At 41.6% G+C, this 137,943-nt stretch overlaps 3 protein-coding genes across 5 annotated transcripts in view; 1 reads left to right on the forward strand and 2 right to left on the reverse strand.

Annotated features, from left to right (window-relative positions):
- Positions 1-13,839: 13,839 nt before the first annotated feature.
- Positions 13,840-85,557, reverse strand: LOC126253028 (thioredoxin, mitochondrial-like). Of its 2 annotated transcripts, none has more exons than XM_049954091.1 (3): positions 85,417-85,557; positions 14,111-14,234; positions 13,840-14,024 (listed from the first exon to the last, which is right to left on the reverse strand). In XM_049954091.1, the coding sequence occupies exons 1-3, from the start codon at positions 85,527-85,529 to the stop codon at positions 13,893-13,895; spliced, it is 369 nt and encodes a 122-aa protein (XP_049810048.1). In that variant the 5' UTR covers positions 85,530-85,557; the 3' UTR covers positions 13,840-13,892. The 2 variants fall into 2 exon arrangements, with proteins under 2 accessions (XP_049810048.1, XP_049810047.1); XM_049954090.1 differs by lacking the exon at positions 85,417-85,557 and adding an exon at positions 78,634-78,874.
- A 13,927-nt stretch (positions 85,558-99,484) lies between these two features.
- On the forward strand, positions 99,485-101,657 carry LOC126251613 (thioredoxin, mitochondrial). Its single transcript, XM_049952153.1, has 3 exons — positions 99,485-99,808; positions 99,912-100,035; positions 101,275-101,657. Exons 1-3 carry the CDS (start codon positions 99,603-99,605, stop codon positions 101,416-101,418), a joined length of 474 nt encoding a protein of 157 aa, XP_049808110.1. The 5' UTR covers positions 99,485-99,602; the 3' UTR covers positions 101,419-101,657.
- A 20,193-nt stretch (positions 101,658-121,850) lies between these two features.
- Positions 121,851-137,943, reverse strand: part of LOC126253007 (uncharacterized) — a 16,886-nt gene continuing 793 nt past the window's right edge. For both annotated transcript variants that reach the window (XM_049954058.1, XM_049954060.1), the window contains exons 2-3: positions 135,414-135,489; positions 121,851-122,878 (exon numbers count right to left, since the gene is read on the reverse strand). In XM_049954058.1, coding sequence (XP_049810015.1) covers positions 122,101-122,878; positions 135,414-135,472 — 837 coding nt within the window. In that variant the 5' untranslated portion in view covers positions 135,473-135,489 and the 3' untranslated portion in view covers positions 121,851-122,100. The remainder of the gene's footprint in view (positions 122,879-135,413; positions 135,490-137,943) is intronic.

Genomic DNA, 137,943 nt, shown 5'->3' on the forward strand with positions numbered 1-137,943 from the left:
TCTTTGGTCCTTAGAATATATTCATTACATTATACAGCTTAAGATGTTAACATTGTTTTTGCACTTTTGTCACAAGATTTTTTTTTTTTTTGGGGGGGGGGGCAGGGTTGTATGCTTGTTTATAATAGAACAAGATTGTCTAGGAAGGGAAACAAGCTCATTATTAGAGCAGCATTTAATTGATAGTACACTGTGTGATAAATGTTTGGTAGCATTATTTCACAGTCTAGTGTGATATTTGCGTCCTTTTAGGGCAACAAGCTCATTAGAAACTGTTTCTCACAAAGAACTTGTGTGATTAGTTTAATTTTGTGTGTCAGAGAAGTGGGCTTAGCAGATAAACTTTTGGCGAACTCAGGTGCGGAAATGTACTGTATGGATATAAAATAAGTTCGATCATCGGATCACTTTCAAATCTCCCGCTTCACAGTATCCACACAAACCGAAGAGAGGGTGCCATTGTCAGCCCCTTGTGTAATTATGTGACATCGTTTACCAACAATGGCTCTGAGAAACTGATGCATCTGCAGTTAGGAGGGTTGACTGTGGTGCTTGTGGACATCATACCAAGTGGAACCACCATAAATTCTTGATGCATATGTGACGACACTAAAGAAACTTCAAGCTTGACTGAGTCATGTTTGACCACATTGGCAAAAGCAGACGGTTTCACTGTTGCACGACAATGCACGGCCACATGTCGGTCAAAAAACCATGGAAGTGATCACAAAACTCGCATGGACCACGCTGAAACACCTGCCTTACAGTCCTGACCTGGCTCCGTGCTACTATCATCTCTTTGGGAAACTGAAAGACTCTCTTCGTGGAACAAGGTTTGAAGATGACTCCCTTATGCACACTGCCAAACAGTGGCTCCAACAGGTTGGTCCAGAATTTTACCATGCGGGTATAGAGGCGTTGGTTCCAAGATGGCGTAAGGCAGTTGAGAGGGATGGAAATTACATGGAGAAATGAAAATATTGTTCCTAAAGGATGTATCTACACACTAAAACTTTAAAGGCAGCAAGACTCACCTCTCCATGTGGTGTAAATATGGCAGTGGTGCAAGGAGCTATGTACAACCCATGAGAGTTGATCCGATTCTGAATGATGATGACCCATCAACATTTAGGTGACAAAATAAGACAGTTTTTATCAAATAATTATAATTAGAGTTCACTTTTGGCACATTAAATGCTGGGGGGCCTAAGTGTAATTAAAACTTTGCTGCAACAGTGCTGCTATGCAGTAAACTATTTATACCAGCAAACAAATTACAATTTTTGTTCTACCAACCACGTATGAATCCTTCTGAAATTATGTGAGGTGTACTAAAGATTTCTGTTGCACCTCAATCTCTTCAGTCAGCATTAGGACACACTCTAGATCTGTTCACCGTCACCACTGGTCTCAATTTTCCATATTTTTTGAAGTTATATGTGTCAAACTGTGTCATTGTCAGTTACTTTATGCTGTTTGTTAATAACAAATGTGAGATAAATTAGATGCATGCATTTCCATTTTCAGCCACATGTGAGGAATCTGGATTCCTTACTGTGCTACCTGTCAAGACAGCAGCAAGCAGTTAACAGTCTGTGGTCACTTCAGTGTATATTTTCTAAAGGATTCTGATAGGAAAAACTATCTGGAAACCTTATTTAGATCCTAAAATTTGGTCTCGGTAATTAATTTTACCAACACGGGTAACTAAAGACAGGAAGATACTAATCGAGTATATACAGTTCCACACAGTAAATGGAATGACCCCATTAATAAATATAGACTTCAATCAGAAATCGGTAGCTAAGGTAGAATATTCAAAATTTCTAGGAGAATGCATTGATGAGGGATTGAACTGGAAAACACACACTGAGGATCTGTTGAAACATTTGAGTTCAGCTACTTATGCTATTAGGGTCATTGCAAATTTTGGCGATATACATCTGAGTAAATTAGCTTACCACGCCTGTTTTCATTCTCTGCTTTCGTATGGCATCATATTCTGGGGTAACTCATCATTGAGTAAAAGAGTGTTCATTGCACAAAAGCGTGTAATCAGAATTATTGCTGGAGCTCATCCAAGATCATCCTGCAGACACTTATTTAAAGAGCTAGAAATCTTCACTGTAGCCTCACAATATATACATTCACTTATGAAATTTGTTATTAACAATTCGAACGAATTCAAAAGTAATAGCAGTGTACATGGCTACAACACTAGGAGAAAGGATGATCTTCACTACTCAAGGTTAAACCTAACTTTGGCTCAGAGGGGGGTAAATTATGCTGCCACAAAAGTCTTTGGTCACTTACCTAATAGCATCAAAAGTCTGACATTTAAAAGGAAATTAAAAGAATTTCTTAATGGCAACTCCTTCTACTCATTAGATGAATTTTTGGATATAGTAAGTGGGTAATTTCCCAACCCCCACAAAAAATTTAAAAATATTGAGTGTCATGTAATATTTTGTCTAATGTAATATCTTTTATAGACACCTTTTATTAACCTGACACATTCCACATCATTAAGAAGTGTCGTATTCATGATCTATGGAACAAGTACTAATCTAATCTAATCTTATCGATAATGTTTTCTTTGATGGCGCTCAAAGTAAGAAAATAACTGTTTGCCCAGTAACACATGCTCTCTCTGATGAGGATGCACAGTTCGTTAGGTTAAATAACATAACGCCTTACATTATGGATACTCCTCAGCAGAAATCAGAATAATTATTGATTCCAGGACAAATGTTTTTAAAAATACTTTACACGAGATGACCTGGGATGTAACTTATAATGAAGCAAATGCTAACATAAAATTTAATGTGTTCCATGATAAATTCATATCATTATTTGAAAATAGCTTCCCACATAAGCTAATCAGAAAGGACAATAATAAGCCACATAAAAAACCATGGCTCACTACAGGGATTAAAGCATCTTGTGACAGGAAAAGGGAAATGTACCTTTTGACAAGACCAAGTAGCGGTCCTGCAGTAGTTGCACACTACAAAAACTACTCACAATTACTAAGAAAGGTTATTAAAAAATCAAAGAACATGCACATAATGTCAGAAATCAGTAATTCTGACAAGAGGTGTAAGGCTATATGGAACATAGTGAAACAAGAGACAGGACAACCAGTCACAGAACAAGACAACAGCATGATGGAACAATGGCAGGGCTATAAATGATGAGTTGTAGGTAGCAAATGCTTTCCATAATCATTTCTTAAATATAGTAGAAAGCATAGGGACAAACAGTTCAAGAGCAAAATCACAGTAGGATGTTGAAAATGTAACTTTCATTAAATTCAATCATATTAATATATCACCAACTTCTCCTTCTGAAATTAAGAAAATTGTACATTCTCTCAAAAATAAAAGCTCATCTGGTTTTGATGGCATTTCCAATAGAGTACTAAAAATTTTCTCCCTTGTAATAATCCCAATCTTATATGAAATATGTAATGCACCACTAACACATGTCATTTTTCCAGAGAGTCTGAAATGTGTGTTGGTAGGAATTACTAACTCACAACCGCATATCCTTTTTCTTGTAAAAAAAAAAAAAAAAAAGTTTCGAAATGTAATTTGTGATTTGAATGTAAAATGACTCGTTCCACATCATTACGATTTGCAAAATGATCCATGGAACACGTAACAAACAAATACAGGTAGGCTGTTTGCATTTCTGAACAAATCCAGTGTGCTGTGAGACCTGCTTCAAGGGTCTACATCAGCAAGATCAAGACGCAGAACAGGTAGGGAGGAGTTCTAAGAGCTGATTTACTAAATTGATCCAGGAAAAGGATAACTTAAATTTTGCAGTCTCAACTGTATATGTTGCCTAGTCCACTTTCTACAGACTCATGGGTAGATAGGGAAATATCTATGGAGGTTTAGTACCATGAGGGATCTTGCAATATGGTATTCCTTATGTTGAGGACAGGAGATACAATATGACATACCTTGTGGGGATTTTTTTAGGAGATGTAATTTTGGAATAACTGTGCTGTAGATGAGGAATACAAACAGTATCACAATTTGTTGTAAAATAAGGATTACGAGCATTTGGTGATGAAATATCATGAACAATCATCACAAGGAAGAAGACGGAAGACAGCAGTTTCAGATGTGGTGAGGAAGGTTGTGCATCTGGAGGCAGCATTGTGTCCAGGAAGTGCATGGGAAGCAGTTGAAGCCACCACAGGAGCAGTGGAAGGATGCACTATGGGTGTGTATGCAGAGGTCCAGAGTTTAGTGTGTGGACGCCTCACATTCTTCAAATAGCCAGGCCATCAGGAACGTGCGAGAACTTACAGAAAGTAAGTCAAGGTTTACATTAGGCACAAGAGTGCTTGAACATTAGTAATTAAGTACTGTGATATATATTTTCTTTGAGGATAGCAAAAATAATGGGAGGCAAAATGTGAACTGCAGAAACATGCGAGGAGCAACGAAGGACTCGAAGCACTGTAGCTTTACCAGAAACTAGTGTTGACGAGAATATTCAGGTAGTAAGTGGAATAAAGTTGTAGGAAATGAATAAAGGGAACATTAGTGTGAAGGAAATGATACAAATCTTTAAGGGTAGATGTTACAAAATAGATGCAGTTACAATGAAATAAAGAAGAATGTCAAGGATTAATAGTAAATTAAAAGAATCTGCCAGGGATACTAATAGTAAGCTGAATGAAATAAGGAAGGGTAACAATGAGAATAATGAAGCAATTTTCTCAAAATACTGACAGTACACTTGACAAAATTGAGGCAGCTCTCACTGAGAGAATATAGCCAGCTGTGTGGGTTACAAATAAAAATTTTAAACAATTAAATAAAAATATTACCAGTTTTATGGAAGAACAAAAATTAACAGGTGAGTATCGGTGAAATCCCTTTATATCGACTCTAGTAAAGGTATCAATGAAAATGAGAAAGCTATTAATAACTTGCAAACTACTGTTTGTGAGGTGACTGAAGAACGTAAAGGACAGTCTCTGATGTAAATAATAAGTTATTCCCCAATGAGCAGGTTCACATAGATTCAGTTTAAAGGCGTGTTATGCAATTGAAAGTGGAGAAGGGAGAGGAAAGGGAAGGAACTAATAATGTTATCTGCATCAGGACTTTATGCAGAATTGGCAGCGAAAAGTGAAAATGTGTGCTGGACCAGCACTTGAACCCAGGATCTCCTGCTTACTAGGCAGTTGAATTAACCACTATGTTATTGCTATGGATCATAATGGATTCAGATTTGCTGGAGCAATATCATAAATGCTTTGTATATCTTGTTTACCTTGTGATATAATTGGAAGCTTTGCACCACAAAAATGCTAGAGGTGCACTTACAAACGTGGATTAGGTGTGATTGACCACTGCAGGAAGAGGCAAGAGAGTGTATGCAATGGTGCAGATTTGTGCACAGAGCCACCATGTGCAGCCATGACTGAGAGACAGGTATGACAGTCCTGCACCTTAGCACTTTGTCTTTAGAGGGCTAATTAGAAACACGGAATTTGAAGAGCACTGTAGTGCAGTTCCTTTTTTTCTGGCCAGTTAGTTCAGCAGATTATGAAGACAGAGTTAAACAAAATGGTTGTCTACAGTTCCTCACAAATAAGAACAACCTGCAAACAATGTAGGTGAATCTGTTCAAAATAAAAAGCCTTCATTTGTACTTCTGACAAATACATGTTGAAAAGAGGAACGATTCTGGAGCCCTACATGTGCCGAAGCCATCCGGTTTCCTTTAAAAGCCACTTTGATTCGCTAACAGTTTGTGTCAACATGAAAAAAATAAAAGAATACAGAAATCATGCTTATAACTGAAATAGTTGCTACCATTGCTGTTTAGGTGCTGCAGAACTATGTGTTTGCCTTCCAAGGTTCCCAAACAGTACAGGACATTCACCTCACTTCAAAATCTCACGCCAACATCAAACCACTCTCCTCTAAAGTTCAGAAGCTGAAAGTAAATGAAAATCAAACTCAAATGATCTAATTAAATGCTTTTGATAAACTGTACTTGGATTTCTAAACCTCTACAGTATCGCATGTTCTGAAGTAAATTATATTCACATATTTTTGCACTACTGACTGTAAACATTAAGCATCAACTAAGTAGTTCATTTTCATGTGAAAGAAACATTAATTGGCTATCAACTTGAAGTAGATTTTCAGGGATTTCACCCCAGCATGGCAAATCTCTGGGATTATGTTAGATACTGATGCCGTGTGTATCATGAACTGCAACATAAAACTGGGTAATCTTCCACTTTACTCACACATACATTAAGCTGCAAGGATCAACAGAATTCTTACCAAATCAGTCAGTCATCTACAATGAGTGATCCAAGACCACATAACTGTCAACAGATGCGTTCATTTCTGAAGTTACTACAGTGAGGAATAAATAGATCGTAGCAGTGTTTATGAACATGTAGAAAGAAATGATTCAGATGCTGTATGATAATTTAGTCATAGTCCACTAAACTTGTAGAAAACTTCTGCAATCCTCTCCTTCCAACACTACCCTTTGTGTGTGCTTCAGTTTTATTAGGTCTGTCCACATTCGTTCTTTTTAATGTGTGTCAAGGCGCTTATGACCTCGACGTTGAGCGCCCATAAGCCCCAACACACACACACACACACTCTCTACCCTTCTTCCACATATTTTCTCTCTCTCTCTCTCTCTCTCTCTTCCATTCTTTCCACATTCATCACTCAAGCTTGCTGAGCAATCTCAATTTTTTATAGTATTCACATTAAAAATCCACCTCTCTGTCATAATTTCACACTGGTAATACTTTCTGACTTCATATTAGAATAACAATATTATGAAAAGGAATTTTGCTACTCACCATATAGCAGAGATGCTGAGTCGCAGATAGGCACAACAAAAAGACTGTCACAATATAAGCTTTCATCCAACAAGGCCCTTGTCGGCTCTTGTCAAAAATAGACCCCCCCCCCCCCCCACACACACACACAGCTCCAGCCTCTGACAGCTGAAGCCACAATGTGTGTGTTGGCTAAAAGCTTATATTGTGACAGTCTTTTTGTTGTGCCTATCTGCGACTCACCATCTCTACTATATGGTGTGTAGCAACTTTCCTTTTCATAATATTGTTACATTCCATCCTGGATTGTCCATTGTTTCATATTTAAATAATATTTTCTATTTGATTTGTTAAATGGACATTATTTAGTTTTATAATTAATTTTCAAGCCTACTTTGAAACTTTCTACTAAGTACTTCCAATTGTTGCTGGAGTTTTTTGGCACTGGAGGCATACAGTACAATGTCATTAGAGAATTAATGCCATCCAGATCTGTCCCATTGACATATACTCCTTTTTCATTTTCTTTGTTTGAAAATCTGGAAACTTCCTCAAACAGAACTAAGAAAAGCTTTAGTCACAATAAATCTCCTTACTGACTTCTTTTCTCAATTCTGAATTTCTCCTGACGAAATTCTCTGTGTAATGTGGTGCCTGCTACATTTGTACCCAGTTTGAGTGTTCAAATTTAATAGTTACGAATCTGAGAGAAGTTGATAAATCCATAATCATTGCTCAGGTCTATATTTTTGTTCATGCCCTGCAAATGACTGATGGTGTTTCGTCCATTTCTGTAGCCATCTGATTGAAGTCATATTTTTCTATGCAAGGCACGATAATTTTATTGGCATTATCAGGTAGAGGCTGAACATATATTGTTTTTCCCTGCCCATAAGTAAACTCTTGTAATCTCCATCTCTGACTTCCTCCAAATAAGTCTGTCTATTTCCAGCTACTAGAACACTTAATTTATTTTTATTTATAATAAATGAAAAATTCATTAAATGAACTAGACATCATTATTCTTAAAAAATTATAATGATTGCAGACTTATATTTTCTATTTGTTTCAGTCTGGAAGAATATGTTGACTACAAGTAGGTTGTTGTTGCACTTTGCAAATTCTACTAATATATGATCTCTGTCTCATGTGGTCTCATCTCAATTGAGGACAGATCTGGGGATCTTGCTGGCCACAGAAGTACCTCAACATCATATAGACAGTTCATAGGGGCACATGCCATGTGTGGATGAGGAGTGTCCCATTGAAAAATGTAGTATCATACAGTCACAAGAGACTTAACATGAAGGTGCAGGATGCCCATGTCATACTGTTGTGTCATCACTACCAGCCGTTACCCAAGTAACCATATACACTGACGCCAGAAGTTACGCTGCTGTGCCATTCCAAAACTTTAGAAGAATGGGACCTCTGCCCAGGCTGCTGCCATATTTGCTGACAATGGTCATCCAGGGTATTGCAGAACTGTGGTTCATCACTGAACACAGTGTGATGCAGTTCATCAGAAGTCCATTCTTCCCAGTCACAGCATGACTCCAAGTACAGCCATTTGCGTTTGATGTTAATGGCAGCCTGCACTGCACATTGAGCAAATTCCCTTGTCCGACTGCTGTTAGTCTCCAGACAATGATGGGGATAGAATGTTGCAGGGAGTCCGGTACTTGTTCTCAGTTAGCAGGCACAGATCTGAAGGGGTATGATGTGCTTGGTGTACACACAACGATCCTTGCTTAGGGTGGTCAGACGTAGTCGAATGGAACGGAAGCTTGGCAATAGGTGTGCATGTCACATCTGAGTACCCAACAAATGTGTGTATTGTATAATTTGACCAACCAGCAAAATGAAGACCTACATTGAAGCCCATTTCAAATTCTTTGTTAAGTGCTGATAACACTGCCTCACTTGTCTCCGTGTCAGTGATCATTTGGTGATTACTCATTCAGCATATGATACTGTTCACGTCCCTTATATAACCTACAGACCTGGTAACAATACTAAACAAAAACAACACTAAGGCACTCTGGTGCCCTTTCTACCTGTCTCAGAGAATTGCAATATTTACATGCCTGTTGATGGTGTGTACTTGTGTCAAGTTACACCACATCTGACCATGTCTTCTGGGTGCCTCAGTTTCTTTAGTCAGGCTCTGTATAAACATATTTCTGCTGTGTTTTATATATATATATATATATATATATATATATATATATATATATATGATGAGACTTACCAAACAAAAGCGCTGGCAGGTCGATAGACACACAAACAAACACAAATATACACACAAAATTCAAGCTTTCGCAACAAACTGTTGCCTCATCAGGAAAGAGGGGAAGGAGAGGGAAAGACGAAAGGATGTGGGTTTTAGGGAGAGGGTAAGGAGTCATTCCAATCCCGGGAGCGGAAAGACTTACCTTAGGGGGAAAAAAGGACAGGTATACACTCGCACACACACCCATATCCATCCACACATACAGACACAAGCAGACATATATATATTTTTCCACGTGGAATGTTTCCCTCTGTTATATATATATATATATATATATATATATATATATATATATATATATATATATATATATATATATATATATATATATAGAGGGAAACATTCCACGTAGGAAAAATGTATCTAAAAACAAAGATGATGTGACTTACCAAATGAAAGTGCTGGCAGGTCGACAGACCCACCTCCTCTCCCTCAAAATCACCCTCTCCAAGCCTTCCAGGAATTTCTGACTTCCAGCCTTGCCTCTCAATCCTTCTTAAAAAACCTTAATCCTACTCCCAACATCACCACTGCTGAAGCCCAGGCTATCCGTGATCTGAAGGCTGACCGGTCCATCGTCATTCTTCCGGCGGACAAGGGTTCCACAACTGTGGTACTTGATCGTCGGGAGTATGTGGCTGAGGGACTGCGTCAGCTTTCAGACAACACCACATACAAAGTTTTCCAAGGTAATCCCATTCCTGATGTCCAGGCAGAGCTTCAAGGAATCCTCAGAACCTTAAGCCCCCTACAAAACCTTTCACCTGACTCCATCAACCTCCTGACCCCACCGACACCCCGCACCCCTACCTTCTACCTTCTTCCTAAAATTCACAAACCCAATCATCCCGGTCGCCCCATTGTAGCTGGTTACCAAGCCCCCACGGAACGTATCTCTGCCTACGTAGATCAACACCTTCAACCCATTACGTGCAGTCTCCCATCCTTCATCAAAGACACCAACCACTTTCTCGAATGCCTGGAATCCTTACCCAATCCGTTACCCCCAGAAACCATCCTTGTAACCATTGATGCCACTTCCTTATACACAAATATCCCGCACGTCCAGGGCCTCGCTGCGATTGATCACTTCCTTTCACGCCGATCACCTGCCACCCTACCTAAAACCTCTTTCCTCATTACCTTAGCCAGCTTCATCCTGACCCACAACTTCTTCACTTTTGAAGGCCAGACATACCAACAATTAAAGGGAACAGCTATGGGTACCAGGATGGCCCCTTCGTACGCCAACCTATTCATGGGTCGCTTAGAGGAAGCCTTCTTGGTTACCCAGGCCTGCCAACCCAAAGTTTGGTACAGATTTATTGATGACATCTTCATGATCTGGACTCACAGTGAAGAAGAACTCCAGAATTTCCTCTCCAACCTCAACTCCTTTGGTTCCATCAGATTCACCTGGTCCTACTCCAAATCCCATGCCACTTTCCTTGATGTTGACCTCCACCTGTCCAATGGCCAGCTTCACGCGTCCGTCCACATCAAACCCACCAACAAGCAACAGTACCTCCATTACAACAGCTGCCACCCATTCCACATCAAACGGTCCCTTCCCTACAGCCTAGGTCTTCGTGGCAAACGAATCTGCTCCAGTCCGGAATCCCTGAAGCATTACACCAACAACCTGACAACAGCTTTCGCATCCCGCAACTACCCTCCCGACCTGGTAGAGAAACAAATAACCAGAGCCACTTCCTCTTCCTCTCAAACCCAGAACCTCCCACAGAAGAACCACAAAAGTGCCCCACTTGTGACAGGATACTTTCTGGGACTGGATCAGATTCTGAATGTGGCTCTCCAGCAGGGATACGACTTCCTCAAATCCTGCCCTGAAATGAGATCCATCCTTCATGAAATCCTCCCCACTCCACCAAGAGTGTCTTTCCGCCGTCCACCTAACCTTCGTAACCTCTTAGTTCATCCCTATGAAATCCCCAAACCACCTTCCCTACCCTCTGGCTCCTACCCTTGTAACCGCCCCCGGTGTAAAACCTGTCCCATGCACCCTCCCACCACCACCTACTCCAGTCCTGTAACCCGGAAGGTGTACACGATCAAAGGCAGAGCTACGTGTGAAAGCACCCACGTGATCTACCAACTGACCTGCCTGCACTGTGATGCATTCTATGTGGGAATGACCAGCAACAAACTGTCCATTCGCATGAATGGACACAGGCAGACAGTGTTTGTTGGTAATGAGGATCACCCTGTGGCTAAACATGCCTTGGCGCACGGCCAGCACATCTTGGCACAGTGTTACACTGTCCGGGTTATCTGGATACTTCCCACTAACACCAACCTATCCGAACTCCGGAGATGGGAACTTGCTCTTTAATATATCCTCTCTTCCCGTTATCCACCAGGCCTCAATCTCCGCTAATTTCAAGTTGCCGCCACTCACACCTCACCTGTCATTCAACAACATCTTTGCCTCTGCACTTCTGCCTCGACTGACATCTCTGCCCAAACTCTTTGTCTTTAAATATGTCTGCTTGTGTCTGTATATGTGTGGATGGATATGTGTGTGTGTGCGAGTGTATACCCGTCCTTTTTTCCCCCTAAGGTAAGTCCTTCCGCTCCCGGGATTGGAATGACTCCTTACCCTCTCCCTTAAAACCCACATCCTTTCGTCTTTCCCTCTCCTTCCCTCTTTCCTGATGAGGCAACAGTTTGTTGCGAAAGCTTGAATTTTGTGTGTATGTTTGTGTTCGTTTGTGTGTCTGTCGACCTGCCAGCACTTTCATTTGGTAAGTCACATCATCTTTGTATGTGTGTATATATATAGTCAGAAAGGAACTGGAACCATTCGAAAATTTATCTGATAAGTGGGAAAATGGTGAAACAACATACCCTACTAAGTAGCATACCGGGTGATCAAAAAATCAGTATAAATTTGAAAACTGAATAAATCACAGAATAATGTAGATAGAGAGGTACAAATTGACACACATGCTTGGAATGACATGGGGTTTTATTAGAACCAAAAAAATACAAAAGTTCAAAAAATGTCCGACAGATGGCACTTCATCTGATAAGAATAGCAATAATTAGCAAAACAAAGTAAGACAAAGCAAAGATGATGTTCTTTCCAGGAAATGCTCAATATGTCCACCATCTCCACCATCATTCCTCAACAATAGCTGTAGTTGAGGAATAATGTTGTGAACAGCACTGTAAAGCAAGTTCGGAGTTATGGTGAGGCATTGGCGTCGGATGTTGTTTTTCAGCATCCCTAGAGATGTCGGTCGATCACGATACACTTGCGACTTCTGGTAACCCCAAAGCCAATAATCGCACGGACTGAGCTCTGGGGACCTGGGAGGCCAAGCATGACGAAAGTGGAAGCTGAGCACACGATTGTCACCAAAAGACGCGTACAAGAGATCTTTCATGAGCCTAGCAATATGAGGTGGAGTGCCATCCTGCACAAACATCGTACGTTCCAGCAGGTGTTTATCAGCCAGGCTGGGGATGATTCGATTCTGTAACATATCAGCGTACCTCTCACCCATCACGGTAGCAGTTACAAAACCAGAACCGCACATTTCCTCGAATAAAAATGGCCCAATAGCGGTAGATGTGGTAAATCCAACCCATACTGTGACTTTCACGTTGTGCAATGTAGTTTCCATGAAAGTTCTAGGAATTTCGGTAGCCCAAATTCTGCAGTTGTGGGCGTTGACAGATCCTCGGAGCATGAAATGAGCTTCATCGGTCCACAACACGTTACTCAACCAATCGTCATCTTCTGCCATCTTTTGAAATGCCCACTCCGCAAATACCCTCCACTTCATTAAATCGCCAGGTAACAGTTAATGATGCCGATGGATTTTGTATGGTTAGCATCGGAGGGGTACACCTAAGTGCCAACCAAACAGTAGTGTATGGAATGCCGGTGCGACGTGCGACTGCACCAGCGCTGACTTCCCCATGCATAGATGAACCCGCTACAGTCTCCATTTCTTCCTGAAATGTCTCAGCAGCATTACGCCTTGTGCTCGGTCGGCCACTACGGGGTCTATCGTCTAAACAACCCGTGGCTTCGAACTTCGAAATCATTCTCGCCACAGAGGCATTTATCAACGGACCTTTACCCATTCAAATCCCCTTCCTATGGCGAAAGGATTGTAACGCTGAACTAGCACATTCCCCATTCTGAGAATACAGCTTCACTAAAAGTGCCTTTTCAGGTAACATCAACATGCTGCGACTGCTGGTGCATCTGATTCTCTCTCTCATTACAGCTTCTTTCATACACGATTTTCATGTGCAGTCACTGATTTTTTGCTGTCCAGCGCCATCTGTCGGACATTTTGTGAACTTTGTTTTGTTTTTGGTTCTAATAAAACCCCATGTCATTCCAAGCACGTGTGTCAATTTTTACCTCTCTATCTACATTATTCCATGGTTTATTAAGTTTTCAAATTTATACTGACTTTTTGATCAGGCGGTAAATTGGATCACATTGTGATATCACTATCATAGAAGTCATTCAGGTTAATTTGAATATTGTATTAAGACTTTAATCTATCAACTAATATTATCCTTTTTTTGTAAAAAATATATTTATTTTACTGTTTATTTACCTATGTAGGTGATGTATTGCTACACTTTAAAGTAGTAGAGAAAAGGTATCATGTTTTGAATATGCTTTTTAATAATTACTTATACTTGGATTTGTCTAGAAGTTCTTCTGAAAGCTCAAGCCTTGCAGTGGAATATATAATTCTCATTAATTTTTCATTCATCAGCCTTTTCTGTCTTACAGATTTTATCAACAAAACTTCTTAATTTCTCAGTGTTTTGTAGCCCATCTAGCCTTTCTTTTACCTTCCCATTTTCAATGGCTATGAGGGATGGTATACTGCCTACCTAAAAGTGAAAGAAAAAGGTCAGAACTGCATTCTGCTTCAAACATGACTACCTGCATTTAAAAAAGAGAGAGAAAGCAGTATTACCTCGTAGTCCATGGCAAGATCAGTGTTTTCATCAACATCCACTTTAGCAAGCAGTATTTTGCCCTTCTTCTCTGCTATAACTGATTCAATTCGTGGTGTAAGTTTTTCACAGGGTTTGCACCATCTAAACATACAAAATATGTTTGACATTGTATATGACTTTATGAATTTTATTGATGATTTTGAAATAGACTAACATTTGGAATATTGCAATACCCATAAGAAACGTCCTAAATATAAAAGCTTGGAGACTGTGAAGCACAGCCTACCAGAAAGCTTGTAGGAAGACAGTATACACATATGTTAGCTGACTGATACACCCTTTTATGTAACTAGATACGCCAACATCATTTTCAGTAAAAAGCTATCAAACAAAGTAAATACAATGAAACAAGTGCCACTGCCCTTTCCAATGGTGCAATATTAAATCGTAGTACATGAGTCAATCTGAACTGGGTGGAATGGGGGGAGGGGGGGGGGGAGGCTCCAGAAAATATTGTGGTCTGACTGTGACACTTTGGATCAGGCAGGGCCTGCTGCCATTTCAGTGATGAGTGTTTGGAACTAGCAGATACAAGAGGTGGCCACACACTGCATTGATGAACAGGTATTGAACCACATAGTGCAATCACAATACAGGAATATGTCTATCCTGTCCACATGTCCACTATGGACCATACAACTTCATTTAAAAAGTAGTAACTTTGCTGGCTGTAATGGTGTTTCAGCAGAATATTAAAATCTTGTGATAACTTGATAAGATTGCCCTTAAACCACCTTTGTAATAAATCATCTACAAAACTGAAGATAAGAAAACCACATGTAATGACAGAACTATATCCATCCACGCCATCTTCTCAAAAGTGTTAAAGAAAGTGGCCTGTGACAAAATATTGACTAATTTAACTGCTAGTTTAACATGTTAACTGCGTCTGTTATCTTTCATAAAGGGTTCTCCACACAGAAAGGAATACAATACCTTAAAAATGAAGTGCTATCGTATTGGTATATTATGTGACCTTGTCAAAGCCTTCGTACTGTTCACAAAATTCCACTTAGCAAATTCAAATGTTATGTCAGTAATAGCATCCCTCTTGCACAGACTGGACCTTATCTCCGCAGCAGAAAGCAGAAGATCTCATTAACAGACTACCTTGACCATGAATATAACCTCAGGAGGGGGAACATAAAATGTGGAGTGCCACAGAGATTGCTCACATTTATAACCTACATAAATGATTTTTCTATGATTTTAAAGGGCAGTTCAAAAACTGTAACATTTGCTGCTGACATATGCATACTAATCAAGGGTCCAAACTCATCCCTAGCAGACACTACTCAGATAATAGTTGACTAGGGCTATAAGCGGTACACAGCTATCAGTGATAATCTCACAAAGATTTCTATTATGTGGTTTCGGGCAAGCAATAATAACCTTTCACCACAGACATAAATGGTCATAATGATTGAAGTACAGATACATGCAAATGGAGTCAACACCTGGATAAACTAAACAAGAAACTCTGTCTAACACGTTATGCCTTTAGAAAAATCTTTCGTTCATCATTTTGTGTGTGTGAGCAGTGGGGGGGGGGGGGGGGGGGATCAGCAAGAAAACATCTCGTAGAGGTTTGATATTGTGTATAACGTTTGTTAGAGATCACTACCTGCTTTTGTTTTCAAATATTATGTGAATAAGGCCTCACTATTTGTATGTTGTGAGCTATTACAATTTTTCACCCCCCCCCCCCCCCCACCCATTTGACAGAGAGATAGTTCTTACCTCCCCAGTGGTTTGTTCTAGACAGTAAGTGATTTAGAAGAAGTGGTTTAGGAGAAGTTGTGGAACATACATTCGTGCATCCACTTCTATAATATGTATGGATACCGTATACAGATGTCTCGACGATGTCTTTATCTCATTTTAATGTATGCCTTGAATCATTCCACATCCCTGAAGGTACTTCTCCATGATGTGATCAATGGAACATTATAAATACATGAATTCACTGTCTTAGATCTATGTCTGAGCAATGAAATGTGTGAACCTGTCCATGTTAATACACTCCTGGAAATTGAAATAAGAACACCCTGAATTCAATGTCCCAGGAAGGGGAAACTTTATTGACACATTCCTGGGGTCAGATACATCACATGATCACACTGACAGAACCACAGGCACATAGACACAGGCAACAGAGCATGCACAATGTCGGCACTAGTACAGTGTATATCCACCTTTCGCAGCAATGCAGGCTGCTATTCTCCCATGGAGACGATCGTAGAGATGCTGGATGTAGTCCTGTGGAACGGCTTGCCATGCCATTTCCACCTGGCGCCTCAGTTGGACCAGCGTTCGTGCTGGACGTGCAGACCGCGTGAGACGACGCTTCATCCAGTCCCAAACATGCTCAATGGGGGACAGATCCGGAGATCTTGCTGGCCAGGGTAGTTGACGTACACCTTCTAGAGCAGGTTGGGTGGCACGGGATACATGCGGACGTGCATTGTCCTGTTGGAACAGCAAGTTCCCTTGCCGGTCTAGGAATGGTAGAACGATGGGTTCGATGACGGTTTGGATGTACCGTGCACTATTCAGTGTCCCCTCGACGATCACCAGTGGTGTACGGCCAGTGTAGGAGTTCGCTCCCCACACCATGATGCCGGGTGTTGGCCCTGTGTGCCTCGGTCGTATGCAGTCCTGATTGTGGCGCTCACCTGCACGGCGCCAAACACGCATACGACCATCATTGGCACCAAGGCAGAAGCGACTCTCATCACTGAAGACGACACGTCTCCATTCGTCCCTCCATTCACGCCTGTCGCGACACCACTGGAGGCGGGCTGCACGATGTTGGGGCATGAGCGGAAGACGGCCTAACAGTGTGCGGGACCGTAGCCCAGCTTCATGGAGATGGTTGCGAATGGTCCTCGCCGATACCCCGGGAGCAACAGTGTCCCTAATTTGCTGGGAAGTGGCGGTGCGGTCCCCTACGGCACTGCGTAGGATCCTACGGTCTTGGCGTGCACCCGTGCGTCGCTGCGGTCCGGTCCGGTCCCAGGTCGACGGGCACGTGCACCTTCCGCCGACCACTGGCGACAACATCGATGTACTGTGGAGACCTCACGCCCCACGTGTTGAGCAATTCGGCGGTACGTCCACCCGGCCTCCCGCATGCCCACTATACGCCCTCGCTCAAAGTCCGTCAACTGCACATACGGTTCACGTCCACGCTGTCGTGGCATGCTACCAGTGTTAAAGACTGCGATGGAGCTCCGTATGCCACGGCAAACTGGCTGACACTGACGGCGGCGGTGCACAAATGCTGCGCAGCTAGCGCCATTCGACGGCCAACACCGCGGTTCCTGGTGTGTCCGCTGTGCCGTGCGTGTGATCATTGCTTGTACAGCCCTCTCGCAGTGTCTGGAGCAAGTATGGTGGGTCTGACACACCGGTGTCAATGTGTTCTTTTTTCCATTTCCAGGAGTGTAGTTCACTGCAGGCTGGACTGGTGGTACACATACCATTGTATTGGTATCCATTGTCCAGAAATCACAAATGCTTCTGAATGCTATAGGCACATGAATCCCTTCCCTATGAGAAGAGGCAAAAATTGGTGTTTGTGGAGTCTAGCTTCAATATGTCTTAATGTGAACACACAACATTCTGGCACTACCATTGGTAACTGTAATCAGGGGGTCTGCTTTGTCAAGTTGGCATAACGAATAAATGTCAAGTGGGTGTCATTCTGCTGCACCCTGCCCTGCCAGACAGACATGCCCATGAGCAGTTTGAAGGAAGCCAAAATATGTACTGGATATAGACCAGTAGAGACCTGTACATAAAGTCATTTGATGTAGACTATTTCTTCATTCACTGCAAAACAAATATAAGTCACATTCTCTCTTCCCATTTTAGGTCCATGGTAGGCTCCTGAGCACTACTTCAGGAAGGCTTTCTGCTGCTATGAACAAAACAAAATATCTGTGCTCAGTAATTTAAGATAATACACAGATCTGTAAGCATGCATAGTTCACAAATTTTTGGTTGACCTCGGGCAATTCTCCTGCTCCCACTTCACATTAAGCTGTGATTTATGAAACTATCTGCGAATGTTTTGCCAAAAGACAGTGATTGTGTTTAAATGTTGTTGTTGTTGTTGTTGTGGTCTTCAGTCCTGAGACTGGTTTGATGCAGCTCTCCATGCTACTCTATCCTGTGCAAGCTTCTTCATCTCCCAGTACTTACTGCAACCTACATCCTTTTGAATCTGCTTTGTGCATTCATCTCTTGGTCTCCCTCTACGATTTTTACCCACCACTCTGCCCTCCAATGCTAAATTTGTGATCCCTTGATGCCTCAGAACATGTCCTACCAACCGGTTCCTTCTTCTTGTCAAGTTGTGCCACAAACTCCTCTTCTCCCCAATTCTATTCAATACCGCCTCATTAGTTCTACCCACCTAATCTTCAGCATTCTTCCGTAGCACCACATTTCGAAAGCTTCTATTCTCTTCTTGTCCAAACTATTTATCATCTATGTTTCACTTAAATACATGGCTACACTCCATACAAATACATTCAGAAACGACTTCCTGACAAATCAATACTCGATGTTAACAAATTTTTCTTCTTCAGAAACGCTTTCCTTGCCATTGCCAGTCTACATTTTATATCCTCTCTACTTTCACCATCATCAGTTATTTTGCTCCCCAAATAGCAAAACTCCTTTACTACTTTAAGTATCTCATTACCTAATCTAATTCCCTCAGCATCACCCGACTTAATTCAACTACATTCCATTATTGTTGTTTTTCTATTGTTGATGTTCATCTTATATCCTCCTTTCAAGACACTGTCCATTCCGTTCAACTGCTCTTCCAAGTCCTTTGCTGTCTCTGACAGAATTACAATGTCATCGGCAAACCTCAAAGTTTATATTTCTTCTCCATGGATTTTAATTCCAACTCCAAATTTTTCTTTTGTTTCCTTTACTCCTTGCTCAATATACAGATTGAATAACATTGGGGAGAGGCTAAAACCCTGTCTCACTCCCTTCCCAAACACTACTTCTCTTTCATGCCCCTTGGCTCTTATAACTGCCATCTGGTTTCTGTACAAATTGTAAATAGCCTTTCACTCCCTGTAATTTACCCCTGCCACCTTCAGAAATTGAAAGAGAGTATTCCAGTCAACATTGCCAAAAGCTTTTTCTAAGTCTACAAATGCTAAAAACGTAGCTTTGCCTTTCCTTAATCTTTCTTCTAAGATAAGTTGTAGGGTCAGTATTGCCTCACGTGTTCCAACATTTCTACGGAATCCAAACTGATCTTCCCCGAGGTCGGCTTCTACCAGTTTTTCCATTCGTCTGTAAAGAATTCGCGTTAGTATTTTGCAGCTGTGACTTATTAAACTGATAGTTCGGCAATTTTCACATCTGTCAACACCTGATTTCTTTGGGATTGGAATTATTATATTTTTCTTGAAGTCTGAGGGTATTTTGCCTGCCTCATACATGTTGCTCACTAGATGGTAGAGTTTTGTGAGGACTGGCTCTCCCAAGGCCGTCAGTAGTTCTAATGGAATGTTGTCTGCTCCCGGGGCCTTGTTTCGACTCAGGTCTTTCAGTGCTCTGTCAAACTCTTCACGCAGTATCGTATCTCCCATTTCATCTTCATCTACATCCTCTTCCATTTCCATAATATTGTCCTCAAGTACATCGCCCTTGTATATACTCCTTCTTCTATATACTCCTTCCACCTTTCTGCTTTCCACTCTTTGCTTGGAACTGGGTTTCCATCTGAGCTCTTGATATTCATACAAGTGGTTCTCTATTCTCCAATGGTCTCTTTAATTTTCCTGTTGGCAGTACCTATCTTACCCGTAGTGAGATAAGCCTCTACATCCTTACATTTGTCCTCTACCCATCCCTGCTTAGCCATTTTGCACTTCCTGTCAATCTCATTTTTTAGACGTTTGTATCCCTTTTTGCCTGCTTTATTTACTGCATTTTTATATTTTCTCCTTTCATCAATTAAATTCAATATTTCTTCTGTTACCCAAGGATTTCTACTAGCCCTCGTCTTTTTACCTACTTGATCGTCTGCTGCCTTCACTACTTCATCCCTCAGAGCTACCCATTCTTCTGCTACTGTATTTCTTTCCCCCATTCCTGTCAATTGTTCCTTTATGCTCTTCCTGAAACTCTCTACAACCTGTGGTTCTTTCAGTTTATCCAGGTCCCATCTCCTTAAATTCCCACCTTTTCGTAATTTTTACACCCAGGTACTTAGTTGAACTGACAGCCTTGAGAATTGTACTATTTATCGAGTAATCGAATTCCAACGGATTTCTTTTGGAACTCATGTGGATCACCTCACACTTTTCGTTATTTAGCGTCAACTGCCACCTGCCACACCATGCAGCAATCTTTTCTAAATCGCTTTGCAACTGATACTGGTCTTCGGATGACCTTACTAGACGGTAAATTACAGCATCATCTGCGAACAACCTAAGAGAACTGCTCAGATTGTCACCCAGGTCATTTATATAGATCAGGAACAGCAGAGGTCCGAGGACGCTTCCCTGGGGAACACCTGATATCACTTCAGTTTTACTCGATGATTTGCCGTCTATTACTACGAACTGCGACCTTCCTGACAGGAAATCACGAATCCAGTCGCACAACTGAGACGATACTCCATAGGCCCGCAGCTTGATTAGAAGTCGCTTGTGAGGAACGGTGTCAAAAGCTTTCCGGAAATCCAGAAATACGGAATCAACCTGAGATCCCCTGTCGATAGCGGCCATTACTTCGTGCGAATAAAGAGCTAGCTGCGTTGCACAAGAACGATGTTTTCTGAAACCATGCTGATTACTTATCAATAGATCGTTCCCTTCAAGGTGATTTATAATGTTTGAATACAGTATATGCTCCAAAACCCTACTGCAAACCAACGTCAATGATACAGGTCTGTAGTTCAATGGATTACTCCTACTACCCATCTTAAACACTGGTGCAACCTGCGCAATTTTCCAATTTGTAGGTACAGATCTATCAGTGAGCGAGCGGTTGTATGTGATTGCTAATTAGGGAGCTATTGTATCAGCTTAATCTGAAAGGAAGCTAATCGGCATACAATCTGGACCTGAAGACTTGCCCATATCAATCAATTTGAGTTGCTTCACAACCCCTAAGGTATCTACTTCTAAGAATCTCATGCTAGCAGCTGTTCGTGTTTCAAATTCTGGAATATTCCATTCATCTTCCCTGGTGAAGGAATTTCGGAAAACTGCATTCAATAACTCCGCTTTAGCGGCACAGTCATCGGTAACGGTACCATCGGCACTGCGCAGCGAAGGTATTGACTGCGTCTTGCCACTTGTGTACTTTACATACGACCAGAATTTCTTCAGATTTTCTACCAAATTTCGAGACAATGTTTCATTGTGGAATCTATTAAAGGCATCTCGCATTGAAGTCCGTGCCAAATTTCGCGCGTCTGTAAATTTTAGCCAATCTTCGGGATTTCGCGTTCTTCTGAACTTTGCATGCTTTTTCCGTTGCCTCTGCAACAGCGTTCGGACCTTTTTTGTGTACCATGGAGGATCAGTTCCATCTCTTACCAATTTATGAGGTATGAATCTCTCAATCGCTGTTGCTACTATATTTTTGAATTTGAGCCACATCTCGTCTACATTTGCATAGTCAGTTTGGAAGGAATGGAGATTGCCTCTTAGGAAGGCTTCTAGTGACACTGTATCAGCTTTTTTAAATAAAATTATTTTGCGTTTGTTTCTGGTGGATTTGGAAGAAATGGTATTGAGCCTAGCTACAACGACCTTGTGACCACTAATCCCTGTATCAGTCATGATGCTCTCTATTAGCTCTGGATTGTTTGTGGCTAAGAGGTCAAGAGTGTTTTCGCAACCATTTACAATTCACATGGGTTCGTGGACTAACTGCTCGAAATAATTTTCGGAGAAAGCATTTAGGACAATCTCAGAAGATGTTTTCTGCCTACCACCGGTTTTGAACAAGTATTTTTGCCAACATATCGAGGGAAAGTTGAAGTCCCCACCAACTATAACCGTATGAGTGGGGTATTTATTTGTTACGAGACTCAAATTTTCTCTGAACTGTTCAGCAACTATATCATCGGTGTCTGGGGGTCGGTAGAAGGAGCCAATTATTAACTTAGTTCGGCTGTTAAGTATAACCTCCACCCATACCAATTCGCACGGAGTATCTACTTTGACTTCACTACAAGATAAACCACTACTGACAGACACAAACACCTGTTGAGAGGCCAGACAAACATGTGGTTCCTGAAGAGGGGCAGAGGGGCAGCAGCCTTTTCAGTAGTTGCAGGGGCAACAGGGTGGATGATTGAATGATCTGGCTCTATAACACTAACCAAAATGGCCTTGCTGTTGTGGTACTGCGAATGGCTGAAAGCAAGGGGAAACTACAGCCATAATTTTTCCAGAGGGCATGCAGCTTTACTGTGTGATTAAATGATGATGGCGTCCTCTTGGGTAAAATATTCCGGAGGTAAAATAGTCCCCCATTCGGATCACCGGGCGGGGACTACTCAGGAGAACGTCGTTATCAGGAGAAAGAAAACTGGCGTTCTACGGATCGGAGCATGGAATGTCAGATCCCTTAATCGGGTAGGTAGGTTAGAAAATTTAAAAAGGGAAATGGATAGGTTAAAGTTAGATATAGTGGGAATTAGTGAAGTTCGGTGGCAGGAGGAACAAGACTTTTGGTTGGGTGAACATGGGATTATAAATACAAAATAAAATAGGGGTATTGCAGGAGTAGGTTTAATAATGAATAAAAGAAATAGGAGTGTGGGTAAGCTACTACAAACAGCATAGTGAACGCATTATTGTGGCCAAGATAGACACGAAGCCCACGCATACTACAGTAGTACAAGTTTATATGCCAAATAGCTCTGCAGATGATGAAGAAATTGATGAAATGCATGATGAGGTAAAAGAAATTATTCAGGTAGTGAAGGGAGATGAAAATTTAATAGTCATGGGTGACTGGAATTCGACAGAAGGAAAAGGAAGAGAAGGAAATGTAATAGGTGAATATGGATTGTGGCTTAGAAATGAAAGAGGAAGCCGCCTGGTAGAATTTTGTACAGAGCATAACTTAATCGTAGCTAACACTTGGTTCAAGAATCATGAAAGAAGGTTGTATACATGGAAGAAATCTGGAGATACTTAAAGGTATCAGATAGATTATATAATGGTAAGACAGAGATTTAGGAACTAGGTTTTAAATTGTAAGACATATCCAGGGGCAGATGTGGACTCTGACCACAATCTATTGGTTATGAACTGTAGATTAAAACTGCAAAAAGGTGGGAATTTTAGGAGATGGAACCTGGATAAACTGAAAGAACCACAGGTTGTACAGAGTTTCAGGGAGAGCATAAGGGAACAATTGACAGGAATGGGGGAAAGAAATACAGTAGAAGAAGAATGGGTAGCTTTGAGGAATGACATAATGAAGGCAGCAGACGATCAAGTAGGTAAAAAGACGAGGGCTAGTAGAAATCCTTGGGTAACAGAAGAAATATTGAATTTAATTGATGAAAGGAGAAAATATAAAAATGCAGTAAATGAAGCAGGCAAAAAGGAATACAAACGTCTAAAAAATGAGATTGACAGGAAGTGCAAAATGGCTAAGCAGGGATGGGTAGAGGACAAATGTAAGGATGTAGAGGCTTATCTCACTACGGGTAAGATAGGTACTGCCAACAGCAAAATTAAAGAGACCATTGGAGAAAAGAGAACCACTTGCATGAATATCAAGAGCTCAGTTGGAAACCCAGTTCTAAGCAAAGAAGGGAAAGCAGAAATGTGGATGGAGTCTACACAAGGGCGATGTTCTTGACGATAATATTATGGAAATGGAAGAGGATGTAGATGAAGATGAAATGGGAGATATGATACTGCGTGAAGAGTTTGACAGAGTACTGAAAGACCGAAGTCGAAACAAGGCCCAGGAGTAGACAACATTCCATTAGAACTACTGATAGCCTTGGGAGAGCCAGCCCTGACAAAACTCTACCATCTGGCGAGCAATATGTATGAAACAGGCGAAATACCAACTGACTTCAAGAAGAATATAATAATTGCAATCCCAAAGAAAGCCAATGTTGACAGATGTGAAAATTACCGAACTATCAGTTTAATAAGTCACAGCTGCAAAATACTAATGCGAATTCTTTTCAGATGAATGGAAAAACTGGTAGAAGCCGACCTCGGGGAAAATCAGTTTGGATTCCGTAGAAATGTTAGAACATGTGAGGCAATACTGACCCTACAACTTATCTTAGAAGAAAGATTAAGGAAAGGCAAAGCTACGTTTTTAGCATTTGTAGACTTAGAAAAAGCTTTTGACAATGTTGACTGGAATACTCTCTTTCAAATTCTGAAGGTGGCAGGGGTAAAATACAGGGACGAAAAGAAGGGACCGGTTGGTAGGACATGTTCTGAGGCATCAAGGGATCACAAATTTAGCATTGGAGGGCAGTGTGGAGGGTAAAAATTCTAGAGGGAGACCAAGAGATGAATACACTAAGCAGATTCAGAAGGATGTAGGTTGCAGTAGGTACTGGGAGATGATGAAACTTGCGCAGGATAGGGTAGCATGGAGAGCTGCATCAAACCAGTCTCAGGACTGAAGACCACAACAACAACAACAACGGAAATTTGGAGCTCTATACTGGAAAGAATTGACAAAACAAGTAATTATCTTCAGAAAGGAACAATTACAATGCATGCTGCAACTAACTTGTTCACTTCACTTGATGATTTTATCATTAATGTCAGGGATAAATGTGATGACTTCAAATCATTTGCTAAAGAAACCTTTCTTCCCGTAATTGGATAATTGATACCCTGAGCATTCATCTAAACTAGCGATTACGTTTGTATGAGAACACTAGTCAACGTTTTGGTTTATTTTATCGCTTGAAAACTCTGAATGCTGAAGAGATGAAACAAAGTTGCAAAGAATTTGCTGAAATTTATTATGAAGACTGTGATGAGCAATAATTGGAAACAGAATGTTTGCATGTAACAGAATACTTGAAAATTGTTTATAGTAAAAATGGGGAAACTAATAGTATATCGGAAATATATCACTTTCGAAAGAAAACAAAATTGAAGACACATTTCCATAAGTAGAAATCACAATGAAAATATTTTTAAGCATGATGGTAACCAACTGCATTGCGGAACGCTCCTTCTCCAAATTGAAAAGAATAAATAATGAATTAAGTAGTACAATGCTTCAAGAGAGGTTAACCAGTTTATTGCTGTGTCCTTAGAGTGTGATATGCTCAAAAACGTAGATTTTGAAGAAGTGATTAATTATTTTGCTCTTCTCAAATCTAGAAGGGTACTCTTCAATCAACATAGATTTTTAAGCATTAACCTGTGAATGCTAAAAGAGTTACTTTTGTGGATTCTATTATATTATCTATTCATTTAATGTGATTGTAAACAAATAACAATATATCTAGAACCTTACTGATCTACTTTCTTTGTCTATTCTAACAAAATAGTGCACTATTTACATTTAAGTCAGCTGATAGGTATACTTGCTTAAAGGAAGTCCCTCTAACTAAGGGCTCACCTTCAGAGGATGTCATGTTTCCAAGTAGAGAAGTAATTAGCATATTTCATCAAAATATAAGAGGTATTAGAGATAAAATTAGTGAACTGCTCATAGATGTTGACTCTGAAATAACTGGTATATCGGAGCACCACTTAAATAATTTGCAATTCAGAGGCTTCCTTTATCAGGATACAGATTAGCTGGCTGTTTTTCAAGGAGTTCCTTGTGGGGTGGGAGGTACATAAAAAACAGTATTCCATTTGAGTGCATAGACATATCACGGCATTGCACTGAACAGATATTTGAATGTTTTGCAGGGGCAGTTGAATTTAGTGAAACTAAACTTCTAATTGTTGTTGTTCATAGGTCCCCTAACTCCAACTTCAGAGCATTTTTGCTCAAGCTAGAGAGAGTTCTGATTCACTTTGTAGGAAGTACGAGAAATTAGTTATATGTGGTGACTTCAATATAAATTTTGTATATGATGGTGCAAGAAAAAGGACGTTGGTAGATTTCCTAAATTCATATGATCTGATGCAGTCTGTGTTTTTTCCAACTAGGGTGCAGGGGAACAGTAGCACAGCCATAGACAATATTTTCATTCATTCTTCATTACTGGAAGGGCATTCAGTTAGTAAAAGGGTGAATGACCTTTCAGGCCATGATGCACAAATTTTAACACTGAAAGGCTTTTGTACTCAAACAAATGTCAGATATAATTACAAACTATGTAGGAAATTTAATCCAACAGCAATAGAGAGTTTTTTAAACCTTGTCAAGGAACAAGAGTGGCAGGATGTTTATAGTGCTGATAACATAGATGATAAATATAATGCATTCCTTAACACATTTCTCATGCTCTTTGAGAGTTGTTTTCCAGTAGAATGTTCGAAATGGGGGACTAGCAGTAATAGGCAGCCGGGTGGCTGTAGAACAAAGTGGGAATGTAGAACAAAGTGGGAATTACATCAAAATGTTAGAAATAGTCACAATCAAGCTGCAGTAGCCCATTACAAATAGTATTGTAAGGTGCTCAAAAATGTTATTAGGAAGGCAAAGAGTATGTGGTATGCAAATATAATAGCTAATTCACAGGATAAAATTGAAACCATGTGGTCAATTGTCAAGGAAGTGTGTGGTCAGTAGCACAAGGTCGACGATATAAAGTCAGTTTGTAGTAAAAATATTTCTATTATTGATAAATCAGACATATGTACAGTATTTAACAATCATTTTCTGAGCATTTCTGGTGAATTAAATAAAAATTTAGTTTCTACAGAGAATCATATAACTTTCTTGGCAAATGCCTTTCCGAGATTGATGTCTGAAATATCCCTCTGTGATACAGACAAGGGGGAGAGTGAGTCAATAATTAAATCACTGAAGACTAAGGACTCTTGGTTATGATGGAGTGCCTAGCAGAATATTAAAGTACTGTGCTGCACATGTTAGCCCTGTATTTAGTCATATTTGTAATTTTTCCTTTAGGAATGGTCAGTTTCCTGAACAATTAAAGTACTCAGTAGTCAAGACGCTTTATAAAAAGGGAGAAAAGGATAATGTAGATAATTTTAGACCTGTTTCTATGCCACCAGTGTTTGCTAAAGATATGGAAAAAGGATAATTGATCATTTTATATCACATGATTTGATTTGCTATCAAATGTATAGTTCAGCTTTAGAAGTCATTTAACAACTGAAAATGCTATATTCTCTTTTCTTTGTGAGGTACTGGATGGGTTAGACAAAAGGTTTCAAATTCTGGGCATATTTTTTGATTTAACTAAGGTGTTTGATTGTGTTGATCACAAAATATCACTCCAGAAATTGGACCGCTATGGAATATGGGGTGTAGCTCGCAATTGGTTCACCTCTTACATTAGCAACAGACAGGAAAAGGTCATTATTCACAATGTCGAGAATGGCTGTGATGTGGGGTCTGAGTAGGGTACAGTCAAGGGGCGGGGTGGGGGGGGGGGTGCCTCAGGGATCAGTGTTGGGACCACTCCTGTTCTTTATTTATATAAATGATATGCCCTCTAGTATTATGGGTAACGCTAAAATATTTCTGTTCGCTGATGACACTAGCTTGATAGTGAAGGATGTTGTGTACAATACTGGCACGGTTTCAAATAGAGCAGTTCATGGCTTGTAGATAATAAGCTAACGTTAAATCAAAGTAAGACTCAGTTTTACTTTCACAGAACCGACATATGATTAGTGAAGCCGAACAGTTCTCATTTCTAGGTGTTCAGATATATAGTAAACTGTCGTGGTAAGCCCACATTCGGGATCTTGTTCAAAGACTTAATGGTGCCATTTTTACTATTCCAACAGCATCTGAAATGAGTGATTGTTCGACATGAAAATTAGTCTAGTTTGCTTATTTTTATTCGCTTATGTCGTATGGTATTATATTTTGGGGTAACTCTTCCCATTCTAAAAGGATATTTTTGGTTTGGGAATGGGCGATTTGGGCAATAAGTGGTGTAAGTTCACGAACCTCTAGTCGACCCCTGTTCACGTGTCTGGGTATTTTGACACTGGCCTCTCAATGTATATATATATTCCTTGCTGTCATTTCTTGTTAACAATATTGACTTATTCCCAAGAATAAGCAGCTTTCATCCAGTTAATACTCAGCAGAAATCAAACCTGCATTTGGAGCAGACCTCGTTAACTCTTGTGCAGAAAGGTGTGCAGTATACTGCTGCATCCATTTTCAATAAGCTACCGCTCAAATTAAAAAATCATAGCTGCAAGCTACACACACGCTTTCAAATCCAAACCGAAGATTCTTGTTGTTTTGTTGACTGTGTTTACTTAAACTTATTAATTGATATTTTTCGGGTTCATAAACATTTTAATTTTATCTGTTATTACTTTTATGTTGTAATTTCATGCACTGAAATGTTCCATGACCTTGGAGATTTGCTCCTCAGTTTGGTCCTACGGAACTTGACGTGTAAATAAATAAATATCAAGGTCATAGAGATCCATTATCATGTGTGTCCATGGCCCCAATAAGTTAAAGACGGCCCTGGTTAATGGATGCTGTGACATCACCTTTTGGTGTGTGTTTTCAGTTTGGTTGGTTGTTAGCGAAGACAGCAAGTGTGGGATGAAGAGGAATGTTCAATACGAGTAACGTAATGTTAATGGCTGCCGTTATGTCACCTTTTGGTGCATATATTCATAGTTTTGTTATTAGTTGGGAAGAAAAAGAAAGAAGCATAACACTAATCTAATCTAATCTACCGGTTGTGGTGACATACTGATCAGTAGCTTATGGAGGCAAAGGTTAGGTCGGAAGGTTACCATCTGGTTGCGAGTTGGCGAAGCCAACTAATGTGGCATAAAAAAAAAAACGTGGTTGTGGTGAAAGAGTGATCTGTAGCTTTGCCCGAGATCAAGGTTAGGTTGAAGATGACAGTTTGGTTGTTCGTTGTAGAAGCTAAGGAATTGGTACTAAAAAGGCCTGATTGTGTTGACAGACTGATCTGTACCTTACCTCGTTTGAAAAAATCGGCAGTAACATCACATTAAAGACGCCATATTGTTTATGTCGTTTGTCGCATTTTTCCTATGTCATTGGTCAAAGCTGACGAAATACCTCTATATCCCAAATGCGAAAGCAACAAACCTTGTTGTGGTGACAGATTGATCTGTAACTTAGGCCGTGATCTATGTTAGTTTGGTAAGTGACAGTTTGGTTGAGAGCTGGCGAAGCCAACGAATGTGAAAGCAGAAAACCTTATTGTGGTGACACTGAGCTCAGCCCATCCTAAAAAAACCGCCACTGATATCACGTTATAGTCGCCATGTTGTTTATGACGTTTGCCTCGTGTTTCCAACGTCACTGGTTAAAGCTAACGACTAGTATCGAATATTCCTAATTTTTAAATAATGGCAGGGACTAGTACTGTACATGCAAACTAAGTCGACACTCTGCACAATGGCTTATGTGAGCGACCGTGAAGGAATTTCCCACTTACAGTCGGTTCCATCAACCACAGCACCGAATGTCATCTTAGTTTGCGCGAATATTACTTGGGCCCAAATCTTCGTCTTTGCAGAGCAGCTCTCTTACTAATTCATCCTGTTCTTTTAGAGTCAGATTCCCTTTTGCGTGCGAGGAAGAATTTCATGGCCAAGGTCTACAGATTATTTTCACCGATGTTGATTTCTCTCTGTAGCGAAGTGTACGCTACAAACTTCCTGGTACTGGAACTTAGTGTCGGAGTGAGCCTCTAACTTGGACCTTCGCTTTCTGTGGGCGCTGTCTATATCCCAGATCTCCACTACAGATCGAAAGAATCATCTTGAAACAAAATCATAGAATTGCGCCTATACATCGGTAGTGAATTTCTCCAGTGCACCCGATTTTCAAATACTGGTATTAGATAATACAGGTTGTTCACTGGACAGTTTCAGCGCTTAAGCAGCACACTGATTACTGTGTAATATACATGAATGCCATATTTTCATTTTTTTCCCTTAATCACGTTCTATTACAGGATGCTCGTATATCTTTATACCGTATGCAAGAAAGAAAAGGATATGGTGTAACAATGAACATTAATGTGTTGATAATTATAAATAGCCTGCCGGACGCTGCAGAAGTATTTAAATAAATCACGCATGGTTCGTACCGGTATCATAAACATGATTTTGTAATTGCTAATTGAAAATATTGACAGTACATGGAAAAATCGCTTACGGTATCTCGTTTTGCAGGACTGCAAAATAATCATCTAGAATTTATTTCGTACTTACGTTGCACAGAAATCCACAATAACTGGTTGTTTGCTGTTCTTCACCTTTTCATTGAATTCCGTGAGATTTTTGACGGTGAAGCTTACCGATCGTTTAATAGTTTCTTGGGTAGCTGCCTGAGAATGCTTATGGACCTCTCTCAGAAGTGAACAACATTTCGAAAAGAAAGGGCGAGACATTGTGACTTATCGTGGAGTACTGTTGTTAATAATTCTTTTATGACGTTACACTTGAAAATTTCGATGACAAATGACTGTCGCTCAGGAAAGTTCGGGTCATTTGTTTCTTGTACCGGGCGGTTCTCATGGTTCCTGGTTGGCCTTTATATTGTCTTTGATTCGGAGCGTCTGCGTCGTCTAGTACTGCGAACGCAGCTTTGCAGTTTCCGTGGAATTACACGATCAATGGCACGAGAATGGACGAAGATGTTATAATTATGAAGGCCCCTTGAACGAATGTTATACCGCTGACAACGACAGCAGCAATATCGCCTAACCATCAGTCACTCTCTTCGACATACCCACACACGATCGTTTTGCCAAGTAATTTCAACCAGTGTTCCGAGCGACACTGTTTCGTGAAATTGTGCTATGGCAAAGAACTGCTGTGTTTAGCAGCAGTGGCAGGTGAAAGATTCCGTAAAATCTTTATTATATATATAGATACTTCATCCATCCTGGGAATTGAGAATTTCGACGATTTTGAGCTGTTATCGAAACCGATTCTGGCAAGATACCAAAATATGTGACATAAATGGCCGTATCTTTTGACTGTATTGACATAGAAGCTTAAATTCTTTACACCACCAAGGGACGGTGTACGTCACATACACTTCAACCCACAACTACGCTATTTTAAATTGTGGTTGGTGCTGCCTGAATAACTCTGTAAAGTGAAGTCATTCCACAGGGCTATACCGAAACGAAAAAGAACTACACAACTACGCTCAGTAGAGAAATGGCTCGCAGCCAGCCATATTGCGACACAGAGGCGATTCATCACCGGCGATTCATTTGATAGCTTGAGAATTACAAGCGATCCATCGCTGCGATCTATGCACGATTATGCTATCTGCTGCTTACACAACAAATTGCTATTATTATTTTGGTGTTCAGTGCTACTGCGTCATATAGACAAAGCACGTAAATACACTGAAGCGCCATAGAAACTGGTACAGGCATACGTATTCAAATACAGAGATATGTAAACAGGCAGAAGACGGCACTTAGGTCAGCAACGCCTGTATAAGACAACAAGTGTCTGACGCAGTTGGCAGATCGTTTACTGCTGCTACACTGGCATGTTATCAAGATTTAAGTGAGTTTGAACGTGGTGTTATAGTCGGAGCACGAGCGATTGGACACGGCATCTCCGAAGTAGCGATGAAGTGGGGATTTTCACGTACGACCGTTTCACGAGTGTCCCGTGAATATCAGGCGTTGCCTGGTGAAACGTTGTTGTGATGCCTCGTGTAAGGAGGAGAAATGCGTACCATCACGTTTCCGACTTTGATAAAGGTCGGATTGTAGCCTATCGCGATTGCGGTTTATCGTATTGCGACATTGCTGCTCGCGTTTGTCGAGATCCAATGACTGTTAGCAGACTATGGATCGGTGGGTTCAGGAGGGTAATACAGAACGCCGTGCTGGATCCCAACGGCCTCGTATCACTAGCAGTTGAGATGACAGGCATCTTATCCGCATGGCTGTAACGGATCGTGCAGCCACGTCTCGATCCCTGAGTCAACAGATGGGGACGTTTGCAAGACAACAACCATCTGCACGAACAGTTCGACGACGTTTGCAGCAGCATGGATTATCAGCTCGGAGACCATGGCTGCGGTTACCCTTGACGCTGCATCACAGACAGGTGCGCCTGAGACTGTGTACTCAACGACCAACCTGGGTGCACGAATGGCAAAACGTCATTTTTTTCGGATGAATCAAGGTTCTGTTTACAGCATCATGATGGTCGCATCCGTGTTTGGCGACATCGCGGTGAACGCACATTGGAAGCGTGTATTCGTCATCGCCATCTGGCGTATCACTCGGCGTGATGGTATGGGGTGCCATTGGTTACACGTCTCGGTCACCTCTTGTTCGCATTGACGGCACTTTGAACAGTGAACGTTACATTTCATATGTGTTACGACCCGTGGCTCTACCCTTCATTGCCCGCATCTCGTGGTCGTGCGGTAGCGTTCTCGCTTCCCACGCCCGGGTTCCCGGGTTCGATTCCCGGCGGGGTCAGGGATTTTCTCTGCCTCGTGATGGCTGGGTGTTGTGTGATGTCCTTAGGTTAGTTAGGTTTAAGTAGTTCTAAGTTCTAGGGGACTGATGACCATAGATGTTAAGTCCCATAGTGCTCAGAGCCATTTGAACCATTCTACCCTTCATTCGATCCCTGCGAAACCCTACATTTCAGCAGGATAATGCACGACCGCATGTTGCAGGTCCTGTACGGGCCTTTCTGGATACAGAAAATGTCCGACTGCTGCCCTGGCCGGCACATTCTTCAGATCTCTCACCAATTGAAAACGTCTGGTCAATGGTGCCGAGCAACTGGCTCGTCACAATACGCCAGTCACTACTCTTGATGAACTGTGGTATCATGTTGAAGCTGCATGGGCAGCTGTACCTGTACACGCCATCCAAGCTCTGTTTGCCTCAATGCCCAGGCATATCAAGGCCGTTATTACGGCCAGAGGTGGTTGTTCTGGGTACTGATTTCTCAGGATCTATGCACCCAAATTGCGTGAAAATGTAATAACATGTCAGTTCTAGTATAATATATTTGTCCAATGAATACCCGTTTATCATCAGCGTTTCTTCTTGGTGTAACAATTTTAATGGCCAGTAGTGTAGGAGTACAGGCTGGTACACGGTCTCCGACTTTGTGAGTTCAGTATTTCTGCTATGAAATCCTCACACGATACAATCAGCAGTGTTGTGATTTAGCACGAATTGAACAGCTCAAGCAGCTTATGACACAACAAAAAAACTCGGGCTCTGCTCGAACTTTCTATCGCCCCGTAATCTAGCGACTACTATCGGCACTGTTTCCACGTGTATTAGTGCTAGTGCGCAGGGGATTGCTTCCTCATTCTTGTCCAGTCTGCGGATATATACACATATGCGTGTATGTTACGACGTGAAAGCCGGGTGACGCATCTGTCTGGCCGGCTCTCGAGCGAGCCGATGACAAAACTGTAATTACACCGCGAGGTTTTGATGGCTACGCATGCACAAGTGACAAAATTGCCACTCTCCGTGCATTCTCCTCTCCCATTTGCTTTCCGACTATAGACACAGCAACATACAAACACGGTATCCGTGTCTTCGCAAAACGTGACTGTGCACGGAGACGACATCGGTAATGACATTCTTACACAAGTGGAAAAGTCCGCCCTGGTAGGTGAGTGGTCAGCGTGACAGACTGTCAATCCTAAGGGCCCGGGTTCGATTCCCGGCTGGGTCGGAGATTTTCTCCACTCAGGGACTGGGTGTTGTGTTGTCCAAATCATCATCATTTCATCCCCATCGACGCGCAGGTCGCCGAAGTGGCGTCAAATCGAAAGACCTGCACCAGGCGAACGGTCTACCCGACGGGAGGCCCTAGCCACACGACATTTCCATACAAGTGGAAAAAAGACCAGCACTATTCGTCAAAAATTTACATTATTAAGAAATAAATATGTAGATTAAAAGATGGGATAAAATCAGTCGAATAACATTTTCAAATTCTTGTGTTGACTTGGGACAGACTGCGCCATATTCATATTTTTGTATGTTTATGCAGGTAAACCCCGGGGAGGGGGGAGGGGGTAGGTTTGCGTGCCTCAGAGATACAGATAACCGTACCGTAGGTGCAACCATGAAAGACGGGTATCTGTTGAGAGGCCAGACAAATGTGTGGTTCCTGAAGAGGGGCAGCAGCCTTTTCAGTAGTTGCAGGGACAACAGTCTGGATGATTGACTGATCTGGCCTTGTAGCATTAACCAAAACGGCCTAGCTGTGCCGGTGCTGCGAACGGGCGAAAGCAAGGACAAACTACAGCCATAATTCTTCCCGAGGGCATGAAGCTTTACTGCATGGTTAAATGGGGATTACGTCCTCTTGGGTAAAATATTCCGGAGGTAAAATAGTCCCCCATTCGGATCTCCGCGGGGGGGGGGAGGGGGTGAGGAGGGAGGGGGGAGGGGGGGGAGGGGGGAGGGGGGGGCTACTCAGGTCTACGTCGATATCAAGAGAGAGAAAACTGACATTCTACGGATCAGAGCGTTAATCGAGCAGGTAGGTTAGAAAATTTAGAAAGGAAAATGGATAGGTTAAAGCTAGATACAGCGGGAATTAGTGAAGTTCGGTGGCAGGAGGAACAAGACTTTTGGTCAGGTGAATACAGGGTCATAAAAACAAAATCAAATAGGGGTAATGCAGGAGTAAGTTTAATAATGAACCAAAAAAATAGGAGCGTGGGTAAGCTACTACGAGCAGCATAAATAACGCATTATTTTAGCCAAGATAGACACGATGCCCACGCCTACCACAGTAGTACAAGTTTATATGCCAACTAGCTCCGCAGATGACGAAGAGAGAGAAGAAATGTATGACGAGATAAACGAAATTATTCAGATAGTGAAGGGGGACGCATTTAATAGTCATGGGGGACTGGGGGGACTGGAATTCGATGGTAGGAAAACGAAGAGAAGGAAAACTAGTAGGAGAATATGGGCTGGGGGTAAGGAATGAAAGAGAAAGCCGCCTGGTAGAATTTTGCATAGGGCATAACTTAATCATAGGTAACACTTGGTTTAAGTATCATGAAAGTAGGTTATATACGTGGATGAGGCTTTGAGACACTGGAAGGTTTCAGATAGATTATACTGTCTCATGGTAAGACAGAGATTCAGGAACCAGGTTTTAAATTGTAAGATATTTCCAGGGCCAGATGTGGACTCTGACCACAATCTATTGGTTATGAACTGTAGATTGCAGCTGAAGAAACTGCAAAGAGGTGGGAATTTAAGGAGATGGGACCTGGATAAAATGAAAGAACCAGAGGTTGTAGCGAGTTTCAGAGAGAGCATAAGGGAACGAATGACAAGAACGGGGGAAAGAAACACAGTAGAAGAAGAATGGGTTGCTTTGAAGGATGAAATAGTGAAGGGAGTAGAGGATCAACCAGGTAAAAAGACGAGGGCTAGTAGAAATCCTTGGGTAATGGAAGAGATATTGAATTTAATTGATGAAAGGAGAAAATAGAAAAATGCAGTAAATGAAGCAGCCAAAAAAGAATACAAATGTATCAAAAATGAGATCGACAGAAAGTCCAAAATGGCTAAGCAGGGATGGCTAGAGGTCAAATGTCAGGATGTAGAGGCATATATCACTAGGGGTAAGACAGATACTGCCTACAGGAAAATTAAAGAGACCTTTGGAGAAAAGAGAACCGCTTGTATCAATATCAACAGCTCAGATCGAAAACCAGTTCCAAGCAAAGAAGGGAAGACAGAAAGGTGGAAGGAGTACATAGAGGGTCCATATAAGGGCGATGTACTTGAGGACAATATTATGGAAATGGAAGAGGACGCAGATGAAGATGAAATGGGAGATATGATTCTGCGTGAGGAGTTTGAGAGAGCACTGAAAGACCTAAGTCGAACAAGGCCCCGGGAGTAGACAACATTCCATTAGAACTACTGATAGCCTTGAGAGAACCAGCCCTGACAGAACTCTACCATCTGGTGAACAAGAAGTATGACACAGGCGAAACCCCAGATTTCAAGAAGAATATAATGATTCCAATCCCAAAGAAAGCAAGTATTGACATGTGAAAAGTACCATACTATCAGTTTAATAAGTCACGGCTGAAAAATACTAACACGAATTCTATACAGATGAATGGAAAAAACTTGTAGAAACCAACCTCAGGGAAGATCAGTTTGGATTCCGTAGAATGTTGAACACGTGAGGCAATATCGACTCTATGACTTATCTTAGAGGATATATTAAGGAAAGGCAAAACCACGTTTCTGGCATTTTTAGACTTAGAGTAGGCTTTTGACGATATTTACTGGAATATCTCTTTCAAATTCTGAAGGTGGCAGGGGCCGAATACAGAGAGCGAAAGGCTATTTACAATTATTACAGAAACCAGATGGCAGTTATAAGAGTCGAGGCCACGAAAGAGAAGCCGTGGTTGAGAAGCGAGTGAGACAGGGTTGTTGCCTATCTCCAAGATTATTCAATCTGTATATTGAGCAACCAGTAAAGGAAACAAAAGAAAAAATTGCAGTAGGAATAAAATAAAAACTTTGAGGCTTGCCGATGATATTGTAATTCTGCCAGAGACAGCAAAAGAAGTGGAAGAGGAGTTGAACGGAATGGACCGTGTCTTGAAAGGAGGATATAAGATGAACATCAACAAAAGCAAGACGAGGATAGTGGAATGTAGTGGAATTAAATCAGGTGATGCTGAGGGATTTAGATTAGGGAATGAGACACTTAAAGTAGTAAAGGAGTTTTGCTATTTGGGGCGCAAAATAACTGATGATGGTTGAAGTAGAGAGGATATAAAATGTAAACTGGCAATGGCAAGGAAAGCGTTTCTGAAGAAGAGAAATTTGTTAAAAGCGAGTATAGATTTAAGTGTCAGGAAGTCGTTTCTGAAGGTATTTGTATGGAGTGTAGCCATGTATGGAAGTGAAACATGGAAATAAACATTTTAGACAAGAAGAGAATAGAAGCTTTCGAAATGTGGTGCTACAGAAGAATGTGTAAGATTAGATGGGTAGATCACGTAACTAATGAGGAGGTACTGAATAGAATTGGGGAGAAGAGGAATTTGTGTCACAACTTGATTAGAAGAAGGGATCGTTCTGTAGGACACGTTCGGAGGCATCAAGGGATCACCGATTTAGTATTGGGGGGAAGCGTGGAGGGTAAAAATCGTAGAGGGAGACCAAGAGATGAATACACTAAGCAGATTCAAAAGGATGTACGTTGCAGTAGTTATTCGGAGATGAAGAGGCATAGAGTAGCATGGAGAGCTGCATCAAACCAGTCTCTGGACTGAACACCACAACAACAACATGCAGGTAAAATGCGAAGTAACACTTCAAAACGTTCAACTCTCATTCGAAAATACTGAAAAAATTTCTATGGATGTTGTGGAACTTCATGAAATATTGTGAAAAACTTTTCAATTATTAGCCTTTACTGCAATGGGATGATGATGATGTTTGTGGGGTGCTCAACTGCGCGGTCAGCAGCGGCAGCCACTAGACCACGAGCTGCGGACCCTTCGTGTCCTAACACAGGATGGAGGGATGACAGGGGATTACAGGTTAGTTCGCAACTTCCAAGTGACCAGGAGCAAATGCAGAAAGACAAACTCCCAGTGTAGGCAAGTTGACTGCATGGATCAATGCCAAACACTGTCACTTACAAGAGGCACGGATTTTGGGAGTTTTGCTGTTTGCTCGCAGCAGGAGCTTCAAGGAAATTAGGGCTCTGAATAACACTGTTCATTTGCAATCAGACTAACTACTGTACTGAAGGCTAATTCTAAACATTACAAAAAGGAAAGGATGCAACTGGTTGCACTACATTAATCATTATCTGACTCCAAAGAGTGAGAGCCAACAGAAGTAGCAATCACTACTAGCATTGAAAGTACAAAATTTTAGAGCATAACTCCAAGTGAGAAAAAAGACTTGTCAGGATTTACTCGAGGCCGGCGATGAGCAACATAGAGTTGGCGCCCCACAATCTGACCAAGAACTCTTTCTGGATACAACATAATGGGTTTTTAAAGGATTGTGGCTGCGTGCTATTTCTTCCTTCCTATAGGCGGCCCACCAATCTACCAACACTATACAGGCTTCAGCCAATCTGACGAGTGGTTCTGCACCTCCAGACTGTCTCTGGCCAACAACATTCAGTTGTCGGTATCGGGGTGTACAGTCAAGTGTGCTATGACTGTCCTGGAGAAATTGCCAGTAATCAAGCACCATCTTCTCATCATCTCGAAAGAGGTAGTATATGGACATGCCTTTAAACCATGTGAGGGCGTGAGTTTTTGCAGGTGGGAAATAAGTATCCTCTGGACAAAGGAGGAGCCGTGGCCCAATTGTGCGAGGCGCGATACGTAGGTAGCAGGCGAGGATCTTCTGCACTAGCAGCCATACCTCTAATGCCGATCCACATGTTAAACGGTGTTCGTCAGTATCCACGAGGTGGCAACGTGGGCAAAGGGGGGAATCCGTCATCCCAATAGCGTGCAGCCTTTGTCGTGTTACAACCTTCCCGTTCACCACCTGGTACCACGCGGCTCGTACCCGTGTGGGGAGGAACGGCTTCTGGACCGCTCTCCACACTGCAGGCCATAGGGTCGTAGGGCTCTTCCTCTCAATCACATTGCGAGGGATGGACCTTAGCAGCAGCCTGTAAACGTCTCTCGCCTTGGGAGTGCGAGTGTTGGGAAGGTCTGGGTGCACGTAACTATATCCAAGAATAAATGCCGAGAGGTGCGAGAGTGAGGGTGTAATGTGCGCAACCGTGACAGGTGGCAGAAGAGACGCCGGCAGCAATTCCTCTAACAGACGTCCCGAAAGGGAAGCATCTTTGTGGGTCCACAATTTCATCATTGTGCACAAGTATAACGCTGTAGCTCTCGCTCGTACATTTATAAGTCCCAGTCCGCCATTACGCGGAGGGAGGGTGAGTGTTTCGTAGCGGACTTTGAATAGGTTTCCGGAGGTAAGGTAATATCCAAACGCTGCTTGCAGTCTGTGTGCCATCACTGTCGATATCGGTAGGACCTGGGCCATGTGGATCATCTTAGTCGCCCCGTGAAGGTTGAGGTATTCCACACGCTGTAGGAGGTCCATCCGTCGAAGTAGGTTCCGGCGAACCTGTGCGTATTGCCTGTAGTAATCGTGCATAGTTCATGGCAGCCGTGCGGCGCACATCCTGTATAAATGTTATGCCCAAGAACCGGATCTTGTTAACTAGTGGGAGTGGGGCTAAAGCGTCCTCCCAATGGGCATCGCTGCCGACTTGGCCACATTCATGAGGCTGCACGCTGCCAATCCATAGCGATTGATCCTTTGTACCACCGAACGTACCTCGTCACCAGTAATAAAAGGTCATCAGCATATATCCTGCAGTGAAAGGTGTGATCCCTCAATGACATGCCCGAGAACCTGTTTTTCAACCCTCCGACAAGCGGTTCGAGTGCGATCGCGTAAAGGATAATGGAGAGTGGGCATTCTTGGCGAACTGACCGTCGGGTCAGAAAGGGACCCGCAATCCGTCCGTTCACCAGTACACGGAATGCAGCTCCACGGAAAAGGCGCTGAAAGATGTCGAGAAAGTCAGGCGGGAAGCCCATGCGGGCCATAACGGACAGAAGGAACTTGTGGTGAACTCTGTCGAAGGCGTGGTCGAAATCAATGGAGATCAGAGCAGCTCTAAGGCGACAGGATGTGGCGATGGCCCTGTGTCGTTTGCTCCATGGAGAGGAGTAGGGGCAGAACCTTCTTTATGCGGTTGGCGAGTAGTCGGGCGAAGATTTTATAGTCCGAGTTGAGCATTGTAATTGGCCTGTAGTCCTCGACCGTCCGACCTCTGGAAGGTTTGTGTATCGGTATAAGGAGACCTTCCACGAATGCAGGTGGCACGTGGGAACCAGGGGTCATCAGTTCTTGGTACATGATGATCCATCGGGGCATCATTAGATCGCGGAAAGTCCGATAAAACTCGAGCGGCAGTCCGTCTGGCCCGGGAGATTTGTTGAGTGCCCCCTTGTTAAGCGCGTCCTCGATGTCGTCCCGTGTAAGTCCAGCAACAGCGTCGCCGCTGCTGCATTGTCGAGGGTGTGCGACATGTGCTGCAGTATGTCGTGATCGTCCGCTTCCTCTTCCTCTGTATTCACCTCGTCGTAAAACCGGCGATAGTGATCTGCAAAGGCTTCTGTAACCGCCGCCTGAGTCATTGCGACCCTACCACCTGGCAATACGACGTCCGTGATCAGCTGCTGTCGGCGTCGGCGGCTGTCGAGCACGATGTGATGCATAGACGGGTTTTCTCCTTCCGCTCGGTCTTGACGTCGCGATCGCACTACGACCGCCTCCAAACGTTTCCTCGTAAGAGACAATATTTTACCTTTAATTCGGCGGCTTTCCATTTGTCGGTTTGGAGATGGTGGTTGGCTGTCGAGTTCGCGGAGCATCGTGTAATAAAAGTACAATGTGTGACGATGCCACGCTGCGATATCTTTTCCGAATTGTGTTAGCACACGCCGAAACGCTGGTTTTGCACTTTCCACCCACCATGCTAGAGTCGAAGGGTATCGGGGAAGACGACGTCTGCAATCCAGCCATGTGTTGGCGATAATCTGGCGGCATTCCGAGGCTTGAAGATGTGCCACATTCAGCTTCCAGGGTCCTCGGCTGCGCCATATCCGCTGCCGCTGTAGAGTGAGTGTGCATATGAAAGCGCTATGATCGGAGAAGGCAAGCGCCCAACGTTCGGCGTCCAATACTCCCGGCGCTAGAGCTCGTGAGATATAAATGCGGTCTAGGCGACTGGCTGAGTGGCTAGTAAGGTATGTCGGCCCGGGACGGTCACCGTGCACTGTCTCCCACGTGTCGGTGAGAAGCAGATCTCGAACCAGGAGCCGAAGTTCTTGACAAGTCGAGAAATGTGGGACTTGGTCTTTAGGGTGGAGCACACAGTTAAAGTCGCCGCCGAAGATATATTGAACGAAGCGGCTGATAAAGAGGGGGGCGATATCCTCTTAGTAGAACAGCGATCGTTCGCGGCGTTGGTCAGTTCCTGACGGAGCGTAAACGTTAATGATGCGCGTGCCCAGTGCTGTGATCGCCAGTCCCCTTCCTGACGGAAGGTAAGCCACTTCTTCGATGGGAATTCCGTCGCGCACTAGTATTGCCGTGCCACTGCCATTCCGGTCCGCCGGTGACATATATGTCACATAAGCGTAGAAAACGGGGAGGGGCGCTATATACACTTCCTGCAACAGGGCAATGTCAACATCCGAAGAACGAAGCATCTCACGCAGCAACTGGATCTTCACTGCCGTTCGTATCGTGTTGAGTTTAAGCGTGGCGATACGATAAACTTATTGCCGAACCGCAGGTGTTAAGTTATCCATTAAGACTGGAATTACCTATGACGCTTCTGAGTGTCTTGACACCTCCGCATCCCCCCAAACCTCACCTGCAGTCCTTTCTAGAGAGCCGGCGCCAATGGCGTGGGCCCTGTTGGCGTAACTTGCATGGTTCCGCCGTCGTCGTGGTCATCCGCCCACGTCGGGGAACTCAAAGCAACATCGGCTTCCCTAGCTTCCTCAGGACACGGCGTGGGTGCTTGCACTCCAGAAGGTGGTGGGGAGCATCTGTCCTGCATATCGGCATCCGATTTTGCCACTGTAGATGTATGTGGTTTGTCCTCAGTTCCGTTCGGTGGTGCCACACTGCAGTAAATGGCGGCTGCCTCTGTGGTAGCGTCGTCATTAAAGGTGGAGTCGTCGTCCTCTGGAGGCTGTGTCGCATCCCGTTCGGAAGTTGCTCTACGCCTCCGCTTCCGTCGCTTCGGAGAGCGTTGCTTCCTGGTGTGTCCTTCTGTGTCAGACGATGGCAAGGATTCACGACGTTCCGGCACAAAGGCAGCCGTAGGCACAATAAGCGAGTCTACGGCCATGCTATCGTCATGTATGTTGTTATCCGTCGACGGGGGCGGCGGCATCAGAGTTGAATCCGTAGCTTGTGGAACGGGTGTGTCGTCATCGCCCTGTATTGGAGGATGAAGCCGCGTCCCAACAGTGGATGTCGGCTGTCGTGGTGAAGTGGTAGCTGTCGTGACTGCTGCATAAGTCACGGGAAGCAGCGTCGGCTACGATGGCGGGTCCGCGTCAGCCGGCGGCAGTTGAGTGATCCGACGTTGGATATATTCGGATCTGAGGTGTCCCTCCTTCCCACAACCAGAGCGGGTCTTGGGTTGCCCATCGTAGATGACGATGGCACGGCAGCCACCGATATTCAGATATGAAGGTACATGTCTTTTAAGTTCTATTCGGACCTGGCGGACTCCGTTCAGCACAGGATATGTCTGGAATGTCGTCCATTTTTCCGCAATATGATCATGCACCGTGCCGTAGGGGCGCAACGATGTCACGACATCCTCCGCCGGTTGTTCGAAAGGAAGTTCGAAAAGTCTGATCGTGCGAAGTCCCATACCAGAATAATCGACGTGCACAGTCCCCACATTGCCATCAGCATGGCAGAAACGGAGGCCCTGTTTCGTGTCCCGAAGGATCCGTTCACATGTTGCGTCGCTGATGATCTTGACATATACGATACTACTCACAATGGACAAGTGAATGCCGAGAATGTCGGTCGCCGGGATTTTAACTTCTTCTCGTAGAAATCGTTCGACTTCGAGTGCTTTGGGCCGTGCAAATTCGTTGCGGAACGTAAATTTGAGCGTTGATTTTCTGTACTGGTGCGCCATAGTGATCTATATGCTGAGTACGGCACGCGCGAAACGGCCGAGTACGACGTAACGCTGATAGTATTTCCGTGAAGCGTTTTCGATTTGACGCTCATTTTACGTGAGCCTGTGAGCTCTTTATAGACCATATGACTTCAATGGCACACTTTTTACCCCTCTCCTCCTTTCAACTTTTTAGTTAATGTGTTAACTCTAGTAATGAATATGTACTTTTGAAATCACACACGATGCTCAATGCAGCTACGAGCCTACAGGGCGCGCAGGGGCGCCACCTACCAGCGGCGACCGAAGGCTAGTGCCTCCACTCTTCTGCCAGTCGGCGCATGACACTAGCTTTTTTTTGTATGTGACATACTTAAGGCACGTTTACACCTGGGCGACTTCCCGTGCGCACAAGGCGCATGCAGCCGTTGCACGACGAGCCAAGGAGGCGCATCCACCAATGCAAAATCTCGCGCGTGCCTCTGTATTGTGCACACGGGGGTGGGTGCCGTAGTCTCCTCCAAAGAGCAGAAATATCTCTGGAGTGAGCGTGTTCAGCGCATGTTGCTAACATTAAACTACGTTATCTTGGTATACCACCGTTTGCTTATGCTTTCTGCAGAGTTCGAAACTTACAATATTACACGTATTTGTTGCATTGTAAATTACTGTTGTTGCTGCAGGTGCAAAGGTAAATAAACGGAAAGAGAAGAAGTTCGTGTTATATGATTACTTTGACATACTGCTCTGTTCTGGTTACATTTAGAATAAATATTTTAAATCTGTTACTGTCTGTGCAAAATTTGTGTTATTTCTTGTTAGTGATACACATAAAATGCAATTTAAATCCACAGCTATAGAAATGGCCATTTCTTTTGACAGTTATCAACCTCAGAAAAGACGTGGAAATTAGGCTTCTTTTCTCTCTGTACATTTCTGATAGCTCACACCTGCGTAATTTGTGGCAATTTTGTTTGTTTTAATTAATGATTAAGTGGATGATACGCGCATGCACTAGACAGAGTCAACGACTCCCGCATCGGACATAGATAAGGGGGGCGGGGTGGGAGGACTAAAATTTTCTAGCCTAACAAATAAAGAATGACACAAAATTTCATAATACCAATTTATTTTTCAATATAATACCCATGTACACTAATGCACTTGCGGGCACGCTCTGATAATTTCTGCAAACCATTCAAATAAAAGGTCTTCCATTTCGAGTCCAACCAAACGTACACAGCATCAATCACTGCATCATCATCGTCAAATCGTCGTCCTTTGAGGTCGTTTTTTAGGTTTGGGAAAAGAAAAAATCTGGTGGTGCCAAATCTGGAGAATATTGTGGATGACGTAACAATTCAAACCCGCAGTAATGCAGAGTTTCCAGTGATGCGAGGGCTTTGTGCGCTGGTGCGGTCGTCCTGATGCAAAAGAACTCCGTGCGCCAATTTTCGGCGCCTATTATTCTTTAGCCCTTCTCTCAAACGGCGCAGGAGGGTGCAATAGTATGATGCATTGAGAGTTACGCTCTTTTGCAAGTAATCCACCATAATTACCCCTTCTGCATCCCAGAAGATTGATGTCATTACCTTACCGACTGCTTTTTGTACCCGGAATTTTTTGGGAGTAGGGAATGAAGGATGTTTCCATTGTTGTGACAGTTGTTTTGTCTCAGGATCAAAGTGGTAAACTCACGTTTCGTCCATTGTCACATACCTTGCAAGAAAGCCGTCTTCATCCGCTTCAAATTGGCGGACGATTTCTTCGCAACACTGCACACGCTCCCTTCTCTGATCTGCATTCAAGTTTTTCGGGACCCACCGAGGTGAAACTTTCCGAATTCCCAAAATGTCCACGACAATGTCATGAGCCCGCCCATGGGAGATTCCAAATGTGCTTTCAATGTGCTGCAACGTTGTTCGACGATCCTGCAAAATCGTATCGTGAATCGTAGTCAGTGTGTCATCAGTGGCAACGGTGACAGGCCTTCCACTCCTTGACACACCTTGCGGGCTTTCATATAATATGATGAAATGATGGTGGTGGCCCACAACTACGTACCCTCAGACTCACGAGTTGAAATATTAGAAATTTTGGCTGGTTTCGTTGTCTAGGGGCTGGGATATGTAGTTGCCGCATTACTAGCCAACTACTGCTGAGTCTGCAGTGTACAATATGAATACACGTGAATCGAATGGTCAAAGGTTCCTATCACTTTGCAAATGCGAATGTAACGTAGAAATTTATAAATGAAAGATTGCAATTAAATAAAATCTGCAGGACTTTAAACGATGAGTATGATAGTAGAAGTACTTTTCAGAATGTATATTTCTGCAAAACACTTATTGGTGTCGATGGCCCAGCAATTAAATAAAATATAAGTTGAATAACAGGGAAGCAATCGATTCCTACTCCACGTAATAAGTTATGAGCAACAGCATAGCTCGCGAGATGTTCACTTCTAAACGCTTACTACGTCTCCACTGTAGAAACCACAAAAATCTCACAATTTCACAAGCCGCCACTCCAAAGTATTTCTATCACCCGTGACCACGCGCAAACTGATCCACAATCTCCACATCTCTCTCGCGACCGTGCGTCCGCCACGCCGTAGCCCACCGGACTCTCCTGTCCTGTCCTGTACTGTTCTCCCACTTCCATCGAGTCTCCCCATTCATGAGCGCTGTGATTGGCTAGAGCGCTCCCGCCATGTCTTCAAGGCAACACACACTCACAAACATAAAACACTTTCGAAATACTGGATTTCCATGTAAATAATTTGAAATTAAATAAATATTCCTACGGCTGGACCATAAACACGCTCTAACACACATTATTAAATACATAAATAAATTAAATAGACATATATATCAAAGAAATCGCAAGCAAAATTTGGCCAGTAGCCTAACGTCTCTGTGATTTCTAAAACACAGTAAATAACTGACCAATTTCTTCATAAATAGCATATATCGGATATAAACAAAGACATAGATGAATAAATATATTTATATGCTGCTACCGTTTTTTCGTTTAACTGTGGAGTACTTATGGCCTGAAGCGATCGATAGTAATCGCCCACTTTGACCTCCAATAACGCATATACTATTCAAGGTACATGGCTGTAATTCATACCAATTTAGGTTTACACTAATAGCTTTCTAAAGACACGTCGATCGACGAAATAGGATGAACCGCTTAGATTTTAGAAATTCGTTGCTGGCTGTTACTTGTATAATTTAGAGTCAGAGACTTAACTTTAAACAAATAAAGATATTGAAAATCTGATTACGCCATCAGAACCGTCGTGCAAATAATGGTAATGTACATGTTTCTTTTTGAGGTATCATGATTCATCTGGTTACTATTAATTTCTATATGAACTGTGAAATGTCTACCACTATGGTTTCACAAAGTCCGCCATCTTTGGCACTCTTGGCATACAAGTCTCTTTCATCGACACAGCGTCACCATGGAATTCTCAGGCATGCGGTCGCTGGACCCCGGATAACGTTCGGCACCACGTGGCCGCGGCCCGCCGAGAGGCCCCAGCGCGGCCACGCCGACTCCGAACTTGGAATATTTCCAGGGCGCCACAGCTCGCCCGTTACCTCACCACCTTCCACACTCGTTCTTCCACGTTTGGAGTCGGACACCCAGCTTTTCACTGTTCCATGAGACGGAGCACTGTCCTAAAGTGTATTCCATATGTCCTCCGCATTTTCCTTGGTCGTCATTCTCTTCAAATGAAGATATTCAATCACAGCACGTTCTTGATTCTCTCGATATTCGCCATTTTGCTTACACTATGGTGTACAACGCATCCTGGCGGCAAAACTAACGAAGGTGGGCCTGTGAAATTTGACTTGCATACCCACAAAGGGTCACCAGGTGTCGTCGTTTGTGTGATACATTATGGTAACTGTCTCAGGCTAGAAACTTTTCGACCGCCCCTCGTAATATGTGACTGTGCGTGAGTAGGCTTCACTACATTATTTGTAAACATTTCCTATAATGTTGTTTATTGTAACGACACCATAACTGTTTTACACACAATGTTGTAATACGGGGTGTTCAAAAAGTCTCTCCGCGGTGCCGTATGATTGTTAGCCGCGCGTGCCGTATGCCGCAGTGAATGTACCGAAATGAAACTCAGTGAAATACAAGTTATTAATTTATTGAATATTCATTTTTACTGAGATAAACGAAATAGTAGAATGTTGGGAGAGTCCATTTGACGGGAAGTAACCCAGGCAGGCGAACAATCATACTGCACAGGTGGCTAACAATCATACGGCACTGCGGAGAGACTTTTTGAACAACCCGTATTTGTTAATAGGCACAGTACCTTCTGAAGAAGACATTTTCAAAACTGTCATGGTCAAGGTTTGATAAGCCTGTATTTTGCAACTGGTTGGCTGTTATTCCCAATCCACTGAAGCTCTTGCATGCAGAGTTACTGAAGCGGAGCCATGTTCAAAATCCATAAAATATCTAGAAGTAAGCGTACATATTGATTTGAAGTGGAACGCCCACATCAAATTAATTGTGAGTGAGGCAGATGTCAGACTGAGATTCATTGGAAGAATCCTCAGGATACGTAGTCCATCAATGAGGGAAGTACTCATAGCTTACAAAACACTCGTTCGACCAATACTTGACTATTGATCCTCAGTACCTTACCGGATAGGACTGGTACAGGAAGTAGAGATGATCTGTAGAAGAGCTGGATATTTCGTTACGGGCTCATTTAGTAAGCGCGAAAGCGTTGCGGACATGCTTAGCCATCTCCAGGCAATCTGCATCACGTCATGGCCAACTGTTAAAGTTCCGAGAGCGTACAATCCTAGATGAGTCAACCAATATATTCCAGAATGAGATGGTAGAGCACTTGCCCACGAAAGGCAAAGGTCCCAAGTTCGAGTCCTGGTCGGCACACAGTCTTGATCTGCCAGAAAGTTTCATATCGGCGCACACTTCGCTGGAGAGTGAAAATCCCATTCTGGAAACATCCCCCAGGCTGTGGTTAAACCATGTCTCCGCAATATCCTTTCTTTCAGGAGTGCTAGTTCTGCAAGGTTCACAGGAGAGCTTCTGTGAAGTTTGGAAGGTAAGAGACAAGGTACTGGCAGAACTAAAGCTGTGAGGAGGGGGCGTGAGTCGTGCTTGGGTAGCTCAGATGGTAGAGCACTTGCCCGAGTTCGAGTCTCGGTCGGGCACAGAGTTTTAATCTGCCTGGAAGTTACAACCAATATATTGCTTCCATCTACGTATATCTTGCGAAAACAACATGCAGATGAAATTAGATTCGATCGGAATTTAGATGTACATGTAGATATAGATCTTCTTTTGATCTTCTCTGTCTCCTCTATTAATCAAAACTACTTAGGAGGAGCAATAATCAGGAATTTTTCGAAGTAGTGTCTTGCAAGCCGCTTCTTTCGTGGTTGAGCTCATCCTTCCTCTCACAGGACATGAAAACGCACGTAGACGAGCAACTGGTGACGTCACAGCGTGGAATTCCACATACCACTATACTGCGGAGTGTGATATAAAGAATCTGGCACGTGACATTTTTGCCTCGTGGAGAGGAACTTGGCCAATGAGATGCGACATCGTTTTGCGTTACAAGCAGAACATGGAAGCCGCCATATTGTATGGCTTTAAACATGGTATTTGGTGGCTTTTCTTGTTCGTAGAGTACGTGGTATGAAAGCAAGCCGCTTCAAATCATCAGAAAATTGAGGATTTCTCGAAAACGCATCGTTTTAGCTACGGTCTGTTATAATAAAATGGCAGGAAACTACATATCGGTAGGTGAAAGCTTCCTACAGTTGATGTTCCTAGTCATACAAGTTGTGTGCTACGAAGTATGCGGCTTCAATGCTACGGCACCATGTGATCTATCAAAATCGCCTCTTTTTGGTACAATTTACGTATTTAATATCAAATAATGACACTTGTAGATACAGTATTTGTACAGAGTATGTCATTGGAACGTCAAGGCTGTGATACAGTTGATAGCGTTGTGGGTTCTGGAGCAGAGAAGACAAAAGTAGTAGGTTCGCGTCCACTTCCTTCAAAAAAGTAATCTTTTCACCTTCGTCTGTCTCATTCATTTAATACAAGTATTATCTCAAAATTCGATGTTATTTATTATAAATAATGTATCCGCTGCAATTCTTGTTGCAAAGGCCAATGACTGGAACGACTGGAATGTTTGCCCAGTAGCCAGAAATCTTAATGAGAGTACTAGTCTAGTACTGTCTGAAAGTAAACACGAGTTACACCCTGGAATTTTTGCTATTATGAAACTTTCTGTAATATATAGGATGTTCATTTTAACCGAAGACATTGAAATATCTCAAAAACTACACATCGGATCAAAAAAAGTTATAACTCTATTATGTTTGTCTCGGAAGGGAACATGCAAAGATACCACACTCGGCTCGCCACACCACCCCGTGCGTGGGTGGCGTGTATCAATTCTGAAATCTTCAGTGGAAATTCCCGTTTTTTATTGCAGATTACGATTCTACGGCAAAACCTACATCTGAAGCACTTTCTTCGTTTCGTCAAAGATGGCGCTGTAATCGGAGGGATAGAAATGGGTACACAAGCGTAATTTGCGACATGCCAGTAATGGCCCTGGAATATCCAATAGCAAGTGGGACTCCGCCTCCATGCTGCGAGAGTAGAACAGGCCAGTATTTCATAACTTCTAATTGGGAACCCCATTCGCGACTCTGTATTCCTCCGACATATCGAACAGAGGACTACTCGACGCCGCCACAGTGGCCGTGTAGCGAAATACAACGTATCAGAACACTGCGACCGGAGCTCACGTATTGTGCAGACGTAGAACAGATAGCCGCTCTAAACATTACAATCCTGGCGCAGTGCATATTGCCTGCACACCCACCTATCATTTAGAGAACAGACGTGCAAGTGGACGATGAATGTTACAACCACAGAAGAAAAAGCTGAAATGATCCTGATTTAGGGAGAATTGAGGCTGCTGTTGCCTTGTATGCCGGGCGTTTTCCTGAGAAAGCTCGTTCTCGTTCGTTCTTTTACAAGGTTGTGAACGACTCTGTCCGATGGCAGGGTATGGACTGGCATAAGGAAACGAAGCAAACGTGTTACAGGAAAAACTAATGAAATAGCCGTATTAGCGACAGTGCATTGCGACCGTGGCTCACGCATCGTGCAGACGTACAGCAAATACCTTCTCTAAGCATTAAAATACTGGCGCAATGTTTATTGCCGGCAAGGATAAGCGCCCGGCAACTACACCGGGATTCCGGAACGTCCGTAAGTAGTATTGTTACAATACTTCAGCGTCATAAGTACCATCCATAGTACGTGTCACCGCATCAAGAACTTCATGGTACTGATGTCCATAGCCGAGTAGTGTTTTGTGAATGGGCACGTCAACAAATGCAGACGAACCCCACTTTTTTGCTGAAGTGCTGTTTTTCGATAAGGCTACATTCACAAACCGTCGTAGCGTTAACAGGTATAACATGCGTTACTGGAGTGTAAACAGTCCCCACTGGTTACGGCAAGTTGACCACCAACGTCCTTCGTCGGTTAACGTATGCTGTAGCATCATGGATAACAAACACATTGGTCCGTATTTTATCGACGGCACGTTGAATGGACGCAAATGTCGAACGATTTTGGAACTACCGGTACTTCTACAGAATTTTGCCCTCGACGTAGGTGGTTGGTTGGTTTGGGGGAAGGGATTAAACAGCGAGGTCATCGGTCCCATCAGGTGAAGGAAGGATGGGGAAGGAAATCGGCTATGCCCTTTCATAGGAACCATCCCAGCATTTGCTTGAAGCGATTTAGGGAAATCACGGAAAACCTAAATCATGATGGCCGGACGCGGGTTTGCCCGCTAGGTCGTCGGATTTAACGTCGCCGGATTTCTTCCTGTCGGAATATTTAAAAGAGAAGGTGTACCAGCAAGTGCCAACAAGCCATAAAGACGAAACGCCTGTGCTGACATTCTCGCAGATAGACTTCTGTCTTGTGTACGTTCATTTGAAAAGCTGGTCCCAAAGTGTATTGTAGTTGGCGGTACCATGTTTGAACAATTCCTGCCGGCCGATGTAGCCGTGCGGTTCTAGGTGCTTCAGTCCGGAACCGCGCGACTGCTACGGTCGCAGGTTCGTTTGTGTGATGTCCTTAGGTTAGTTAGGTTTAAGTAGTTCTAAGTTCTAGGGGACTGGTGACCTCAGATGTTAAGTCCCATTGTGCTCAGAGCTTTTTTTTTTTCGAACACTTCCTCTAATTGGAAAAGTAGAGGAGGCTTCGCCTCTAGCTACGGCGACAGTAGCGCGTCGAGTAGGCTCCTGTTCGACATGTCGAAGGAATACAACGTTGCGAATGGAATTTCCAATTCGAAATTATGAAATACTGGTCTGTCCTACCCTCACAGTATGGAAGTGGGGATCCCATGTGCCATTGTACATTCAAGGGCCATTAACTAGCATGTCGTAAATTATGATTGTGTACCGATTTCTATCCCTCCGATACAGCGCCATCTGCGATGAAACGAAGAAAATGCTTCAGACAAAATATATGTAGATTTGCCGTAGAATCGTAATAAAAAACGGTGGTTCCCATTGAAGATTTCAAAGTTCCCCCCGCCCCCCTCCGCCACCCACGCCGGGGGTGCGGTGGGGAGTCGAGTGTGGTAGCATTGGATGTCCCCCACCGAGGCAGACAAATTGGAATTATAACTGTTTTTGATCTGACGTGTAGTTTTGAGATATTTTAACGTCTTCAGTTAAACTGACCATCCAGTATATAGCCTATTTCCGGTTTTATGAACTGGTTCATGTTTGTACCTTGCCTGTGTCTTCTTCAATGAAGGTGACCGGCTTAAAAAAATATCCACTTCCATTCGAATCAAACTGCTAAACGAATCTCGATCTTGAAATCTATCTGATGAAGTACGTTATTTCCGAGTGCTGATAGTCAATGCAACATCTAGAATATGAATATCGTGCATGCTCAAACTGTCATTAGACAGTATACCTAAACTGCATTCAATTTAAAACCGAAAATGGGATGAAAATTCAATTGGGTTAATGAATAACTTCTACTAGTGCGTATCTCTGATCGTTGTACAGCATTAGCATGCAGTGTTGCTGTTCCAGCAATTCGCTGTTCAAGCCATCGACGAGTCCAGAATCTTCTTCGCGATTTTCTGAGCTCTTCTTCGACAGTCTGTAACATTATGTGATTGCCTTATCATTTTAAATCATTCACTAATCGAGCAGTCGCTCGGCAACAGCTACAGTTAGCAAATAATGTTGCAAGAATGTAAAAGGTGAACGACCTGTGACGTAACTTGTTTATTGTCGAATCGCCGTCAGAGATGCAGTGAGTTATTTACTTTGAAAACCGCGGCGCGAAAAACGAACAGAAGAAGAACACTTTTACACATTCTTTTTATGGACGAGATATTCTCGATGAACAGTTAACACAGTTACTCATTTCTTCTCTTGTCTCTTGTAACTTGTGTCGGACGCGCATGTCTTGCCGCCGTATTATTATCATTAAAAATAGTATTATTTTAGTGTAAAGTAAAAGAGCAATACTAAAAGTGCAATACTGCATAGCAGTAGATTTACTGTGCGACGTGTATGTGAAAACGTCAAAGGAATTATTTTCACTACGAGAAGTGCCAGTCAAAACGGCATCCATGTTAAATTCTTCATTGTAGTGTAAGTTCATCTATTAATCGCCATGAATTCAGAGTTAAATGGAACTAGTGTATGTACTATTTATTTAGTGTAGAATCTATGTCCCACTCCTTCATGAAGTTATTTAATTTTCTTTATGTTTCTGCCAAATAGAGAGTTCACAGTCACGAATTCTTTCGTCGAGTTCGGACGGAAGTTGCATGCGGCGAAATATTTTCTCCGCGCCATATTCTACTGGTAAATGCATGATAAACTACGGTCCCTTAGGAAATTCATGTTGAGCTATCCAAAAATAATTATATTTTGAATAGGCATTTACTCTCCTCTGCAATGCAACTTCCGACTGATCAGACGACCAACAAGAAACAGCCGCACACTGTCGGCGTTCGCAAATATATTTCCACCGCTGATTATAGCTATATGTTACAGCACAAAAGTAAACATATTGTTATAATTAGCGACTACGAACGGGGACATTTATAACTGTATGTTTATGTATACACATTACGTAAACATATCGTTATAAGTCGCTAACAGAGCTATTTTACGCGCGTCAATTTTCGTAAAGAAACTGACTGGTTTGGGAGTCAAGCTCTTCCCGTGTGCCGACGACGCAGTCTCTCGTGATATTCTATATTCCGTCCGCGTACACATCAACGTTACCTGCCTCTTCCCGTGTGAGCACCACTTTAGGATTCTCCGAGCGTATCTCAGTCTAGCATCTGCATTCCGTACAATTAATTTCGTACTTAGTTCTATTATAGATCGCTTCGGATGGTAATACCTGATATCTTGTGCATAACAAAACTCAGTTTGCACACTTCACAGGCGAGAACATATCACTCCGGCTGCATTGACACATTTCACCTGGACAGAAATTTCAGTTGGCAGATGTACTTATCAGTGCTCGTTAGTTCCCACTGGCGACTAATCACAGTGTAACATCTACGATCTAGGGGATACTAGTTGTGAATTCATAAAGTACGATTTGAGACTTATCGTATCGCAACTGCACTCGTAGTTGCCGAAAAGTAGCATTCACGGAAAATATTGATATCGGAAAGTCACAGTTTAGCCCATCCCTAAAGTATCATGCTGTAGAGTGCATTCAGCAAAGCGGCCACACGTCCGTCGAAAGCAGGTACCCAGCGATACAAATAGCAGTGACGTAGCGGGAAACCGACAGTCACCGATAGTCAAAGATGGAGAATGGTCTCTGTCCTCAACACAGGCAGCATCACGTAATACGACAAATATTGTTACTGAGGGACACCGCAAACAGAAGTAACCGATATGCTGCGGAAAAGGAAGTACACCAACTTGTAGAGAATGTAGAAACAGAATTACTAATGACAATGACTCCTCGATCCGGAAATTCATTATACGAACTTATTAAGAGTAACAATGATAAGGGCTTGTCGACCCGACAATTGTACTCTGTTAGAACTTATTTACGGGGAAAGAAATAATAAGAATAAAATTAAATATGTAAATTACGATAGAACTGAGAGAGATGTCACCAATCCGATTGCTCGAGCAGGAAGAGGAGACAATTTCCTGCAAGAAAGACGGTATATATATACATGCTTATCAAATAGCTTACATATGTTTTATACGCTTAATTTCCACAATTGTGAATAGCATTAAACACAGTCATTGTCATGAAGCATTTAACGCAGCATATAACATTTATTCTTATTTTTCTGTACTGATGGCACCCACGTATCGCCGCTTACAAAATTTGTGAAAGATATTTCATCTAAATAAATTGTAGTATACTGGTAATATGCTTCCTGATGCAGATGTGTGACGTCACATACCAGGGGGAATGGGGCTACCCATAGGCAGGAATCTACGAGAGATGAAGGCAACTTCTGCGGAACCTCAGACAGGAAGTCTGGCGGAGGTAGTCGAGTTTGTTGGATTCCTTCTTTGCGTTGCAGAAAGCGTCAGTTGCACGCGCAAAGTTGAACAGAAAACGGCATCGCATGGACGCGCCTTTTGACGCTGTAATTTGCACTTTGTGCGCAACAAATTGACGTAACTGCGAGCTAACGCTCTGTCCAGGAGAGCGCCGCACTTTCGACCACTCATCCTGCGTCTACGCTTGGTGACGTATGGTATTTACTACTTAAACACTCGACGTCGTCCTAATCTTATCTGCTTCCCAACCTCGGGCACAGCTCAAGTCGCCGCGCCACGGTCAGCGCCGCATTAAATTCACTATAGTGCACAAAGCTCTGACCAAAGCACGAAGAGGCAGATACGAGAGTAATTCTAAAAGTAAGGTCTCCTATTTTTTTATAAGTACATAGACCTGCTTATTTCTACAATGGTTTACATCAGTTTACAGCTTGAACATTTAGCTATTTTTCGACATAACCACCATTTCTGTCGATGCATTTTTGTAGACGCTGTGGCAATTTTTGTATACCCATGTCATACCAGCTCGCCGCCATGCTGTTCAGAAAATTATGAACCTCTTCTTTCACCTCATCGTCGGAGCTGAATCGCTTTCCGGCCAATACTCTTTTAACCTAGGGAATATGTGCTAGTCATTGGGCGTCAAGTCAGGACTATAGGCTAGGTGGGTGATTATGTTCCACTGAAACTGTTGCAGGAGAGCAACGGTTTTTTGTCCGCAGCTCGTGGTCGTGCGGAAGCGTTCTCGCTTCCCGCGCCCGGGTTGGATTCCCGGCGGGGTCAGGGATTTTCTCTGCCTCGTGATGACTGGGTGTTGTGTGCTGTCCTTAGGTTAGTTATGTTTAAGTGGTTCTAAGTTCTAGGGGACTGATGACCATAGATGTTAAGTCCCATAGTGCTCAGAGCCATTTGAACCAGCCATTTTGAAGCAACGGTTTGCCGAGCGATGTGTGGGCGAGCGTTGTCATGGAGAATGTGTACGGCCTTGCTCAACATTCCTCTTCTCCGTTTCTGAATTACCCGTTTGAGTTTTTTCAGAGTCTCACAGTACCTGTCAGCGTTAATTGTGGTCCCAGCTATTCAGCTCCGACGACGAGGTGAAAGAAGAGGTTCATAACTTTATGAACAGCATGGCGGCGAGCTGGTATGACATGGGCATACAAAAACTGCCACAGCGTCTACAAAAATGCATCGACAGAAATGGTGATTATGTCGAAAAATAGCTAAATGTTTAAGCTGTAAACCGATGTAAACCATTGTAGAAATAAACATGTCTATGTACTTATAAAAAAATAGACCTTACTTTTGGGATTACCCTCATACCACAAATCGTTAAACTCGTGCTTATATTTACGGCATCGCTTCAACACAGTCATTTCTTCCTTGCCGGAAAAAAAAAATGCTCGGTTACGTAGTGAAGCTAAATGGTAAATTTAAACTGTCCACCGGTGGAAGATCGCAAGAGATGAAATCGCACCCGATTTTGCGATAAGCGGGAACCGACAGAGCACGAATTCGATTTTCACCATTGACGTGTAGTGCTTTCATATCTGGTGGCTGTTCTTTACAACTCACCTTCGTGTTCTTCAGTATGAGCTAAACATCGTAACCTACCTCGCCCTATGTTTTTACTGATTCTTTACTGAAGTTTTTTTTTTTAGGTCAATTAGAACATACGTAAAGAATAGTGAAGAGAGAGACCACACTTCGTACGAAGCCCGACCGTATTGCCTAATGAAAGCATGTGTCTTTTCCTAACAAACATTGTCTTAAGTTGTTCAAACTGAGAAGGTTGATTTGAAAGAACACTTAATACTTACTGAGTTCGTAAGTAGCGCACTTCCTAACAATGGCGAGATCCAGCCGCGCCCTGTATAGCAGTTACAGTAAATTCAGCTCTAATTTTACACTGCAGTTTGCCATTGCTTTCCCAAACTAAACCATCACGTTATTAAGGTTCGCGGTCGGTTAAACAATTGTTCAAGTGTTACGAGGGGACTTCAAACAAGTAAGTTCCACATTATTATGGCAGGCCAGTTAACTTTTGTTGAATGCTTACGCTACACTTCAAAGCCACACAGATACACTGTTTTTCACCACAGCCACCAAGTCTCTGTAAACAATGGTCGAAACGTTCTACTAATCGTTCAGTTCCTCGACGACAGAAGTCCACTCCTTGATCACAGAGTCATTCGACAATGGCGGTGTCACGTCCTCAACATCGGAAAATGTGCGAGTGCTATGGATCAGTTCCTCGACTGCCTGGACATCGTAGTCCGTGACCGACGTCAACAGCTTTCCTCCTCTATCGGTATCACCCACGTCTGTGCAGCCTTGATGTTTTTTGGCACCATTTTAACGCTGCTTGACACGACATTTCATTCTGTCCGTAAACCGCCAGAATTTTGCAGTGAATCTGTGTGCAATTTATACCTTTTTCCCTAGAGAATCGTGTTGCCCCCGAACTTCAGCTTTAGAACACGTTTCCAGGTGCCACACCATTTCACTCGCACACTGTTCCGCACCTGCTATCCGTACCGCTGCACAACTGTCCCTGCAGGTAACCCACCACATGAAGTCTCTTATGATAAGGCGCCATTCTTGCTGCGTAATAGTCGTACTGTGATATGAGATGTGTAACATACTTTCTGAAGTCCCCTCGTAATATAGCCTGCAAGCGGATGTTACCAGCTAAGAATGACTATTCTTATTTGTCCATTGATTTCGTGAGTAGTTAACGCATCCTCCTTGTGTAAACCGATCAGTCAATATTTTGCCCTACCGTTTAACGGAAAACTTGCTAAATCACATTTTTATCGACATCTGCAAACTGCTCACAATTTTGGGAGCACTCAGCTGCAAGTAGTACGACAGTGACAGAACGAGGACATTTTTCAAAGTCATTGAAGGAATAAGACTTGTGGGGTATCATGTTACACATGAGGCAATTGCGTGAGATATGTGCAAGTTACCTCCAGCCTCCTCCCGCCGAGAACTTCCTGACAAGAACTTGAGGTAACTGTATGTGGTAATTAAAGATCACCTCCTCCTCTTCCCCTCCCCTTTCTGGACTAATAGGAATCAAGCACTGCCTCCCCCTCCTCATCCTTTTATAACTAGAGCAAATTTGTGAATCTCAGCATTCTTGTTCTGTGTACCACAGTGAGCGGATAACCAGCAGCAGAGTTGTCTTACTTAAAAATGGTGTCAAATACTACCATAATTTATGAAGTAAGAGACTTTCACATTACAGTGTGTGACTGAATGAGTATAAATTAATGAAATCCTGGCATTAATTGCGAAAATGGTAAAAATATAAGTCCTCTAGGCACATTACGCGACAGAATTTTATCCGACTTAAAATGGTAGCCAATATTACCATAATAAATGATCCAAAATGTTTATCTTCAAGTTCATATCTTAATTAACACGATTAGCAGCAAAGTATTGGGCATTTTCTGTAGCCATTCCAAAGCATGAAGTCCACTCAGTATTCCAAAAACAGGTACATTAGTGTACAACAATTCCCGAAATGAATTATTTAATAACATGCACTCATGCTAAATACCAAGTCAACATCCTCCTGCATTATTAGTGTGTGAGGCTTCAAAGGCACATTTGCATGCTGAGCATTTATTGGCGGAAAGCGTAGTTATGAGTAATGAAATGAATAAACATTTTGAACCATAGATGTGGTCAACAGCTGTATAAATATTGTATGCGGCCACTAGAAGCATTTGAAGGTTTTTTATTGTCAGATGATTAGCAGAATAAGAGGCGTCCTTTTGTTTTCTAGGTCTTGTCCAGACAGGACGTATTTTGGCACACTGCCATTAATAATTCATTATTTTATTAATACATTCGCGAGTTGGAACTAAACGGCAATCGTAATTGCATAATTCAAGTCTCAATGTGAGTGTCGTAATTGTGTTTTATTTCAGAGTATACAGTTATTACTAACCCATGTATGTTTTGTTTTGTATCTTTAATCATTGTAAGATTGTTGGGTGACTTGGCATGGCAAAAGGTTCCGTACTTCTAAGCAAAAAGTCGTCCAGCTCGATCCACTGTCGTCTTTGGGTGCTGTCTTATTGGGAAGTCCGAGTGTAGTAAAGCACAGAGAGAAAATACAGAGTTTAAAAGTACATGAATTGATCTTTAACAAAAAACAAGGCTATGCTCAAATGCTGAGAGTCTATATGATATTTAATATTCATTACTATAATTCATTGTATTGTCTCGATCCAGGTACAAACGAGCTAAAATTAAAACGCCACTGTAAGAGTACACATAGCAGACCTGTAAATAACACCAAAAAATCTACACACACACACACATACACACAAGACATTCACACTGTGAACAATTACCATCACCACCAGCATAAAACTGATGTCAAAGTTTATTACATAAAAACAAAAATGTCACTAATATGAAGCCTTGGAGAGGCTGGCCCTGTTACAGGGAGTGGTAGGACTGGGTTGATCTGTGAGTGATGCACATTCTTCAAAATTTTCATTTAACAAAACATCCGAAACATTTTTATAATGAATTTCCACAAATTAAAAAAAGACATGTAACATTCAACATTGTTATTAGACTAATAGTCTCTGAATCAGGCCAAAATTCCAAGACGTTACAATAAACATGAAAAAATTCAGAAATAATAGTAGTTGTAGTAGTAGTAGTAGCTTTACTCATCTGTAGATCTCCTTTTACAAGGATATAGGACATGTCAAAGTATTTACAAGTTTAGATCAATTTAAAATAAGCTAATTCCTGTACACATATACTTACAGACTTCTAGCTAGAGACAATCTTTAGATTTACTCCTGGTGTACAACACGTTTTTTACAAATAACTTATTAAATAATGTAATGCCACACTGTTAACTCATATTACACTATCAGTCACTGCACACACTATACACACATTGTTTCATAACACTTCACTCACTACACACACACACACACACACACACACACACACACACACACACACACACACACACTGGTGATCTCTGGGCCGTTTTCTGTACCACAACTTCCCACTTGCCATCCTGAAAAACTGAGTCAGCATCCCTCCATAATGAGTGAGATGTGGAACTCAGAAAGAGGTGTTAGTATTGTGCTGTGCATAGCTTGGGGGTAAGTATTTCTAGAAAGGAAAAAAAGAAGGGAAAAAACATAAAATGAAGATGTTATGTGGAATGTTGGATATTTTATAATCATTATTATTATTATTATTATTATTTATTTGTATAGCATTTTTATGAAACCCCTACTCTGTTTTATCTAAGTAATCCTTCAATGTATAAAATGTATTGCATAACAGGTACTTTTTAGTTGCCTTTTTAAATAAGTGTATTTTTGTAATTTCTTTAATTTCATTTGGTAATTTATTGTACAGTTTTATTCCTTGGTAGAAAATGCTGTTTTGAGTTTTATGTTTATTTTTTCTTGGTAAATGTAAGTTGAGTCTATCTCTTGTTGCATGGTCATGGACAGAGCTGTTTGTGCATTTATTTTTGTTATTTTTGATGTGTACAACTGACTGGTAAATATATTCACATGGAGCAGTTAAAATCCCCAGTGTTTTGAACAGATCTTTACAATGAGCTCGACTAGTATTGTTGGTTATTATTCTTATAGCTCTTTTCTGGAGTTTGAAATTGTGTTCATATTTTGTGCATTTATTCCCCAAAAAAGAATGCCATAGCTAAGAACTGAGTGTACATATGAACAATATGTAACTATAAGACACTCCATGTTATACACTGATGATAGGATTCCAAGGGCATGACATGCTGATGACATTCTGTTTGCAAGTACCTTTATGTGTTCACAGCACTTCATCTGAGAATCAATATTCATCCCTAGAACTTTTGCATTTGTTGCACAGTCTATAGAGGTGCCATCTACATTTAATTTAACATTGTCATTTTTCCTCTTCAAACTGAAATTCATGGAATTAGTTTTCTTTATGTTCTATGTCACTTTATTGCTTATTGAACAGATCCTAAGGATATTCACATAATGTTAAAACAACTGGACCAATAAAATGACAAAATACGTACGATTATCAAAACAATTTGAAATGCATAGTAAAGGAGTTTTGCTATTTAGGGAGCAAAATAACTGATGATGGTCGAAGTAGAGAGGATATAAAATGTAGACTGGCAATGGCAAGGAAAGCGTTTCTGAAGAAGAGAAATTTGTTAACATCGAGTATAGATTTAAGTGTAAGGAAGTCGTTTCTGAAAGTATTTGTATGGAGTGTGGCCATGTATGGAAGTGAAACATGGACGATAACTAGTTTGGACAAGAAGAGAATAGAAGCTTTCGAAATGTGGTGCTACAGAAGAATGCTGAAGATTAGATGGGTAGATCATATAACTAATGAGGAAGTATTGAATAGGATTGGGGAGAGGAGAAGTTTGTGGCACAGCTTGACTAGAAGAAGGGAACGGTTGGTAGGACATGTTCTGAGGCATCAAGGGATCACCAATTTAGTATTGGAGGGCAGTGTAGAGGGTAAAAATCGTAGAGGGAGACCAAGAGATGAATACACTAAACAGATACAGAAGGATGTAGGTTGCAGTAGGTACTGGGAGATGAAGCTTGTACAGGATAGGGTAGCATGGAGAGCTGCATCAAACCAGTCTCAGGACTGAAGACCACAACAACAACAACAGATTGAAAATAGATATTGCTCCTAGGCCAGAGCGCTTCATACAAGCTTATTGTAACCGTGACATCGCTTACATGGAACCTTGCACTAAATTATGACATACATAGTCTGGCCATTAAGAGAGCTATAATTTACTAACAATATTACTGGGTATAACCAATATCGAAGCAATATGCAAATACGAGAAAATGATCAAATGCTTTCACAAATTCTCAAAATAATAGACTTCGTACTCAAAGTGGATTTATAACGACATTAGCCAGCAGAAGCAAGGGTTCAAACACAATCAGTACAAGAGGAAACCAGATTGAGACACAAGCACTCTAGCAGAAACTATACCAACGTTTGTTTCGATTATATTGCTCCTATGACCTGGAAATAGGTACCAGTACCATAATATGCACAATTCACTGAGTGCTATGGAATAGTTGCACTGAATAAACAAACCACTGTACCCAGAAATAGCCCTATTCTGTAACAAAACTGAGCATGCACACAAAAATACTGTTCTAAAGGGTCATTTCTCTCATATTCAAGTATATGTTTCCAAAGGGTTTTCATATGAGAAATTCAAATCTGAAATCGGAAACTCGCAATCAGACATAGTTTTTAGTTATACGAGAGGATATATCCCCCCCTCCCCCCAAACCAAGGAAAAGCCTGAATAACATTGCCGTGGGCGGAGCTAATGTAGTACCTATTTCTGCCACTAGGCGTGTACATTGCATCTCGTTGACCTTTGTTTTCGGTCTGGCTTGTTCGTTACATCTGCTGCGACTGCTTTTGCTAGCGCTGTTTTGTTCTTGTTTCGTTTTTTATGATGGCAAGTTTAAGTGAACAACGCACAGCTGTGAAATTTTGTTTTCTACTCGGTAAACATGTCTCTGAAACTCTTTTAATGTCGAAAACAGCTTAACAAGATGACGGTATGTGAGGTACAAAGTTGCAATATGCACTTTCAGTGTAATATGGCAGAGTTAACAAGGCTCGATATAAATTGAGTTGCCCTATTTCTTATAATTGCACTTTAATATGACGACAACAACAACATGTAATGATGTGTTAGGAAAGATTAAAGACACAAGGTAGACAAAAGTCCAAGCACCAAAATTTCAAAAGAATCATGTCGAATGTAAGTTTGAACAGGTTGAAGATTACAAAAGGAATTATGATATACACATAGCAGGATCTCTTTGTGACACTATTTTGAACACATTATCATCTGAAAAAACAATAAATGTTTTTCAATGGCAGTCAAAAACAGAATGACAAAGAAACAATACAAACAGCCATTCACAACTTGTTAATGACTCAGCTGTTCTGGCAATAAATACTAAGAAAGTAATTTATGTGGAAAAGGATACAAAACAGAGCATCTCTTCCGCTCTGTCTCTGTATCTTTGTTTGGCATTGCCCAGCAATTAAAAGTTTAGTTTTTTCTGCTTCCATGAGTTCATAGTTATTCCTAATTACTTCTGGTATTTTTGGCTCGGTGATGCGAGTGGTTTGCTCGATTTAAAAATGCGGCATGTCGATTGATGATAAACCTCGTTCTGGACGTCCATCAACTGCACGAGTCGACGAAAATATTGAAAATATTCGAGAGCTCGTGCTCACACAGTCGACAGACAGCTGATCAGCTGTCAGAGATTATTGGATTATTTTGAAGCAACAGTGTTCGTAGGAAAAGACCCCATTTGTGGCAGACAGGAGACTGGTTCTTCCATCACGACAATGAGCCTGCACATACAGCCATCTCTGTTAGTTTTTGTCTAAAGATAGCATGGTTCTGCTGCCCCACGCATCTTACTCGTCTGACCTGGCTCTGTGCGACTCTTTCTTATTTCCATGCATGAGAAAGGACATGGAAGGACACCGATTTGACAACATTGAAGAAGTCAAGAAACAATGAGGGAGGAGCTGTCAGCTATTTCTAAAAAGTCTACAAAAATGTTTCGAACAGTGGAACCACCGGTGGGACAAATGTATTAGTTGTAATGGAGAGTATTTGAGAATATATAGCTTTTAAAAAATAATTCCGTTTTTTGGGTACCCCCTCATACAAGGATGTTTGTAATTTAAGTGGTGCTTTTTAGATGTGATGAAGTTGGTGAAATTTGCTTTTTGGCACTTGGCAATAATTAGTTTTGCATTTCAGTTTCAGTTTTCATTAGAACCGTTGCCAAAGAAATATCTCAATATTCAAGTCATTGTTATGCTACTGTGCAAAACTCCGCGGTGTAGAATTTCCCTTAACTCTCCAGGCAGGCAATCTCCTTATGAACTAACATCTATATGTTTGTGCCTAAGTTAAATGGATAAGGCCAAAATTACGGCCCTAGGCATAGCTCTTAAAGTGGGGAAATTACAAAACAAATATCACACTCTGACTAACACTGACTGGAGTAATATGTTGGTTATCATCCTGACCTGACTGCGAATACCTTCCCCATGATACATTACAAGCCTGCAACTTGAAATAGGCGAAGTGATCGAACAGAAACAATGAATAAATTCAATACTCCCATTTATCCATAAACACAATTACGGGATCAATACAGAAAATGAATACTCAAAAACCTGCGACAGTTATATCTGCCCAAATTTGCATGAAGATGAAATGGAAAGCAGTGTCACTCTGTTGTCGGTTATATTACTTCTTACACTCAAGAATTAAGTCTCTCTCGATGCTCACGATAACTGATAACTATTTAACCCTGTCATTCTCGACTGGAACAGTGAGTGGAAGTTGGTGACTAAAACCCTGAAGTCTACACACTCTTTAACACTGCAAAAGGAGACGAGACAGGCGATCGTCCTGGATTCCACAAGTGCAAAATCAAGTTGAACTACTCTGCCAAGTGCTGCGAATTATGCTCGACTGCGCCAAGGTGTGTGCTGCAGCCTTGCTGGCCCCTTCGCGAAGACGGAGTTCTCAGCGCCTTTGTGAGACTCCAAGATGTGGAAGCCTCTACTGCGCTGCTATGCCAAGTCGATCAGGACACACTCGCGTCCTACCGGAACCGGATACCCTCGCGTCCTACCGCCAAGTGCTTATCTTGCGGCGCTTACTTACGCCCTGCGTATTCCTTGCCGCCAAAATGTGCCAGTCGGCAATCGCACAATTACGAACCACTGCGGCCCAATCACGAGGATTCCTTCCAACAGAGAATCCTGCAAAAATTGCACGTCTTTTCCACCTTCCAATGACAACATGAGACTCTCCTGTAATACCAAAATGCACTAATTTCAACGCTGCAATCTGACGTCATACATCTTTATGGCAACCACACGTCCGCCCACCAATGTTCATAGCCTAGCAACTGGGTTTGAAGAATTCAGAGAGGACCGTTACAAGGCTACAGTCTGTTTTCTGTTAACTTCGCTTTTTACAAGCGGCAGACGCTAGTTATCAAAATAAGAAAACACGCGCCCCTGGCTCCTGCACATGGCGCCGTACCGCCCTTGGCCGGACCTTAGCAGCCAGCAGTCGTTTGGGAGGACAATGCTTGCTGCTCCCTGTGGTTTTCTAGACGACCTTATTTTCTAGAATCTTACACCACCCAGCTTCGGTCCCATACATCCATCACTGACCCGCTTGGCCGAAGCATTTACTGTTGCTCTGTCTCAAGTCCACTGCTCTGCACATTCACACGCACCCCATAGTCATTCATAATCGATTAAAAACTGTCACAGGGCTACTAACGAGAGATATGCAAATTATATGGGGCTTCTGCCAGTCACCTTGCTTTATAACTCCAAAAACAATTTTTTACATCGATTTTTTTATATTGTTAGCTTCAGAACGATAAATATATTGTAATTATGTTGGAACTGGCATGCAAAAATGCTTGTCGCATTTCAACTGTTTAAAATTGAATCATATTCAAATGTCCGCCCCTGGTAGCTGAGTTGTCAGTGCGACGGACTCTCATACCTAATGGCCCGGGTTCGATTCCCGACTGGGTCGGAGATTTTCTCCGCTCAGGGACTGGGTGTTGTGTTGTCCTTATCATCATAATTTCATCCCCATCGACAAGCAAGTTGCCGAAGTAGCGTCAACTCGAAAAACTTGCACCAGGCCAACGGTCTACCCAACGGGAGGCTCTAAGCCAGACAGCATTTCCATTTTTTATATTCAAATGACACACGAATACAATCACACACACTCACAAGCAATGCTTAATTTATTGCTGGACTGAATGGTAAAGGCAGGTCCTTCAGAATTATAGAGTGTATAATACCAAATAAGAACTCGAGTACATTACGTTTAATTTCAAGTCCCTTACTCCGCCCAGCATCAAATACGGTTCCTTGACAGGGAGAATGATGGCTGCAGAGATGTGTATGGGCGAATAGATGTGCAACTATTCAGCAACTGGCCAGATGAATTAAGGGGCTACCAACAGTGTCTCATCAGCGCAACCTGAACGACCATGAGTGGTGACAGGTAACCTTTCCAGATGACTCACGTTCCATGCTCCATCGGACAGAGAGCCGCTGGCGCGTTATCGTGAAATGTGTGAAAGCAAACACACTGCAACAATCATCAGAAGGGTTTAGGGCGGAGGGCATTCCCTGGGTGATCTCGTCGTTCTGTAAGGCATCTATCCTTGGGGACCATGTTCACCCCTAATTGCTATTTGTTTTTCCTCAGCGTGGTGGCATCTACCAGCAGGACTATGGAATGTGTCACACAGCTCGTAGTGTACGTGAATGATTTGAAGAGCGCCAAACTCCACAGATTTAAACCAAATGGAGGATCTGTGGGACCACCCTGATCGGGCTGTTCATGCTATGGAACCTCAACCAAGAAACGTTATACAACTGTCTACGGCACGAGAGTCGACATGGCTTCATATCCCTGTGAGTACCTTTCAGAACATCACTGACTTTCTTGCTACACATCTCAAAGTGGTCCGCACTGCGAAAGGTGGTTGTTCAGGCTTCTGGCAGGTGGTCACATTAATGTGACTGGACAGAATAATTACACTATGGCAGCACGTCCAGTCATGTGATCTTCTGATCGTGCTTTCCAAATTCGGTTGTACTTGCAATCTAATTGTAAACTCCTAGCCTATTTACACTATTATGCACGTGCTTTGTCGTAGATACATACTGTGGGATTAGGAGGAGCTTGTGGAGTGGATCTACCAGCAATGACAAACAACGTGCATGTGGTTTTTGTATCCATAGTATTATACCACACACCAACAAGTATACTTATGGTGGAAATTGCGTGTGTATATTCACTGAGATGTTGCTCCCAAGCGAACATTACATCCCAGCCTGGCAACTTCACAGAAGAAGTAAAGCAACGAGCGAGGTAATGGCGACCAAGTGTCAACGTTGGAACCATAATGTATGGATGACGTGACATCGTTTTAGTGAAACGAATAATGCGACAAAATAGCAGCAGTTGACAGCTGAAAGACCTGTGAAGTACAATAAACACTGACGAAACACCATTCAAACGGGAATCTTCTAACAAAGCTGCACATAACAAAGTTAATGTGCGTCAAAGCTTTCTCATACAATTGTACAAAAAGTAGTGCTAAGAATCACATGTGTTCCATTCGATTCCATTCAAGGCGTAAGTTATGCAGTAAACACGTAACTCACACCATCATGCTAGTACAAATTTAAGGCAAAATTACTGTGCAAGGACAGGAGATTAGTAACAACTGTCGATAATACAACACCATACACTACTTTCCAAACAACCCAGCAGATCGCCGAAACAACTCAGTTGGACGTAATTAAGAGCTACCGACTTGACAACAGCATGATGCCCTAATTTTGAAAGAACTCAGACAGATGTTCCACGATCTATTGATGTCAAGTGGCAGCATAAACAAGAGAAATATGCAGCGCAGAACGTTCTCATCGTTACAGATCGCTGGAAGCGAGGCAAGAGCCTCAGCACGGAGGCAAAAGCAAAAACTGAACCCCCACGATCGTGTCGGTTCAGGTGCAAAGGTTAACGCGAAAACTAGTAAGGTTGAACAGCTATGTGCATGTTGGAAGTCATTTGGAGATACAGGAAAACGCACAAGTGAATCTGGAAACAAAGTGGAACAGGGAAAGTAATTATGACTGTAATGAACATGAAATAGAGTTGGGTAGGACACGTATCTGGGACATGGAGCCAGGAGAATGAATAATAAGTGGAACAAGGAAGTTCTTTGCTCGGTTCTAAAAGAAATGAGACAGGTTATTATCGACCGGAAGGTGAATTAGAAAATATACAGTATCAACGTGGATAAACTGAAACCTGTAATGAATGTTAAAGTATGGAGCATTTATCTAGCTGTGGATAACAAATGGCTGATGATGGTCATAACCATATGTGCCAGCTTGAACCTGTTCCATACAAGCATTACAAAGTAGTAGTCACGAATATCACATGAAACGACTGTAAAAAAAATATAACTGAAGGGACAAAATCAACTGTTTATGTTGGCGTGCATCATGTACCTGTGAGTAAATCAGCTGGCAACAAAATCACGTGTGGGTCAGAGACATAAACGATCAGTGTTGACTATGTCGACCGTAGAGTTTTAAAATCTGGAATATGCTGAACACTGTGCATTGAAGGACTGTGGCATCATTTGTTGACATTGGAATTAAAACTATTTTCGCTGTACTCAGTCATTTTCTAGTAACGTATTTTGCGCTTTCGTATCTTCTTAATATTCATTTCATTTTCTGCTTTGTTTTTGTGACACATTACAAAAGTTGTATGAGAACCTGACATTGCTCCTATTAGTATTCTCCCATGACAGATACTAAATATATGGAAGCGAATTAGTATTTAGGTTTTCCAGTGGCTGAACAACGAAAACGACTACATTGTACATAAAGAAGGACGTAAATAGGTAAACATTTCAACAGTGAAAAAGCCAAATCTATTGCATCAGAAGAATACTGTTTGAAAGAGCTTCACTCGCAATTTTTAAACTGACATGTAAGCAAACACGATCACTCATTACAGATGAGGGACAGTACACGAATTATTTGTCAGAGGTGCTTTAGAGCAAATTGATCTTCCTAGCTGATGTGCCTCCTCGATAAAGTCAGATCCTTTCAGAGAGACAGTGACTGTCTATGGCTGTTTTGTCTCCAAACTGAAACATTCATCTGAATTTAAGATCAACAGAGCCTTGCAGCTATATATTTTTAGCCCAGCAACATCAGCCTAACACTATGGTTCCTTCCATCAGCCATTATTTCTCGCACCCGTCTCCCCTGAATCTGTCTGCTACTGTGTCCCCACTGTCTCTACTTTTGCTGCTTGCCTAGTCCTAGCATTTTGTTAACATTTCCCCACAGACCCCATCAGTCACTGACATGACGTAGCATCTAAGGTCTCACATCGCCTATTGATTGTATAGGTTTGTTATTCTTCTGTTACATTTCAGCAGCTGTTGGAAGGGTTCTGAAGCATTTCCCTATATGGAAGTAGTGGGGCAGTGGGGTACTGGAGCAAATAATTTATTCAAAACGGCAGCTGGGTTTTCTCCACCCCTCAAATAATGACACACCCTCCTCCACCCCCTGGAAATGGTGGAAAATTTTGGTGGGAAACGGACCAATTGGGCTACCTCCACTAACATAACTCCCTCTTCCCCTCCACCACGGCTATAACGTCACACCTGAAAATGGGGGAAATGGTCAGTCCCTGTCCAGCTATTGGAAAGGAAGGTTAAGTTAGTATACTTCATTTATTTTTGGCGGAAAATGGTAATTCTGTACTGGAGAGGAAGGCAGGATATATAAGTAATTAATTTACTTATAGTTCATTTGGGCTATCTCCAGTAACCTAACTTGGAGCATGTGTGTATAGGGACAGACTAAGACAGTTTGTACAACATCCACCAGAGGGCGCTGTGGCCTCCCCCACCCATTCCCTTACTCCTATGATGTCGCTGAAACCCCAACACCCCTCCCCTGGAAATGGCGGGAAAATGGCAGTCTCTGTTCAGCTGCCAGAAAGTATGGTTAGGTTAGCGGCCTTTATTTTTTATTTTTATTTTTATTTTGGTGTGAAACTGAAGTAAGAATGGCTCCTAATTACAACAACTATATGCATAGTGCTACACAGCAAGCACCTAAAACCCAATACGGCTCAAAATTGACAATGTCACCCAACTAGTGTTATCCCACTGGAAAAAAATTCACAATACCACTCGAAACTATTAGCAGGCAGACTCAGAATAAATATTAACTCTACATAGGATGCTCCCTTCACTTACAAGTTTAAATAAATCTCTGCTTCATGCTCCACTTGTAAACTTATGGGAAGAGGACTTGGTCTAAAACGATTACTGAATCAACCCCTAAACAGGTATAGTGCTTTAATCAATCATCTTCTCATTTCTGCACCCTTCTGCTTCAGAGCGTTTTTAGCTGCATAAATTACTGTCAGGATATAGTTCTTCAAGCACCTTTGCTTCCCATCTTTCTTCTTCTTCAGTGCACAACATGCAGCATTCATAACTCACTTGAAATTCATCACTTCTAAACCCAACTTAATTTTGCCATGCATGATTTTATCAACTGCAGATACTGCAATGAGTTGACCTATACCAATATCCTTTCTTCTGTGTTTCACCTTAGTCTTTCATCTAAAATCCTGTCCGCAACGTGACGACTTGGGAGATCTGTATTTGCAGCAAGTGCTATGTCATGTTCCATACACACTTCGTCGAGTAGATTAACCCCCTTATCACCTCATGCCAATCGTTTCTGAAACTTTGTTCCAGGTCCATAGTGGTTACATTCCAGAATATGTGATTCCACTGGCAGTTTTTCTAGAATACCACTACCTCCTTTAACGATTCTCCTAGCATGCATGTTACGCTACTGCAGTGGTTGTGAACTGTGAACCCCATTATATAGCAAATCGTTAGGATTAGTCCAGCTGTTTTGTGCAGCAGGAAAACCAAGCTGTTTGACTAGTGCTCTCTTTCCCTAATATCTTATGACTCTCTCCACGAGAAACACATCTGGTTTCGAGCTTTTTTTTTTGCAGCTCCTCTGTACAGAAGCAACTTGAAATTTCTTCACCTTTACTGTCCTTCAAGATATAAGTTCTAGAATTCATACTTTGCACCTTTGAAACTGTAAATATCTCGTTGACCTGTTTGGTTGGTATGTTTTCTCAGTGCTGTCTTGTGTTTTGAGATACGTACCATACCAATCTACATTAAATTTCTGTTTTTGTGGATCCAGCATTTTAATGCGATAGTACACCGTATCCATAAATCTATTGTCACAAACAATGATTGGTCTCATTTTTATTCTGCTATGTTTGGCTCGATTATACTGAGCAATTATTTCTGGGAGGATATCTGTCCGTTTGTATGAGCTGCGAAGATTAAAATGCATCCACATTTGATTTTTTATTGTCTGTTCAGGCGTTCCATGCTACTCGCCTTCAGGTGGGTGAATGTTGAGTAGTTATGTATTTCACACCGCTGCATCACGGTCTCTCCCATAGTGCTCAGAGCCATTTGCATCACGGTCTTGAAATCCCTGTTGTAAAATTCTCCACTGTGATCAGTTTGGATGTTGTCTGGGCATCGATTCATCCCTGTCTGCAACAAACACTCAAATACATTCGCAACATTTCTCCCCGTTTTTGCTTTAACAGGTAATGCCCAGGCAAAATTGGAGTATGTATCAAGAACGATTAAAAAATATTTCAATCCATTATTCTCATGTGAAAATTCACTCATATCTGCAAGATTATGCTGCCATAAGTCATCCAAACCTTTCATCATAATGTGCCTATGGGGGTATGCTTTGGATGTTATTTTGTGCATTTCTCGAACTACTGTCTCCATATTTATTCGATATACCTCTCTCTCTAAGATCAGAGATTAGTGAAACAGTCTCATTCGAATGAACTATATTAACTGCAGCACCTGATGCCATGAACATACATAGTCGGTCTATTAGCTCATTTGGATCATCATAATATATATACTATGGGATTCGGTTGTTCGCTAATTTATGCTCAATGTCAACACCATCACTGCTGCTGTTGTTGTGTTCGTGTTGTTTTCACCGTCAAGTATTGGTTTTATAATGGTCTTATATTTCTTATTGCTCTGGATTTTTGCAATCTTATGTAAGGTACAGACCACAAGTCTCGCTCACTAGGGAAAGACCTGAAGTTCTCCACCAGGGTATAACAAGAAGACGAAGTCCCCGAAGAATCACAACCACTTTCCACCAAGTATCGGTACAGGAGCCGAATTAGCAAAACCAAACCGCCCCCACATTGTACAAAACAATCAAACTATTCTCTGCTCATTGAATCTCTCCTCTTGACTGTTCAGTTGGCCTGGTGGCCAATCGAGACACGGCCCTGTGGTTCCCACGCTGGGGGGGGGGGAACAAGTGCCTACTTTGCATACTCTGAGGCGAGCAAATCAACAGCTTCAAATTTCTCTTGTGTGAAAAAAGAAGATTTTAGACTAGGGAGGCGTCGTTCTCATGATAAGCATAGCCATGTTTTGGAAAAACGCATCTACCTAAATGGGATCACACTCCCTCATTTACAGAGTAATCTAATCTTTCTGGGTCGATCATTTCCAAATTTTGAAAGAAGGCTGTTAGGTTTCCCAGACAGTTGTGCACACGAAATATGTTTTTAGCGCTCATTAAAACTATCTGGCAATTTCCAGGCATGAGGAGGGGGGGGGGGGGGGGTTACAGTCCTACTGCCACTAGACACATACGTCAGTCACTCTGTCCATATCACCCCAGCTCCTAACATGAGAATGCATGGAGTTTTATGACCTTCCCAGTGTTTGTACAAAAGCTCAGCTTAAAGAAATGTCTCTTAAATCGCTTTCTCCACCCACTTTCAGCCATTCGACCATCTTTCGTGACAAACTGGCGCCTGGCCCAGGTAAAATGTTTTGCGAACCGGCGCCCTTGCACCCAACCCTAAGTGGAAGGGGGAGAATGCTTTGGCCAGAAGTATGCCTGCCAGTAAGAACCACTGAACACTGTTTCCCAGGATCTCTTGAGTGGACAGGTCGCTGCACTCAGCATTTATGGCTCCCAGTTCATCTCGTTCCATGTTCTCGGTCGCCTCTGCTATGCCCCCCACCTCCCCCCCGCTGGTACAAGCCATCTATGGCTTACACATGCAGTTACAAGAACATTCTGTCCACAATTTCCTCATGTAGAAAAAGTCATTAACCACACATAGAAAATGTAGCGCTGGGGAACACTGAGATCATGTCCTAAATTTCTTCATAATGAGTGTCACACGTCAATAAAGAGGTTAGTGTGACATGGAGCAGTAGAAATTATGACACTTTAACTGGATCTTTGAGAACAATATGCTGGACCATGACAGCTTTGCCAACCAAAAACCAAACAATACCGCACCCTGTCTTGACCTCATTCAGCCAGGAGTCATCACACCAACACATTGCTGCATGCCTGCAAAAGTTTTGTGATATGCTGGGTGTTACAACTGTTCCTGTGGACCCTCAGGTCTTTGCCATACACCTCTGATTCTAAATATAATGATTTAATGGTTGAAAAGTTCATGCAGACATTTAACTAACCCACTCACACCAAAGCTGAGGTCAGAGATGATTGGTTTCCTTACTCACAATACAGTATCATTGAGCATCGAACATTCTCTGCCTCAGAGATTTTGTTACCCCTGCCCAAGCATTCACAGTGATTCAGTCTTCCATGGAGACAAATGACATGACGAATTCTGTCCATGCTGTCAGCAAACCTAGGCAAGTAAGTGTGTCATCTGTTAACCTCATTTCATAGTAAGGTATCTTTCTGTTCTCTTAGTACAGCCGTGTAAATGGTGTAAACACAAAATAAACAACATTTAAATGACATGTGAAACGTAGTGAGGCTTTACACAAATGACAAAGACAAAATAAAACATGTGTCAGTTTCAAAAAATGGTTTGAATATTAGCCTATTTGTTGTGTGCGATCTTTTGTCAATCTTAGATTTTAGATGAGAGTTACTGTGTAGCCCAGTACACATTTGAAAATGGTATTTTCCCTCACGACAAACATATTAGGAAAGAAAAGTGAAAAATCATATTTAACCCAGGAAGATAAATAGAGCAGGGCACACAAAAATAAGAATTAAGAAGAGACACAAACATATTTTAAGTCTCCTAGTGCGCCGTTCTCAAGGATCGTTAGGGAGTCCAAAAATTAACTTGATATTAGTCACGCGAATAAACACAGAACTAAACTCATGAGGTGTGTAACAGGTTGGACACGGCAGCTGTAGGGGGCGTTTTAATACTAAGAGAAGGGTTACCCCTTTACTTAACATCATAAATAGTGGCAGCAGCGTCTGTGGCAGGACCTGCCTACTGTCTATGGCTGCAACCGGTAGGCATCTGGACTACTGACAGGCAAAAGAAGGGGTAGCAGTTGACAAACTGTCGCCCTCGTTGAAGACCGTCCTCCAGCAACAGTTGTCAGTGTTGTGGCGAATGTCCGGATATGTCAATCGCTTGATTAAGCACTCTCTAGTCCCGCATTTTTCGTCAGTAGCGGCGTTGCCTTCAGATCTGCTCCATCAAGACTTTTGCATCAAACAGCAGTGGCCTCAGGTGGTCGCATGGCGTCAGGGAAGAGCTTCCGTTACCTGCTGGCTGCAGGCAAGGCTCCACTCCTAACGTGCTATAGTGCCTGAATTCCTTTCCCTTCCCGTTGGCGCGAGTAAGGCTCTGTGTGCACCTCTACCACCTTGAGCCACCCCAGTGCAGTCGTGCCTGGCCTCGCGCTTTGGGGGAGGGAGATGGGGTATGGGTCGCCTGTAGCTGTCAGCTGCCGGTGTCGCCATCCAGTGACATCACGTCACGTCAGCTGGTCGCTCGCTCCAACTGGTGGCCATGTGGTATGTCATGCCAGCAGCCGTCCGTGCTGTAGCTCGCTCATCAGGCTGGGTCTGCCACATCACGCCAGCCCTGCCAGCCGCATTGCGATGACTGCCGCCAGCCACGGCCGACCACAGGTCTGCATCTCACTTGCTATTCAGAACACCGCAGTCCTCTGCACAATTCTTAGTACATATTTCAGTGCTGTTGATTTTACAATAAATGTTTACAGGAACACATGAACTGAAACTCATAACAAAATATGAACTATTTTTAGTTGAAACTTTGCAATATGATTGGTGCAAAAAGTTGAAACGTGCCTTACTGCTTTCTTTTAATAAACAATGTTACTACTAAGGAACTTTTTTTAAAAAAGTGTAATACCTTACAGATCTTTTTGGTTTTAATAGACATCGATAATTAATCACTTACGTAAACATATAAACCAATCATTTTCTAGTGGCGAAGTCGTGTTGCTGAATTGTATGCTAGTGTTCTTTTAGTTTCCCTACACCACTCATGGGCCGGCTGGAGTGGCTGTGCGGTTCTAGGCGCTACAGTCTGGAACCGAGCGACCGCTACGTTCGCAGGTTCGAATCCTGCTTCGGGCATGGATGTGTTTGATGTCCTTAGGTTAGTTAGGTTTAATTAGTTCTAAGTTCTAGGCGACTGATGACCTCAGAAGTTAAGTCGCATAGTGCTCAGAGCCATTTGAACCATTTGAACACCACTCATGCATCCCAATGAGCTAAGCCAGCACAGCCAGCACAATCATACTCCAAGCACTCTCACTCCATGCAACACTTACTTCTAATTATATCCTACCCATTACCAAGTCCAGCTACGTCTAACTCTTCCCTCTTTACGCTAATCTGGGTTTTGATACTTCTCTTGATACCAAGTTATTGGATGGTGATGCTGATGAGACCATCTGGCGCAAAATCTGGGTCGAATAGCGCTCACCGCCATCTGCACACCTCTTACTGGGCTGTCAGGATAGATCAGACTTCGGCAGGAATTCACCTTTCCCTCTGAAACTGACCTCCAACTCTCAAAAATCGGCTTATATGTATCATCAAATAATAGCTGTTATATAGGTATCGGATAGATTATATAATGGTAAGACAGAGATTTAGGAACCAGGTTTTAAATTGTAAGACATTTCCAGGGGCAGATGTGGATTCTGACCACAATCTATTGGTTATGAACTGCAGATTGAAACTGAAGAAACTGCAAAAAGGTGGGAATTTAAGGAGATGGGACCTAGATAAACTGAAAGAACCAAAGGTTGTAGAGAGTTTCAGGGAGAGCATAAGGGAACAATTGACAGGAATGGGGGAAAGAAATACAGTAGAAGAAGAATGGGTAGCTCTGAGGGATGAAGTAGTGAAGGCAGCAGAGGATCAAGTAGGTAAAAAGACGAGGGCTAATAGAAATCCTTGGGTAACAGAAGAAATATTGAATTTAATTGATGAAAGGAGAAAAGTAAATGAAGCAGGCAAAAGGGAACACAAACGTCTCAAAAATGAGATCGACAGAAAGTGCAAAATGGCTAAGCAGGGATGGGTAGAGGACAAATGTAAGGATGTAGAGGCTTGTCTCACTAGGGGTAAGATAGATACTGCTTACAGGAAAATTAAAGAGACCTTTGGAGAGAAGAGAACCACTTGTATGAATATCAAGAACTCAGATGGCAACCCAGTTCTAAGCAAAGAAGGGAAGGCAGAAAGGTGGAAGGACTATATAGAGGGTTTATACAAGGGCGATGTACTTGAGGACAATATTATGGAAATGGAAGAGGATGTAGATGAAGATGAAATGGGAGATAAGATACTGCGTGAAGAGTTTGACAGAGCACTGAAAGACCTGAGTCGAAACAAGGCCCCAGGAGTAGACAACATTCCATTAGAACTACTGATGGCCTTGGGAGAACCAGTCATGACAAAACTCTACCATCTGGTGAGCAAGATGTATGAGACAGGCGAAATACCCACAGACTTCAAGAAGAATATAATAATTCCAATCCCAAAGAAATCAGGTGTTGACAGATGTGAAAATTACCGAACTATCAGTTTAATAAGTCACAGCTGCAAAATACTAACGCGAATTCTTTACAGACGAATGGAAAAACTGGTAGAAGCGGACCTCGGGGAAGATCAGTTTGGATTCCGTAGAAATGTTGGAACACGTGGGGCAATACTAACCTTACGACTTATCTTAGAAGAAAGATTAAGAAAAGGCAAACCTACGTTTCTAGCATTTGTAGACTTAGAGAAAGCTTTTGACAACGTTAACTGGAATACTCTCTTTCAAATTCTGAAAGTGGCAGGGGTAAAATAAAGGGAGCAAAAGGCTATTTACAATTTGTACAGAAACCAGATGGCAGTTATAAGAGTCGAGGGGCATGAAAGGGAAGCAGTGGTTGGGAAAGGAGTGAGACAGGGTTGTAGCCTCTCCCCGATGTTATTCAATCTGTATATTGAGCAAGCAGTAAAGGAAACAAAAGAAAAATTCGGAGTAGGTATTAAAATTCATGGAGAAGAAGTAAAAACTTTGAGGTTCGCCGATGACATTGTAATTCTGTCAGAGACAGCAAAAGACTTGCAAGAGCAGTTAAACGGAATGGACAGTGTCTTGAAAGGAGGATATAAGATGAACATCAACAAAAGCAAAACGAGGATAATGGAATGTAGTCAAATTAAATCGGGTGATGCTGAGGGGATTAGATTAGGAAATGAGACACTTAAAGTAGTAAAGGAGTTTTGCTATTTAGGGAGTAAAATAACTGATGATGGTCGAAGTAGAGAGGATATAAAATGTAGACTGGCAATGGCAAGGAAATCGTTCCTGAAGAAGAGAAATTTGTTAACATCGAGTATAGATTTAAGTGTCAGGAAGTCGTTTCTGAAAGTATTTGTATGGAGTGTAGCCATGTATGGAAGTGAAACATGGACGATAACTAGTGTGGACAAGAAGAGAATAGAAGCTTTCGAAATGTGGTGCTACAGAAGAATGCTGAAGATAAGGTGGGTAGATCACGTAACTAATGACGAGGTATTGAATAGGATTGGGGAGAAGAGAAGTTTGTGGCACAACTTGACTAGAAGAAGGGATCGGTTGGTAGGACATGTTTTGAGGCATCAAGGGATCACAAATTTAGCATTGGAGGGCAGTGTGGAGGGTAAAAATCGTAGAGGAAGACCAAGAGATCAATACACTAAGCAGATTCAGAAGGATGTAGGTTGCAGTAGGTACTGGGAGATGAAGAAGCTTGCACAGGATAGAGTAGCATGGAGAGCTGCATCAAACCAGTCTCAGGACTGAAGACCACAACAACAACATATATAGACATTGTAAGTGGCGTGAATAAAAGGACGCAATGTGCAAGAAGCATGAAGCGCCCTTTGAATGTATCCTTATAGCTAAAAGAGCCACGCGCACTTTGAATAAGTAAATGCTATTTGACACTGAAATCAATATAAAAGATAGGGTCGCCACCAACTCTAGCCACACGACAAAATGGGGTAGCACTGAGTCGGAAAATTACTTAATTTATTAATAAGAAAAACTCACAAAAGAACATTCATTGTAAAGTCATTGATAAAGAATGGGATGTAGTTATTAATATGATCCAGGCATTCTTCCCGTGAATCAAATATTGAGTAAAGTAAAGAGGGCGTGAACACCATGCGTAAGTGCAGCCTGCAGCAAGATTCGTGAAAACACAATCTCTTCCAGAGCATTTGTTTCAGATAAAAAAAGGGACACTAATCACTACACCTGTGCACATGGAAACGCTATCGGTGGGCCAACAAGGAAAACTACAAGGTAAATGGCGAAGGTAACGGCGACGTAACATCGGTACACAAGATAAGATTGAAGGCAAAATTATTTATTCCTTAAAACATTGATGTAGTGCATCTATAGCCTGCTGTTGCATGCTAACTATGTACAATTGCTTGTGAAATACGACACGTTTCATAACAGACTCGCGGGCCCACTCGGTCCGCGGAGACAATTTCTATGGACTGTGGCCAAATTTTAATCACATGAGACAAAGAAAATTCACAAATACACAAAAATTACCAAGATCCGGAAAAGATTAGAAGCATACACACACAATTGTAGGCACATAAACATTCACACTGAACCGAGGGCAATTCAACATATGCAACTCCTTTGTGCTGCGTTCCTCTCACGGATCAAAGTCAAGGCTGCATTGGGAATCAAACTGAAAGCTTACAAAAGCCTTGCATTCCCTGCTGCAACCCAGCAAGTAAATCTTTATGAGACGAAACTCGAGACCAAAAGCTAAAAGCTCCCCTCTCTATGTGACAACGCGCCACGCGGTCAGTCCAACTCACCCTTCTTCTACTGGAGCACAGCTGTGTACGCTTCCCGTACCGGCGGCAGACTGCCTCCCGCTTCTCCAGCCTCTTCCACGCTCCGCGTGGACCGGAAAACCCCAGGATGCCATTTCCGCCACCAACCTAACGCAGGTGGATTTCTTACAGGTAGCGGAAACCTCTTTGCCGACTTGACCACTACGAGAGTTGGCAATGAAAGGTGGCTACAGGACCCTTTCATCACCCCAAACGTCCCGGAGAAGACTGTGCCGCGAATTTTCTCGCCATGCTAGGAGATTCGCCAACAGTCTTCGAAACAAACATATCCTAACGAGTAACAATTGCAACAGTAAACAGCAGCACAAAAGAGTTGATTAATCTCTTATATCCAAGTGAGCTTTATCTGACCTTAGTCAATAATTGTGACCTCATGCGGTCCGCAAAGCAAACAGAACAAATTAAATTAAGCGTGATATTCTACGCTAACATCATGTCATCTGACCTACTACGACCACAACCATGAGATATTATTTTAAAATTGCCTTAACCAACTATCAAAAGTTAACATAGAGACATAGGTGAACAGGTACATAATATATATAAATATATAAACAAATACAATGATGCAAAATCATTATCACGAACCAAAGCAGTATCATCTGGTGCTGACATATATAAAAACATGCAAGTGAAAGTGCAAAATACAATATTCACAACAAATACAGTGATACAAAATCATTAATGAACCCAATGGTATGACAGCTGGTAAATAATCACCTATGGAAAATAAGACATGAGTACAAAAACACATCCAGAAATCAACTCGTTGACACGCTGTCATTTTTCAGTTTCGCCACATGGTTGTTTCACTGGGTATTCTCTTTAGGTGCTGGGGTGGGCGTCTCTTCTAAAGGCGACTTGGAGGATAAGCTACTAGGGGACCACAACACTGAACTGGGGAGTTCGCAGCGGCGTTGATTGTAACGTCCGTTGTAACCCAGGTTGATCATCCTAGACAGCACCCCGCGACGTTGCCTCGTGCCCGTTTCCACCCTCTGCGTCCATACTGTGGGATGGTTCGGCGTTGCAGATTTGCAGGACATCGCCACTTGTGGGCCCTGCCTCATCATCGAGAAGGCGGCTTGGCGGTTGTCGTCCGTGTGTTGTGGAGGAATGTGTTTTACCGACACACGCCCCCGTCTCCTGTCGTGTCAATGGGGAGACACGCGCTCTTCTGCGTCGCATCGAGGTCGACGTAAACTCGTGCGGGTGTCGGGCTTGAGACCCGCTTATCACCTCTTTGCACCGTCTCAGCTGATGCGTCAGTGGTGGGACCGTGTCCCTCCGGGCAGTGGGCGTTACCTCACCGCAGCAGCCGTCTGGACTAGCGGCGCTCAGGGATCGGCGGCCTCGCCTGGTGTGCGTCATACTTTCCCTTTCGCTTGTCAGATGACTAGCGCATGGGGTGGAACGCCGGCCATCAGCTGGCGCTGCCGTGGTGACACGCCTGCGGGCTCCGGTGTGAGCCTGCGCCTGGGGGAAGACCAGCATCCCCTCCCCTCTGACGGGGAAACAGCTGTGACCGCTCGCCGCATCACTGCTTCGCCGTTGATACCAGGATTCGGCAACGCCTGCCGGTGGACCAAGCCCTGTGCTTTCTGAGGCGGAGGCTCCCTAGGCGGCCTTGCACCCACTTAAGAACTGCGCTCACAGGGATCGTTACAAAATATCATGTGTACAGATTACCACAAAATCTTCGGAGTTTATCACTCCTGATCAATACATGGAATAGTGCCCAAAATTAACTTGACAAAAAGGGCCTTCTTAACATTACTAATAAGAAGAACAACGAAGAAAATTAAATAACCAATATTCAAACAAACAAAAAAATCCTTTTTATAAAATATAGTTCCAGCATTACATCTGCTGTCAATCATTCAGGGTAGATCTTGTACAAGGTTTGGTCAGGATTTGGATAGGATTTGGCGCCGCTGCTAGCTACAGACTCAAAACTCTACCTGCTCCTAACTACGCTCTCACACAATCTACACAGCTCGTACTAGTCACCATCACCATATAGCCCGACTACAATTCCCACATATAAACAAAATATTCCTTTCAACACCAATACCCATATCGTTGTTCATTGACTGCTCCTCCAAGGTTTGCAGAACATGTTTGCTGATCTGTGAAAAATTTCCGAGACTTCTTTTCTATGGACATTGCATAATAAAAGTTATGATTAATGAGACACAGAAGGTTCATTCAAGTCACATCTGAAATGGTCAATGTTTCAACATCTATTCATCAGCCTAATGCAAAAGGTCAGTGGGCATAAAAATGGCAATAAAAATCATCCTATCCTATTAGCAAACACATAAACACTTCGTCCTATAAGTACATAAAAAAATACTGTCAAAAGAAATCCATTGTCCAGGGCCATGAGTACCCAACTTACTGCTATCATAAGATACTCATAATGATTACACACTTACTCACCACATGTCCCCAGGGATCCTCACCTACCGTCATGTTATTTCAGCTTGGAGGTAGTCCTGATTCTCTATTAAATATCAAGTTGCTTGAGTTAATAAGCTGTTTCCATTTACGTCTTGTGGGGTTTCACATTCTGGTGTCCTCAACCGTACCTAGTAGTATGTGACGGCAAGTTACACTTTCCAAATATCTTATAAGATGGCAACTCTGAAAATCAAACACTATTAGTCTCCCTTCATACACAAGTCCTTCACCTACAAGTCACCAAGTTGCTTCATTAACATCGCAGTACATTTCAAAAATCTCACTGAATCATCCTCACCTAAGGGGAATAAGAACATTACAACTGTAATTTATCATCAAGAATTACCTTACGTCCAATTCCTCGCCACGTCAATACGTCCGATACCTTTTTAGTCATCAAAAAACAAAAGCCATCTTACTGTAATAGGAAACACTTGATCTGAGCCTCATAATCATTTACATTCAGATGTTTTGAAACTGCACAACATTACTCCTTTCTGCTGACAAGAAGAAATAACTACGCATATATTGGGGGACCCTTTACAATTCACAGAAAATATACACTTTAATTTTAAACACACCAGAGTGAATCAAAACATTGGAAAATATACACTGTAAATGTACTAAACAGACACGACTGGGTTTACCGCAGGCACAACAATACTGTGGCCCTCCCTCAACAAATCTTCCATAATAACGTCTTCCTTTATCAAATGCACATCAGTATCATCAATAGCACCGGTCCTCATTAAGTTGACGCCAACCGAGTCAGCCAATAGTCATTGATTCCTTTGATTAGAGGTATTTGGCTGATTGTGCAGCGGGTTTGCGGAACGAATTTCAACACCCACTGGCGGACCACCCGTACTGTTTAGAGCACCCCTGTTGTCGCTTGTTCGATAATTATTTTGTGGTCGGTTGCGACTACCGTTCCTAGGTCCGCTATAATTACTCCAATATCTCTGCTCATTACCATATCTTCTAAACTCCCGGGGGTGTCTTTGATTTACTCTCGGCGAATGATGACGATTGGCATCGTTCGTTCTGCCCGCGTTCCGTGAGGAATCGCGACGCTGCCAACGCTCGCGCGCCCTGTAACTCTGAGGCGACCCGTTACGTCTGGAGTGCCACCTGTCTCTACGGCTGCGGCTTCGCTCGCGCGGCCGCTGCTCGTAGGCGCTCTGACCGTAATTCTGCGTGGTGCCATTCGCATCACACTGAAGCTCTAAAAGAAGATTGCGAAAACTCTCTACGTCATCCTTACATCGTCCTGCAAGGATAACGTGCCGCAACTGCATTGGAAACTTTCCCAGGCAAATACGAATAATTTCCGCAGGTCCATAAGGATCGTCAAGATGTTCATTCGCCTGCAGCATGTGCTCGAACATCTGCACAGGGCTGGAGAATTTCGACCTGTTTAACTCTGGTAGCATAATGAGTCCGTGTTTTACACGACTTTGCGCTGCCACTGACCAATATATCGACAGGAAGTGTTGACGAAACTCCCAGACAGTGTAGCAATTGCGTGCAATTGACCTCATCCGCGCCGCTGGCTCACCTTCGAGGTAGCCGCACATATACTCTATTTTGTGCGCACTGGGCCACGTAGGAGGGAGGGAGAACTCGAACTGCTGTAACCAGGCCCGCGGGTGAATCCCCGTAGCCGAGTTACGGAAGACTTCAAACTTCCTCACGGTCAGAAAATGTTTAAAGTCAAATTCGTGAGTTTCCCTTGGCGAACGTTCCTGAGGGGATCCGCGCCGTTCCCACCTGGTACGAGAACCGCGATCATAACGATGATCAAATTCGCCATCGTTCCCGGAATCATCGTCGGAATAATGGCCCTTTCGATCATTTCTTTCAACTTCATGGGCCTTTAACCCTTTTAGATGAAGTTCTAAACGGGCCATGCGCTCACATATTCCCTCGGTAACCCCTCTTTGTTGTATTTTTATTTCACACTGTCCACGCGGACATTTCGTTATCGACCGTATTTCGTCTGCATCCGCTGATGATGAGGTAATCGTTTCCCTATTATTGTCAGACTTACGCGCCACTGCGTCTGAGATCCTGGCTATTTCTTCTCGCATCTCTCGGTGGGCCGTGTCTTGTTTTGTTTGCGTAAGCCCTTGCTCTCGCTCGAGAGCTATTATCGCCTGGCTGAGGGTTTCTACCTGCGCGCTAATATGGACCGGGCACTTAGCCGCAGTGTCCTCTATTCGGCACACAAGAGCCGCGTGGTCACTCTGGCATTGTTCTGCTAACGCGCGGAGATCCCTGGCGGAATTTTGTCCTACTCGGGACTCAAGAGCCGCTCGTTCACTCTGGCATTGTTCTGCTAGTATACGTATATTCCCAGCGAACCTTTCTTCTTGCTCCATCACCTGCTTGCTAATGACTTGCTGCCCCTCTTCTAAGGCGGAGATGCGTTGGTCAATGATCGCCAGTTTCTCCCCAACACCCTGTACTATTTCACTAGTCAATCTTTTATTTGCTTCCTCGATATGCCTCCTATTTTCTTCTGCTTGTTTTTTATTCACTTCCTCGCTATATCTCCTATTTTCTTCTGCTTGTTTTTTATTCACTTCCTCGCTATATCTCCTATTTTCTTCTGCTTGTTTTTTATTCACTTCCTCGATATGTCTCCTATTTTCTTCTGCTTGTTTTTTATTCACTTCCTCGATATGTCTCCTATTACTGTCTAGTAATTGTCGTAGCATAGCCTGTAATGAATTTGCATCTATCGAATGATTCGAAATCACTACAGCGGGCTCAGGATGGACAACACTTGTACTTGCGTTTTCCGCGTTTCGTTCCTGGTCGGACTCGACGTTTTGACCTCGTCCTTGTTCAGGGTTATTTTCTGGCAGGTTTTTCCGATCGCGGCTCCCTGAACGGCTACGCGTCTCCATCATAAAGATAGTTACTCCGTGCTCCAAAATACAACAAGAATAATGCCAAAGTCTCCTAATGGACTCACAGTCCCCAAAAAGCACCCAAGATTTACTATATGACACCGGTACACGCCACAGGACAAGAATCAACCCAAACTTGTAACACAATTGAATACTAAATCACAATATTTATACAGTAATACATATACAAGATAAAACATGTAAGAAAATGCACACCTATATCACAAATTCACGTAAATTCAGTATCACAGAAAGACAATATACCAATTAGCACTTCCAACCGAAAATAACTAATCCTCACTGCGCATCAGAAGATCTCTGGTTTACCGAAATCCGTGAGCAGGGTAAGCCATGTGTAAGTGGCGTGAATAAAAGGACGCTATGTGCAAGAAGCATGAAGCGCCCTTTGAATGTATCCTTATAGCTAAAAGAGCCACGCGCACTTTGAATAAGTAAATGCTATTTGACACTGAAATCAATATAAAAGATAGGGTCGCCACCAACTCTAGCCACACGACAAAATGGGGTAGCACTGAGTCGGAAAATTACTTAATTTATTAATAAGAAAAACTCACAAAAGAACATTCATTGTAAAGTCATTGATAAAGAATGGGATGTAGTTATTAATATGATCCAGGCATTCTTCCCATGAATCAAATATTGAGTAAAGTAAAGAGGGCGTGAACACCATGCGTAAGTGCAGCCTGCAGCAAGATTCGTGAAAACACAATCTCTTCCAGAGCATTTGTTTCAGATAAAAAAAGGGACACTAATCACTACACCTGTGCACATGGAAACGCTATCGGTGGGCCAACAAGGAAAACTACAAGGTAAATGGCGAAGGTAACGGCGACGTAACATCGGTACACAAGATAAGATTGAAGGCAAAATTATTTATTCCTTAAAACATTGATGTAGTGCATCTATAGCCTGCTGTTGCATGCTAACTATGTACAATTGCTTGTGAAATACGACACGTTTCATAACAGACTCGCGGGCCCACTCGGTCCGCGGAGACAATTTCTATGGACTGTGGCCAAATTTTAATCACATGAGACAAAGAAAATTCACAAATACACAAAAATTACCAAGATCCGGAAAAGATTAGAAGCATACACACACAATTGTAGGCACATAAACATTCACACTGAACCGAGGGCAATTCAACATATGCAACTCCTTTGTGCTGCGTTCCTCTCACGGATCAAAGTCAAGGCTGCATTGGGAATCAAACTGAAAGCTTACAAAAGCCTTGCATTCCCTGCTGCAACCCAGCAAGTAAATCTTTATGAGACGAAACTCGAGACCAAAAGCTAAAAGCTCCCCTCTCTATGTGACAACGCGCCACGCGGTCAGTCCAACTCACCCTTCTTCTACTGGAGCACAGCTGTGTACGCTTCCCGTACCGGCGGCAGACTGCCTCCCGCTTCTCCAGCCTCTTCCACGCTCCGCGTGGACCGGAAAACCCCAGGATGCCATTTCCGCCACCAACCTAACGCAGGTGGATTTCTTACAGGTAGCGGAAACCTCTTTGCCGACTTGACCACTACGAGAGTTGGCAATGAAAGGTGGCTACAGGACCCTTTCAACATAAAGTACTAGCTTTTATAATTTGTAGTGCTTAAGGATTTGTGATTATCTTCCGTTTTTATCTGGTCCCATTCGCCATATATTTTTTATTCATCTATTCATTTAAAAACATACTCGCGTGACATGCACTTGACGTGCTCGCTCCACGTAATACAAAACTTCGCCGATAAAGCGCTTCTGGCGCTGGATATCCATAATCGAAACACCACAAGGCAAACATTATCACACTATTGGCGATAATCCATGAGCGATAACCACAGTGGAAAGAGTACCATCAACGGAAAAATACTGCACCATAGGCGATTATCCATAAGTGTAACCACATTCGGAAACCATCAACGAGAATACATCGCTCCACTAGTGGTAACCCTAATCGAACCGCAGCGAAAAGAGAAAAAAGAAACCATACTTGTTCATCAACACGCTTCTGCGGTTGACATCCTATGTCCATCTCGCAAGATACCCCTATCGTTATTGGAGGCGTGATCAAAATAACGTCAAGATCAACTATGGAATCGCAAATCAACTTCTGTGGCACTACTATCGCCTCCTCGCTACGAATGATGGCACAGACCGTGCATTCGCCTCACTGCCAATGCACAGAATATCAACGGGAGATAAAAAACCATTCTGAGAAGAATTGTGTCTCCAAACCAAAAATGCAATTTTCACGCTGTTCCATCTGGCGTGACAAGCTACTGATATACCAACGCTCAAGTGTTAAACCAACCAGTATTATCACAAACCAAGAATTTCCGCCGAGAAATCGGTACATTCCTATTCACGAAATAATTTTCTATCTGTGAAACATTAGAGGATACCAGTACGTCTCGAATTTGCGGTAAATTATCAAAGTGCAAATGCTTTACAGAAACTAAAAACGCCCAACTCATTGATTAGATGTCACAGGAGAAGATCTTATCTGCTAGTTATAATAATAAATCATCCAAAAAGTGCAAGGGCCAAATGAGGAACAATATACTAAATGACTACATAAATGAACTGGAAACACATGAATCTTAATGCTAACTTAATTATATAAATGTACAAGTCTCATTCTATGAAAGGTTTCACATGGCAGATGTGAATAAGCCCTAAGGAGTTCTTGGATTTCAATGTTTCGAGTTCCACTGCATTTGGATGACCTATGCTACGAACTCAAACAGGTCTGATACAGATTGGATAAAATTCGTGGCACACACGTTTTTGCTTATTCTATAGTCGGAACCTACTTTTTGTTCGATCTGAAACTGTCGTTTACCACGCATCCTTCCTCTTCGCACCTGCCACCTGCAAGCGCCTGAGACCCAGTCGATCGATGTTTTTACGTTGTTTCCGGGTTCGCGGTGGAAAGTCAACTACTTCGCGAATCAGGTCTTCGGGCTACCTATTTTTTAGCACGGTCACAGGCGCCATTCATGTGACTCCAAGTGGCAACTCATTCATTACGTCTTGGAAATCATGTAAGAAGGTATTCCAGGAGGCGTGCCTTTTCGCGCAGCAGATGCGGCAGAGATTCCCCAGGCTTTCCATTATTCTCTCCGCCAGCGACGATTGGGGATGCCTTATAGATGCACAGATCAGTCTTTATCCTGTGCTGTCTCAGCATGGCCTTCTATTTGTTTGAGCTAAACTGGAGTCCGTTGTCAGAGATGATTCTGTCCACATGTCCTACCTGAGAAAGGAAATCTTTGCACAATGCTTCGCTCACCATTTGCGCGATAGTATTCTTCAGTGGCATCAGTGTGACGTATTTAGACGTTAGCTCCGCAACGGCTAGGAGTCGTCGGAGAGCTTCCATGAGATCCGTGGCGGCCAGATGCTTTAATTTCGTCGGAATGATAAGGTACTGTGGTGCCTGCGTCGTGACCATTGTGTGTTTCGATTTCAAGCATGACTTACACATCGCCAGTTCTCTCCTCATCCTCCTTTCCATACCTTTAAAATAACACAGTTTGCGTTACTTGACATAATGCTTTCTAGCTCCGAAGTGCGCGTGACTGAAGTGTGTGTGCCGTATAACCTTATTTACGAGTTCATCTGGGATGCAGATGCGCCACAACGCTGCTCCTCCTGCAATTTTTCTCCAGTCCTAAAGGTGATCATGATAACGCATCAGCAATGATATTCTCTCACCCAGGTATGTGAGTGATTGTAAAATCAAATTCTTGTACATCTCCATCTACATACATACTCCGCAATCCACCATACGGTGCATGGCGGAGGGTACCTCGTACCACAACTAGCATCTTCTCTCCCTGTTCCACTCCCAAACAGAACGAGGGAAAAATGACTGCCTATATGCCTATATACGAGCCCTAATCTCTCTTATCTTATCTTTGTGGTCTTCCCGCGAAATGTAAGTTGGCGGCAGTAAAATTGTACTGCAGTCAGCCTCAAATGCTGGTTCCCTAAATTTCCTCAGTAGCGATTCACGAAAAGAACGCCTCCTTTCCTCTAGAGACTCCCACCCGACTTCCTGAAGCATTTCCGTAACACTCGCGTCATGATCAAACCTACCAGTAACAAATCTAGCAGCCCGACTCTGAATTGCTTCTATGTCCTCCCTCAATCCGACCTGATAAGGATCCCAAACGCTCGAGCAGTACTCAAGAATAGGTTGTATTAGTGTTTTATAAGCGGTCTCCTTTACAGATGAACCACATCTTCCCAAAATTCTACCAATGAACCGAAGACGACTATCCGCCTTCCCCACAACAGCCATTACATGCTTGTCCCACTTCATATCGCTCTGCAATGTTACGCCCAAATATTTAATCGACGTTACTGTGTCAAGCGCTACACTACTAATGGAGTATTCAAACATTACAAGATTCTTTTTCCTATTCATCTGCATTAATTTACATTTATCTATATTTAGAGTTAGTTGCCATTCTTTACACCAATAACAAATCCTGTCCAAGTGATCTTGTATCCTCCTACAGTCACTCAACGACGACACCTTCCCGTACACCACAGCATCATCAGCAAACAGCCGCACATTGCTATCCACCCTATCCAAAAGATCATTTATGTAGATAGAAAGGCCGAGCGGTTCTAGGCGCTGCAGTCTGGAACCACGCGACCGCTACGGTCGCAGGTTCAAATCCTGCCTCGGGCATGGATGTGTGTGATGTCTTTAGGTTACTTAGGTTTAAGTAGTTCTAAGTTCTAGGGGACTGGTGACCACAGCATTTAAGTCCCATAGTGCTCAGAGCCATTTGAACAATTTTGTAGATAGAAAACAACAGCGGACCTACCACACTTCCCTGGGGCACTCCAGATGATACCCTCACCTCCGATGAACACTCACCATCGTGGACAACGTACTGGCTTCTATTACTTAAGAAGTCTTCAAGCCACACACATACTTGGGAACCAGTCCCATATGCTCGTACCTTAGTTAGGAGTCTGCAGTGGGGCACCGAGTCAAACGCTTTCCAAAAGTCAAGGAATATGGCATCCATCTGATACCCTTCATCCATGGTTCGCAAGATATCGTGTGAAAAAAGGACGAGTTGCGTTTCGCAGAAGCGATTCTTTCTGAAGCCGTGCTGATGCAGGGACAGCAAATTCATTATATTCAAACTGAGAATATGTTCGAGAATCCTGCGACAAACCGATGTTAAGGATATTGGTCTGTAATTTTGAGGTAATGTGAGAATCCATCTTGCCAGTCTTTTATTACAGAGTTTTGCTGTGAGAAGAAACTCTAACGCCATGTGGTGTGCGTATACTCTAATTTTTCGACCATGCGAGACGAATTTGAAATTCTCGAAGGCCCAGACGACCGCCAGTGATTCCAACTCGGTGAATGAATATTTTTTTCGCATTGGCTCAGGACACGGCTTCCAAAAGTTGTGGTTTTGTGTACCATATTACCACCTTCTTGGTACTTCTGGAAGATCATAGCCCCCAGACCAGAATAGGAGCAGTCTGTGACCATACAAAATTCCTGTACTAGACTGGGGCTGGACACGTTTGGCGCATTAACGAGCGTGTTTTTGAGTGTTTGTAACTCATCCTCAGCCGTGTCGTCTGATACCCACGCAGACTTCTTTCCGGCGAGTTGGCATAGCCATTGTGTTGTCCGTTGTTTTGTGTGTATGAACCTCTCGTAGAAACCGACAACAGCAAGAAACCCATAGAGTTGGGGAGTAGACAACATTCCATTAGAACTACCGGTAGCCTTGGGAGAGCCAGCCATGACAAACCTCTACACATCTGATGAGCAAGATGTGTGAGACAGGCGAAATACCCTCCGACTTCAAGAAAAATATAATAATTCTAATCTCAAAGTAAGCGTGTGTCGGCAGGTGTGAAAATTACCGAACTATCAGTTTAATAAATCACGAGAGCAAAATACTAACATGAATTCTTTACAGACGAATGGAGAAACTGGTAGAAGCCGACCTCGGAGAAGATCAGTTTGGATTCTGTAGAAATGTTGGAAGACGCGAGGCAATACCGAACCTACGACGTATCTTAGAAGATAGATTAAGGAAAGGCAAACCTACGTTTCTAGCATTTGTAGATTTAGAGAAAGCTTTTGACAATATTGACTGGAATACTATCTTTCAAATTCTGAAGGTGGCAGGGGTAAAATACAGGGAGCGAAAGGGTACTTACAATTTTTGCAGAAACCAGATTTGGCATGAAAGGGAAGCAGTGGTTGAGAAGGGAGTAAGACAGTGTTGTAGCCTACCCCAATGTCCCCGATGTTATTCAATCTGTATGATGAGCAAGCAGTAAAGGAAACAAAAGAAAAATTCGGAGTAGGAATTAAAATCCATGGAGAAGAAATAAAAAGTTTGAGATTTGCCGATTACACTGTAATTCTGTCAGAGACAGCAAGAGACCTGGAAGAGCAGTTGAACGGAATGGGAAGTGTCTTGAAAGTAGGATATAAGATGAACATCAATAAAAACAAAACGAGGATAATGGAATGTAGTCGCATTAAATCAGGTAATGCTGAGGGAATTAGATTAGGAAATGAGACACTTAAATTAGTAGATGAGTTTTGCTATTTGGGGAGCGAAGTAACTGACTATGGCCGAAGTGTAGAGGATGTAAAACGTAGACTGGCTATGGCAATGAAAGCGTTCCTGAAGAAGAGAACTTCGTTAACATCGAGTATAGATTTAAGTGCCAGGGCGTCTTTTCTCAAAGTATTTGTGTGGATTGTAGCCATGTATGGAAGTGAAACATGGACGATAATAACTTGTAGCCATGTATGGAAGTGAAACATGGACGATAATAACTTGTAGCCATGTATGGAAGTGAAACATGGACGATAATAACTTAGACAAGAAGAGAACAGAAGCTTTCGTAATGTGGTGCTACAGAAGAATGCTGAAGATTAAATGGGTAGATCACGAAACTACTGAGGAGGTACTGAATAGAATTGGGGAAAAGAGGAATTTGTGGCACAACCTGACCAAAAGAAGGGATCAGTTGGTAGGGCATGTTCTGAGGCATCAAGGGAACACCAATTTAGTATTGGAAGGAAGCGTGGAGGGTAAAAATCATAGGGGAGACCAAGAGATGAATACACTCAGCAGATTCAGGAGGATGTAGGTTGCAGTAGGTACTGGGAGATGAAGAAACTTGCACAGGATAGAGCAGCGTGGAGAGCTGCATCAAACCAGTCTCTGGACTGAAGACCACAACAAAAACATTTGATCCCTCGCATTTTGTGCTTTCTTGACAAAGTCTAACTCTTGTAGAGCATTTTTGAATGACTCTGTTGTATCATTACATTTGCCAATGAGCAATTCCTGGTACCCAACGGCAGTTTCATGTAGTAGTATCACACTACCTCCATATCAGTATACGACTGGTTCAGATAACTGTTCTTGTTGACAAGCGTCACGAAAAACTTTATCGGATAGCAGCATCCCGATGTTTCGTAATCCTTCCCTAACACAATCTCCTGTTTAGTCCTTCTTTTTTAGGTGTCCTGTGACCAGTAGGTCTTTAGGAAAGCCACTCTGAATTCGCCGTAGCTGCGGCAGTTTGCTACAACGTTACGCGTGTGCTCTTCTATTGAACCCTCTAAGTATCCACTGACAAATTCGAATTTGTATGCTAGTGACCATGACTCGGTTAGTACCCTATAGTACTGAGCAGTCCATCTACATCTACTCGACATCTACATCCATACTCCGCAAGCCACCTGACGGTGTGTGGCGGAGGGTGCCATGAGTACCTCTATCAGTTCTCCCTTCTATTCCAGTCTCGTATTGTTCGTGGAAAGAAAGAATGTCGGTATGCCTCTGTGTGGACTCTAATCTCTCTGATTTTATACTCATGGTCTCTTCGCGAGATGTACGTAGGAGGGAGCAATATACTGCTTGACTCCTCGGTGAAGGTATGTCCTCGAAACTTCAACAAAAGCCCGTACCGAGCTACTGAGCGTCTCCCTTGCAGAGTCTTCCACTGGAGTTTATCTATCATCTCCATAATGCTTTCATAATTACTAAATGATCCTGTAATGAAGTGCGCTGCTCTGTTGGATCTTCTCTATCTCTTCTATCGACCCTTCTGGTACGGATCCATGACTTGGGATGTCATGAATAGTGGTTCTCCTTGTAAGTCTGAAAACTTTGAATTGAGAGAATATATTATAAGTTGAAATATTCATCATACCCTGCCCCACAAACCAAACATCATATCGCGCCACTGGACTTTAAGTTCTGGCGTGCATGTGCCCAAGGTTTCATGGCCCGCCGGTCCCTGAAAGCTGCCGTACCCACGTCTCTTGTCATCAGAGTTACGTGGTAATGTTTCCGTACGCCTGAGTTGAGCGCAATGGTGGTCCGGCTCCGTGTGCGCTACGCGCCACAGACTGCACGCGCTCCGCCAAGCGCCATATCCCGTTAAGCGGGCGCTCCTGCCATTTATCGGCCTGTGCCGGGGATGTGGCTACGGGTTGAGTTGTAAAATTTTATCTTTCACATACCTGGTGATCAACAACCTCACGGCGAAGTGCTGTGGCGTCGGGCTGAACTTCTACACGAGCGACCCGTTCGCACATTTGTCTTATCTCATGAGCCAAGTCATTCTGCTGGGTAGTGAGACATGTTTGCTCTTCTTTTATTTTTAAAATTTATTCCTGTGTCTTTTCAGCTACTCCTTGTCCCTGTTTTTTGAGAGCAGAAATAGCCATCTTGGTTGCGCTCACCTCGACCATTGCCAGCGCTGTCTGATCTCACGAAATTTGGGTATTTTCCTGTGCATCTAATGCTACTAGTCTGGCTGTCCTAACCTCACATTTGGACTCTACTGCTAATGTCGTCAACCTCTGCTTTTATACCCTTAATTTCATTCCTGACCTGATTTACGATTTCAACAAACTCCTCAGCTCTCCTTTGAATTTCCTTACTTTCTTTCATGACTTCGTCCTGTCTCTTTTCCTCCTTGTCTTGTCGCTTCTGAATTTCACTAATTTCATTAATGGTGATCACCTGTCTTTGGTCTTCTTCCTGCTGTCTCTTTTCTTCCCTTACCTTCCTCTGTTTTTGTGACAGCTCTGTTAATAGTGTCACATTTAGAGCAAATATCAATGATTGGCTGACGGAATGAAATTGATGTGAAAAGTTTTTATTAGGTTTTGTAATAAAACTTACACGTAATGAACCTTGAACAGAATGACTTTCTCAATGTCACCCACTAAGGATCACGTGAAACCCAGTTCACACATTTCTCACATGACATACTTAAAGCTTTGGATCAAGGCAACCAAGTAGAAGCAGTGTTTCTTGATTTCCGAAAAGCATTTGACCCAGTACCATACCCACCCTTGGTTGAGGAGTTCTTGGTAGGGAGGATACAGCATATTATCTTGGATGGGGAGAAATCGTCACATGAAGAAATAATTTTGGGTTTTCCCCCGGGAAGTATGTTGGGACCCTTGCTGTTCATGCTGTATATTAATGACCTTGCAGACAATGTTAATAGTAAAATCAGGCTTTTTGCAGATGATGCAGTTATCTGTAATTAAGTACTATCTGAGAGAAGGGGCACAAATATTCAGTCAGATCTTGATAAGATTTCAGCATGGTGCAGAGATTGGCAACTTGGTCTAAATGTTCAGAAATGTAAAACTTTGCACTTCACAAAATGAAAAAAAAAAACATAGTATCCTATGACTATAATATCAGTGACTCACTGTTGTAATTGGCTAACTCATACAAATACCTGGGTGTAACACTTTCTAGGGATATGAAATGGAATGATTACATAGGTTCAGTCGAGGATAAAGCAGGTAGAATACTGGGGAAGTGCAACCAGTCTACAAAAGAGATTACTTCCAAATCACTTGTGCGCCTGGTTCTAGAACATTGCTAAAGTTCTAGAATATTGCCCACACCAGATAGGACTAACGGAGGATACTGAACGCATACAGAGATGGGCAAAGGTTTGTTTAATCCGTGGGAGAGTGTCACAGAGATACTGAAGGAACTGAATTGGCAGACTTTTGAAGACAGATGTAAACTATCCAAACGAAAGTTATTAACAAAGTTTCATGAACCGGTTTTAAATGATTACTCTAGGGACATACTACAACACTCAATGTATCGCTCACATAGGGATCATGAGGAAAAGATTAGCATAATTACTGCACTCAGAGAGGCAGTCAAACAATCATTCTTCCCGCACTCCGTACGTGAATGGATAGGAAGAAACCCTAATAACTGATACAATGTAACGTACCATCTGCCGTGCACCCCACGGTGGTTTGCAGAGATTAGATGTAGATGTTGATGTAGATGTACTCTCTGAGTCTGGATATCTCTCCTTAAAGGCACCGTAAAGCCTGCTGACGTTCAGATCTTGGTCAGAATACTCCTTGTTACTATTTCTTCTTCCATAATGACTCTTGATTTTTGAAAAAGAGTTGACATGCTCCGAAAACAAGCTTCTCATCTACTGCCGTGAACTACTTCTTTATGCCATATCACCCCACTTTCCTGTGAACGCCGCTTCACCTTTCCTCTGTGCGAACACAAGAGCTTCGATTTGCGTTTGGTTATTGCAAAAACAGGCATAACAGTGATCTTACAAGGCCCGGACAATGTCACCCAATCCATCTAGCCACGAGTAACATACCGTACGCCCCCTGCAGTCTTTAGCGTCACCATACTGAGCATGACGCCTTCTGTTCACACACTTAATGACAATCAAACCCGTCAAATAAGAGTTTTGCTACACGGAATCTTTGAGTGCTTAGAAGTCTTGGAACAGAATTTTTCTTTGTTTATATGGGACACAACCACTTGCAGCTGAACTGAAACAAGACTTGCACAAAACAACAAAATATTACGTAATAACATCAGATATTAGTTATGAATATTTAGTACACAACTTTCTGTAGGCTCAGTTTCTGCTTCCAGCAATAAGTTTATACTGTTCACATAAGGTTTCCCTTCAGTTCTAAGAAGCTTTCTTTCATCGTGAACTGACTCTCCCTTCTTTATTTTTCTGCTCATGTCACTGCAAATCCTTCTATTTACAATGTGCTTTCGTGAAGTTAACAAGCAGAAACAAAAAACAGAGTGTGGCTGCTCAGTAGTGCCGTAGATAATGCTTTCAATTATAAAGCTTTGTGGTTCTTCGTTCGCTTAAACCAGCGGGCTCGCGTTTGATTGGGCTCGAGATTTCTCGAAAATACCATGAAATCCTACCACTGCATAACCTCATGTTGTGTTTGATTTCTCATACAGTACTAGACATTTAAACTAGTTTAGACGAACATGTTGTCCTCCAAAAATGTTACTTGGTTGAATGCACTATAACATTTTATTTATGAGAGCCGGTAATGATTTTCCAGCTGGGTTGGAAACAAGCAATTCAGTTCCTGATCACATATTAGAAAAAGAGTTAAAAACATTACCATACGATAACCATGAACCATGGACCCTGCCGTTGGTGGGGACGCTTGCGTGCCTCAACGATACAGATAGCCTACCGTAGGTGCAACCACAACGGAGGGGTATCTGTTGAGAGGCCAGACAAACATGTGGTTCCTGAAGAGGGGCAGCAGCCTTTTCAGTAGTTGCAGGGGCAACAGTCTGGATGATTGGCTGATCTGGCCTTGTAACACTAACCAAAACGGCCTTGCTGTTGTGGTACTGCGAACGGCTGAAAGCAAGGGGAAACTACAGCCGTAATTTTTCCCGAGGGCATGCAGCTTTACTGTACGGTTAAATGATGATGGCGTCCTCTTGGGTAAAATATTCCGGAGGTAAAATAGTCCCCCATTCGGATCTCCGGGCGGGGACTACTCAGGAGGACGTCGTTATCAGGAGAAAGAAAACTGGCATTCTACGGGTCGGAGCGTGGAATGTCATATCCCTTAATCGGGCAGGTAGGTTAGAAAATTTAAAAAGGGAAATGGATAGGTTAAAGTTAGATATAGTGGGAATTAGTGAAGTTCGGTGGCAGAAGGAACAAGACTTTTGGTCAGGCCAATACAGGGTTATAAATACAAAGTTAAATAGGGGTAATGCAGGAGTAGGTTTAATAATGAATAAAAAAAATAGGAGTGCGGGTAAGCTACTACAAATAGCACAGTGAACGTATTATAGTGGCCAAGATAGACACAAAGCCCATGCCTACTACAGTAGTACAAGTTTATATGCCAACTAGCTCTGCAGATGGCGAAGAAATTGAAGAAATGTATGATGAGATAACGGAAATTATTGAGATAGTGAAGGGAGACGAAAATTTAATAGTCATGGGTGACGAATTCGACAGTAGGAAAAGGGAGAGAAGGAAACATAGTAGGTGAATATGGATTGGGGCTAAGAAAGGGAGCATAAGGGAAAGAGGAAACCGTCTGTTAGAATTTTGCACAGAGCATAACTTAATCATAGCTAACACTTGGTTCAAGAATCATGAAAGAAGGTTGTATACATGGAAGAATCCTGGAGATACTAAAAGGTATCAGATAGATTATATAATGGTAAGACAGAGATTTAGGAACCAGGTTTTAAACTGTAGGACATTTCCAGGGGCAGATGTGGACTCTGACCACAATCTATTGGTTATGAACTGTAGATTAAAACTGAAGAAATTGCAAAAAGGCGGGAATTTAAGGAGCTGGGACCTGGATAAACTGACTAAACCAGAGGTTGTACAGAGTTTCAGAGAGAGCATAAGGGAACAATTGACAGGAATGGGGGAAAGAAATACAGTAGAAGAATTGGTAGCTCTGAGGGATGAAGTAGTGAAGGCAGCAGAGGATCAAGTAGGTAAAAAGACGAGGGATAGTAGAAATCCTTGGGTAACAGAAGAAATATTGAATTTAATTGATGAAAGGAGAAAATATAAAAATGCAGTAAATGAAGTAGGCAAAAAGGAATACAAACGTCTCAAAAATGAGATCAACAGGAAGTGCAAAATGGCTAAGCAGGGATGGGTAGAGGACAAATGTAAGGATGTAGAGGCTTACCTCACTACGGGTAAGATAGATACAGCCTACAGGAAAATTAAAGAGGTCTTTGGAGAAAAGAGAGCCACTTGTATGAATATCAAGAGCTCAGATGGAAACCCAGTTCTAAGCAAAGAGGGGAAAGCAGAAAGGTGAAAGGACTATATAGAGGGTCTATACAAGGGCGATGTACTTGAGGACAATATTATGGAAATGGAAGAGGATGTAGATGAAGATGAAATGGACGATACGATACTGCGTGAAGAGTTTGACAGAGCACTGAAAGACCTGAGTCGAAACAAGGCCCCGGGAGTAGACAACATTCCATTAGAACTACTGACGGCCTTGGGAGAGCCAGTCCTGACAAAACTATACCATCGGGTGAGCAAGATGTATGAGAAAGGCGAAATACCCTCAGACTTCAAGAAGAATATAATAATTCCAATCCCAAAGAAAGCAGGTGTTGACAGATGTGAAAATTACCGAACTATCAGTGTAATAAGTCACAGCTGCAAAATACTGACGCGAATTATTTACAGACGAATGGAAAAACTGGTAGAAGTCGACCTCGGGGAAGATCAGTTTGGATTCCATAGAAATGTTGGAACACGTGAGGCAATACTGACCTTTCGACTTATCTTTGAAGGAAGATTAAGGAAAGGCAAACCTACGTTCCTAGCACTTGTAGACTTAGGGAAAGCTTTTGACAATGTTGACTGGAATACTCTCTTTCAAATTCTGAAGGTGGCAGGGGTAAAATAAAGGGAGCAAAAGGCTATTTACAACTTGTACAGAAAGCAGATGGCAGTTATAAGAGTCGAGGGGCATGAAAGGGAAGCAGTGGTTGGGAAGGGTGTGAGACAGGGTTGTAGCCTCTCCCTAATGTTATTCAATCTGTATATTGAGGAAGCAGTAAAGGAAAACAGAAGAAAAATTTGGAGTAGGTATTAAAATCCATGGAGAAGAAATAAAAACTTTGAGGTTCGCCAATGACATTGTAATTCTGTCAGGGACAGCAAAGGACTTGGAAGAGCAGTTGAATGGAATGGACAGTGTCTTGAAAGGAGGATATAAGATGAACATCAACAAAAGCAAAACGAGGATAATTGAATGTAGTCGAATTAAGTCGGGTGACGCTGAGGGAATTAGATTAGGAAATGAGACACTTAAAGTAGTAAAGGAGTTTTGCTATTTGGGGAGCAAAATAACTGATGATGGCCGAAGTAGAGAGGATATAAAATGTAGACTGGCAATGGCAAGGAAAGCGTTTCTGAAGAAGAGAAATTTGTTAACATCGAGTACAGATTTAAGTGTCAGGAAGTCGTTTGTGGAAGTATTTGTATGGAGTGTAGCCATGTATGGAAGTGAAACATGGACAATAAATAGTTTGGACAAGAAGAGAATAGAAGCTTTCGAAATGTTGTGCTACAGAAGAATGTTTAGATTAGATGGGTAGAGTAAGAAATATATCGCAATAAAGTGACTAATGTTTATCTCGAGAATGACTTACAGCAGCACGACCGGTGTTGGAGATAGTACCATCAGATGTCACTAGATAGCAGGTCGAACGAAAGCGGAAAATTGGACAATCATGATTACAATCTTTTATTTATTTATTAGCTGTCGTTATTACGCATGACCTGAAGCCTAGGAGGTATTTCAGTCCGTGTTTCACTTTTATTATTAAAATCCAGTCAGTGGCAACCCCTTTTTTGAAAATCTTGTAGGCGCTCCAGACTTCAAGTTCGTTAAAAGTTGTTCTCGTCTTGACGACACCAGGTGTAATTTTTTTCACCTGACGTTTGGAAATCCTTATTTTCGTTATTTTAATACGTGTATCGCCTGTTTCTTTAAAATAAAAAATCATCAGAATGAAGCATAGTAATCACAAATGAATTGTTAGGTGTCGCATTCTCCATAAATGTTACAAGGTCCTTAGTTACTTGACATTCTTCCACCTCCTTTACTAAGACAGGCCGTTGTGATAGTATCAAGAAACATCTCTAGATCGCAAGCCCATCAAAATATCGAGCATAACCCGAGATTTCCCGAACTGTGACGTAAACTATTCAAACAATATTATGAAAAGGATTGTTGCTACTCACCACATAGTGGAGATGCTGCGTCGCAGATAGGCACAACAAAATACTGTCAAACATGAGCTGTGTGGTATGTTGTCTATTCTGGTGACGGCCTGTTTGACCGACAGCTTTGTTTGACAAGACTTTGTTTGCAAATGCGTTTAATTTGAGCGATAAGGATAATATGTTGCACCTGTCAGATGTGAGGATCAGTTTGGCTTTGTGCTGCGCGCCATGCACAAATTACTTAAATTCGTATTTCCCGCCTACATTCGGCTCGCTTCGAGCCTGGAGCCGTAGTTGCAAGTCAGGGGTTAGGCTAGAATGAAGTGTGTTATCTTTCTGCACGAAGGAGAGCTTACGGAATGTTGTGCAAGTGATCTTGTGTGACAGTATACTTTACAGTGGTTAGGAGGAAAGGTCAGGGCAAGCGGAAGTGTTGACACCATGCAGCGTGTTTTGGTTAATATTTCTCCGTTACTAAGGCACTCCTCCAAGGAGAGTTTTACTGCGTTTGGTACTAAAACAACGCTGGTCAGAAACATATCAGTCAGTTGCAAAAATTTTAATTCGTTTAAAATCCAGGATGTAAATGATTTCAATGAAAGAGTGAAGAATAGTAAAGTTCCCGTTATTGTAGATTTCTTCGCAACGTAAGTGTTATCTGTAGGCAGCGCACAGCTACTGTCTACCAAGTTGCTTATCAATTGCCTCTAATTTTTCTGTGTTACTAAATATATTTTGTTTTTTTGATAGATGGTGTAACCCCTGTAGAATGTTAGCGCCTCGTATTGAATCTGTCATCGCTGAGAAAAAGGGACAGGTAGTTCTTGCGAAGGTAGACATTGATGAACAAACAGATCTGGCACTGGATTATGACGTAAGTGTACTTTTGTATTTTCAGAACGAATTGTTCCTACTGCAACGGAGTGTGCGCTGTTTTGAAACTTGTCGAGAGATTTATTTATTGGTGTCAAGTCAGCTGTATATTTTTACGAATAAACAGTATGGTGACTTACACAGTAGGGTAACACACACGGTACATGCAAACTGCACTTTGTAGTACTAACTCGTATTTGTTGTGCCCATACGATATGACGCACTGTTCTCTGATTAAAAGGCAGGCGATCACTGTTTACTTTAGAGGCTGGAGCAGCAACTAACTGTAAGAAGGTCGTTGATATGAACTTTTGTGACTGAAGTAGTATGTCATGTTTCTAATATACACAGTACAGCATAATTGTGTATGCAGTCAAAAATTTGTGACATTTTTCCATAAATTAAACAATATTCAGTGTTTTCTAAAGTTGCAGTCCGAAATGTATTTAAAACTGTAATGATGTGCAGTGCTGCAACAAACTTCTAACCCAAGTCTCAAACTACAGAGTAATGATACCAAACCATTTACAGCAACTTAATGTTGTGATTGCCACTACATTCCAGCTGACAGTGCACTTAAGGATTGTTTCATGTACAGTAGTGATAAATAACCTGTGGTATCACAGTTTACTTTCCAAGAGAGCTGGTTCGCTAACATCTGTTTATGCACTACAGCCCACATAGTAATAATCTTAAGGGTCAGGTAACACCAGATGGAATCCATGACAAACAGGAAGAGTTTCATTATGCCTATCATAACATCCATTAAAGAATTTACACATATATGTAATTGTGGACATGATATTAAAGAAAAGTGATAATGAAAACAATGCTAAATGTATGTCGTCATATAGTGACATTGCATTGTATGCGTAATAGAGGAGAAAGAGGAGTGAGGGATTAAGACAAGCAATGGTATAACAGATGTTTAGATTATGGGCAACCTGCTGTTCCTATGTGTGTCATTAATGATTTTGTTTTTAAACGATTGGCAGAATTAGCTCTTTGGAGATGTACCTTTTTTGTTGTTGAAGTGTCAACATAGAAAGCTATACATGATGTGCTGGTTGGTTTCCACCTATTCCTGGCAACAACCTGATATTAATCTCTCTCTCTCACTACACACACACACACACACACACACACACACACACACACACACACACACAGGGACTTTGCTTGGTCTCAGTGTTAATTATGTCCTATTAAGCGAATGACTATTTTTCATTTATTTTTCCAGGTTTCTTCAGTCCCTGTGCTTGTAGCAATAAAGGATGGCAAGGAAGAAGATCGTTTAATTGGCCTGCAAGATGTTGACAAGCTAAAAAAGTTTGTTGATAATATATGCGGAAGTACTGCGGCAGCAGCAGCAAAAGCATCATAGAATTGAAAACATTACAAAGATCTTACTGTGATATATGTCCTCAGAATATTACTTCACATAGTTCAATAATGTTCTGTAAATTTTGTTATGCGTCAAACGTAATGCAGAAATGAATATAATTAAACCACTCCTTTCCCGAGAACAAGGCTCTATAGGCCTATCATAACAGACGGTGTTCACTCTTGTGTTATTAATATTCACTGTAATAAGACACTGGTAATAAAAAGTTAAGCCTGAAATGTTTCATACCATTGCCCTTTCTGGTTTAATTTTTCATTTCAGTTTCTACTAATACATGGGTATTCACACAATTTTTGACATGGGTAATTGGTACGTTTGCTTCATTATTTCAATAAAAAATAAATAAATAAAAACCACAACAGTAGCATCTTTCATGATTTACCTGTGGAAGTTTAAACTTTAACTATTAATGCAGAAAGCTCGTGAGAAACTTTCACCTTCACGTGTATTTTGTTATTTTGGAGAACCTCATCGGAAGACAAGGACAGGGGTGTGTATGTTGCAACTGCAGCGACATAGAAAAACATCTTTGCAGAGGTGAATGTGGTTCCAGACATCAGAGTTGCTAAGGGCTGAAATGACGCTACAGATTACTTCATTGTGTATGTCCAGCATTTAAGTCACAACTGTCTTGGAGTCCAGATAGTTTCAGCTTGACAGGTGCCTCACTCTAGCAGATGACAAAATGTATGCCGCAAAGGCGCGCGCGCGCGCCCACACACACACACACACACACACACACACACACACACACACACACACACACACACACACACACACACACACACACACTTGTGCTATTTTCGCAATGCATTTAGTTGTGGGATCCAAAAGCTAGATGTCAATAGATTAGATGTTCAAATGTAATCCACCAACAAAAAAGTTATCAAGAAATGAGAGCATACCAATTTTTTTTCTTGAAAAGTTTTAACGTAACTTCATTTTGGGAAGTAAGCAGAGCAAAATTTTTAGCAAAGCTTTGAGCAATGTGGCTAACAGCAGGACGAAGACTCTGCAGCATGAAACTGCAACAGTGTACAAACATATCATTTAATTCCTGGAGCCCCCAGAAATTGGACTATCATTCCCTGTGGTTCTAACCTGGTCCCTCATAACCACGTTATGATGTTTCCTATTGTGGAAAACTATTTGCATGATATAAATGAGCTGTTAATGAAAATGAAGGACTGTATAGCAACTGAAGAAAATTAGTGGAAAACTATTTCTAATGTTGGTTCACAGTGATAATGAAGTTCATACGTTTTCACAGTGAGCAGAGACAATGTAGTAGTCAAAATCAGTGTACACTCTTTGTTTGCACATTTTTACCATTTACTGATGCATCCAATGGTTAGCATGTTGAACAGGATAGTAAACTGATGATGTTCCAAGGCCAAACACGTGCCTACAAATAAAGTTACTCTATTTATTAGGTGTGGGGTCATACTTTCAGTTTACACTGGTGGCCAATAGTTTGTATAACTAGTAAGAAAACCAAACACTATCTGATACTTGGACAGCATCATTCTCAAACTTTAATGCCCACAGTACCAAACTTACGAAGTTCAAGACGATGGTTCCCTATTGAAACATGACCAGTTTGTCTTTCTGCGCAATGTACTGTGTGTTGTCAGTATGTTTTCATACATCATGTTTGTTCTTGTTGCAAGGTGTTTAAAAACTGTTTAAAAGAATAGATTTATTTATAATTTATTGCTTGAATAGCCTGACCAGATTATGGCCTTAAGGCTCCCTTCTACATCTGACAAGAAACAACACATACCACAGATATAACAACAACAATAATAGGCACTGAGAATGATATACATTTGTTTAGCACATTCAAAGCCATGCTTACTTAGTGTTATCTGAAGTGGAAGAGGTGAAAGAAGGAGAAGATTGAAATGGGCAGTAACAGTGGCTGTTAAGAAAGAACAGAATTTGAATAAGGAACTCTGCTGACAAGGGGGAGGGAAAAATTGTAGGGAAGGGATGATTGACAAAAGTCAGATGCATGCAGACTAGTTTATCAGAGAGATGGCTATTGTGGTAGGTGGGCCATTAGCTGTCTTTTGAAGTTTGTAAGTAATTTAATTTATCTGTTGTTTTGAGGAAGATTGTTCCAGAGTTAGCTTTACATGACAGAAAATGATTTAGAGAACACAGCAGCATTGCATGATGGTACAGAAGGGATTTTACTTTGTTGAGAATGAGTATTTTCGCTGTGTGTTCAAATAAGTGTTTGAGAAGGCAACAGAGCAAATAGTGTGTATGATGGTCTCTCTGTTTATCAGCAATTAGCCATGATAATTGTTGGTAAACAGGAGTGACACTATCATATTAGCATAGTCACATATGTATCATACACAAGCATTCATCACACGTGTGAGCTTTTTTACAAAAGCCCTTGGTGAATAGCATCACCATAGTCAAATATGAGTAGTCTTAGTGACTCTTTAAGAGCTTGAGCTTATTTTTTAAGCTTGAAAGGAAAAACTTTTTTATATTTCTGTAGTGAATGAAAACCTTACAGAGAAATGTGTGTTCAGATCAGTCTAAATGACAGTCCAGAATTATTCCCAAGTTCTTTGCAGAAGAAGTTATTTGTTTGCCATTTAAGATTTAAGGGTGGAAGAGTGTCTCTGAACTGGGTGGTTAAAAGTCTTGTGAGCAACTAAGATTGTATCTTATATGGCTAAAGTTCCAAATCTGTGTTCTGTGTGCACTCTGATATGGCAAATAAATCAGCTTTTACATGCTGAATGGCTGTGCACAGGTTTGTTGGACTTGCACATAAATATAACTGGAGGTTGTCAACATATACGTGATATCTGCAGTGGGGAAGAATAGTTGACATTATTAATATACATTCTCCATTCACATTAATGTGACCACCTGTCAAAATCCGGAATAACCACATTTTGCAGCGAAGAACACAGCGAGACATGCAGGAAGAGTGTCAGTGGTGTTCTGGATGGTACCAACAGAGATGTGAATGCCATGCCGCCTCCAGTGCTGTGGCCAGCTGCGCTAGGTTTCTCAGGTGAGGACACATACCACAAACACTTTGTGCAAGGTGGTCCCACAAATTCTCGATTGGGCTTAAATCCAGTGCATTTGGTGGCTAGGGGTGTACGGTAAACTCATCCAAGCATGTTCACTGCAAGCTGTGACATGCTGCATTGTCCTACTTGTAGGTGCCATTGTGCCGAGGAAAAATGAACTGACTGCAGGGGTGAACATTGTCCCCAAGGATAGATGCATACTTATGTTGATCCATTGTGCCTTTCAGAATGTCACCACCACCCAGGGAATACCACAAAAACATTCAACTTGATTCATTTGAAAAGGCCACCTGTTGCCACTCACTGAACATCCACTTGCAGTATTGGCATGCAAATTCCAGCCTTTGTCACCAGCGAACAGCAGTCAGCTAGGGTGCATGAACTAGGTGCCTGCTGTGGAGGCCCACTGAATGATAGATGAAGAGAGACAGTAGCTGCTTAATACATCTGTTTGCCTGTCTACATCTCCGCAGCTGTTGTTCCTGTTTACCACCCCGTCCTCCCTCCCCGGCATCTATGGCTATGGCTCATTGTGCACCCCAGTTACCTCTACACCAGTTTTCATTTGCACCATTTTGGAAATGCTTCCACCTTGGCCTGAAAGCCAATGCCTATGACCTTTTGGACATCAGATAAATTGATCCTGGACCGTGTATAACAAAAGTAATGGGGCCCAATACTGATCCTTATGGGTCCCCTGATGCTACACCTCTCCATGTACTCTTAATTCCAATCATTACATGATGTTGCAATATTATGAAAGGAAAAGTTGCTACCCACCATAGAACAGAGGTGCTGAGTTGCAGATAGGCACAACAAAAAGATTGTCACAAATAGAGCTTTTGGTCATTAAGGCCATTGATGAAGGCCTTAGTGGCCGAAAGCTTTATTTGTGGTAGGCTTTTTGTTGTGCCTATCTGCAACTCAGAATCTCCGCTCTATGGTGAGTAGCAACTTTCCTTTTCATAATACTGTTATATTCCATCCTGGATTTTACATTGTTTGATCATTACATGCTGTTGGTGGAATGTAAGGTATGGGTGAAACTATTGCACAGCACAAATATTTTGACTTGTGAGTTTAACAAGTAGAAACAGTGTTGAAAGCTGTGCTGGAATCCAAAGCGCACATTGCACATAATAACTGTCTGTTATTTGTCCATAACTTGTTTCTGTTTATCAGTCACTTTTACAAGAGGAGTCTCTGTGTTGTGATTTTGCCGTATTCATTTAAAAGGTTATTTCATGTTAAATAATTAGCTGTTTGTGGTCTACATATTGCAAAGCCTTGTATAACTCTGGTTCAGTGCAAATGGGCATGTAGTGGTTGTTTCTAGACTGTTGGGAAATTGCTGGATGTCAAAGAATGGGTAAAAATGGCTGTTTTTTGGGTGGAGTAGGAGACACTACGATAAGAGGTGCCGCTGTTTCATGATAATTCATGCCGCCCCCCCCCCCCCCCAAATTGCAAATGTCATTATGCAGATGCTACACCAACTTAAGTGAGAGACACTCGAGACCTGCCCTATAGTCCTGATCCCTACCCATGTGATTATCACACCTTTGGTCCCTTAAAAAAGGTCTGATAGGGTTGAATCCTGTTGGACGAGGATGTGCAGCAGGACAAGGTGTTTTACCTAATGAGTGTCCAGTGCATCAGGTGATTTTACCTGATTGGCCTACTGATTCTGGTCTGTATGGGCTTCAAATGCAAAATTTTTGATTGCCTCTCATATATGTGGAAGGAAGTAATATGTTACAGAACTCTTTTTGCAGTGTGATCCTCAGCACCTCCCTTGTTGCATCTGGACTTGGATGAGTACCTTGTGATTCATTTGTACAAAGCAAAACAAATCCCCGGAGACCACACTGAAATGCAGTACTACAGAAGCAGTCAAAATAAGGTTCTGCGAGTTACCTCCTATGTTGTTAAACTACACTTCCTTATGATTCATGCAAAGAATCTGTTTGGCTTCTGTCTTTATTACAACTAATGTTATATGGTCAGTCTACTTTAAATCACTTTGTATGTGTATTCTTAGATATCTAATATTTGTGCCCATAGTGGGTGGCTGCCAACTGTGTAATCAAATAACAGCGAGTCCTTCCATCTTGTTTGTATGCAGTATGTTACATTTGTATACAGAATTTTGAGGCCTGACACAAAGTGTCATTCCTCTGCAGCTTTTAATGCATTTTTACTAAAACTTTCTGGTGTTACAACTACCCTGTATACAGTATAATACCATAATTCACAAACAGCCTCTTGCAGCTCCCAATGTAATGTACCAGGTTGTTGTAAACAACATTAACAATAAGACTCATAACAATCACTTAGTAAATGTTGAAAGCAACTGTGGCATCTGATTGTCCCTATTAAGTAGAATAGGCTAAGTTCTAAGTGACAGGAAGTCTAACAGTGGAAAGTCCATGTTCAGATATCAACAATATTATGAGAAAGATAGATTGTTGCTCACTGTAAAGATGACACATTGAGTTGCAGACGGGTGCAAGGGGGGCAAGTGACTGTTACACATTAGAGCTTTTGACAAAATCCTCCTTCAGAAGGGAAAACACACACACTCACATAAGCAAGCATACTTCACACATATGTTACTGCTACTTCTGGCCAGAAAGCAAATGTGTCATGTCAAAAGGAAGCAGCAGTTCAGAGTTGGACAGGGATAGCAGGGTATGTGGGCAGGGAGTCAGTGCTGCTTGGCAAAGCGTGCAAGGACTGGATGGGGGGACGGCAAGGCTGCAAGGCACAGAGGGGGAGAGGAGCAGAGAAGAGGAAAAGCCCTAGTGGTGCATTGGTAGAGAGCAGTGCATGATGAGGGTGAGTGGACATGAATTTGAAGGAGATGACAGGATAGAGGGGCAGAAACTGTTGGGTGGAGGGTGTGGGGACAGTAGTTTTCCGTAGGTTCATTTTGACAGGTTTGTTAGGGCAACGATGGCGCTGGAGAAACAAGAAATGACATAGGAAATGAGCAAATGAAGGCATTAGGTGACAGAGGGGAGCTGGATAATGGAGCAAGGTATGTAAAAATATGCACAACATGTAAAAATACTCTCAGACACGCAGAAATACACATACGAACATGGACGGAATGGATGGTATATAAGAGTATTTGTATGTAAGGCTAAGTGAAGAAAGGAGGAGCGGGAGGGGGTGATTAGTTAGGTAGAGTTTCACAAAGTTCATGTGGCACAGGTAGGTGTAAAAAATATCGTGAAAATATGTGTGGATCAGGGAGGAAGTGTGGTCAATAGGAATAATTATAATTAACAGTGGGAAGAATTTGGGGTATGAGATGCTGCACCAACAATCCGTTCAGTCACAGAGCCATGTGTTGAGCACAGATGAGACTGTTGATGCAGTGTGGCTTGGATGTCAGTGTATGTGCAGCTTGGGAGGTGATAAAAAGACACAGAAAAGAAGGGAAAGAAAGACATTATGTAGAGGAAAGCTTTAGAGAACAGTCACAAAAGAAAACCTCACTAGGTTGTGGGACAGAAGAAAATTCGTTAGGCAAAATAAACACAACGGAAAGTCCAGGTTGGAGTATCAACAATATTATGGAAAGTATAGATTGCTATTCACCCTAAAGATGACATGCTGAGTTGCACACAGGCATGACTGAAAGACTGTTATGCATCTCAGCTTTCGGCTGAAGTCTTCTTCAGAAAGGAAAACACACAAAACACCTTCACACAAGGAAGCACAGCTCACCTCACTGCTACCTCCATCCTCTCTGGCCAGAGTGCAAGTACATTGTGTAGAATGGAAGCAGCAAACTGAAGTGGGGCAGGGAAGAGTAGGCACAGCAAAGTACGAGTTGGGGGAGAGAAGACTGGCTTCCTGGGAACAGCATATCTTCAGTGAAGAAACTCCCTTGTCCAGAAAGCTGAAGGTCTCAAGTCTTCACAGACTGGTACTAGCCTCCAGACCTAGTCTGCAATCAGATTTCCTGTGCCATATCCCCAATCTTCCAAACATCCCCAAGAACAAGCTACAAAGGAGTGCACCCCTGATCACCCAAGACTGGAACAACTGAACCATGTCCTTTGTCAAGGCTTTGAATGTCTATTGTCATGCCCTTAAATGACATCCTACCCGACATCCTTCCCACCCCTCCCACAGTGGTGTTCCGTCATCCACCAAACATCCACAACATCCTAGTCCAATCCCATGCCACTTCTGTTCCAACCCCTTGCCACATGGATCATCTCCCTGCAGAAGACCCACATGCAAAACCTGCCCAATCCACCCACCCAGCACTATCCTAATCTTACCCCAGCAGAGGCCAGGCCACCTGTGAAAGCAGCCATGTCCTATACCAGCTCTGCTGCAATCATTGCACAGCTTTTTATATGAAAGCAGCCATGTCCTATACCAGCTCTGCTGCAATCATTGCACAGCTTTTTATATTGGTATGTCCACCAGGATGAATCGCCACCACCAAACTGTGGCTAAGAGCAAAGTGGGCTACCCTGTGGTACAATATGCAGCTGAACATAAACAGGTTAGATTTCAATGGCTCCAGGGCCATCTGGTTAATATTTTCCGCCAGCTTTTATTATCAACACATTTTGCACTCCTGAAATCATCCCAATCTCAAGCTACGGTACCCTACTGTCCCCACACTCTTCCATCCAACAGTTTCCACCCTTTGTCCTATTACCTCCTCCTAATGTACAACCCCTCACCCCCACTGTGCACCACTCTTTGCCAACATATCCACCAGTCTTTTCCCCTTCTCTGCTCCCAATTGTCCCCTCTCTCCCCCTTACCCTCCTGGCATTACGCCCTGTCCTTTCACCATCCAATAACTCGATCCTGATAAAATTAGGAAAAGGATGGATTGCTACTCACTGTAAAGACAACCCTCTGAGTTGCAGAAAGGCACAATGAAGGAATTGTCATCCATTATATCTTTCAGCCAAAGCCTTCTCTAGCTAAGAAAACATACACATTCACAAAAGCAAGCACACAACATGCACATATGACCACTACCACCGGCAGCTTTCAATTCCAGTTGGCACTGCCGATGGTAGAGGTCATGTGCACATGAAATATTCTAGCTTGCGTGAACGTGTGTGTGTGTGTTCGTTCTTTGCTGGAAAGGCTTTGGTCGAAACCTATAATGTGTGACAGTGTGCAACTTAACGGGTTGTCTTTAAGGTGAGCAGCAATTTATCCTTTTCATAATACTGTCGACATTCCACCCTAGAACTTCCATTGTTTAACTATATCCTAACATACAAGTACTCCTTTGAATTGAAGGTATAAAAAAAAAAAAAAAAATCTGCAGCACTGTCATGGGTACCTCCATGGCACCCTCCTATGGCAACATGTTGATGGTCCATGTAAAAGGAATCTTCCTAGCCTAAAAAAGAAGAAGAAGGAGGAATCCTGGTCCGATTCATGTTCATTGATGATATCTTCATGATCTGCACTCAAAATAAAATATACCCTATTCTCATTGCTTCACAACCTCAACACCTTCTTTCTCATCCACTTCACCTGATCCTCCTCAAACCCCATGTGCCACCTTCCCGGATGGTGACCATTTCCTCTCTGATGCCTCCATCCCCAACTCTGTTGACATAAACCCACCAACAGTATTTGCGTTTTGATAGCTGCCATCCCTTCTACCCCAAAAAATCTCTTCCATACTGCCTGGCCATCCATGGACAGCATGTCTCAGTGACGGGAACTCCCTTGCCCAGTATGCTGGAGGTCTCGCAAAGGCCTTCGCAGACAGGAACTAGCCAGGGATCTTGTTCACAAACAGTTTCCTGTGCCATATCCCCACACACCCAAGAACCAGCTACAATGGAGCACCCCCATCATGCAATAGCTACCCCAACTGGACCTGCTGTACAAAATCCTTTGTCTTGGCTGTGATTACCTACCGTCATGTCCTAAAACTTGGGACATCCTACCCAAGATCCTTCCCACTCCGCCTAAAGCAGTGTTCTGTTGCCGACCCAATATCCACAACATTTTAGTCCATCCCTATGCCACTCCTGTCCCAATCCCTTGCCACAGGGAGCATATCCCTGTGGAAGACCCATGAGCAAAATCTGCCCAGTCCACCCATCCAGCACTTTTTATTCCAGTCTCATAACAGGCATATCAGAGTGCGGGCCTCCTGTGAAAGCAACCATGCCCTATACCATCTCTGCTGCAATCATTGCACAGTGTAACGTTCCCTGGCATTTTCACAGTTTATTTGTACCATATACGCCGCTCTGGGCAAGTTGTATATATCGTAATTATTGAACAAAAATATTACTTAATGTGGTATTAATTATTCTCCTTATATTTTTATTGTAATATTTCTCTGTATTTAGGATAGGAATTTTTCTGTATTTATTTTGTGAATGTAAAATGTGTCAGTATTTGCTGTATCAGAGATATCGCATTTTGCCAGAAATCAATTTACAAAGAAATGTTAATAGTCGGGAAATGCTATATAAGGACTAAACATTATGTATTCTTTGGTCTTGTCTGATGAGACGCGATTGAGGTTGGACGCTGTGAAGAAGCTTTTAACGAATGTGTAGAAGTCTTTTGTCTCCGTCTGGACTTAGCCGCCATTAGACGATGTGTTACGAATTAATGTGAGTTGAATTGTTGTTTGAGCTAAATATATCAGTATTTATCAAAAGTGTGAATTATTTATGTAAATTAGCTTGCCCACGTCATCTATAAAATTTCATTAAGAATTTTTCAGCATTTTTTAGCGGTGTTGCTGGGCTGTGCCGCGACCAACAATCGCAGATCTGAAGAGGCGGCACATTTAAAAAATTATCAAACCCGTAAATCGGGAACAAATGCATAAAAATCAATAGTGAATTAAGGAATTGTTCTTTATTTTCAGTGATCCTGTGGCTGATAAAATTTGAATTAATTATACGTTTGTGCATTCGTAGGCGGATAGTTAATGTTAGTTAACACTGAAATTTAAACAGTATGGTTCTTTAAAATAACTCAAATGCATAGTGAAGTAGGTTTGATCAGTGATAAATGTCGGCTTGGCAATAATTACAACATTTTCTGCTGATAGAGATAATCTTGTGTTCTATGGCTATTGCCGGGATAAAATTCAGTAAAAAATATTTAACAAAAAAACCACTGCATCAGGAAAGTGTATGCCAAGGCCGAATGATCTAAAGGACTCAATTCTCAACTAAATATTATTATCCAGTTAATATGAGTGCACGTAATATTTTTCTTTAAATGTACGTAATTCTTAAGAAAGTAAAATTTTTTATTACCACACGAAAATAAGAGAACGGTTCTACAACAAAGTTCGCACGAAAGAAAATTAACTTAAAAGCAAAAAAGATAAAATTTATTATTCATTCTTTAACGAAATTTAAAATCAATTCAAAATATTTCGACAGATTTCGTTAAAATTGGCGCCCAACGTGGGGCACGAATATGCAGTGGCCACTAAATACCCGTGAGATAACTAGGGAATTAATATAGTCGAACTTTGTTGCAGAACATTTAATAATTTTTCTATGTATTGTATGTATTTCATAACCAATATTGTGTGGTAATACCTGTGTATGATTTTTTGCATGAGAACACTATGTATCCAGAGGCAAGCTGAAGAAGAGAGCTCATTATTTCGAAAAATTAATTACCTACCACAATATCAGGGGGCAGCTGCACCCAAGATAGATCACCAAAAGGTAAAGCTACAGTGTAGTTGTCCTGTGGGTAGTAAAGTAGCCTCAGTGCAGTGTTCTCGGATCATTAGTGGTGTGCTTGTTGTTAGTACTTTGTTTTAAAATAACAGGACATTTAGGTAGTTAGTCATTGTAGTATATAGTAAGTGTGTATTAGTTAATGTCCATTTCTTGTGTGATTATGTCAGTGAAACCTGAGTGTTAGGATATTTAGTTCAGATTTTATTTCCTTTGCTTACTATGGTTAGATTGCGTAGTCAGAAAGATATCAACATGGATAATGAGCAACAGTCAGTAAGTAGTGATACCGAGTTAGAAAGTGGGACACAAAGTAATGTTAGTGACGTAGTTCAGGAAGTACAATGTGAGAATCTGGGGGCAGAAGGGCAAGAAATGTTGCCACTGCCACCCAGTGATTCAGTTGATAGCGGAAATTCTGTGCAATCTGCAAGCACTGGACACGGACCAGAGAGTGGTGTGATGTCAGAAGTGCAATCATTAAGAGTTATGTTCGAGCGCATGCTCAATTTCCAAGCTGAATTTGTACATATGCAAGCAGAGCGTGACCAGAGATTGGTAGCTGAATTTACAAGTGAACAAGCAGAGCGTGACCAGAGATTGGTAGCGGAATTTGCATGCAAACAAGCAGAGCGCGATAAAGAACGTGATGCTAAACAAGCAGAGCGTGACCGACGCCTGCATGAGAGGGACTTGCAGTTGATGCGAACTTTAGAAGTTATGCAAAGTGATATTGTCAGTTTGAAACAAAAATATGAAACCATACCCAAGACAGTACATGAATTAAGCGAAAGAGTAGACAGTATTCAAGTGGCTAACGCCAATATCGTAGAGGAAATTAGTGTCCTGACTAATAGGGTCGAACAACTAGAACTCGACACAACTCAAGTAATTGAGGACAAAGTGACCGAACAAGTGCACAAAGCAGAAAGTAAATTCACAAAGGAAATAGATGAGAAAGTGCACGCCGCAATTGAGGCCAGAGAAGTGGACTCAAAAGCGGATGTGCAAAATCTTAAAAAGATTGTGCAAAAGGACATTCCGCTGTGGCGGCGGAGTGTGGACCGGCGTCTTGCCGAAATGGAGCTTGGCTTGCGGCAGGACGATGCGCAGGCGTATGTCACGCCAGCCAGGTCCAACAATGATAGGCATATAAATACTGCAGTAAAAAATTGCGACTGCGAGACAGAACAGGCGACCAATGTAAGCGGAACAAATAAATGTCATTCCAAAGTAGTAATTGAAGAAAGTCTGATTAGGAACCGACAGTTTCATATCTTTACAACGGAGAAGAAATCTGTTCACCCTGTAGTGTTTATCAAGGGATTTAGAAACATTTTGCCTAGCGTTTGGAGTCATACCCAGAAAATACAGTTTGTTATGTCATACATACAAGGAGATGCTGCATTATGGGCAACCGAAGCAGCTGACAGTTGTGATACATATGAGCAATTCGAAAGGGCATTCTTGGCCAAATATTGGTCAACATGTATTCAAGAGAGATTACGGAAGGAGGTATATAATCCAGAGCCGTATTCTCCACGACTAGGAAATTTGCGAAAATATTTTGAGAAGTACATTAACAAGACCCGTTACTGGGACGAACAGATTTCATCCCGGGATTTGATCAGACTTTTGAAATCACACTTGCCGATACATGTAAAGGAAAAGCTTATACACGTGCCTGAAAATGATATGGAACATTTCTTGTCTGTTCTGGACTCAATTGACCTGATTCAGGAGGACGTTAAGGCAGCCTCTGAACAGGCTAGAAATAACGGAAACGGTTATAGAAATGGTAGAAATAACATGCCTCCACCAAGTAATGGAAGCGGCGGAGGTAATAATAGGAGACAAGAGTATGCACAAAACGGAAATAGGGGTAGAGACCGGAATGGCAATAGTCCGCCGGTGAATAATGACCGAAAGAGGAGGTTCGATGACCGGTATGAAACAAGCCCACCAAGCAATCATAGATGGAAAAATGCCAGGGGGCCGTACAACACTAATACTTATAATGATGCAAACCGAACTTGGCCACAGAACCAGAGGCCCAGTCCGGACCGGCAAAACAGTGATAGATATGACAATAACCGACCGCCACCACAAAATGCGCCAATTGCGCAACCGTGGCGGCCGACGCAACACAACGTGCACATAGTGGAGGTCAGTGACACAGAGCAGCCACGCCCATCCACTAGCAATAATTCAACAAACTAGATGCAGCCGAGATACGCTCTCCATCGTCGGCTGAGGTTTGGAGTGAGAGCAGCCCGACACAGAACAAAACACCGAACAAAATCTGTATCCTTAGATATAATGACGGGGTACAGATGGGAGACGAACTAATAACTGAACCATCCACGTGCATAAAGGAACACAAAGACAAAGTACAAGCGATAATAGAGATCAAAATTAATAATATTGATGTGCAAGCGGTTGTAGATACAGGTGCTACTGTCAGTGTTATGAGTATGGACTTATTCAAAGTACTGGGGAAGGAAAGGCGTATGCTGACTTTTCCCGTGAATAATTGTAAAGTCACTGGAGCCATAAGTGCACAGCGACAAATAATTAAACTCCAAGTGCAGGTAGAGATGTATATAGGGGAAGAAGCCATAGCGAGCTCATTCCTGGTAGTAAAGGGTTTAAAGGTAGCCTGCATTTTGGGGGTAGATTTTTTAAGAGAAAGGGACGCAATAGTCGACCTTTCTCGGGGAAAATTAAGTTTGATGAATGCTGGTAGGAGAATAGAATTGTCCATGCTCAGATCTGAAGAGGTACCTGTACCTAATTGTAATGCTATTAATATAAAATGTAGGAATCAGTCGATACTACATTTAGACAATCATTGTCTAGGACAGAATCTCTATTATCCTGATGTACAAGGTGATCAATCAAAAGCGAATATGGACGCATTAGTGAACAAAGTGTCACAGTCCGAAAATTTGAATTCTATGCAACAGCAGGATTTGGTACAGTTATTATTTAATTATGCAGAGGTATTTTTCAGAACGACCAGGAATTGTTAAGGGATATCAGTACAAGATCGAGGTAAAGCCTCACAAAACTTACTGTCGAGCCTCATACTCCATTCCTTAGTCCAAGAAGGAAATAGTAGCTATCTCTCAGCAGATCCCCACTCACGGAGAGTACGGGGACTGTATTCGCGTAAGGATGTAAAAGCATTCCTACAGCAAAAGACTATTAGTCCTATGTGGACACCACTCTTTTGTAATTAATGAACATTAATAGTGTATGTACTAGTGTAGAAGTGTTTAGTTATAAGAATATGATTGACTTTCTCATGTGTATGGATATTTATGTTATGTACTCTTTTAATTTGTGTTATCTAAACCATGCTCTAAATGTTTGCACAGATAATCTGATTAGTGCAATTATTTGTAGTTTTAAGCTGTGACAAAGTTCAGTCAAGAAGAACATTTTAGTAAGGATTAGTTAGTGTACTACATAATTTCTAATATGTGTGTCAAATTTGAAATATTTCGTGGCACAATCTTTTCTATTATGTGTATGTATGTATATATGTGTAGCTGTCAGATTGACAGATCCGAACCCAGAATAATATCAGTAATATGAGGCCCTGAGAACTTTATTATCTCACCAATATTATCAGAGAAAATAATGCACCCAGTAGTGACCCGAGGGCACCACGGGAGGCAACCTTGTTGTAAATTAATGTAACGCAAAGTTACGCACAAAGAAGCTTCAATTGAAGCATGTGCATATTCAATCAGTTAAAAGGAGCTAGCCAGATACAGTCCAAGTAAATTTTTGCCTACAGAGACTACACTGTAGTTACGTAGGACGTTAATAGTAAAGTGTGACATGAGTACAAAGGAGTTATTGAACAATATGCCTGAATCCGGCTGGAATGCACAAATAAAATATAATCGAACACGAATATAGATGACTATGGGCAAACTAATACGAATTTTGAGTAATTGTTACCATGTACGCAAATCTCACACCTTGGTAAAGAGTTACGAATGTGCTGTTACAAACAAAATTGAGCAGCGGAAATTGTAAATAGAAATAAAGGAACTTTAACAAAAGTGCAGTATTGTGCGGCAGAGACAGACAGTGACTGTTAAACCTGCAGCAATACGTCACGGAGTAGTTGTGTATAAGTAATAAAAAACTGTATCATCACCGTGTGTGCAAGTGGACAAGGAACTAGCACAACACGAACAGTGAACCGATAACGGAAGGTGATCAAGTTAGTGTCAAACTTTAACTCTTTGTGTGTCAAGGGACGCTAGGAAAGCGCATTGACTACAGAAATACATTTTGATTTTGTCCTAAGGTGAAAACTTGCGTGTGACTAATGACAAGTCATGACATGGTGAAGAATATTGTGTGCCCATAAAAGTGTTACTGTGACAACGAAACATTGTGCAAACCAGACTAGTGAAGGCCTACTGAGTAATAACTACCACTAACTGTGTGCGTTCTTTCCCACAGCAGGAAAAATGCCTATAAGGATAGTACACTGTTTGTGAACTTGTTGCATGTTTCCTGGAGCACCGCAAGAAGACGTCGCACGGGCGAGCTGATATCCAACGCGCATCCGGCTACATCAGCTATGCAGCGGTCGCAGCAGCCCGTAGCAGACAGACAGCCACGCCCCTCCGCGCCGTAGCTGTCAACGCCGGGGGCGGTGACCTACACGGAGTCAGCGCGCCGCGTCGAGCGCCGCCCAACAATCACTCCGCACCGCTCACCAAATACATTATTGACCTTTTGAAATGTTCACATAAACTGAATAACATGTTAATGACTTCATTTCGATAAACATTGAACATTTACTATGTATGTCCGTGAGTGATATATTCTAGGACAAGTGACTTTGTAGTGTATCACAAGAATAATAGTATCACACACAAAAAACCTTCCATTGAACTGTATGTGACTGTGATATTGTGTAATTGTGTAACCCCGTTTGTGACAAACTGCTAATTTAATTCAAATGAATAACTGTTAAAAAGACAATATTGACTATAAACCAACTGGGATGGCTGGGCTCCGGCACAGTTTTGCCCAGGTTTCCTGTTTGCCTACGCCCAAATGGGGGAGCCATGAACTTATATAACCCTGGGACTAAATAAAAGAGCCATTCCGTAAAACATACAGAAGTGTAAAGAACGTTACTGGCACCATTGTGTCAAAGTGTAAAAACTCTTTGCCAAATGCTGCCAGGGGGCAATGTAACGTTCCCTGGCATTTTCACAGTTTATTTGTACCATATACGCCGCTCTGGGCAAGTTGTATATATCGTAATTATTGAACAAAAATATTACTTAATGTGGTATTAATTATTCTCCTTATATTTTTATTGTAATATTTCTCTGTATTTAGGATAGGAATTTTTCTGTATTTATTTTGTGAATGTAAAATGTGTCAGTATTTGCTGTATCAGAGATATCGCATTTTGCCAGAAATCAATTTACAAAGAAATGTTAATAGTCGGGAAATGCTATATAAGGACTAAACATTATGTATTCTTTGGTCTTGTCTGATGAGACGCGATTGAGGTTGGACGCTGTGAAGAAGCTTTTAACGAATGTGTAGAAGTCTTTTGTCTCCGTCTGGACTTAGCCGCCATTAGACGATGTGTTACGAATTAATGTGAGTTGAATTGTTGTTTGAGCTAAATATATCAGTATTTATCAAAAGTGTGAATTATTTATGTAAATTAGCTTGCCCACGTCATCTATAAAATTTCATTAAGAATTTTTCAGCATTTTTTAGCGGTGTTGCTGGGCTGTGCCGCGACCAACAATCGCAGATCTGAAGAGGCGGCACATTTAAAAAATTATCAAACCCGTAAATCGGGAACAAATGCATAAAAATCAATAGTGAATTAAGGAATTGTTCTTTATTTTCAGTGATCCTGTGGCTGATAAAATTTGAATTAATTATACGTTTGTGCATTCGTAGGCGGATAGTTAATGTTAGTTAACACTGAAATTTAAACAGTATGGTTCTTTAAAATAACTCAAATGCATAGTGAAGTAGGTTTGATCAGTGATAAATGTCGGCTTGGCAATAATTACAACATTTTCTGCTGATAGAGATAATCTTGTGTTCTATGGCTATTGCCGGGATAAAATTCAGTAAAAAATATTTAACAAAAAAACCACTGCATCAGGAAAGTGTATGCCAAGGCCGAATGATCTAAAGGACTCAATTCTCAACTAAATATTATTATCCAGTTAATATGAGTGCACGTAATATTTTTCTTTAAATGTACGTAATTCTTAAGAAAGTAAAATTTTTTATTACCACACGAAAATAAGAGAACGGTTCTACAACAAAGTTCGCACGAAAGAAAATTAACTTAAAAGCAAAAAAGATAAAATTTATTATTCATTCTTTAACGAAATTTAAAATCAATTCAAAATATTTCGACAGATTTCGTTACAACAGCTTTTTATATTGGTATGACTACCAACCAACTACCCACCAGGATGACTTGCCACCATCAAACTGTGGCACAGAGCAAAGTGGTCCCACCCCATGGCGCAACATGCAGTTGAACGTAATGGGCTCCATTTCAATGGCTGCTTCACAACCTAAGCCATCTGGATCCTCCCCTCCACTACCAACTTTTCTGAACTACACGGATGTGACATTCATTGCAACACATACTCGTCTCCCGAAATTATTCTGACCTCAATCTAAAGTAAGCTACTGCTCCATATCCTCCCATCAACAGTTTCTGCCCCCTTGTCCTATCACCTTCCAGTTCAAGGCCCCTCACCCTCATTGTGCCCCATTCTATGCCAACACCTTCAATGAGCTTTTTCTCTTTTCTGCTCCCCTCACTGGTGCTGACACACACACACACACACACACACACACACACACACACAACTTTTTCACCTGCATTATGCTGTTTAAATATTGGATACAGTACCTCTTGAAATACCGAACACTTCAGATATCTTGGTTACACAAGCATCTACCATATGAGCAACAACAATTCAATTAGCTCCGGCATAATGCACTCACAATTGAACATGACACTGTTCTGACTACAACTGACACTTTCAATGTGTTCAGGACTTTGCACAGGTGCCGTTCATAGTCAAGTACAATGGCAAAACCTGCAGGCTTGGCAAGAATCTGCATTTTCAATATACATTTCTCGCAGTGTTTCCATATTTTTGTTCAACAACTGTATGGCCTACTACAGGTTTCTGGCTGTGAGGCAGTTGTTATATAACTGATTTTTGTGTGCTGATAGGGTGGGAGCCAATGCTTTGTTTGGTCTTACACAGGTACTAAGTGAAGATCAGAGGCAAGGGAATGGATGAAACTTCCTGGCCGAGAGTCAAACGCGGGCAAGTGCTCTCCTGACTGAGCTAGGCAAGCACAACTCCTGACCTGACCTCACGGCTTTATTTCGGTCAGTACCTCATCTCCGACGTTCCAAACTTCACAAGCTCTCCTGCAAAACTTGCAAGACTGTGGATAAGCCATGTCTTTGCAATAACCTGTCTTCCAGGAGTACTAGTCTTGCAAGTTTCGCAGAAGAGCTTCTGTGAAGTTTGGAATGTAGAAGATGAGGTACTGATGGAAGTAAAGATGTGAGGATGGGTCACGAATTGTGCTTGGATAGCTCAGTCAGTACAGCACTTGCTAGTGAAAGGCATAGGCCCCATTTTGTCTCTGTCCAGCACAACAGTTTCAATCTTGCTAATATGCATGTCCTCCATGCTTATTTCCTTCACTCATTTGTGGAACTCTCACTAGGTAGTTACACTTCTGTCACCGTATTCTAATGCACTATAGTGATAGGCTGAACCACTGGAGCCTTCAGGAGACCCATAAGAACTGTACTACAAACAAGCCACACCCTCAAACCTCAACTACACAGAGCTAAGTGGCATTTCACAGCAAAGCAGTGAGACTAGCAACTACCTATTTAAAGCGTCACTTGATACCAACAGTTCCAAAAACACTGAGTGTCATTTTATTCTTGTGGGGGAAAATATGCTAAATGTGTCCTGATAATTTAAATTCTGTAGTATTTAAATGAGAAATATATTTTAATATATATTTTGGTATAGCTCCACCTCAGAGCCTTTAACTCCAATCCGTGCCTGCCATAACCTGACTTCATGCATTACGGTATTATGGTTTTAATGTCAGCTCTCAAGAGCTGAAAGAGAAAAAAGAAATTATTTCACTCTAAATTTTCTCAGTTAGTACAGTGCCTAAAGATGTCCCCTAATAAATCTCCGAGCAATTATTTACAAATAGTTTCTTCTGTATTTTTACCAGAAGCTAACTGCTTAACAAAATTGTGTCATGTGGACTGCCTTTTCTCATGTACATACAAAGACTGAAGTGCACAGCTGCTTGTCTTTGTAATTTAAGTGCTACCCTGTGGTTTCTTAAATTATTTTTTGATAGAATGACTAAACAATGGAGATGTGATTAATGTTCTGTGTGCAAATTCTGCAGCAATGGTCTTACAAGGATCTGTATTTAGAACACTGTCGTCGCACAGTGAAAACCACCACCACAGCTCTGCCGAGTTTCCTAAAAAAAAAAAAAAAAAAAAAAAAAAAAAAAAAAAAAAAAAAAAAAAAAAAAAAAGTATATACATATCACCAGAACATAACTCTAAAGTCCACAAAATCAGTGGACTTCACCAAAATTGTCAAAACAAATCAGACATGAAGAAAGGCAACAGCTCACCTCTATATCTCCTCCCATACTTTACAGACCAGTGAAGTGCAGGACAGAGTGCTGTCTGAATACTGGTTCTTGATACTTTGGAAATAGGCATCTATGGGATACCTGACTATATGTGGTTAACAGATAACTAATTCACTCTCCCCCCCCCCCCCCTTTTGATACCATCTTAGAAGTTTTCAATACTGTGTAATTTTCAGTTTTAAAATTCTTTGATGCAGCATGGGGTTATCAAATGAGTCAAAAATTGAATATTGATCTCTGAATAAAATATCTGAAGAATTTTAAACACATCTTGTTCAGTCTTTTCTGTCATATCTAGAAGTTGGTAGTGCTTTTGCAGAGAGAACTTGACGCTGTCCTTTGTTAACAACAGCTCCACCTTAAAAAATAATACAGTAAACAAAGGAAATAGGAACTATCCAGTTGTGGATAAAAAATTAAAGTACAGTAATTTTCCCATAATATGTAGAGGTTTAGAAACTCCAGCTGAATGATGGTTTTAGAATTTGTCCAGCTGGAATAATAAAATTGTGTGCAAAGGTTTCACATTTATTACATACACTGTGACAGTCTATCTTCCACAGAACAGGCTATTTTTAAGTCTCCGGGCCAGTGTGCTGTATTATCACCAAAAAGATAACACTCTGAATTCAGTTTTAAGAGATATTATGAATGATATATCATTCTCTTTCTTTCAGCGCCTTAAATTACCATGGCGCAACATACTGGTAGTGGTTTAATGTCACACAACATTCTCAGGAAATTGCAGGTTGCCATTACTTTGTTGCAATGGTGTCAGATATAATGGGTCTTTATGGAAGGTAAGGTATAAATTTTCTGTATACAGAACAGCAGAAAAAGTAACAGCAAAACATATCATACAATTTATTTTTCCATGTCTCACATTACAGCCAAGTTTAACAGACATTACTCCTACATGACTAATGAATGTTAGCGTGACAATATTTAATGCACAATAATCTCTCATCATACCTGAGATAGTTTAAAGAATTTCTTAAACAACAAATTATTTTTCACAAAGGGTACAAAAATTTATCACTGAAAGAAAGGGAGGCAAAAAGGGCAACAGTAGATAAATTAAAGCAGCTATAAAATAAACATTTCTTAAACCTGGACACTTAAATATACATCATTTCAGCCATGTGAGACATCTTCTTTGGGATATGCACAAAAACGTCAAAATAACTTGCCAGTTCATCAATAGTTACATCATCACAATTTGTTGGAGTCGACATGAGAGCTTGCTGTGAACAAGTTTGTCCTTGAGTGCCACGATTTGGTGAGGATTTTGAAGTTGTTTTAGTGCTTTTGCTTTCATCATCATCATCATCATCTGTTATTGTCAATAATGAAGTGCCAGCCTGAAGATTCTGAAAGTTCACTGTATCATAGTCCTTTGTTTCTTCATTGGAGTTTTCACATTTTAGGAACAGAGATTTGAAATCACTGGGAGTGACATTATTTCCAAATGGTACTACACCTGATATTTCTGGGCTTATAATTAATTCAGTAACTCTGAACTGGGTGACATTTCTGAGCCTCACTTCCATCACAGAAAACCTTGCTGGTTTCAAAGGTGAAAAACTCGGTAAGTGTAAAACTGGATCTCTCAGGATACTATTATGTCGGTTTTTTCGTTTGCATACAGATGATCCAGTCAAGAAATTCAATCTGCTCTTGCGAACAATGCTTCGCTTAAACGTAGATGATCTCAGATTTCCTTCCAGCTTTCCATTTTTATGAGATTTATGTTTTTGTGTATTACACTTACATGAGGTACTTACACACTTCTCTCCAGAAAGACTAAGAGATTTCAGCAAAGCTCTTTCATCAACAGTAATAACAGTCTTTTGACTGAATGGATTTGATGTAGAGAGAGAATTCCTCTCTGTGACCCTGAAAATGAAAACTGTTTTGTGAATGCAAATTCTGTTTAAAAGAACTTTCTCACAAACAACTAATTGAGAACCTCATGTTACCTTCTTCAAAATTACTGCAATTGCAAAAAGTTATTAGACAGAGAGAAATGCAATGGTGTAAATCACTAACATTGTTCTAACAAAAGGATCTATACAGCACAAATATATGGTTTGCAATCACTCAATCTGCATATATGGAATAGGAATGCACCAGCACAATAAATGTGATACCCGACTTTCTTTCTATGTGCATAAAATGTTTGAACAACTAACAGGAATTCACCCTCTGAACATTTCTGGCAACTGCCGATGATACTTCAACAACTGCAAACCATATCATTTTCAAAGCAACAAGAGAATGCTGTGCAAAGGAATTGCAAACTTCGATATACTGGGTACATGCTTACACACACACACACACACACACACACACACACACACAACAGGTGAGGTAGCAGTAAATCTGTTCTTTTTTTTGACCAGGGGGAGAGCACAATTCCAAGCACAATTTAAGTGACAACTTCCATCTCAGTTTATAAGTACACTTGCTACTTTAATATTAACTGCTTAATTAATATCATCAGCAGAATAGTTTGAAGTGCATGCCAGATTCCCTGTAGTGTTATATTCCACATGAAGACTCTTGCCAAGGTAACAAGGTAATATTCTGCAATAGCAGATTTGCTCTGCCATTATAAGTGTCTGTGATGCTTACACACAATACATACGTCCACCATGGCCTCGATGGTTTGATGACAGGCCACAACTGAAATGCATACACCGGTTGCTCGCCTTAAGCAAACCAAGATCATCCTCTACAGACCCTAAAATGGCAGTAACCTTAGACAGTGGCTGTGAAATAAGTTTCACATCATGTTTCTATGAAATACATTTCACTTCATGTTTTCAAGAATACAACCAGTCCTTCCAGGAATGCTGCTTAAGTAAGGCAGAAAGACTGTACACTTTGGTGGCACCTCATTTTCATCACTCACCCAACAAACTAAATTTCTTTAACTATTACAACTGTTCCCACACTGGCTGTAATTTCCTCTGATGGCACAACTCTCAGGGTAATGGCAAAATTTCTCCTCTTGGCAAGCACAGATCTCTCATTACCAGATACTAAACATTCAGCTAAATTGATAAAAGTGCAAGTAGTGTATAAATGGTAGATAGTCTAGTTAATTTCTTCTTCTGTCAACAAGGCACTGTCAACATATGCTTCCTCATAGAATAATATGATAATCTGCCAAGTTCATCCCAGTAACCACTACATAATTTATTGTTGACAGATAGGGCCACAGCTGATAAACAATCTGGCATTTAGACACTGCTCAATGTGGTATTGGAATATCTCACTCATGTATTGCTGAATACTAAATATCCGCATCTATACAATTACTCTTCAATTCACAATTAAATGCCTAGCAAATGGTATTCATCCACAGAAACAAATAGATAATTAAGACAGCCACAAAAGAAAGATCATAGTGATGTACAAGGGTCTGAAAAATTTCCAGTTTTTCCTCCATTCAGATGTAGTTGAAGTGGAATATTAGTATAATCTACAAACCTCCCAAAACATACAGAAACCCCCCTAAAGTCAACTAAGGATGCTGGCAAACTATTGAAAAATGCACGAATTTACAGGATATTGTGTAGCTGAGGTGTGCATGTTGATATTACTAAAAGAATGGTCAAAAGACGTCCACAAGAACACAAGGGCAACTGTAGAAGGGGAGCAGACCAACTGTTGTGGAACATGCTTTGCAGCCGATTAGTACTGGCAGCCTTGAACAATACTATGAAAGACTGTACAGAGAGGCCAGAAAGATTACAAAGCACACCAATAACTTCTAACAAGAAGGAGAGGGGTGATAAATTAAATGGTATCTGAATTCTCGCATGGGATTAGAGCAACAATGGATGACAGCAACTGACAGTGGCCAAATGCGATAGTGTTTTCAAAATATCATGTCATGCCTCTGCCCAGAGCATGGGGAAATGGAATTTTACTTCTGTCAGAAGCAACCCAGGGTGTGCATCAAACTTTTGAAAAGCTAAAATCCCTCTTGAAGATGTTGTCCACAGCTGGACCTGAAACATTGGGTTTCAACAAGAAATCTATGGACCATGGCATAACAGAACAGAATAAATTAGTAAGTGTGACATTTCCAGCCATGTAAGCTTATGTTTCACTTCCCACTGCAGTTGTCAAAACCAATGATGGTAGTGTGTGAAAACAGAACTAAAGACTATTGGATTGAAATTACTGGGCACACAGTTCTACATCAGATGACACTTATGTTAAGAGTTTAGCTAGCAGTCGTGGATCACTGGGTAACTTTACAGCACTTGCACTATAAGCTCAAATCTGTCCTACTTTGCTCTCTCAATGAACTTCTTGATATGCCGAATGTTTGCCACTGACATTTATGTGGGATACAAACTGTTCAATTGCCTGATAGAACGAAACTTAGAACAAAAACAGGACCACAACATCAAAAATTAAGAGTTCTTCACACTGGTATGGTTCTGAATATATTGTGTATATCTCTGATGTACAAGATTCCACTTCAAATATTCTGCAACAATAGCAAATAAAACTTTATGATCAACACTGTTCAAAGTCTTAGTGGCTGGTGTGAGGTTTCCACAAATATATAACAGAATATCTTAACATAGCTTTATTGGTGATTTAAGGACCTTCTTTTCTATATAGTTTCAGATGACAAATACATTTTCTTCATTGGACAGGAAGCTTTCTGATTCCTTCATGAAAGCTAGAAGTTAACTGCCACACTAGTAAATTGCGCACCTACTGTTTGGATGCAGCACGTCTTCAGACCACTCCCATCCTAATCCCTTTGTCAGTGGACCATACAAGTGACTGTTACAAGGGAACAAGTCGACCTGTAAGGTTGGTGTTCAAAAGGTCCATCAGTTGATCACAATGAGTTTTCAAAAGTGTCTTGTCTTGAAGGAAGACCACAACATGAGTCTGTCACCAGCATTGTTGGTAGTGGTAAGCAGTAAGGCATCATCCAGCAGCTTGCTGAAATAAACTGCATTCACAGTCTTTTGCCCATGTAGGGAGTCGGTCCCAAAATATAGTTAGCAAAACTTTTCTTGGTGACAATCTAGTCTTCTTGTTGATCACTACCCTGTCTCCAACTTTCCTCCATTTTGCACTTGTTCTATGAAGTATAGTGATGGAATGCTGTTTAGTCGCAGATCGCGATACTGCTCAGAGAAGCCTCTTTAGTTTTTGACTGATGTCTATCTGCACATTCTGTTATCTCTCTGTAAGAAAACATAAAACCCACCTTGCCAATATTTTTTTTACATGTCTGATAAATTGTATGGACACTTCCATCACTTGTCCTCAACTGTGGTGTGAACTAAACAACAGTAATGTGATGATCACCTACCATAGGCTCACACAAAGCTTGACTATTATTTTCACTGACACTGGTTACCGGGCACTGTTTGTGACTGACTTTCCACTTTATCACAATCATGTCAAAACCTCTAGACCCAAGCATACAATTTAGTTGTACTCCAAATATTATGTGGAGTCTCCTCAAAATGTCACTATTTCACACCTTCATGGTCAAGAAAACAAAGAAAATGTGCTGCACAACAGACAATGGTACACCATATTAACTCCTAGCAAAACTGAAATGGCGGACTTGCATGTATTGGCCGTGTGTATGGCTTCGCCAGTCATCGTCCCATAAGCAATTACGCAGCACACAATGCTGCTCATATCACTAAGTGAACTAAAGTTCCATTTATATTTGAATGACCCCTGTAATTTTGCTGTAGAAACTGTTTCCCAATTCTGATTGATGTACTAGTTTAAATTGGAGAGAGAGAGAGAGAGAGAGAGAGAGAGAGAGAGAGAGAGAACCATCTACAGGACACGTGTTCTGCATACACTGGTGAAGAATTCTGTGACTTTCCATCAACACATGAATAAAAAAACAGTTAATTTACAAGGATATCAATGATGTGTGAGACTGTGTTTTTCCAGCAATCTTTTGCAAGCTCACTGTTACTTTTGTCTCTCACTATTCTCTGTCACTGTTCCATGCTGCACTAAGATCACTGAGACAATTTTCAGTTTATGATGAAAACTCACAGGAACAAGCTCCAAACTGCAATTATTGCAATGTAATATAAACAGACCTAAATAATAATAGACCATGATTGAAAAGATTATTCACGGAACAACTGGTTAATTTGAATGAAGCCATCAACAAATTTGACAAAGAACTAATTGTAAGAAAGAGGCCAGAAATAACTGTTGACCAGCAAAATAGTGTTCAAAAATACACCTATTTCTCAATTAGAAATGTAGAAATACTTCTGGGATGAGTAAATCACAAACTGCACAATGGAAAGTGGGCTTGGCAGCCTGAGAATCCATGGTTAATACGGAATACACTACGGGTATGTGAATAGGCCACAGGCAGCTGTGAATGAGCAACAAAAACTGGAGCAATTCGTTCTGTTCCCTAAACCAGACTCTCTGCAAATAATTTGTGACACACTGACTGTGTCAGTCAACAAACAGTTAAAATCTCCAAAGGGAGTTTCAGAATTACACGAGTCCTTTAGAATCCTGAGTTTTCCAGACAGTTCATCTTGTTAACACTGTATAGTATTTGACTGTCTTTAATCGTATCACTGTTTCAAAATTACAATGCTTTTTCGTAACTATTTTAAGAATATACTCTGAGGTATAGCACTACGAGCTGCAACTAATCCTTTAGTCTCTCCACAGTCCACTACATGTGGTAATGGGTCATTCCGAGTCAAGCGAACCACTTTTAGAAATCATCCCAATCTTACCCCCTCAGATCGTTCATATTTGGTGTCAAATACCTCTGCATATAAAAAATAATTCCACAGATTCTAACCTCTCAATATGCAGTGCTTGACACCCTTATGTCAAAGATGCTGAGATTTTGTGATGAGAATGCAAAAGCTGTCATTTTTGAGGTTGCTTATCTCTTCAAATAGAGAAACTTTGTCCCTAAGAGTTGATACACTAATTCAATTTTCTTGGTAGTATAAAGTACAAAAGTTTTACGAGTTTTGCTGCGGTAGGGGCACTCACTATATAAATCTCACTGTAACGAAAAAGGGTTTGAAGTTCACCATGGTTGCCACAAGCTTCCCTGATTGCCATTCCCTGATATTTCCCCAATTTCCAGACAAGTTTTAGCATTTTTCCCTAACAAATTTTGAGATCTCAAGGTTAAATAAAAATGTTAAGTTGCAGCTACATTACAAGAAACAATAGAGCCAAATGTGAAAATATCTGAATAAAACTTGTAAGCAGATGGTATTCTCTAATGTGAGCAAAAATCTTAAGTACTGACATAAACATCTTTTGTAGTGAACTGTTTTTAGCTGGAGAAAGCAAGTCAAATGGTATGTGTGTTTCATCAAGACCACTGAAGTAATTTTGTTTCAATAAAAAAAACCAATTTGGTGACAAAAATATGCACTTCCTTGGAGTTGCAAGACATTAAAATACCTTCACTGATTTCAGAAATAACCTCAGAAAGAAATAGGCCTCTTGAAAGAAATGTATAAGGTGTAAACCAACAATATAGTTGACTACCAATAAAATGTTGGTTCTGCAACATTCATTATTGTCAGTTATTACCCACTGTGTTATATCTATTATTTTACAGATAATGTGAGTTTTCTTTTGAGAAATATTTGACTACATAGTGTACAAACTGCCAGCGACTGCCACAATTTTCTTCTTCTTATCGTCCATACTTTCTAATATATAAACTACTTTCATAGTTCCAAAATGTACTAGAATACAAAAAATGTCTAAAAAATGCCGCAGTGCACAACGTATTTGCAGTGAACAGTAGCAGTTTCCTAAATCCATCGCCTGTGGCCTCTGGCCTGCTGAGGAACACTGCAGTCCTTGGTCCATGGATAAATTACGAAAATCCACTGCATTAGGCCACATACAGACAGACCCGGCCTGCTGGCAGTTCAGCGAGTCTAAATCTGATGGGCAGGACCTTTACATTAGTGGGAAACAAAGGGCTTCAAATTAGCAGGCCCCATCCATTAGATACCTGCAGAAATTGCCTACGGTTTGGATCTGCCACAGAAATCCAATTGTGTAACCAGCTATTCAGGAGTCAGAGACAGCATGTTAGTTAAATGGAATTGTAGTGATCAATCCATGCAACAGGTAACTTGCGCAAATACTCTGACAATCAATAATAATGAGGATAGGTAGCAACTCACCATGAAGATGGGTGCTGAGCAGCAGACACGCACGTAGAAAAGACAATCACACTCTCACAACTAAATTTTCGGCTATAGCCCTTGTCAGAAATTGAGAGCACATGCACATTCACACAATCACTTACACACAACTCAAGTACATACAACCGCCCTCTCCGGCCGCTGCGTCTACAGCCTCTGAGAATCAGATCCAAACAAACCAATCCTCACGCCTCCCTGCCTCTCGTCAGCGGCTGATAGGCCAGCGTCAAAAAGTGGTGGCAACACTGATGCAAACTGAGGGGAGTGGTAGGAAGGGGAGAAGCAGTAGTAATGAGGGAGCAGGGAAGCGGCACATGTGCGCAGCTACACATAACCAGTGACTATGCACGACATCTCAGTAAACAAACCATTTCATCTACTGAGACAAAAACGAAATTTTTCCAGCGTTTCTTTTTTCCAAATTTCCCCGACACATTTGAAATTCCCTATTTCCAGAACCTGTGGCAACCCTGTTCACACATAGTAATTTCCTGAAGTAACTGTCATCAGAGGCTCTGCTGTAGGTTGTTTGATCTCTATTAGTTACTTGATGGAATCTGTAAAATTTTGCTTTCAGGAGCAAATAGCGTGGCATTGACAGTGGCTTCACTGACTGCATCCTGCTATGGTGCGCACTGCTCTCAACTCGGCAGAAGAAACATTTAAGTCTGCCAGTGCAAGTCACTGCTACAGAAGGCTCACCAAATGCCACTAGGTGGCCCTACACACACCATCAGAGGGTGCCAAACTTGCATCATCTTACCGTCTGCAATTGTGACTGATCTGCACATCTTTTTAAGCTGCAGCACTTGGAGCTCCGCCTATGATTATCATCAGACTACTATCTGATAACACCATGCATGTGAATGACAGTGCAGTGAGATCTTATGAATGAAGCACAAAGCAAGTGAGATTACAAATCTATCTCAATTTTACTAAAGATATGTTCATGGAAATTTAAATGAACAGCCATGGAGCTTTTCAATCACAGAGTGCCTTTCATAATAGACAGTCCATTTTTGAATTAACACACTCCTGCTGCTCTGTACCATTAGCCATTTCTTCTATCTGTGAGAAAGCTGTACTTTTACATCAGTAGTTCACTAACACAAGTGTATGAAAGCAAGATCCAAAATCAAGTTGTCCTAACTGGCACATTGGATGTAAGCTTGTTCCATATTTCCAAATTACCGTATTTACTCGAATCTAAGCCGCACTTTTTTTCCGGTTTTTGTAATCCAAAAAACTGCATGCGGCTTAGAATCGAGTGCAAAGTAAGCGGAAGTTCTGAAAAATGTTGGTAGGTGCCGCCACAACTAACTTCTGCTGTCGAAAATATGTAGCGCTACTCTGGCTTGCTTTGCAGGCACAAAGATAAATACTGGCGCCAAAACCGCTGCATCAGTAAATAAATTTAAAAAAAAAAAAGGTGGAAGACGAGCTTTTTTCTCCGCCCCGAGTTTCAACCACTGCATTTTCATACATTATCCAATGAAACAACGAAGTAAATACAAATTCCGTATTGTTCATCTTCGAATGTAGCAGCATTTCAATGTACTACGAAAATCCGACTGGCAAAACTGTTTGGGGTTTTTGTCAAATGGCTAACTCTATGTTCTGAATTTTTTTCTACCTGTGGGAAGAGATGGTTGCTAATAGGAACTTTTATCAATTGTGAATCACATGCAGTATTCTCTTCACCATAAGAATAATACGAATATAAACATTTTGCGATGTATTCTTTCGTGTTTGCTGCTATCTCATTTAAATCCTATCTGCCAAATAAACTACGAAACTAGAGTGAGACAACAGCAAACGTGGAAGAATAAACATAGCATGTCATGTTTATATTTGTATTATTCTTCTGGCTAATAGTGATACAGTCAGAAATGAAGCACGGCAATACGGCAATTGACTAGATATTTAAATCTAAGATGACTAATTTCTGTGCAGAATGTAATGTGTACTAAAGCGGCGTCTGAAAGTTTTTCAAACGGCGAAAAATTTTCGCTGAACTCTCGTCCAGAACATCTTCTATCATATGCAGTCTATTATTTGGTTCTTGTTGATCATTATCAAAGAAAGCAGCAGTGTAAGTAACAACAAACAGCAGTCTCTTGCCATTGTTTTGCTAATGAGACAACTAAAAAAGCGGCGGTAGCGCGCAGAAAAGCAAGCCATGCCGCGAGCGGCGACAGGCCGTGAACACACACTATCAGAATGCGACAAACAATGCATGGCACAGTACAGTAATGCATTTTCAGCTTAGAGCGACGTTAACACCTATAACAAAGAAAATGGCCCTTATCAGATCAAAGAAAAATAAGCAATCAATTCAAACCAGACGAAGCACGTGAAAAAGGAAGGGTACCCGTATCAATACGGACGGAGCGCCTGACGCATAGCAATGGCTACCTTGTAAAGCTTAACTGTTAAGCTTACGACTCGAACCAAATTACTGTAGTTGTATCGTCATTCATTCGACCTAAATTGTGTCTCATATTAAAATGGACCAACTTTGTTTCGATTTGGAGGTGCAGCCTAAAACTTTTATCTCCTCTTGAATTTCGAGTCTCAAATTTCAGGTGCGGCTTAGATTCGGGAAATTTTTTTTTTCCTTGATTTCAAGTCTCATTTTTCAGGTGCGGCTTAGATTCGAGTAAATACGGCACAGTACCTCATTTACCACTTCAATTAAGTACTATTGTTTTGTAAACTTTTGAATTTTAAGAGAAACCTACAGTTACTTACTTAGAAGAAATTCATCAAGTCAACAGCTATATTATGAAAAGAATAGAATGCCACTCCCAGTAAAGGCGAATATTGAGTTTCAGACATGTCAACAAAAAGCCTGTTGCAAGAAATACACACACACACACACACACACACACACACACACACACACACACACACACACACACACATTCATACAAGAAAGCATTTTAAAACAATCTGTTATAACAATGCTAAATGGATGCTTTGTGCACAGAATTCCAGGTCGTGAGTTGTTAGACAATCCAACTGAGGTTTGGGAATATTGGCTAAGCAGCTCACAGTAAGGCTTGGGTTCTCTCAGAAATGTGCCCCACCTGTGGTTGCACTTGCCTGGATATCAGGATGGGTCCCCTTGTGGCTTGGGGAGAGGGGTTCCATTTCCTTCAGAATGGCAGTGACAAATCCATCCTGAACCAACAAAGAAGACGCTCAAAAAGAGCTCCAAGATTGGGAACAAACCCTTGCTTACAATGAACTTGTGCTGAGTTAACATGTTAGCTCAAAATTAGGTACTCAATTTTTCAAATAAGTTGTGTAAAAATGGACTTTCCTATGGTGTTTAATGTCTTTTATAATTATGAAACAGCACAATGCCTACAACAATGAAATTCTGCACAACTATCTTTACATAATTTTTGTGTAAAAACAATGGAAATTTCTGGAGGGATTAATAAATATAATTTTTTTGCATAACTCACTAAAACAAAACTAAGATATATTACGCATAAAAACCGGGTTTTTAAAATGAATGTTGAATGAACTGGAGAATGGGTGGCCTTTTTAGATACAAGTTCAAGCTGTCTAAATATTGAGAGACAATTCTCTGGAATAAACTTTGCCTCCATTTATGTCAAGAGTCATCCACTCGTAAAGGCAAATTTTACACACACAACAGAGAAACAGATACAACAAAAACAGACATTTTTATGAGATTTACTTTATGAAATAACACACCTGAACTCTGAATTTCGTTACAACGAAGTTTCTTGACGACAGAGAGCCCCTGGTGCAGTAAAGTCTACATAAAAAATCTTGAAACTTATATACCTTATACTATGTGAACTATGTAAGTAGTGAACAACTTCTCAGGGATGTAGGTTCGTTGTTCAATGAAAGACATCAACTCAAAAATGATAAAAAGTTTTGCACATTCTTTACAAAAAATTCATCAGCATTGACTTAAGGGGCTCCTGGAAAAACAAGCAATACACATCTCAAACTAAGAATGTCTGGGAAATACGGAAGCGTCCGATCCCACCCGTCTGCTTTGACCCATGACGTCACAAATATGGCAGAAACGACCATAAACCACGATTCCAATATGGCGCATATAAAGTTGTTATGTACACATTATGAGGACGAAAATACATCGAAAAACAAACACACACACTTTCCACAAAAAGCCTAATGACACTAACGGGACAAGCGCGGGAAATGGGGTGTATTTGGGTGGGGGCCAAACTAAAAATAAACAAATTTACACACCCACCCCCATACAAAACCACACAAAAATACGAAAAAACAGACATCACAGAACTCCCCAAATACCTCGAAATACAATATCATCTGGAATCTGAGACTTCCCTTGACCTATATAGCTCAACAGCAGCTCCCGATCCCACAAATGAGGAGCAAACACGTCCCTTGGCCAATATAGCTCAAAAAGTCTCCCGATACCAATACCAACATACACAGCCACACATTGGGATCGAACACTTCCCTTAACCTGTGTACTGTTAATTTTATCCGTCATATCCATTCCTGAACAAAAACAACAACCGATTAATTTTACTAAAATTACCACACGACGTACAGCGAACAACACTAAATTAACCTTCACACAAAATCGTTAACTCACTGAAACGAATTCCACTACAAACACAGCCGACACTAACAATTCTGGATAATGAGCAAAAGCAAACTGAGCCCATTATACCACACAAACGAAAACCGTGAACATAGCACCAGAGAGCACAACAAACCACAACATGACGACACCTACAAACACGCCACACTCACAATCAAAACTCCGTGCCGTCATGACATCACACACAACACCCTTACGTCACGGGTCAAAGCCGACGCGTGGGATCGGACACTTCTGTCGACCCAATGTCTGCCTACACATAACATGCATAGGTATTTATGTAGAGGATCTGAACAGAATCTGAGATAGTAAGATGGAAATCAGTACACCAATCAGTAAGCAATTGCCCTAATATGAACTACAAATGTGAAAAACATTTTAACACTTACATAGTTTATGGGTGATAAGAGGCACCAAAATACTCATTACAGACTTCTCCATTGTATAGTTTAAATTTTCTGAATTTTTTTTGCAATTTTTGTTTTTGTAATGAAAAGTATGTTACATATGCGCAAACACAGACATCAGGCTACATAAGAAATTTGGGAAATACGGAAGCGTCCGATCCCGCCCGTCTGCTTTGACCCATGACGTCACAAATATGGCGGAAACAAAAACGAACACACACACTTTCCACAAGAAGCCTATTGACACTAACGGGACAAGCGCGGGAAATGGGGTGTTTTGGGTTGGGGGCAAACTAAATATAAACAAATTTAGACGCCTTGCGTATCTAAAACGTGTAAGTGAAGACAGCCACGCATGAATACCCACCCACCTCCCCAGGGGTCGTAACCCTTGCAACCCATAGAAGATAAAGATGCTTCAGTAGCTGATTAGTTTTTTTTGTCTTTTTTTTTAAAAAAAATCTCACGGTATAGAACTAACAGATCAGAAAGATAAATATAATAAACTAAAACAGAAATTGGAGGAAACAGATAATTAAAATAAGTAATAAGTGTTTTTAAATTTAAAAAAAATCTCACGAGATGGAACGAACAGATGAGAAAAGTAAATAAAATAAGATAAAACAGAACTGGAGACAGCCACACTCAAACCAAACTCCGCGCCGTCATGACGTCACACACGACAACACCCTTACGTCATGGGTCAAAGCCGACGCGTGGGATCGGACGCTTCTGTCGACCCGAAATTTGTATGTTATCATAATCTTTATTTCACCTTCACAAGCTCTCAACCAAATCACATTCCAGCCTAACCTAAATCCTGGGCTACACCACATAAGTCTGTCGCCACAAGCAAGATTTTTGCTTTTGGAGCCTAGAGGTTCGGGTTTCTAGCATAACACTAGTCCAAAATAGCTTTCCTGTAAGATTTGTGTCACAAACTAATAGGACTACGAAGTTATCTAGATGGAAGATGTATCTATTACAGACTCCTACTAAAAATGTGTGAAATATAAAAAGTTATCTGACACAAAATATGGGACAACTTGTATATTAAATTCAACACAAACTTTGACATGGAACAAGGAGGCAAAATACACAATTTTCTTGCAGACATGGATGTAACAAGAAATTTACAGAATAGAGTGTACCTTTTAATGTCAATCTCCAACTTTTCTAGGCTGTCTGGTAGTGATAAGTCACCCGCCATGTCCTGAACTTCATAGGCTGCAAATTAATTAGAATTTAAACATTTTAATGTATGCCATGAAAAAAGCCTCAGAATAAAAGAATAATATACTACATGCTAAGTCAACTCTCATCTGCAACTGAACTATTACTTCAGGCTCCAGATTATAACTACACAGTATAATATTATTTGCACTAATAATTACAAACTACAATTCTGTTTGCGAAAAATCACTATACTTCACAATTTACGATATTGTTAACATGGCAATCATTATACTTAGTCAAGAAGTTAGTGTGCAATAAAAGCAAGCAATCCATCACATATGACTAGGCAAGAGGCATATAGCAACACAAGCATGTCACAGTGTTAAGCCAATGGCACCATCAGATGTGGTATGGAGTGTATGTGGTCACCACACTGCTTTCCTGGCCGTTGTCGGGTTTCTTGCTGTTAGAGCTGCTTCTAATTGGTTGGGTAACTCCCATAGTTGGTGGCATCAGATTGAGTGCACCCCTTATCAGTTCTCCCAGCAAGGGGCAGTACCAGAAATTTATCCGCGTTCCCCACGCAGCATCAGTCACACTGACCACTCAGCTATGGAGGCGGACTTTATACTTAGAGTATATGGGGAAAATTTTAAGACTAAATGTACCTCTTGCTACAACTGTATCTTTGTGTTTTTAATATACTTTGGGTGATATCTGCTGGAGAAAATCTCACAGAAAACACTAAATAAAAATGTGTTTGGAAATTATCCCATGGAATGTGGCAAATCACAGACATTCAAGGGTAATTTTCAGAGAGCTGCTTTCTGCATTATTTAGTGGAATATTGTTAATACCAACTCCTACAATTTTAACACAAAATGTATACGGCCAAAATATGATATTGGGATATTTATTAAACATATTATGAAAGAACAAACACTGAATAATATAAACCTTTGTGACAAACAATATGTCAGAAATGAAACTTACATGTTTCTAAACTTTAGAAAGCACTTTGCAATACTTAGAGACTGCCATGGAGTAGTTTCAGATGATCAATGGATTTAACATGAAGGGGGTGAATCGACTGTCTTGATTGGCCCAAAAACCAAGAAGGACTTTGAAACTCCAATACATTCTTTCAATGGTCACTATTACCTACCCTCTCCTAATACTTTAAAAGCCCTATTTATTCGAATTGTTTTTATTTTCGATGGAACTAGGCAGAAAGTCTTATCAAGATTTTGGATCATCTTTTATACCACCCACTCCATTTTCTCTTTCACCAAATTATACAAGGCTGCAAATCATGTATACATCATTTCTGAGTCTCTTATAGTCTGCTGTAAGAGCTCTACTTTCTTCGTGGTTACATCATGGGGTTCTTCAGGTTTTGGAACAACTATCCTAGTTTGTTACTGACAAAAGGAGTATGGATGTTGTACTCTTTTACATATATTTTAAAAGTGTTTTTCAGTTTTGTTAAGGTCCATTTGGCCACATATTTCAGTGAGTTCACTAATTCCACTTCATCGTTAGGAATAACTGATTTCCCTCCAGAACTCCAACCTTCTAGTCGTTTGGGATAAGAGAATAACAAGTCCCCTTAATCCATATTTTGCATAACTTTTCATGCTTATACTGGAAATTTCATTCACTTCTGTAGTTGCTAATAATAGTACGATTCATACATCTTGTATATGCACAGCTAATCTGACACATTTTGCTTGCAATAAGTTTACTTTGTAGGATCATCCACAAGATGACATCTTAAAATTGCCCCAAAGCACAGAAAAAATTTCCGGCACTTTATTTAAAATTTCCCCCTCTGACACAGATACACGGAAATTTTCTTTCTTGTTTTAAGAAAGTCTGATGTAGGATGGTAACTGCAGAAAATTTAGCTAACACTGATGCATTGGTATTGTGGAATATTAAATTAGACTTGATGAAACAAAACCCCAATGTTGCATTTTCTAAACTAACGCTGCTGCAGTCATACAGGAAACTAACTGGATCAAAATATTTATAACTGCACGAAAAAGCTTGAGTTTGAAAAAACTTTTATATGGTGAGGCTGACAATTAACCCAGGTTATCCCATATAAGAATGACTGCAGCTTTTAACAACTTTTTATCACCCTACTTGATCTGTTATCCTATTTAAACTTACATCTACATTTTGGCTGACTGTGAGGTCTGTTTATATTGAGATGTGACAACTTACTTCATTTCGACACTGATCATTTCAAGAACAATATTTGCAACGGCATTATTTAATTATGTCATAAGTGAACAACACACATTCACAGTAACTCCTCATGATACATAACTATGATAGTCCACTAGTATATTAATACTCAGGAAGAAGAACTTTTAATACTACATAAAATAAGAACTTTTAATACTACATAAAATAACTATGTGACTAGCTGCCATCCATTACTATAGTGTTCTTGCTCTTTAGAAATTGTGTGACACATTACAATGCGTTTAAAACTAC

This window comes from Schistocerca nitens, chromosome 4 (genome assembly GCF_023898315.1).
Source record: "Schistocerca nitens isolate TAMUIC-IGC-003100 chromosome 4, iqSchNite1.1, whole genome shotgun sequence".
In the NCBI taxonomy this organism is placed as follows: domain Eukaryota; kingdom Metazoa; phylum Arthropoda; class Insecta; order Orthoptera; family Acrididae; genus Schistocerca; species Schistocerca nitens.

Coding starts and splice junctions, on each gene's coding strand:
- LOC126253028 (XM_049954091.1), bottom strand. CDS start 85,529: ATGGCATCCTGGGGTTTTCCGGTCCACGCGGAGCGTGGAAGAGGCTGG. Junction 14,235..85,416: donor TGTGCTCCAGTAGAAGAAGG/GTGAGTTGGACT, acceptor TTGTATGTTTAG/ATGGTGCAAACCCTGTGAAA. Junction 14,025..14,110: donor ATCTTGCCATGGACTACGAG/GTAATACTGCTT, acceptor TTTCACTTTTAG/GTAGGCAGTATACCATCCCT.
- LOC126251613 (XM_049952153.1), top strand. CDS start 99,603: ATGCAGCGTGTTTTGGTTAATATTTCTCCGTTACTAAGGCACTCCTCC. Junction 99,809..99,911: donor ATTGTAGATTTCTTCGCAAC/GTAAGTGTTATC, acceptor TTTTTTTGATAG/ATGGTGTAACCCCTGTAGAA. Junction 100,036..101,274: donor ATCTGGCACTGGATTATGAC/GTAAGTGTACTT, acceptor TTATTTTTCCAG/GTTTCTTCAGTCCCTGTGCT.